Genomic DNA, 124,223 nt, shown 5'->3' with positions numbered 1-124,223 from the left:
AAACGTTTCCGGTTTAGAAGTGTATTGATTCGTGTAACTTCACAGACATAAGGCGCCCGTCTGGCCTCTGATATGAACCGTCTGCTTTCACTAAACACAGCCCTACTGCGCCACCTACCGGACAATACCTGCAATGCATGATGTTTTATAAAATCCATAAGTCTAAATACCTTGTCTATGCAGCTGAAGTCGTGGTAATTTGTGATAAAAAAAAATAAAAAAAATAAAAAATAAAATAAATAAATAAAATAAAATAAAATAAAATAAAATAAAATAAAATAAAATAAAATAAAATAAAATAAAATAAAATAAAATAAAATAAAAATTAAAAAAGACAAAGAAAAGTATTTTTAATGGGGGTTTTTTTCTAATATTTTTATGATGTTTTAAAAATAAAAGTGACACTCTTGCAGCTGAACTGTGATAAATGCGTTGAGCATATGCAGTGTGGGGAGAGGTGAGATTCACACAGTGCAGTCTTGCTGAAGGTGCAAAACTGTGAGATCTTCACTGTAGATACTCAGCTTTATCTTACTCCACAGTCAGTATAGGTTTATTATGGCATTACCATGAGGTGCACTTTTATGTCGTTAGTAAAGTTACAGTTCACTTTATCCAGATACTTTTATGATTTATTTAAGAAAAAAAAAAATTAACAAGGGCCATGTGTGTAAGGGTTTGAAGGGGAGTTTCAACAAATACTGTGCTATTGCAAAAATATTTGTCAAGTAGAAGTAAAGAGGAAAAGGATTTTATAATTATGTTGATTCAGATTATTATAAATTCCCACACATTTTTAGCCCTGCCTTGAGAATCTAGAAGCTGGGCCCGGTTTGTACTTGGATTTGGAGAGCGCAGGGAACTCCATGTGCCACAGTGGGGCAGCAGTGACTCTAGTGCAGACAGTCTTTGTGTCATTGGGCAACACAAATCACCCTCCTTCTCTATGAGTGTGCGTTACTTGTGGTGGTGGCCAGAGGGACCTATGGCACAGATTGGCAGTCTAGTTTCTGTCAGTCTACCCCAGGGCAGCTGTGGCTAAAAGCTTAAAACCAGTGAAGTAAATAATACAATGTAAAGTGCTCTGGGTGTGCTGAAAGGTGCTATATAAACCTGATGCATTATTATACTCATGTTATGTAGTAGTAGTAGTAGTAGTAGTAGTAGTAGTAGTAGTAGTAGTAGTTGTTGTTGTTGTTGTTGTTGTTGTTGTTGTTGTTGTTGTTGTTGTAGTAGTTGTTGTAGTAGTTGTTGTAGTAGTTGTAGTAGTAGTTGTTGTAGTTGTTGTTGTAGTAGTTGTTGTAGTAGTTGTAGTTGTAGTTGTTATTGTTGTTGTAGTATTATTAGCAACAAATCTAATGCATTGTTATATTAATGTTATTTAGTAATAGTTGTAGTAGTAGTAGTAGTAGTAGTTGCAGTAGTTGTTGTAGTTGTTGTAGTAGTTGTTGTAGTAGTAGTTGTTGTAGTAGTAGTTGTTGTTGTTGTTGTAGTAGTAGTTGTAGTGGTTGTAGTAGTAGTTGTAGTAGTTGTAGTAGTTGTTGTAGTAGTAGTTGTTGTTGTAGTAGTTGTAGTAGTTGTAGTAGTTGTTGTAGTAGTTGTAGTTGTTGTAGTAGTTGTAGTAGTTGTTGTAGTAGTTGTAGTAGTTGTTGTAGTAGTTGTTGTAGTAGTTGTAGTAGTTGTTGTAGTAGTTGTTGTTGTAGTAGTTGTAGTAGTTTTTGTAGTAGTTGTTGTAGTTGTTGTTGTTGTTGTAGTAGTTGTAGTAGTTGTTGTAGTAGTTGTTGTAGTTGTTGTAGTAGTTGTAGTTGTTGTAGTAGTTCTAGTAGTTGTAGTAGTTGTTGTAGTTGTTGTAGTAGTTCTAGTAGTTGTTGTAGTAGTTGTAGTAGTTGTTGTAGTAGTTGTTGTAGTAGTTGTAGTAGTTGTTGTAGTAGTTGTTGTAGTAGTAGTTGTAGTAGTAGTTGTTGTTGTAGTAGTTGTAGTAGTTTTTGTAGTAGTTGTTGTAGTTGTTGTTGTTGTTGTTGTAGTAGTAGTTGTTGTTGTAGTAGTTGTAGTAGTTGTTGTAGTAGTTGTTGTAGTTGTTGTAGTAGTTGTAGTTGTTGTAGTAGTTCTAGTAGTTGTAGTAGTTGTTGTAGTTGTTGTAGTAGTTGTAGTTGTTGTTGTTGTTGTAGTATTAGTAGCAACAAATCTAATGCATTGTTATATTAATGTTATTTAGTAATAGTCTTAGTAGTAGTGGTGGCAGTAGTAGTAGTAGTAGTAGTAGTAGTAGTAGTAGTAGTAGTAGTAGTAGTAGTAGTAGTAGTAGTTGAGTGTTTGTCCACTGTTCTGAAGGTTGGCACTTTGACTCCCGCACTTGACATAAACATCATTGGTTGAGGGTTCAGATCCAGTGACCCACAGATTGGTGGTGCGATTCCAGCTCTTACAGATGAATGCTGCCGTTGTGTCTTTGAGCAAGACACTTAACCCACCTCACCCCCAGCGTCTGTCCACAGATGAATGCTGTTGTTGTGTTGTTCCTTGTGCAAGACACCTCCCAGCCCCCAGTGTCTGTGCCAATGGGTGAGCGGTTCCTTGATGTAAAGCGCTTTTACCTACAATACGACAAATAAGGTGATGCTATGCTAAGTCAGGATTCTGTTCCCTTGTGTCTATTTCAAACAAACTCACTGAATGGAACATATTACTTGAAAATACCGTAAAATACATGTGTGAAATGTGTTCCGTTTCCAGGCTTGATCGAATAGGCCGACCCACTCCTCTTCATACAGTGAGAGTCGTGTGGAGAGCTGCTCCGTCTGCTGCTAATCAGAGTCATCCCTCCAGCGTCACACTCCCTCACCACTCGTGCTCAGTCAATTCTACACATGCAGCGAGTTTATCACAGAGTATGTAAACATATCCCACGAAACAAACTACCGGTATAAGCTACTTCAAAGAGTACTTCACCTTCTCTACACATAGCCTAGTCATCATGATATTGTTCTCAGAGGTGGGTAGTGTTCAGTTACATTTACTTGAGTAACTTTTTTAAAAGAAATTGTACTTTTTAGGTACTTTTCTTGCAGCATACTTTTACTCTAACTTTTTTTTTTTTAAGTAACAGTACTCTTACTTGATTAGAAATTGTTGTTACTCTTCCCCATTGTAACTGTTTAACTTCAAATTATTAATCAGATGTTACATTCCCGACAGTTAAGTGTATTCTTAAGCGACTTTTGCTAATACTTTTCCAAATTTTACTCTTACTTGAGTAATTTCTTGCACCACTACTTTGCATTTCTACTTGAGTAATATGCCTACTTCAAAGAGTAATAGCTAGTCATCATGATATTGTTCTCAGAGGTTGGTAGTACATTTACTGGAGTACCTTTCTTGCAGCTTAATTTTACTCCAAATAGACTAATATTTTTACTGAATTAAAAGTACTTGAGTAAAAGTTTTGGTTCCTCTTCCAACTGTGAGCAAGTCTATAAGTGGCAAAAACTTTATGCTGACAATATGAAATTATCTGAACAGTTGTGTTTCTGGCAGCACTCCTTCAGATATAATATACTTTGTCTCATTTTTGTGTCTGTCCAGCAGATTTTGTGCAGTACTTCATGTTTTTTTTCTTTTACATTAACTTCAAATTATAAATCGTAGATGTTTCACCCCAACAGTCAAGCCTATTCTTGAGTTTATTTTACTAGTACATTTCCTAAATACTTGCTTACTCTTACTTGAATAATGGCTTGGAAGACTGCTTTGTACTTCTACTTGAGTAACAGGCCTACTTCAGAGAGTAATTTACTTTTTTTACATGTACTACAATCATCAGAGGTGGGTCGTACTCAGTTACATTTACTTAAGTCGATTTTTTAAAAGAAATTGTACTTTTCTTGCAGCATTTACTTTTTCTTGTACTACTACTTTTCCCTTCTACTTGAGTAATATTATTTTGAAGTAACGTCAGTCTTACTTGACTAACATATTTGACCACTCTATCCAGGGGAGTCGAGAGAGGAAGGGCGAAGTGTTCAATTGTCCCGGGCCCCAGGGTGTCAGGGGGCCCAGAATTGAACCGTCTTCACCCTAGTCATTTAAATTAGAGAGATTAAATTTCTGTCGACAGGCCTGACTCTACCCACCTTTAAAGTTTTGAATGTTTTGTTCAAAATCTTTACGTTGACTTTATGTCTTTATGTTGTGCGTCATATTGTCTTTAGTAGATTTTCAAACACTATTCGATTATACTGCCAGAATGTATTACCTGAGAATCAAGGTACAACAGATTTAGCGTAAATGAAAGTGTGAAATCCAAAAAAAACTCCCTCTTAATGTCTTACAGTGTGTTTTCTTTAAGTTTACACATCTCTCTTTCTCTTGGGGAAGGTTATTGACGCAAACAGCAGGGAGCGTTTGCGACTTATCACCGCTGTGTCCTGTGCAGATAAACCTCTTCTCTTCATTATTCGGTATAGATCCACTCAGTCAGGCGTTATCAGCAGAATCCACAAAGGTCAGGCGACATTCTCCTTTCTCACATCAAGAACTTTCACTACAACGTACTTTTTCTCACGCTTCTCTGGAGACAAAAGCTGTTTACAGTTTCAGTGTAGTTAGCTCCTCCTTTTCAGATAGATATAACCACCAGCGATCTGACCAGAACTGAAGAATTGGCTTGTGTGAGCAGCAAAATGTCTTCACTCTTACAACGATTTGTCCAGTTTACAGCTTTAAATTTCGTCTTTTGCTATGGATCAGACCCGGACGACCTCTCTGTAGCCGCAAAACGAAGCTAGCGACTTTGATGTAAAGCGGTTTGAGTGTCTCGAACGTCGAAAAACCATTTGTTGCCAACCATATAACTACGTGGGCGTTAGCTTGAGCTTGACGTGTGAATGAGTGAAATCCGTAATAATTGTGATTTAATGAAGGTTTCAGAATGTGTGGTCATTTCCACAGAGTCCACTCAGGACAGATGACCCCAAAATCCAATAGTTAATCCACAGAATGAGACATCGCCCTGACTCCAGCCAACACACCCAAAGGATCAATATGTTCCAGCTAAAATAATAATCACCACCTTTTATTTAAAAAAAGAAAGAGTATAAGTTAAAAACAAGGCTTAAAATGGCCTCTACACTCACACCCAGCCTCGATGTAACTCCTCCAAAAATACAAAACAAATATCCCACATAGGACGCATAAGACCTGTTTTAGACAACATTTATTGATTTTTTGTTAGTAAATCCTGATAGACCTGAGTTTTTTCTGTTTTAATTTGACATTTTGCAGTTTATATTCTTATATTCTTAACCAGTATAATCTGACTGAAAACGCCTTCGCCTCTATATCTAAATCTACATCTTTAAAACATTTCTGTGATGGACAACTGCTGGATGATTGAGGGATTACATCAATCATCAGGATTTAAATTTTAGAGGTGTACAACTATGAAATTAATTTATACATTGCCACATTCAACAGTTCGTATTATTAAAGTCCCTCGGTTGGCGCTTTCTACTTAAAACGCTTCATTATTTACCGTGTTATAATGTTATTCTCTCTTCAAAAACATTTCTGAGGAGGTTTTAGGTGCCATCCATGTATGTTTGAATTTTTTTGGCAATCTCTTTTTGGCCATATTCAAACCCAGAGTTGAAGAGAAGAGGTACAAAGCTGCTCTTTTATTGCAGGAGAAGTTTATTTACCATCAGTACAGGGCCCAGCACCCGAGACATGGGCATAGTGTTGTCCATTCCAGTCCAGTGCAGTCCAGTCGAGCTATGGTTCCATTGTAGGGAGTATTATACCTCTGATACAGGCCTAGATAGTAAAGACTGAGATGGAAATTCAATAACAAAAACTGTACACAACAACTTCACAAACCTGATGCGATGTGCAGTAGTAGTAGCATTGGCGGGATGCACATGGATTGAGTTTTTTTTTTTCAAATATACAAATATATAAACAAAACAGCAAGCATCATACTGCATGTGCAAAAATAAATAAATAAAATAAAAATACAAACGCAGAAAAAGTAATACATTTAATATTTCAAATTTTGTGCAAAGCGTTTTTGTTTTTCTAGCTTTTGGTTTGTGCAATAGTTTAGAGAAATTATATAAGAAGACAAAAGGGACTGAAATACAACAAATTTGGCTTTCTGCAACAATGAATATGATATTTTGATAGGATTAGGATTAGATTTAAGACGTATATATTTTTTTTGTGTGATGGCGCTCTGAAGGGGGAGCGACTTAACATGGAGAGTAAAGGGAGTGGAGACTAAAGAGTGACAAAAATGAAAGTGAAATTTATAAAACACGTTAATAATATTGGCAAATATGGCAATTTCAGGTAACATGGTGATCTAAATACGTTATGTGTTAGCAGTTAATACCCCATCGAAGTAAAATACCCCTCTTTAATTTTGTTTGTACCTTCCACTTTCTTTTTGTACAAATATTAGCTTGAATAATAGGTATTCAATTTAAAAATCCTTGTGATTCTGATTTTCCAACAGCCCTACACCACTAGACCTGGCAACAAAGATTCTTTTATTCAGTACAGTCAGAGGACAGTTGAGACTCTCACGCAAATAGTAATATCTAAAGGTACGCCGGTCATGAGAACCCAGCTGCTAAACGTGCTCCTACTTAAACAAGACTTCTGCAGCTCCACTCGCTCCCAATGAAAGTAATGGGAAGGGTGTGACAGGGACCGTGCTGTGTCTGATTGGAAACGGCATGGGTCTGTGTAGGGAGCCATGTGGAATCCCTTAAATCGATAACCCAAACATGCACTTTTAAGTTCAGGCCAGTGCAGCATACCTTTAAGAAGAACGCAGGCAGTTGTAGAACAGAGTGGCGTTAATGCGATTTAGCGAGAATCCAAGTCATGTCTGTCATCCCAGTGTCTAAAGGTCATGAGATTTTTAGATGGGGGTTGAACGAAATGGTTGCGTAACAGAATTATTCGGTAATAGAGCCTTTAAAAAGTGTAAAAAAATACATGTTTTCTTGCGCTGGAAGGTGAAAACGAAATTGAACCTAATGCATTAATCACAGAATATCACAAAACCACTACACGTACAGATACATGACATTTACAATTGTGTTTTACATTATTTGTTATGTACCATACAAGGCATTTTTGATGAATGGATTTTATGTATTAACAGAGAAAACTCATTCTTTTCTTTCTTTTTCTTTATTTATTTGTCAGGGACCATGTACGAATCCATTAGTCTTACAAAAGAAAAGATTAGCTGCTGCTGCTTTCCGTGTGCAGTCGCTGAGCAGGTGAACACACATTAAAAACACACATTTCATTACAATTACATCATAAGACTAACAGTTCATCATTAACATTAGCAGTGAAATACAATAAAATGTCCTCATGTCCAATACAGTATGTTTCCCACAGTCCAAATCAATTTAAAAATCATTAAGTGCTGTTTTTTTTTTTTTTTTTACAGTGAAACAGAACAGTACAAATGAACCAGGCTGATGTCGACACATTTGATGATCTAAAATGTACTTCTTCAAGTTTCTAATAAACTTATTCAAATCTACAGACAATTTCAGACTGTCTGGAGGTGATTCCACTGTCTGATGGTTTGAAAAGAAAAGGATCATAAAAAAGTTGAGACCGCTACAGTTTTTTTTTCTTCAGATACAGTGGTTGTTTATTGTGGAGGTTACGTTCTCAAAATAATCTGCAGTAGGCAAAATCCGCGAAGTAGTCAGCTTTATTTTTTGCAATTATTATATATGTTTTTCAGCTGTAAAACCCCTCACCACACACTTTATACACTTTTCTTACACAGGCATTAACATTTTCTCACATTTCTCTCTTGTTTAAACACTCAAAGTTCATACCTTTGTATACATGGCCTGTCCGTGCAGAGAAACACTTTCAAGTCCAAAGTATTTCTGAAATTTGTCGGTGCAGAACGTTTCATCGACATTGTGGGTTTTGTCGGGGAGAAAACTTGCAAACATACAGCACTTTAGAGTCACACTGCGATCCAACATTTATGTAAATTTGTCTGAACACATTCTGTACTGTACTAAAAAAATCTGCAAAATAACAAGACCACGAAAGGTGAGCCACGATATAGCGAGGGACCACCGTATTTCATTTTAACTTATACTGTTTGAGTTGCCTGGGATCCAGAACACGCACTTCTTCAATACTTAACAAAGATGTGCGTCTGGTCAAGGGTGAATCTCCGTGTTTTCAAATAGCCATGTTGGGCCCTTTCACCCTATGACTGAATGTTTTTTATTCTGCACTCTTCTCTTTTAATATCAATTCTAGGTTGTTCTTTGCACACTAACAAAAAGTGTATTGCCCAAGAACAACAGGACACATTAGCCCCCCAGAGCTCACCTTTCACCGTTAATCTTTAGCCTTTAGTTTGAGTTTTGAAATCCGGTGGTTTGTTAGAGGTACAGTACGTAATGTTCTGGAGGGGGCACCGGGATGACTGCATGGAAATAGAAAGTTAAAGCCATACTTCAAAGCATTTTCCAACATAGGTGTGTTTTATGCCATACTCTGGAAGTGTAGACTGTGTAAAGAAGTGGACTCAGCTCCAGTCAAATGAAGCTCATCGAGGCTAGAGCAGTTATACGGGCCAATCTGGAGTTGAATTCCACATTTGGAATTCCAACCGCAAGTATCATAGCAACCAAAGAGCCAATCCGGAGCGAGGCTGTTGAAGGTAATGCCCCTTCCCACCCGCATTACTGGTTTAGCAGGGAGCGGGCGCTTAGTAAAGCTGTCAATCAAACCTGTTGCTAAGGCTACAGAGAGCAACCTCGGGGAAAGAAGGCGCCTGATTTTTCTGCTATTAATGGTCATATTTTGGATAACGGGGGACAATAGTGAAATAAAAACACCAGGATCATGTAGAGTGGGTTAATACGAACAGTTTAAGGCCAAAATGACGAGGCTCAGCGCAGCAGTTACAGAGAGAGGGGTGACAGTTTTTCAATGGAAAGTGAATTGGAGCCAGAATCAATGAAGCTACAAGCGCTACAGCTATGTCCATTTATATATACAGTCTATGTGTAGAAGCCAAATAGTCAAAGGAACAACATTTCCAAGTTTTGTGGAGTTGGAAGTGCGCTCACCATAACGACACATTTAGTTTTTTTGTTTTTTGTTTTGGCTTAACAGTTACAGTTATATTACAATCTAAAAATCCGAATGACTAGTCCTGTTACTGCAGACCAAAGCTTGTTTTGATCCTAAAGACAGAAAGTTCACTAACCTTCATGCTTCTGTCCTGGTTGATCATTTCAGCAATGTTGACTTTTGTCGCACATTTTCCTGAAAACACTTGAAAGAATTAGAGCCGTTTTAGCGAAACACAGGCACAACACACGTTCCACTATTGTCCTGACTCATTCATTTATGGTATTTTTTGGTGATATAAGTGGTTTAACGCCGTCTCCTGGATGAAGTCTCCTAATATTGTGAAGCTGTCTGAAGTCACCTCGGCAGAAGGGATTCCCCAAATCAATGTTGTTTATAAGGAAGCATCCTAATATGGTGGCTACTCTCCCTGTGTTAGTGAATAAGACCTGGGACAACCGCAGTGAGGCCAGACGACTGTTGAAATACTGGATCTAGATCAGTGCTGGATGAAGTACTCAATTGTGTTACTCAAGTAAAAGTACAGATACAGAGGCAAAAAGTTACTCAAGTAAAAGTATCACATGAAAAAAACTTAAAAAGTATTGAACTACCCGTTTAAAAATGTTCTTTTAGAGTAAGTAGTAAAAGTATTTCACACAGATTTTGATAAAGTGTTGTTAAAGTGTAAATGTAGTGATGCTGATTTAAAAAAAAAAAAAAAAAAAAAAAAAGAAACATATTTTGGTCAACAGTAACAATACAAATCAATTTCTTCATTTTTCTCATGAATTTTGTGTATTTATTTTTGTTTTGCTCAAAGCCGAAGCTTGAACTCAAAAACTTTAGTCAGGATGTTGCCACGAACATGGTAAAAAATAACCTCTCAAATCATGTGAAAAGTACTTTTTACTTTTCAGTCCAGTTCAGAAATGTAGTGGAGTAGAAAGTACAGATACCTGCTCTCAAATGAAGTGAAGTAAAAGTAAAAAGTATCCACTGTAAAATGTACTCAAGTTAAGTACAGATATGTAAACATGAAACCTGTACTTTACTACTTGTACTTTGTTACCTTCCGCGACTGATCTAGATTAGAATGAAAAGAAATATTGAGGAAGTAAACCGGTTTCAAATAGGATTAATGGACAAGGTTGGGTCAAAATTGGCGTAAAATATTCTGATTGCACATAAAGAACATATATAGTAACATAAATATCATATGTTAACACAATAATATAACAAATATTTTAAAAAAGCACATTCAAAGACTACATTGTAATCTTCATCCTCAAATTCAATGACAAAACTATCATCTATGACCTCGGCTGCAGATGATTTTTAGTCCAAATCCCCTAATGGACAATGAGAAATATTGATTTTGTTCAGAGTTCACATTTTAAACACGTCCAGGAGAATTGATTGAAAAATAAATAAATAAAATGATATATACAACAAAATGTCTTCTACAACAGGCATTTTGAGCAAGATGAAGCAAGATGAATTTGAGTGTGATCCACATCATGTGAAACAGCTCGTGCTCACTGGTGACTAATAGAACATTCAATATTTTAATTAACTGTTAAGTAATAATGTAAGGTTACTATTACCTCTAAAAAAAAAATAGTGCTATGTAATTAAAAAATTTAGGTTAAAACAATTAAAATAACTAATTTAATGTGTAGAAAATCTGATAATTGTGTTTAAAAGTGACATTCATTTTTTCCACTTCTTCCACCGGTCTGAGCAGGTGTCTAAAAATGTAAAAAATATATATATATATATATAATTAAGTAGAACCTTTAACTTTTTTTATTATTATTATATGGTAGTCAATGTTTGTTTTTGTTTTTTTAGTATAGTATAAATATGTTCAAAAAGCACTTGCAAAAGAGTTCACTACAATCTTCATCATATTCAGTGGCAAAACCAGTCATCTATCATCTTGGCTTCAGACGATTTTTTGTCTAAATTCTCATATTTTTTGGATTAATTTGAGCATAAGGGTTTAGATTGTACTTTAATATGAACTAACAAACTTATTTCAGAACAAGTGGTACAGATCTGAACAACAGTGTTAGCTTTTTTATGCAGTGAGGGGAGGGGTATTTTGTTTTGGTATGTTTGTGGAGGAAATTATAGTACTTCAAAAAGAAAAAAGAAAAGTTGAAAAAGAAATATTCAAAAGGTAAAAAAATAAATAAAAAGTAAAAGAAAATATTTTAAAAAGTAAAAGAAAAAATTCAAAAAAAGAAAATTCAAAATAAAAGAAAAAATCCAAAAAGTAAAAGAAAAAATGTTAAAAGTAAAAGAAAATTTCAAAAAGTAAAAGAAAAAATTAAAAAAAGTTAAAAAAGAAAATTCAAAAGTAAAAGAAAAAAAATCAAAAAGTAAAAGAAAAATTTAAAAAGTAAAAGAAAAATTCAAAAAGTAAAGAAAAAAAAGAAAAGAAAAATTTCAAAAAGTAAAAGACAAAATTCAAAAAGTAAAATAAAAATTCCAATCGGTCAACTGGACTTTTACTATGAATCATACCTGGATGACATCTTTTCTGGTATTTCAAAACTGCTTCCTTGGTGATTTGCAAATTGTGCCCATTGAAATGGTAATTTTGATTCAATTGCGATTAATCTCTCAGCCCTAGATAGTTTTATTTATTTAAGTGTATTTATTTGTGCCCCTGTGAATCATGCGCTGGACCGCCCTGTTTACTTTCAAAGTTCAAGCTATTTTGGAACAGACTTTGTTGGAGAACTGCCTTGAACAGAGCACAGCAAACACAACTTTCCAACTGAGGGATATGGACAGTAGTGAATATATCTCTCTTTCTTTTTTTTTTTATTAAACCCGTGACGTTATCATGGAAATCCATCAGAAATGTGCTAAAATGAGCTTAAAATGTCAATGGTTGAGGTTTAAAGCAGACCTATTCTGCAAAATTGACTTTTCAAAGCCTTTAAACATGTTGTAGCTGTTTCCTTCTCATTTACCCTCTCAGAGTTGTATTTGGAGTGATTTGTGCATGTTTGAGCAATCGTTAATGGCTTATTTTTAAGACGCCATATTGCTGATCAATCCCTGTTTTCATCGTCACAGTTACACGCCCCTGTGACATATTTACTTCGTTGTTCAATTTTGTTTTCTTAATCAGTGATATGAGTCGGATTCAGATGCATTGCGTGGTAAATATTTTGTGCAGATTTGTAAAGCTATTTGTGCTGAATTTTGCTCAACAGAAACAATTTAATAGTTTTTTCTAGCTGTTTTTATTTGCATATTTTTGTTTGCTCAAATTATGAACGTGTTAATTAAATCATAAATCCCTCAGCCGTTTTTTGCAGGTCTCAAACAATAATGAAAAGTACTCTTTGCTTCCCAGCCCTTTTAAAAATGTAGTGGAGTAGAAAGTACAAATACTTTTTCTCAAATATAGTAAAGTAAAAGTAAAAAGTACCCCATTTAAAATCTACTTAAGTAAAGTACAGATACCTTTTTTTTTTTTACTTAAGTACAGTACTTCACTACTTTTACTTCCTTATGTTCCACCGCTGTTAGAGGTTTATAAAAAATGATTATCTCAGCGTTCAGTTAGCCAGCATCTGTATCATATGATCTTAATACAAAAATTGATTTATATAAACAAGGAGCGGTTGGTAATTTATTGAGCTGCCTAAATTGTAAAACCAATTTTTTAACAAATCTTGATGCTAATTGCACAGTAAGCCTCATACAAGTCTCATCTCATATTATTGCACCTCCCCTGTTAAAAATAGTCCACAAAGGCTGTCTGTAATATTTGGGTCATGTTTAAAAATGGACGCAACTCAAATCTATGACAGTGCATTTCCCTTATTTCATAATGCTACAGCCTTTGCCATGTTTAGGGGTTATTTACAACCTGCAACAATCCCTCCTTTGTCAAAAAGCTTAGAAGTGATCCAAGACCATTGCGTAACTTGCGGTTTCAGTTTCTCTACCAGTAAATGTCAGTATTATGCTGCCCGCCCCGATAGTACTACTGCAGACTTTATGAAGAAAAAACACATAAGTTTCAACCACAAAACTTCTTACATTGATTAAAGTTCAAACTGGCTTATTAGATTACTTTCTTTTGGGGTTTCCTTTATATTAGTTTTGGACAGCTGTTTCAGACTTGCAGACCACACTGAAATGCAATAATAGGCCAAATAAGATATGGAAAATAGCCTACTTTTGTGAAAACTGCCACTAATAATGAATGTTTTATTCCATCCATCCATTTTCTTCCGCTTATCCGGGGGCCGGGTCGCGGGGGCAGCAGTCTAAGCAGGGACTCCCAGACTTCCCACACCTCAGACACGTCCTCCAGCTCCTCCAGTGGGACCCCAAGGCGTTCCCAGACCAGCCGAGAGACTGTCCCTCCACTGTGTCCTGGGTCTTTCCTGGGGCCTCCTCCCGGTTGGACATGCATTTAAAATTCTTCACAGTAGGACTACAGTGGTTAGTTGGTTACATATTGAGAAATACAATCTGAGATAAGGGCAAATATAAATCTGAATCAATGTAAAGACACAATGCTGTTACAGATACATAATTCATTTCAATTTATTTTTGTAAAGCCCAAAATCACAACAGCAGGGCTCTTAGGTCTGAACATGGGAATTGATTTAACAAACAGAAAATTTGAAAATCAACAATGAAAGAGAAACAGACAAGCAAATTAATCAACAGAAAACAAGCAAATGTATAACTGTCCCAGAAAGTCCCGTGTCTTTAGATCCTCCTTCACGGCAAGAAAAAAACTACAAAAAAATACCCAGTGGGAAAAAGAGGAACCTCGAGGAGCATCACAGTGAAGGAGAGATCCACTCCCATGCACGGGCAGGCTGCAGATGTGCCCAGGACTAATGTGCGTCCTTTTGCAGATTCAGTTCAAGTCTGTAGAGCCAGGGCCCACTCAACTAAGGGACAGAGAGGAGCCCACCCACCATAATGTTGGAACAATGTCCTTGAAGTGAAAAGACCAGTATTATCTTCCAATGTTTTACTCAAACCCAACGTAGAAGATGGCAAAATGTACCTTGTGACGTCACGCAGTATCAGCTAACACTATGAGCCCGGATAGCTCAGTCGGTAGAGCATCAGACTTTTAATCTGAGGGTCCAGGGTTCAAGTCCCTGTTCGGGCGAGACTTTTAACTTTGTACTGTTTGTACATTTATGGGTATGAAATGAAATTGACATCGACTGGAGTAGCCTATGTTCAAATTACATGCAAATATTGACGTTATCTGCGCGAACTATTGATTGGCAGGACGTTTTTAGTTTTAGTAGCACAGCAGCAAATTTCCTTCTTAGCTCACATGACTCAAATTGCAAACTGTGCTTAACTACTCGCCAAAAATGCAAGTCATATTCATCCTATTAGTCTCTGAGTTAAATCCCCGTAAAGGATAATTATTTGAGCATCTTCTTCAACCCATAGACGTATCACGTGAAGACGGAGTGACGGGGAGGTCCACGCGGGTCACGTTTGTCCTTTCACCCAATCAGAGCGCGTGCATCCGGCTACAAACATAGCGACCTGACACACTAAGATCCACAAGGCCGAGACGCATGCTCACGTTTCACAACAATTTCCTCTCATTTGGATTACCCGTCTGCTTTAAAGCCTTTCTCCACACACGGGGCGCATTTCAGTACTTTAAGAAGACGAGACGATTCCTGACAACATCGATCCAAAGCGCAAAGAAACACGCTAGCTCCCGCGGCTAACGCAAGCTAGCCGAGTTAGCCGCTACATTGCATTATATATCCTTGGTTTCTCTACGCATCTGACCTCTACCACAAACATTGGCGCATTGGGATTTCACCAAAAAGGGGTTGCTAATACCCCACACCTACCCAAAGTTATTTCTGCCAATTGGAAAGTGGACTGCCCTTGAATATGCTACAAAATGAGTCAACGAGATACTTTGGTTCATCTCTTTGCTGGAGGGTGAGTAGATTTGGCTAGATGATGCCTTAGCTAGCATCAATGCTTTACAACAAAAATCTCCAAGCATGACACACAGATGTAGCGTGTTTGGTCTGTTTACAGCGTGCAGCATTGGAAAATTACGTGCAAGATTATTTTGGTAATCTCATAATGAACCCGCTTATACTGTGTAGTGTAGTGTTGCCTGTACAAACAAACCGTGAAATAGTTATTGCTTTGGTTTTCACGTGAACTGGCATCCGATGTAGGTTTAAATGTGCCTGTCACCTGAATCTAGATTTAAACTTTAATATTATAGGCGCTATTTTGCAAATCTAAATGAATGACAACACATCAGCCATGCGTTTTTAGATATAATTATTGCTCCAAATTTGTCTAAACCTGCATCAGTACCTACTAGCTTTATAATCTGTGCTATGTATCTAAATCCCACTAAAAGGCACTGCCAAAACAAACATAAAAACACACTGTTAACAACCCTATGCATTCAGAGTAGTTAAGACATCTACATTTATAGTTAACAAATCTATGGAGTACAGTCAATTCATTCAAAAATGCCCACGTTGCTTCCTAATCCTCTGACGCACGCCGCCTGACATGGAGCACGTATTTCATTGTGTCAGTCTCATGAAAACTAGTTCAACAAACGCACCACAGACAGTAGTGAGCGACTGATGCAACAGCCAATAGTGTATGACGCCAGACAGTGCCAAAAGCGATTAAAACTTACTCCAGTTGTGTTTTACATTCCAGTTCATAACATAATTGGTGTGATCATTGCTGTTAGGCCTGTTACCATAAGTATTTTATTCATTTATGGTTTATTATATACAATCTGAAGCAGTATGGGTCAATATTTTTCATGTGTATGTTTTCTTAGCGCTATTTGATGAGATTTAAATAATAAAAGGTTGAATTAATAACATGTATGACCTATTACAGATCCAAGTAAGTACTTAACTGTTTCATTCTGCTGTTTATTTAGTGCAGGTCATAATCTTTTAACAATATTGTACATTTACAGTAGTCTTTGTGGTTTAAATCTGACCTTGGATTTTTGTGTCAGTGGCATAAATTAGTTTCAATATTATTGTTTATTGTCTATATTTACTTAAGAAATATATTGCGCTTCAAATGTATTATCTTGACAGGCCTAATTGCTCTATTTTTTTTATGTCAAGAGACCCCTCCAAAAAATCATTAGGGGCTTTTTCATGTGTGATACAGTAGAGCTGCAACGATTACTTTAGATTTATGATTAGTCAACTAATAAAATAACTCTAATCGTGTTTTGATGATCATAATACATATACAGACTCTAAAATACAGGCCAAAGGATGATCAGATATTGGTGTCAATACTGAAAAATATGCTGCATCAGTTATCACTTTCCAAATATTGGTTCTGCTGATGTCCTGGTTGGAGATACACATTGCCGTAATAAGACTATTTACTTATTGTAAACGGTCTAGAAAGTTTCAGAATGTTTGAACTTTTATTTACACAAATCTGGTCTGCGGTTACATGAGAGGTAAATAACAGCTATACAACACATTTGGATCAGTTTTGTCTTATTTTATTTTTGTTTAAAGGAAATAAATGCTGTTTTCAGTCTCTAGCTTTAAGTATTTCCCAATACCGATATCAACCAATACAAGTGCATAGTATTGGGATCGGTTCATCCTTAATTAAAATGCATCTTTGTCTAGACTAGGGTAGCTCAAGGTTGGGCCAGCGAGCTTTATTTGGCCTACAGAGTGACTACAGAGCCTTTTTAAAGCCTCCCAGAGAGTTGGTGCAGTGTTGACTTATTGATCACATGAGCATTGAACATTTTACATTAATGAACCTACTTTATCAGATCACTTTTCCCAAATTCTCCATTTAAATGAATCACATTTAGAGGAAAAGTGGGCGGGGCCAAATAAGGTCAATACATTTAGTTTACAATAACCTAATCGTGTAAGTAATACAATGGTCCACTACTAAAATAGCCGTTGCAATCGAAATCACTTTACAACAGTCATAAGATTTTCTAGAGTGCGCCCTGCTACTACATTGACCCACTTTGCTATCTGTAGAGCAAAACATGGCTAAATAAACAGTGTCTGAGTCCACTGCAGTTTCCAACCTGTAAATTGAAGGTTTAGGTTTTGGCTTAAGTTAGCTTGTTTATTTATTCAGGAAATCCCTCAGGCAAAAGTCACACACTGGGTATTTATAGGCCTGTCACGATTACACATCTTACAGTTTGATACATCGCTGAAGTAAATAAAGACAATAAACGATAACATTGAAATTTGTTTTTGTTGTTTAAATCTGTTGTTGTCTCAGTGGCTTAAATTATTCCAAATCTACAATATTGTAAAAAAAAAATGAACTGAAATAAATAAACAAACAGCAGAGTGAAACACTTTACTGTACTTGGTTTGCATCTGTAATGAGTCATACAAGTTATTAATTCAACATTTTATTTATTAAATCTTATCATATAATCAAAAAATAACCAAAAATGTCCCAGTAGTGCAAAGAAAAAGTACCACGATAAATATTGACCTCCCCATCATGGCATTCCTAGGTATTTACAGGGTTTATTTCACTATTAAGCAAAAAAAAAAAAAAAAAAAAAAAAAAAACAAGGAACAGAGCATCTTGAGCTTTGGAGATGTTGACAGACTGTGTGAATGAAACAAAACACAACTCCAGGTATGTTTTTGAGGAGGTAACAGCATTATAACATGGCTTAAACCTGTAAAGAATGAATTTTGTGCATGTAAGCAAAAAAAACTTGGTTAATTTTTAATCCGTAACATGCAGTGTTTAGTCAACACATAGATAATAAGCTTGTGTTTTGCTCTATCTAGACATGACCTCGTTCAACTTAATGTTTAGTAGACAGTGTGTATATAGACCGGGCCAATAGAAAGGGAGCAATATTGCTTCCTTATCAGTATATAAGCAGTATATAAGGCAGGAAGAGCCATAAACATAATTGCAGATATAACGTGACTTGTATTAATTAATTACCATAGTTCATATTTCAGTCGTTTTTTTGTTTTTTTTTTTCAAATGGTATGTCTTTAAGATATGTACCAAGAACTAGTGTTGTCCAGGGATGAAAACACCAGGATCATGTAAATACTGGTGTTGGCTATTACTGAAACATTTCTTGGATTGGCCTTCCGAATATCAATTCTACCGATATCCTACATTTACATTGATGTAATAAGAAAATTTACTGACCATAGTTGGCCCGGAAAGTCCCACAATGTTTGAATTTGTATTTATTCAAAGTTGTTCTGTTGTTACTTGAGGGATAACGGCTACATAGCTCAATTGGATCTGTTCTATCTTGCGTTATTTTTGTTTTAAGGAAATAAGTGCAGATCTTAGACTTTGCACTGGTATCGGTTGATATCGGCAGATATTTAATGCCATAGAATTGGAATTGGTATTGGAAAAAGCTGGATCGGTGCATCCCTAGTGATACTAAAATTCCAAACACGATTTCAGTACTAACGAATAGACTCGATACAGATAAAAAGCTCTTTCTTTAGATAATAGAATGTGATTTTTCAATATTAAATCGTAGTACTTTCTTGTATATTACCATGAGGCCTTATATCTGTGTTATTCCTGAGTCGTCCAGGTAGGTTATTAAATGTACATTACTGTAATATTATTTTATTTTAATATTATTTTTCATGCCTATACTATATTCTCTTTTTTTAAGGCTTGGTTTAAATCTAGTAATTACTGTCAACACATTTTTATTTTATTATTAATATTTTTCATTAGTTTCAGTTATTCTTAAGATGAATTATGATTGATTTGTTAGTCCTAATTTTAGTTTTTGTCTTTTTTAGCTTTCTTTCACAAAACATCCCAATGGCGACAACCTCGGCTAAAATTAATTAGTTGGCAAAATTAAAGGTATTTCAAACATTTTCAGGAAAATGACTCTCTACTTCCTATAGAGGCTTCATTCATAAACCCAAAGCATTCCTGTCCATGTTTTTCCCACACTGTGAAATTTGTCATTTACGTTCCAGGCATCTGCAGAATTCCTCCAACTGCATCAGACTCGTTTTCTTTACGTAAAACGGTGGATTCTTGGCACATCTCTGGCGCCTTGTTGTTCGGTAAAAGCCAATAGTAGGCTTTTGTTGAAAAAAAAGCTGTAAGATTTGAGTATGTGTGGGCTGATATCGTTATTGAGTAGACCTATCACGCAACAGAGAAATCCAACAATACACGATAACAATGAAACTATAACACAAAGCAGGATAGTCTCGGTAAACCTTTTTATTTTTTTTATGGACAGTATCATTAAAAGGCGTAAGCTGTAGCAAATACCAGAATTGAGCAATAATTGGTCATAAAGGTTACTTTTTCAACCCTGTACTGGTCAAATCTTATATTACATCTAACAGTAATTATGATGACAGGCCTATTATTGAGTATACAGTATTATAGATTTGATTGGCGCGATAGGTGTGAGAAAAAATTCTTGAACTTCATGACATTGTGTTGGTGTCCACGCCCAGCTACAACAAATGTTACTAATAAAACTACTACGTCAAGACATTAAACTGCCAACGACTTGTATTCCACGTTCTCGCTCACTATTGACCAAAGTGAGACCTGTGAGCCAAATCACAATCCTTCAAGGGATTTGATTCGGCGCACGAGGGGTTACTGGGATATACAACGAGGAATGTCTAATTTGATTGTTTTGTGCTATAGGATTACAAGATTATAGGATTACAATTAAAGGGATCATATTACGCTCTTTTCTGATCTATGTTATAATTGTGTTTCCTCATCACAAAAAGACCTGGAATTGTGTTTTGTTTCGTTCACACATGTTTAACACACAAACCCCGCATATTGAGATGAAGTTCTTCTCTCAAACTGAAAACAATGTTCCACCTTGTGATGTCATGTACAGGAAGTGCTCCACTGTGTTTTTAAACTAGAATCAATTGGATAATTTTAGCCTGGAATTGCCAATCTCTACTAAACTAAAGGTAAAAAAGTAGCTGTTAACATGAAAACTACCACTTCATGACATCACAAGGTGGAACAGAGTATTTTGAGCTTTGGAGATGTAGACAGACTAATAATAAGGGTTACTCAAATGTGTGAATGAAACAAAACACAACTCAAAGTATATTTTTAAGGAGGGAACAATAACATCTCTCTTAATATTATATATAGGCCTTTATCTGATAAAACATTTGACTCATTGATTCATTGTTTGAGTTTGTCACTTGCTTTTGTGATGATATGGTGAAAAAAAAACAACATTTTTTTCTGTTTTTGTGTAGACTGCACACCTGACTGGGCAACATGTGTGTAGGAGGAGAAGCACTTGGTCTAAAAGCTTAAGGAAACTCCCACACATTGTCTCACTCTTGATTCAATTTTATATTTATAACGTGTCAGTCACTTTGACCTTCCTCGGGTAGGTCAAAGTGAACGAAACGTTGAATCAAGAGTGAGAGTTTCCTTAACCTTTTAGACCATATTTATTTTCTTTTTTTTCGTTTTATGAAGTTTCCATAAACACAATTGAAGTTTTTGTGTTACCATGGTATTCTGTTGGACAATCATAATGAAAATAAACAAAGGAATCTGAATAATCTCGATCTCTTTAAAGATTCTTCTCACAATAATCACATCACTGTAACTCCTCTCGTGTTGCAGATGTGGAGGTACGGTGGGAGCCATCTTGACGTGTCCTCTGGAGGTGGTGAAGACGCGGCTGCAGTCCTCCTCCATCACGCTCTATGTGTCTGAGGTGCAGCTCTCCACCGTCAATGGAGCCAGTGTTGCCCGAATGACGCCCCCCGGACCCTTGCACTGCCTCAAGTACGTACTCCCAGACAGACACGGCCAATGGACCTCAACAGCGACTCAGCACCTGTTTATCGAAGTTAATTTGCCATTCATTTTTCCCCATAGACTGTCTGAAAAATAATTAATATCAAGAGATTGAAAGCTTGCTCAGGGATAATTAGCTATGAAATAACTAGTGACCACAAGGCTCAACTTTTAGTATCTTAGTGGTCCATGACGTTTGAACATTTGGCATTTAAAATTGGGCTGGGAATGTGATTTCTTTTTGTCCTTGGGCAAGACACTTAACCTACCTCACCTCCATTGTCTGCGTACACTGGTGTATAAATGTGTGTGAAGCGGTGACTGATTCCTGGAAAAGCGCTATTAAAAATGTGACCGTTCTCCATATTAATTACCACAAAGCTGGTTAGCCTGTGTTGTGCCTTCCTCATAGTCTATGGGGAAAAATGAATGCGCAATTTACTTCTGGAACCACAGTGGGCCATTGAGGTCCATTGACTCTGTGCACAATAGCATCCTACAGTACTAGCCACCAAAGTAGTAATTGTAACCCCTCTTAATACTTGAAAATTAAATATTTAGGCAGCATGAAGTGGATAGTGTGTTATGGCCGGTTCATCACTGACATGTTAGAGTAATAATACTAATTATGATCATATATTTTATTATTTGTGAGATTAAATTATCTATGTACACATGATATACAATATGAACACAATAACTTTAATGAGTAAATGTTGTGTGCGCTCAAATTTACAGCCACATTTCCGAGTTCAAGTTTGAACAGTGTATCTTCAAATTTGACCATTTCATAAAATTAATAACTGTTAACCATTATTTCAAGGTAGTAACAATAGGTTAACAAGTACCGTATTTTCCGGACTATAAGTGGCACTTTTTTTCATGGTCGGGGTGCGACTTATACTCAGATGCAACGTATATGTGAAATTATTAAAATATGTAATTTCACAGCTTTGTTATTGTCCCTCTGACAACCGCGGGAGGGCATTCTAGGCTTGTATACCAGTATTTACTACTCCTGTGCCATTGAAAATTGAAAATTTCAACATTATAGTAATTTAAAAGACATCTGAGAAAGACTGAACAAAAATGGCCCCTAAAAGAAAATCGTTTTGTGCTGAGTCTAATGACAGTCGCGCAGAAGAGCCTCCGGAGTTGGCGGAGTTGTTCAGAAGTGACACCGAGGTTGAAGAATTAAATGGATTTAGTGAGTTGGAGTGAGATCGGGAGTAAACTTGTTAACTTGTTAAACTTTTATGCTTTATTTATCTGATTAACTGTTAATATCTTACTTTAACATACCAGACCTGTTCTGTCTATGCTTCATGTAGCTGAATAAATATAAATATGTTACGTTAACGTGCTGTACTCCTAATCAGCCTGTTGTTCTCTATTTTATTATTATTATAACTTGCCTTTAAAGATAAAATGTCTGTTCTTGGGCTCGGATTTTGTAAAATAAATTTCCCCAAAAGATGCGACTTATAGTCCAGTGCGACTTATGTTTTTTTCTTCATTATTATGCATTTTTTGGCTTATGCTCTGGAAAATACAGTAATTGATAATTAATTGTAAGCGACAGTTTTGAAAAGGTATTAAAGGATTAAAGGAGCCACTTACAAAGGCGTGACTGTGTTATTAGTAAGTGTCTTCAGGTGATCAAGCAACAACACTTGTATTAGCAACAAAACTTGTATTTGGTTGCCATCCCAGATAAAAATGTGTGTGTACATGAACTATTGGTGTATATATAGACCATTTTAAAACTACACTAAAGACTTTGCACTTTGGATGTCGGTGTGCTCGTTCGTGTTAAATGACCTTACTCTGAGATTTGATCAAAGGAAATGTCTTTCATATCAGTGACTTGTGCGTGGCAAATACAGGTCACATCCTCCCCGTGTGTCAGTGGTTTAATACACGTCTGTCTGCAAAACTGTACAATCAGAAATAAAACTTTATATGACAATAAAGGTCCTTCATAATCCGCGAGACATCCACCTGTTTGGAATCCATGAGACGAGTATATGAGCGGTCAGCAGTACACCGCAGTGGAAACTTGTGCCTCTGTTTAGAGACATGGGAGCAGACGGGCGGGACAGGCGGGAGCAGGCATACAGGGAGGCATTGATTTTAAATGCCACAGCAGCCACAGATTGAGATGGTACAAGTACATCTATGATAATAACATCAGAACCACTCAAGTACAGCCTCTTTACGCCAGCGTTAACATCGTGTAGGTAGCGGCAGTCCGGTCTGGACACGCCCCTCTGTTAATACTCGTCACCTTATTCCGTAAGTTGCCATGGGCGTCGCCATCGTCATTTGGATTGTATTATTTGCTGTCAAGATTGGCAGACTCGTGCAAAATAAGTTCTATAAGGGCTACAGAGCCATTTTGAAACTTCCCAGCTGACTTGTTGTTGTACATAAATATTGAACATTTGACACAGACCATCCTACTTTATATAATATTTTAGAGTCAAAACTTTTCCCAAATTCTCTATTGACACATAACCGTAAGTGTCACCTCAAAGAAAGCACGGTTTAGTTGCATTTACGGAAAAAAAGTGAGCGGGGCTGAATAAGGTCAATTGCTTTAAGTCCAAGGGGCAAGATAAGAGACTAAAAAGTTTCAGTCCACTCGCTATGGATCCTACCTGTACGACTGAGGGATTACAAAAACACGACATAACAGATCAAGCCACTATAGTTCAGGAACACAGTCATGAGTCACACAGTATTTACCCATCATGCAAAGAAGGGACTTATTTAATACACACAAAACTATGAGGTCATAACTTCAAATGAAAAATCTATGGGAATATTCAAATATCCAATTCTTATCATCTACAAATATTGAACCGTCCTATTCATTATTATAGATCAGTCACAAAACATTAATATGGCCTGTTTGTGGAGCCAAGTAATTTCCCTTGTGGATCTATTAAATTTGTCTAATTAATTGAGGGACAAATATAACTTAAACGTCCAAAAAAGAGCAGTTTTATAAATACTTTGAACCAGGCTTGTATGTTTTCTTATTGGCCTTTTTCAAACTTGCAGAAATCCTCCAAAAATCATCATTATTATTAATTATTTTGTGTTCCAGGCTGATTCTAGAGAAAGAAGGTCCCCGTTCTCTGTTCCGAGGCTTGGGGCCAAACTTGGTGGGCGTGGCTCCTTCAAGGTAAGATGCTTCATAACTGAATGTTTCTTTTTTTTGTTTTTTTTTTAAGCATTATACTTTCCACAAATGTATTTATGTGTTTGTAAATTGAATTAGTTTGGTTTAATTGGATGATGATTTGACTGTTGAATGTGATGCGGAGAAATCCCATTACTTACTAAGGGTCGGCCACCTGCTTGTCACCACCTTTCGCCACCTTTTACAAGTCAGATCTGTGGAGAGATGAGCCCATTGGCAGTTTGAATATCTGTTTTTAATGTACTTTTGAATCACTAGAACACGTGAAATTCAATACATGTGGAACATTCTCACCAAAGCCATAACATCCACATGTAGACTAGCAGGACTCCTCCCACCAGAAAATGTTACGTAGTGCACCTTTAACCACCAGCTTGATGTCACTGAGTTTTCAGTTTCACAAAGTCTGAGTTTGGACTAAACCTGCCTCTTGAAACAGGGCCAATGTGGATTGCTTTTTACGACCAAGCTGAGTTTTTTTTTTTCAGTGACATTGAATTAAATGGATTGTATTAGATTAAGACAAATACCATGGTTCTGTACTTACACTAATCATGAATTGACTGGCTGTATAGGGAATTTGTAACTAATTAAGCCCTTAAAGGTCTTTTATTACACAAAATGCATTCTCATGAGCTTCAAGCCACGTTATAATGTTGTCATCTCAAAAAACATCCCTGTAGTTGTTTTGTTTCACTCACACATGCTTGAGTGATCCTTTATTATTTGTCTGTCCATATCTCCAAACCTCAAAATGCTCTCTTCCACTTTGTGATGTCATGAAGTGGTAGTTTTCAAGTTAAACAGCTACCTTTTTTTTAGCTTTTGTTCAGCAGAGATTAGCAATTCCAGGCTAAAATTATCCAAATTATTCTATTGAAGGCGTATGGAGTTTAAAAACACAGTCGAGCACTTCCCGTATTACAACATGACATCACAAGATCAGAAATGACTGTAATATGGGCCGTTTAAGCAATGAATTATAAGCATGCAACCTTAAATTATTATAAAACATGTAATCTCACCGTGCCCTCTGCAGCACAGTAACAGCTTGCCTTCTGCATTAATCACTCTTTAGGGAGAGCTAACGGCTAATGACCAAAAGCAGACTGATGCAGGTACAAGCAGCTGTTAGCACTAAGCAGACGTCAAGTGCTTTGTTAGCGTGTTAGCATGAATGAACGCTAATTGAGAAACATGACGACATTTGGTTACATAAAAGTTCCCATCCAGATGTGCGTGTGCGTAATGAGCTTTAGCATCATAACCATCGACCCGGGCGTCTTAAAGGGCCTCTACCTGATTTTTTTTTACCCATGTATGTCAGCAAAATATGCTCTAGTACAGATGTATTGTATAAGCAGCTCTTGAGGTCGAAATATATCAGCTGTGTACTGTCTGCATCCAAATATAAAGTGCTTTATCATCTGAAATACAAGAAGTGCGTGTTAGTATGCTAGTTGTTGTTAGCATCACCGTCACAGCAAAACTTCGCTCTGGTCTCTGAGAGTTGTGAAAAGTGCTCATAAAGTCATAAATATTTAGGATGCTCTGAATGCATAAGGTAAGTGAGGAGGAATAACTTTGGACCACTGCAAAACCTTTCAAATGACATAGTTCAGTTTTTCACGTTTTTATGATAATGTTTATATTATGGAACAAAAGAAGTATAGGAATTAACTGCCCGTCTCTGTTGTATTTAATTTAATTTGTATTTTATTCTGTGTATTTATGTTTTTACCACTTAAAGCTGTAGCAATATTTGTACTTTGCTAGGTCATGATGCAATGAAAATTCATTCTTGGTTCACATTTTTTAAATGTGTAACTTGATTGACCTGTTGCTATTAAATTTTAATCAAGACGTTGCCAATTTCTGTAACATAATGACAAAAAAACATCCTTTTTTCACATATAGCACATTTAAAACAACTTCAGCTGACCAAAGTGCCCACATAAAAGTCAACAAAATATACAGAGAACGCGATAAAAGGATATTAGGTACAGGATAGGATAGGTATTGATTTATTTAATTATTTTTTTGGTCAACTCTTTGAGGTACACAACAGCTCCAGCCTTGCATTACATTACAGTAATTGCATACAACCTTTCAGTACATTGCATATTTTGTAAGCATTCATTCATTATTTTGTCCAACAGTAAGTGACACATCCTCAACAACCAAAATAAAGGTTCTTTTCCATTCCTTGTACTTGGTAAACAGCTGATTCTGATTTACATTTTGGTTGTAAATTAACACATTTGTCCTCGTCCCAGAGCGATCTACTTTGCTGCGTACTCGATGGCCAAAGAGAGACTGAATGGAGTGTTTGAGCCGGACTCCACACAGGTGCACATGGTCTCAGCTGGACTGGCAGGTGAGTTGCTTGTGTGTGTGAAGGAATAAATGTAGTTTCTCTTCCTGTAAATTGTTTTCTCACCCTACCCTCAGCCAAGTCTGCAGCACAGTGCAACGTTTAATCACTAAGCACAATTTTATTAAGTATGGTAAAAGCAGTCTACATCTATTTGTAAATGGGGCAGGGCAAATTGATCAAAATTTTCAATCAGATTTTATCGTTTGGTTAGATTTTTATATAGCGCTTTTTTATGCCTCAAAATTAGCATTAGCAAGTGTTAGTAAGTATGGTCATGGTAAATGGTCACTTTTTTATATAGTGCTTTTCCACTTTCAATGCACTGAAAATGGTTTACATCAAGGAACCACTCATCCACACACACACATTCATACAACAGTGTACGTAGACACTGGGGGCAGGGTGGGTTAAGTGTCTTGCCCAAGAACACAACAACAGTAGTCATCTGTGAGAGCTGGAATCGCACCACCAATGTGTGGGTCAGTGGATCTAACTGCTCAACCAGTGATGTTTATGTCGAGAGCGGGATTCGAACCGCCAACCTTCGGATCAGAGGACTAACGGTCTATACCAGAGGTGTCAAACACATTTTCACCGAGGGCCACATTAGCAAAATGGCTGCTCTCAGAGGGCCAAATGTAAAATAAACCTAACTCATTTTTTACCTTGTTAATTAACTGTTTCTGTATTTATTACTTAGTCAAGTTACAACTACTGCATATGCATTTTCCTAGGTGTAAAAATATGATTGTAACTGTGTAATCTCCTGATAAACTGAGATTTTAAGACCATCATACCTTTTTAATTTACCCTGTCGAGGGCCACATAAAATGATGATGAGGGCCACATTTTGCCTGCGGGCCTTGAGTTTGACACATGTGGAGCTACTGTCACCCTGTATCTTAGTAAAACAAACAAAAATGGTTTTCAATATTAATTTCCTGAACATATACAATACAGCCTGTCAATATTTGCCATTTTAAATAAAAATGATTTCTTAACCTAACCCTAAGCCCAACCACATCTTTTCACTGACAGAGGATTGGATGTAGACCTCTCCCTTAAAAAGTGCCCAGAGCCAATTGGAACGAGCAAGGCACACACAGTTGGAATGTAATAAACCAAATGCGATGTGGTTTTGAACATCACTTGAACCTCCCCTCCTCGAGGCGTACTCCATTGTTGACTTCTTTCACATTTGCCTTTCAACTTTTGTAATAATAGAGCAGGAAAACCAGTTTTGTTTTATTACCTCACACATTCACTAAGCTCCTGAGCGAATAAGATGTGCTGTCAAAATGGTCAATTAGGCAATTTAAAATCAATACCCGTGCAACTTATGTAATTATAATCTGTGAGATGATAATACAATTTGAAGCACGATACATTGCTATAGAGAAAAACTGCCATAAACGATGGTATTGAAACTCCTTTAGGCTACTGAACAAGAACAAAAATGCAAGATAATCCCAGTAAACCATTTTTAAATAGTATCATTAAGAAGCTCTAACTGCAACAAATACATAGCAGAAGCAATAAGTAGCCATAGAAATCACTTATTCAACCCTCTGCAGCTCAAATCTTATTGTAATACTGCAAAAATATCTCAAATCTTCCAATTTTCATGAAGAAATTCTACACGCGATAAATATTGAGCTCCAAAATACACTGTTCCAGCTGCCAGTCGATACAGTAATTATTGTGCCAGGCCTAGTAAGACTAATGTTTTTTTTAATATAAATATAGTTTTGAATTCTGCTCTCAACATAAACACAGGTTTGAGCAGTCAGATCCACCGACCCACAGGTTGGCGGTGCAATTCCAGCTCCCACAGATGAATGCTGCTGTTGTGTTGTTCCTTGGGCAAGACACCACCCCGCCCCCACTGTCTGTGTACACTGGTGTATGAATGTGTGTGTGAATGGGTGAGTAGCTCCTCGATGTAAAGTGCTTTGAGTGCCTTGAAGGTGGAAAAGCGCTATATAAAGATGTGACCATTTACCATATCTTGTAGGTCAGTGGTGCCCAACTGGCCGAGGCCGTGGAAGTAGATCCTAAAGCCCTGTCAGTTTATATGAAGTTTATTTTCTGGTGTAAAAGTGACAGTGGATGAATGCACTGAAGGACCAGTCACATGGAGGTCCACAGTAGCACGAGGGAAACACGAGCTACAGCCGGCGCCAGCTTTATTTGTGGTCACTTTCCTGTTAGTTTTAACACAGCAGCGGGACACCACAGAACTACACACTGAAAGGATGAGAGTGGAGGAGAGAGAGGGAGAGTGGATGGAGCAGAGAGAGAGAGAGAGTGAGTGGAGCAGAGAGAGAGAGAGAGAGAGTGAGTGGAGCAGAGAGAGAGAGAGAGAGAGTGAGTGGAGCAGAGAGAGAGAGAGAGTGAGTGGAGCAGAGAGAGAGAGAGAGTGAGTGGAGCAGAGAGAGAGAGAGAGTGAGTGGAGCAGAGAGAGAGAGAGAGTGAGTGGAGCAGAGAGAGAGAGTGAGTGGAGCAGAGAGAGAGAGTGAGTGGAGCAGAGAGAGAGAGAGTGAGTGGAGCAGAGAGAGAGAGAGTGAGTGGAGCAGAGAGAGAGAGAGTGAGTGGAGCAGAGAGAGAGAGAGTGAGTGGAGCAGAGAGAGAGAGAGAGTGAGTGGAGCAGAGAGAGAGAGTGAGTGGAGCAGAGAGAGAGAGTGAGTGGAGCAGAGAGAGAGAGAGTGAGTGGAGCAGAGAGAGAGAGAGAGTGAGTGGAGCAGAGAGAGAGAGAGAGTGAGTGGAGCAGAGAGAGAGAGAGAGTGAGTGGAGCAGAGAGAGAGAGAGAGTGAGTGGAGCAGAGAGAGAGAGAGAGTGAGTGGAGCAGAGAGAGAGAGAGTGAGTGGAGCAGAGAGAGAGAGAGAGTGAGTGGAGCAGAGAGAGAGAGAGAGTGAGTGGAGCAGAGAGAGAGAGAGAGTGAGTGGAGCAGAGAGAGAGAGAGTGAGTGGAGCAGAGAGAGAGAGAGGAGCAGAGAGAGAGAGGAGCAGAGAGAGAGAGGAGCAGAGAGAGAGGAGCAGAGAGAGAGAGGAGCAGAGAGAGAGAGGAGCAGAGAGAGAGAGAGAGGAGCAGAGAGAGAGAGAGAGAGGAGCAGAGAGAGAGAGAGAGGAGCAGAGAGAGAGAGAGGAGCAGAGAGAGAGAGAGAGGAGCAGAGAGAGAGAGAGAGGAGCAGAGAGAGAGAGAGAGGAGCAGAGAGAGAGAGAGCGGAGCAGAGAGAGAGAGAGAGAGAGGAGCAGAGAGAGAGAGAGAGGAGCAGAGAGAGAGAGAGAGAGAGAGAAAGAGAGAGAGAGAGGAGCGGAGCAGAGAGTGAGAGAGAGAAAGAGAGAGGAGCAGAGAGAGAGTCGAGCAGGAAGGAGACTCGTAGCATTACACACTATGGCACTACCTTTTTATGTGGGTCTTCCCAGTTTGTTGTTGATCTGCTACAAAAGAAAACTTTCAAAGTCTCAAACCCACTTAACCATGGAGATCGCCTCACCAGTAACTGATATAGAGAAGCTACAAGTGACATGCTAATAAGCTTAAACTTTTATTATTTTGAAAGTAGCGGCCACAACTAAATAACAGTTCCAGTTAATATTGCTTTATATTGCAGGTTTACATTTTAATGCAATGCTATTATTAGGCTCTACACTGTTGAATACACTGAAATAAGTTTGTTTTATCATTAATAAAACTCTTACATATAATAAAAATATATAATTAATTGTTACATAATGTATATAGATCTTACTTTCCTGAATCTAAAAGTAGCTCACAAGCTGAAAAAGGCCTGTTGTATCTTTCAATAAAGCTACAACTCATGAGTGGCCCACTAACCTCTTACCTATTTCTGATCCAGTTTTAGCCCCACTGTCTCTGAGACCTCTAGAAACTGGGTCAAGGACTAGCTCAGTGGAGCCCCCTGGCCTTGTGTGCCCCGGGGCAGATGAACTTAACTGACACGTTCAAGAAGCATGAGACTAGTAGCAACAGAGCTGGCCTGGAGGAAAGAGCTTGTGCAACTGGATAATGTTGTAATATAGGTCAACCTATGGACTCCTTAACCTTTTGGAGTAGGGTGTGGGTGGTATGGCTATAACTGCACTTAGTCTTCAGTTTTAATGCAACACTATGTAACTTGTTGGCAAAAATACACACTCAAGTAAGATATTTTTGTTTTTTGTTCTGTAGTTTTTATTGCACTCAAATTGTCGAGCTGTGAGTGGGCTTGCATTTCCACAAACCCGAATCGTACTTTGCTAATGTCATTCCTTGGGCTGTACTTCTCCGCAGTCACACGCCCATCTATCACCGTGAAGAATGTTCCTAAGTATAGTTCTAGTAATTCTCTTTCCATGGAATTATGAAGGTGACTTGCTAGTGCCACCTCTACAAAGTTACATACTGTACCTTTAGCTGGTTTAATAATAGGGTTGTTTTATTCCACCAAAGTCTGAAGTCACATACTTTTACTGACAGAGGATTGGCTGTGGACCCATCTCTAAAGCCCCTAAGCTGATTCAAGACACATGATACTAGTAGCAGTAGAGCTAACTCTAGGGAGTAAAGGGAAGCACCGATGCAACTGGCCAATGTTAAAATGCAGGTCACTTCATACAGATTTGTAACATGAGCCTTGTAATGACTTGAATCTAGACCATTGGTTCTTTATCTTTTGGGTCATTGTGCAGCAATTGTGCCCTAGTTTAGACCTAGTACAGTCCTGGTTTAGTCCTAGTGTAGTCCTAGTGTAGTCCTGGTGTTGCCCTCGTACAGTCCTGGTGTTGCCCTCGTACAGTCCTGGTTTAGTCCTCGTACAGTCCTGGTTTAGCCCTCGTACAGTCCTGGTTTAGCCCTCGTACAGTCCTGGTTTAGCCCTCGTACAGTCCTGGTTTAGCCCTCGTACAGTCCTGGTTTAGCCCTCGTACAGTCCTGGTTTAGACCTGGTTCAGTTCTGGTTTAGACCTCGTACAGTCCTGGTTTAGCCCTGGTTCAGTTCTGGTTTAGCCCTGGTTCAGTTCTGGTTTAGTCCTCGTACGGTCCTGGTTTAGTCCTCGTACGGTCCTGGTTTAGCCCTCGTACGGTCCTGGTTTAGCCCTCGTACGGTCCTGGTTTAGCCCTCGTACGGTCCTGGTTTAGCCCTCGTACGGTCCTGGTTTAGCCCTCGTACGGTCCTGGTTTAGCCCTCGTACGGTCCTGGTTTAGCCCTCGTACAGTCCTGGTTTAGCCCTCGTACAGTCCTGGTTTAGCCCTCGTACAGTCCTGGTTTAGCCCTCGTACAGTCCTGGTTTAGACCTCGTACAGTCCTGGTTTAGACCTCGTACAGTCCTGGTTTAGACCTCGTACAGTCCTGGTTTAGACCTGGTTCAGTCCTGGTTTAGACCTCGTACAGTCCTGGTTTAGACCTCGTACAGTCCTGGTTTAGACCTCGTACAGTCCTGGTTTAGCCCTCGTACAGTCCTGGTTTAGACCTCGTACAGTCCTGGTTTAGACCTGGTTTAGTTCTGGTGGTACTGGTAGAGACATGTACATCTCATAAAAAGTTCCGACTGTGTGCTGGGTCCAAACACAAAACAGCAGAAAAAAGAACAGATCCCCTCTGCAGTTCTTTGGAGCTCCCAATTTATTATTTTAACAGCACCACAATGTGACATTTCAGGGTCTAGGCTTTCTTCAAATAGGCCTACTTCTGAGTACCACCAGAACTAGCGTGTCATGAAAATTACTATGTCGACTTATTGTTACATATATGAAACCTGGAACAATATTTATTTGAGGTCAGTATGTATCGTATGTACATTTTCTTTGCACTACTGGGGAATTTTGGGTTAATTTTTGGCTGTACTGTAAGATTTAAGCAGTAAAAGGTTGAATTAATAACTAAATACTGAAGTGTTTCATTCTGCTGTTTATTTATTGCAGCTCATCATTTTTAACAACATTGTAGATTAGGAATATTTTTTGTGGTTTAAATCTGCTCTCGGGTTGTTGCGTCAGTGGCATAAATTAGTTTGTGTTATCATTTATCGTCTATATTTATTTCAGTGATATATATCAAACTTCAAAATGTGTTATCGTGACAGACCTAGAGGGCAAGGTCTTGTAAAACACATAAAATAATCTGTTATTATATGATTTATTTATTTATTTAAATTTTTTTTTACACATTTCTCGGCTTTAAGTTAAATTTTCGCAGTGGGAGTCCTGGACTGAAAAGTTTTGAAGACTTCTGTGTTGGAGTAATATTCCTACATCTATGTTTATGTTTAAACTGTTTTCTGTTTGCAGGTTTCACGGCCATCACAGCGACCAACCCCATCTGGCTCATTAAGACTCGACTGCAGCTCGATGCCAGGTGAGGGATGTTATTCTCCTGATTATTGTAGAAAGGCCAAAAGGTATAGGAAACATATATATACAGAAGTCTTAAGGCTGAATGCATTATCAAAATAAAAAGCCAAATTGTTATTCATAAAGTCATATAGGATATACAAAACCTGGCAACACTGTAATTTAGACTTCTGCAAACTCATGAAATGTAGCGATTCTATTCTATTAACTTAACGTTATGACTCCTGTACTTGCTTTAAATGCTCTGTGTTCAATCTCAATTACATGTATACTATAGGTTGCCAGTTACAATAGTCAAATCAAAGCTTTTTTTTTTTTTTTTGGGACTATCTAGAATTAAATTTTTGCACAAATCTAGAAAATGGCGTGTTTGCCTTAAGCCAATGGTGGAACATATTAATGTAAAAGTAGTGAAGTGCTGTACTTAAGTAGAGTACAGATACTTGAAATTTATACTTAGGTAGACTTTACTTTTTACTTTTACTTCACTACATTTGAGAGCCGATATCTGTACATTTTACTTTACTACATATTTGAACAGGACTGAAAAGCAAAAGTATTTTTTTTATTAATGTTTGCGACCTGCTGAAAAGGCTGAGGGTTTATTTTTAACATGCTCATAATTTGAGCAAACAAAAATATACAAATAAAAAATATTAATTCACTTGTTTCTGTTGAACAAAATTCAAAACATATCTTTATCAAAATCACTACATTTGAAGTCTTATAACATCTCAAAATCTGCACAAAATACTTTTACTTATTACCCATCAAGTACATTTTTAAACAGGTACTTGCATATTTTTACTTAAGTAGATTTTTTCATGTGACACTTTAACTTGAATATTTTTTTGCTCTGGTCTCTGTACTTTTAGTAACAAAACGGAGTACTTCTTCCACCACTGTCTTAAACAATATATATTTTTTGTGTATTTTAAAATCCATTTCTCGTAGGAACCGTGGCGAGCGGCGTATGAATGCGTTTGAGTGCGTGCGTCGCGTGTACCGGGCGGACGGTTTGAGGGGCTTCTACAGGGGAATGTCCGCCTCGTACGCCGGCATCTCAGAGACTGTGATCCACTTTGTGATCTACGAGAGCATCAAGAGGAGGCTGCTGGAGGCCAAGGCTCCGCCCATGGACGAGGACGAGGACGCTTCCAAAGACGCCTCTGACTTTGTGGGAATGATGCTCGCCGCGGCAACGTCCAAAACCTGTGCCACCACCATAGCTTATCCTCACGGTGAGAGGAGGGAGATACGGGATTTTTGACCTTTTTGTATCTTTTTAGCTGTATTATAAATTCATCAGGTTTTCATGTTTGTTTGGTGGCTCTAAGTTAAAAAAATAAAGGTTGACAATTACAGGAAGTAGCGCTGACTGAATCCCTCAAGCTTGAAGGTTGTGTAAATAAACACACAAGTAACATTTTGGGAAAAATTTAGGATGGTGAACTCAAAATGTTAGATGGGCAAGAAAAAAGTGATATATAGTTTTATAGTTTAGAGTTTCTGTCATTGCTGCAGTTTGTTTGATTAATCTTCACAGATAAAAATGAAAACAAAAAACAGTTTGGAGAAAATATAGATAAATCCAAAAGCGGGAAATCAACAACATTTCTGGAGGAGGGTCATTGCCTGCTTGTCTCCAGGGAGATGTTATTTGCTTTCCTTGGAATGTTCCACTATAGGTCTTTAAACTGGTCTATCTCCATGTGGGCAAGTGACACCACCAGGCCAAGTTACAGCTCAAGATAAGAATGGATGTTTTCCTGTGCATTTATTCAACTACAGATGTTTTTAATCGCTAACACCATACTCTGAAACAGTCCAGAGTCGAGCAGGCGGCAACCCTCCACCAGAAAAGTTACATAGTGCAGCTTTAAATTAAGAAGCCAAACCTGTGCGATGCTTAAACAATACTTCTCACTACACTCTTACCAAATTAAACCTCATATGGCAGGCTAAACTATTAAATTACCCTAAAACATGTTTGATTCTATGTGAGAAAAGTTACCCAGTGTAGCTTTAAAACGATCTTTCCACCCTTTGTCTCTGCAGACAGTGGAATCAGCTTCCAGAAAGTCTGATATTTTCTGTAGATGTGAATAACTTTACTAGAAATTTGGAAAAAGTAAATTTTAGATAATCATTATGTCAACATCACTGTAAAAACCTGCACATAATGATTTTTATATTGGTTTGGACTGTAGGAAACATACTGTATTGGACATGGGGATATTTTATTGTATTTAACTGCTAACGTTACTGATGAAATGTGTGTTTTTAAAATGTGTTCACCTGCCCAGGGACTGCAGTTGGAAAGTAGCAACAGCTAAATCTGATACAAATCATCTTTTCTTTTCTAACATTAATGAATTTGTACATGATCCCTGACAAATAACTACCGAGTGCAGCTTTAACACAGCCTTTCCCCCTTTCTTTTCTCTCCACAGAAGTGATCCGGACGAGGCTACGCGAAGAAGGCACCAAGTATCGCTCCTTCTTCCAGACTCTAACCACAGTCCCCAAAGAAGAGGGATATCGAGCGCTTTACCGAGGGCTCACCACTCACCTGGTCCGACAGATCCCCAACACCGCCATCATGATGTGCACCTACGAATTTGTTGTCTATCTCCTCAACGGATAAAAAAAACAAAACACGTCTTCCCTTTTTAGACTGTGTGTTACCCATGAGACTGACGAGCTACTGCATCTAGCTTTAAGACTGACCCCTATATTACATAAAACGCACATTGTTAATAAATGGTCAGGAGAGTTATTTTAAAGCTTACGTGATACAGAGGGTTATGTGTTGTGGGTGAATGTGAAAACAGGAAGTCTACTGTATTCAAAGTCTATTTTAGCTCCACCTTTGGCTTATTATGCTCTATAGGTTACGTTCAGAAGCTGGAGGTGGGTCAGAATTCTATGGTGGAATTCGCTGTTTTGCGGATTTGTTGACCTGGTTTATGGGGAATATCGTCGTGTCCACATGAAACAAAAACTGGCACAAACTGCAGTAGTTTTAGAAAGTGGTGGCATTATTCAGCTTCTGAGATGTGATTGTTGTCATTTGAAAGGCCTTAAAGTCGCACGATTTAAAAGTGGCGTTTGTTTATCACATGGAGATAAAGGCTGTCGCTCTCCAGCTGAAACAACGGCGTCATCTAGAACTCGAACGCAACCCATTTGTAAGGTGGAGTGTAGGAGCGTACAATAATTTGTCCTCTGCATTTGACCCATCCTGCAATACCTCCAGGCTCAAATAGTGGGTGACCGCAGTGCAGCGCCCAGGGACCCAAGGCTCGGTTTTTTTCTTTTGGTCAGGAGTACCTAGTTGGAGGATTGCATTCGAGTAGATGTTACAATGCACTATGTATGCTTTTCCTATCAAAACAAACAAGGCTAAGTAAACATCACATCCTAGCCTTAAACTGCTAAATAAATACTCATTTTGAATTGCTGGCTTTTCCTTTAAAGGTGCACTGTGTAACTTTTCTGGCGGGAATTCAGCCACCTGACCATTGCTATCGTTTTGCCTTGAATGTTCCACAGTACAGCATTAAACATATCTATTTAGCATTTATTCAATCACAGAGTTACAAAACAACCAAATAAAAATGCATTCTTACAGTGAGTGGGCTCAACTCTCCACAGATCTGACCTGCAACTTGGACCTTTCGGCACCACTCGCTCGTCCCCACGGAGATGTAGCTTTAATGTCATACTGTGGAAAATTTCATGGAGAAAAATGCCTGTGTGATTCGTAGCAAAAGAAAAATTCAATTCTGTCAACTGGACAAAGGTTTATGGTGAAAAGTTACGTAGTGCACCTTTACCTATAGTTTAAAATATTCTATTTTAATTCGTCGTGCATGCAAAAGTCCAGGTTTTCAAGATGGCGGAGACTGTGACGTTAAAACAAAGCTTGAAAGATGTGCCTTCAGTTTAGATTACAGAGATATAACAGAAGTGTTTGGGTGAAGCCATGGGGTATATATATATATTGTAGTTAGAATATTTTGGTATTGTTGTACACTGGTGTAATGGTGCTTGAGCTTATACACTGCAAAAAAGTCTATACTATAAGTTAAAATGACTTAAATTAAAAAATATTCATGTTTTGATTACACTTAAAGAGGGGGTGTTATGTAAAATCTTTTTTTTTTTTGCTTTCTACCATGTTACAACATTGTTCCTTCATCAAAAACACGCCTGAGGAGGTTTTAAATGCCATCCATACATGTCTGAGTAATCTAGCGATCTCTACTGGGCCGTATTCAAACCCTTCTTACGGTTGGCATTAAGATTCGATCCAATGCTCCGCCCATAAGTCTACATCACTTCCACATGACAATTCTCCATAAATATAAATATGTTGTGATAGCTCTCTGAAGGGGGAGTGACTTAGCACGGAGAGCAAAGGGCGGTGGGACTGTTTTCCGCGAATATAGCAATTTCAAAAATGCAAACGCTGACATGGTGACCTAAATATGTTATGTGTTAATAATTAATATCCCAGAGAAGTGTAAACCCCCTCTTTATGAATTTACACGTACGGAATATTTGATTTGTTAAAATGCGTCACTGTTAGATTTTTTTTAAATAAGAAAATGTAATGGAACCTACTCGCACATGCTTCGAAATGCACAAATGCCCTTAGTAAACATGGTCAAAAGTACTAAAGTTAATTGAAATATGTTGAATTTCTGTCATTTTAACCCATGTAGGTGTCATTTTTGCAGAGTAGAAATGCCGTAGCCTGTTGTAAACATATATTCCTATGAGTCCCTCTCCACCCATCAGACCTGTTAAGCAAAACGACAGTAAGTGCATAGATTTGGCTCAGACTACTGCAATATTAAAAGAGCCAATAATTAAACAAAAGGCGCAATGCATATAAAATAAATACATTTTAATATAAATATTTTCTATAAAGATGTGAGTCCATGTGTTAACTGTGTTATTGTTTTCAAATCACTCAGCGTTTGACTTTTTATTTACCAAATTTCTTAAATGAACAATACAGCAGGATTAAACCCAAAAAAATGAGACCAAACCAGAACTCAGCCAACAAGCTAATCAGGACTAAATGGGTCTAAACCAGGACAAAACCAGGGTCCTAAGTCCTCAACTGAACCAGGACTAAACTAAGGTCCTGGTCTGATTGGGACTAGGCAGGAACTAACATCGCTCAAAACCAAGAACTAAACCAGAACTACAAACAAAGCGGGACCAAATCAGGGATAAAACGCAATTTCTAAAGCTGCACTGTGTAGCTTTTATGTTGGGTGGTTTGCCATCTGCTCGTCTCTATGGCGATGTCCTTGCTTCGCCTGAAATGGTTTACAGGATTAAATGTATCTATGTTACATTTATACAATTTCAGGTGTTTTGTGACTTGTAACTTGACCCGGCAGTGACCCCATTTTGTCTTCACAAAGTTTAAAGCCATACCGTGGAACATTTCAGGCAAAGTAATAACATCTTAGTGGAGACGAGCAGCACCGGCGAACGATCAACCACGAAAAGTTACGTAGTGCTTCTTTAATATTTCAACTAAATCTTATTAACACAACTATAATTTTCTGGCTGTGTGTGTCAACGTCAGTTTAAAACCTGTTTCATGATCATGTTTTGGCTGCTTTTTTTGTTTTGTTTTATCGTTTTAATTCTTTAGCACTTTCCCAAATTTACTTTCCTCTTTTTTTTTTGTTTTTTTTTCTCCTCCGCCCGGGACTTGAAGAGGCGAGGACAATCTCTTTTTTTGTGTTTACTTTTGAAATGTGTCGTAGCGTAAAAATGGAGGAAACCTGCTGTCCATTCACGCACACTTACATTAAACGTGTTCAAAAACTAGATTTCCATGTTGTTTCTTCCTAAAAAATCAACAATGAAATTTCAAACGACTAGCATACATGGCACTTCAGCTTTTAGCGTTTTGTTTTTTTAATGCATTTTATGACTTTGAAACCCTTATGCCGTTATTAGAGACAAATCAAAAAAATATTACTCTGATCTTTTAAACGTGGTTGTTTTTTCTATTAATTCAAAAAGCTTAAAGTGGAACTAAACACTGCTACTAAAATGTGTATATGGTGGTTTTTTGTTGACAATTTTTTTTTGGTCAATTTGGAGATTTCTGGTCCAAAACTGTCAAAAAAAACCGACGCTAGTGACAATTTCAAGTACTACGTGACATCACACATGACTAGCCGGACTTCTAATTAAAGCCAGGTGTTTCTGATTACAATTACTGGCTGCAGGGGCGGAGTTTGAAGCGTGATGGATACCTGTTAGACCAATCACACGGTTCTTATACCTCCAACCCTATTTGAAACATGGCTGTGGGAGGAGTTGACTTTAGTTCCACTTTAAGGTATATTTTGCATTGTATTATGGTGTTTCTTTTCTGTGTGCTGTTGACCTTTGAAAAAAAAAAAAAAAATTGGAAACCAAACTGTAGCTTAGCGGTTTGTTCTGTATGAAGTATGCACACTCTTGGTTAAATGAAGTTAGACCTATTAACATTCTAGAGAGGCGTTCGGGTAGATTTTGTAGTTTTATCAATGCATTAACTGTTTTTTCATGGGTTCAACAGGGTTTTCATGTGACGCCAGTGGTTCACAGTTACGGTGTTACACAATGAGAAAGATATAATACATTTAAAAAAAAAGTGAAAATGAAAAATCCTGAAAATGAATTGGTTTTTTTTTAGATTTTAAACAGTATTTTGATATAGTCGTTCAATTCAATTCCTGTCCAGACAAATTCAAAAGACTCGATTAGACTTAAAGAAACGCTGTGTAACTTCCTGATGGGGAGTCCGCCATCCGCTTGTCACCATAGATTTTATTGCTTTGTCTGAAATGTTCCACAGTATAGCATTATTACTGTTTATTGCCTTGAATTGCATGCATTCTTACTGTGAACGGCCTTGGCCTGGTGGCGTCACCTGCTTGTCTCCGTAAAATTAATGTCCTACTGTGGAATATTCAAGCAACATCTCGTCAGTAACAAGCTGGTGTCTGACTTTCCAACAGAAACATTACATACTGAAGCTTTAAAGCCACAGTATGTAGCTTTTTAGCCAAAAGTCTAAAAAAAAAGCATGCATTTATTTGGTTGTTTCTTGCACTGAAAAACATACAGAAACATACGTCCTTATTGTGAGCAGGCTTGCATCTCCACAAACCTGACTCTTAATTAAAAGAGAGATTGTGAGAAAATTTGAAGTTAGTTGTGGGCTCAAATCCATGACGTAAATAGATGAATGTATCCCAAATAAGTCTACAATAACAAAAATATATATACAATCGTACTAAACGTTATACTAATGCAACTTCTAACTGTGTGAACTGCAGCCGTTTCCGTGCTGTTTGCTGAACTTGGGTGATGCAGCAGTGTCCTTCAGTGTTTTTTATTTTTTAAAGTGATGTTTTTTCCATGACTTTTTCTCCTCCATGTTGTTAAAAAGCCAAATTATTCTGTCTATGCATCGTCTGATTCTTATTTTTGTCAAGTCAATAAAGTATTTAAACAGTTTAATTTTCGAGATGCTCGGCGTTTCTTTACGACACAATCATGCTTTCGCTCTGCTGATGCTTTGCCGTGATAAGGAAGGAGGGGGTTACCATGGTGACGCAATGCACACATTAGCACGCATTAGCAAGATTGTCTGAAAACACAAGAAAAAAAACAAACAAAACGGATTTAAACAACACATTTCCAATATCCTGAGATCAATATAAGCTTTCACAGTCCTGTTTAAGTGTTTAATTTTCAACAAAACTCAATAAAATCGTGTTATAGATCCATTTGACTAACTTGAGAGGGACTTCTTTAACAGAACGAGTACACGCTCTTATCACTGAGCCACTACTATTCATATTAACACGTATAAGAGACTGTGTTTTGTTTGGTGAGAATAATTTACGTAGAAAAAAATCATAACTGCTGCATATTTGAGTGACTGAACCAAGGAAATGTTACTCACTATGTTGCACACCAGGGGGCAGTGTGGACCCAAATATCACACAGTCAGCTTTGGGGAAAACTAACTGAGGTTGTATTTATTCACATGTCAAATATTGATGCTAGATGTTACTGTTTTGTCCCCACAACTCCACAGTATTGCATTAAACTTCTCTATTTCCATGAAAACAGGCAGATGACTGAGAACTCCACATGCATGTTTTTCAAGGTGTTTTTGAGCGATTAAAACTAAGGATGCACCGATGCAATACCTTTTTAGTGAATTAGATATCAGCTTGTAAGATATCAATCCAGCTGATGCCCTGTTTTGGTCTATAAATTGGTATAATAACACGATTTACTGGCTAATGTTGATCCAAAACGCCTCATAATATTAGACTTGTATTTTTTACAAAGCTGTTCTGTCGTTCCAAAACACATTTCAACATCATTTTACTTTACACTGTTTGTTTTTAAAGGAAATAAATGCTATTTTCAGTCTCTACGCTGGTATCGAGGATCTGCAGTTACTTAAAGCCAAAGTATCGACATTGGTATCGACAAAAAGCTAGATCGCTGCATCCTTAATTAAAAGATGCAAGTTAGATTGGTTTAATGCCATACTTTGTAAAGCAATAAGATCTCCATGGAGACATAATACATAATACGGTGCGGCTTTTAAGGGGGGTAAACACATCGTTTAAAAATACGCCTATAGAGGTCTCTTCACTTTTACTTCAGTCTTCAGGTAAACAGCAATTAAAATGCATAACTTTTCTATACCCTGGATGCCATTTTGTATATTTAAAATGTCTGCGTCCTGCTCTGATCTCAAGATATTGCATTTCTAATAAAAGAAAGGCAGTAGTTTGTCTTTCTAAACCTGCAGCAGTGACAGAAACAGTAGGGAGTTGAACCGCCAACCTTCAGACTGGTGTGTTTGGAGAGGCCTGGGTGATGTAAAGGACAACGTATTCACTGCAGTATCACACATATACAAGAGGCCGAGTGCAGAGGAAGTTCAGCCAACTCCAGTCTGAACGCCAGCTTCAAGTCCTGAATGAGACATGAAACGTTATGTGAATGAAACTGGCTTTAAAGAAGACATATTGTGCTTGTGTCTGCTGTACAGCTATAATCTACGACACCCGTGGATCATGACATTATAATTTGCACATTTTAAATCGCAATATTCATCTAAAACGACTTAATAAAAGAAACAAATCCACTGACTTCCACGTTAGAAAACTGTGGTGTCCAATGGGAGCTGACATCGATGTAAACGTCATCAGCTGCAGATCACACTTAACAGCAACAGATTTTAAGAGAGAGAGAAAATTAAATTGAGAAACAAAGTAAGGTGAAAACGAGGATTGATTGGTAATATGGTGTCCTGAAAATAAGTGATTAAACATTACAAACGTACACGAATCACTCAAAATACAACTTTGAGAAGGTGAATGAGAAGGAAACAGCTATAAAATGGTTAAAAGTCGTAAGAAAAGTCATAAGAGGATATATTTTATTCAGATTAAATTATTCGGATGGGTTTTATACAACCTCCTTTACAGAGATGTCATTGTTTTTTCCTAGAGTGTTCCCCAATGATGCATCAAAATGTATAGTATTTTTCTTGCACTTTTTTATTGTTCAAATACGCATTCTTTCTGACCAGAACTGAAGAAGCAGCAAAACGTCTTCACTCCTACAAGATTTGTCCAGTTGACAGATTTAACTTCGTTGTTTGCTATGGATCAGACCTGGACGACTGAGGGTCTACACGCGACATTTTCTGCAACTATGGTCGCTACTCCACAGATCTGACCTGCAACTTGACCTGGTAGTGTCATCTGCTTGTGTCCGTCGAGGTATATAAGCTGGTTGCTCAGTGGGATACTGTGGAACGTTCTAAGCAGAGCAATAACACCTCCATGGAAACAAGAAAGTGGTAAAAAAGTTAATTCTTGATGTTTTTTTGTTCTTGTAAATGCATCTAAATTGTATTTTATTTTGCAAAATTGACTCTCATGAGCTTTTAGTCATGTTATAATGCTGTTACCTCCCCAAAAACATACCTGGAGTTGTGTTTTGTTTCATTCACACATGTTTTAGTAACTTTTATTATTAGTCTGTCTACATCTCCAAAACTCAAAATGCTCTGTTCCACCTTGTGATGTCATGATGTGGTAGCTTTCAAGTTAACATTTACCTTTTGCTTTTAGTTCAGTAGAGATTGGCAGTTCCAGGGCTGAAATAATCCAAATGATTCTAGTGAAGGTGTATGGCGTTTAAAAACACAGTGTAGCACTTCCTGTATTACCACATGACATCACAAGGTGGAACAGAGTGTTTTAACAGAGTTTGAGAAAAGAACTCAGCCTAAATATGCAGGGTCTGTGCGTTAAACGTGTGTGAATGAAACGAAACACAACTTCAGGTCTGTTTGTGATGAGGAAACGACATTATAACATAGATCAGAAAATAGCTTAATATGGGCCCTTTAAACTTTCACACAAAATAAAAAATAATTAAAAAATCTTCATCTTGACCAGCTACACCTCTAGACCAACTTTGAAAAAATGCTTGAGTTCACCCCTGCTCCACACTGACCTCTTTGCTCTGAAGAATTTGCTCGTTCTTCGTTTTATTTTTACACTAAAACTAAACTAAACTACACTTTCTCATCATAAAAATAAACGGCTGCACCCCGCTCCCCTAAAACAGCACTTATCACATTTAAGCTCCGAATAAAACTATGTAAGGTATGAAACTGCCTCCACCCTGTGTTAGTAGCTCATAGCGGTCTTATCACAGGAAGTCCCTACAAAATAAAAGCACGACAGAGAACTTTTTGAGTCTTTTTTCCCCTAAATCACTATTGAAAACATACCAGGAGAATTTGTGCGAACACTCAACGTATTTTAAACTACTGGATTACGCAGATTATAATCATATTGGCGCTGTTGTTGGTAAAACGTTACTTTGCGCGCATCGGGAAGCGCGTAAAACCAGTGCGCAACTTGACACCGCTTCACCTTTCCTTGATCCCGAGTCTGCAGCCAATCAGCGGCATTCAGGGACACATGAACGGTGTGAATCTCCACCGAACAGGCTCAAGGAACAAAGGATCCCAGCCGCCCTCCGCTAACAAAACCCTTCTTTCTCTCCGCGTATGTGCACTTTTTCCTGGTTTATAATGCGTCATAATTTGGACACGACTCGGTAAAAAGTGTACGTAATTCCTGGCGTGTTGTCCCGTCGTTATAGGAAGAAGAGAAGAAGAGAAACTTGGCTTCGCGGCGCGGTTGGGGAGTACGTTTGCTCGTTTGCTTGGAATCTTTTCCTTGGATTCGCGGACTTAAAGGCAACGCGTGGTAAGTGAGATATTTCTATGTTTTAAGGAGTTTGTATCGGGACAAAATTTCACGTAACGTCGTGACTGCGTTTCTTTGTTGTCGTCATCCAACTGGGAACTCGTGGCTCAACTTTATCACGGTGTTTGCTGCGCTCTCGATCCGCGTAAACATTGCTTTTCGTGCGTAAAATGTTGACGTCTTGTCTAAAACGCACACCAGTCGAAATTGTTATGTTGTGTAACGTAAATTTGCACTTTATGTCATGTTTTCTTTGTGTTTAAACGCCAAGAAGCTGTGTAATTTGTAACATGAAACGCGTAATGACTACTTTTTACGTCTGAACTTAAGTAAAAGCTCGTTGTATAAAGGGATTTTGGCTTGGAGTCGAGTTTATATGCGTAATCAAATGCTTCCTTCGCCTCAAAATGCAATCCAATCCGTATTTTTCATCGCTTTCCTCTTGGGGCGGTCTTTTTTTTTTTTTTTTTTTTTTTTTTTAAGCAACAGCACGACTCCAGGTGAGCACTCCCCCTTGCTTTCAGTTGGAAGAAAAAAGAAAACGTATGCCATCACAAAGTTTGGAGCTTAAACGCATCAGGAGCTGTTTTTTTTTTTTCCTCCCGGGATGTTTGGTCGGCCCCTGTCCAGACTTAGAGCGAGGAGAGACGGTGTGGGTGGACCAGAACAGATGGCGAGATTGTGGAGATAGTTGGCACAAATTATATGGTAGTGTGTGGCTGTACGGATGGATCACGTCTCTAACTAAAGTAAAGGTTGTGAAAAGTAACCAGAAAAGTTACAGTCAAATCTCTATTTATCTTCTTCTGGTATTTGAACTAAAAACTGGTCTGCATGTATAGGTTTATTTCTTTGGAGTGCCATATAGATTGAGTTTTGATACTGATATTACTAAAGATGAATGTAATAGATTATATTTTTTCAGACGAAGCCTCCGCACCTTGACTCTCTCCTCCAATGATGCTGTCCTGTCCGTTTAGAATAGTTTTTGGAGATGTATCGTCTATATTTTCTTCAGCAATATATTGTACTTCAAAATGTTGTTATAGTGACAGGCCTAACAGTATGTCACCTGCATGAATCCACGGAAATAGGAAAGTGAAAACCGTACTTTTTAACATTCTCCTTCTCATACTGTGCAATATTATAGCCAAAGGAACAACATTTTTATACGGAGACAAGCAGGAGTAGACGCTTGTTCAGATCAAATAATAATTAGGTTTGTGGAGATGAATGTCTGGAGTAAGGATACAGGTTTTTTTGTTTGTTTTTTGCAGTTTTTCAGGGCAATCAACGTAACCAAAATGAAGATTAATGATTTTATTTTAGTCTATTTTTTGGCTAAAAGGTTACGCACTGACTTGAATTTACCATATTTCAATTTTTCTTTGGTTGATATTGTGTTTAAAAAGTCTCAATTTGTAATAGGAATAATTACTTTCCTGGTCCACTAATCAGAAAATGAATAGCTAACTTTTTAAGATGTAAGCTGGTTGCTTAATGACATACAGTGGAACATTCCAGGCAAAGCAATAACATCTCTATGGAAACAAGAAGGTGATGGAAAAGTCACACAGTCCAACTTAAAAACAAACGCAACCAAAACATCTACAGGCACATTTTGGGAGGTTCCTGATGCATTCATGTCGGCTATTCAAAAACAAAACAAAAAACACTCACTTGTGTGGTTAAAAATAGTTGGTTGCAGCCCTAAACAGATCTGACTTGCTACATAGACTGGTTGTGTCCAAGGAGGCATATAAACCGGTTGCTTAATGACATACTGTGGAACATTCCAGGCAAAGCAATAACATCTCTATGGAAATAAGATGGCAAAAGTAAAAAAAAAAAAAAAAAAAAAAATGCAAACAAGACAGCAACAGGCACATTTTAGACTAGTTGGCTCTTATAAAAAAAAAAAAAACAAAAAAAAAAAAACACTGATTGCTGGCATTTAAAAATAGTTTGTTACAGCCCTAAACTAGATAAACCATTGAGATATTAATTTTTGTCAGTATCGTCCCCCTATTCCTGTGTGTATCTGACAGTGAAGGCCTATTCTATTTATTTTCAAGTCCAGGTTGATAAATGGCTTGAATGATAAATAGCCGATGGTTCATCTGACAGACAGCTCTGACACTTCAGCCCAGAGGAGCTGTTGACCTCCCTGCTCCTTTCTGCTCCTTTGCACCATCTGGACTCTGCCCTCCTGACCACACAGAGCTGACCAATGAACTTAGCTCTCTGTGAGTCTGGGTGGCGCGCATAAATGTTGTGTGCCCCCAGGTCGGAGCAGTCCCATTTAAATCCCCTCCGCCAGGCTAGGAATAAACCAGGAATACTCAAAATGTGTGTTCCCAGGAGGACCACCACTGAAGTTTATGTGTTTGACTTTGCAGTACTGTAAAGTATAAAGGGCCCATGTAACGCTGTTTTCTGATCTGTTATAATATCGCTTCCTCATCACAAACATACCTGGAGTTGTGATTTGTTTCATTCATACATATTTAACGCACAAACCCTCTGTTCCACCTTGTGATGTCACGTCGTAATACAGGAAGTGCTCCGCTGTCTTTTCAAACCCCATACACCTTCACCAGAATCATTTGGGTGATTTCAGCCAGGGGTTCTCCAATCTCTACTGAAGTAAAGGTAAAAGGTAGCTGTTAACTTAAAACTACAGCTTCATGACATCACAAGGTGGAGCAGTGTGTTTTGAGCTTTAGAAATGTAGACGGACTAATAATAAAAGGCTTTTCAAACGTATGAATGAAACAAAACATAACTCCAGGTATGTTCTTGACGAGGTGACAGCATTATAACATGACTTAAAGCTCACAAGAGTCAATTTTGTGTAATAGAGGACCAAATCAATGTGCACCAGGACTAAACCAGTCGATGGAGCCAGACATAAAGTGGAGCTGCAACGATTAGTCCATAAAAAAAATAATTGTTATTGTGTTTGTGTAATCACAATCGTTGCCTGGACTACAGACTCTAAAACACACATGAGAAGACCTTTACTTTTATTACAAACACAGTGGTATTATTAAATCAAAATGTCAAAAAGGAATAAACAATTTAATTGACATCAGTAATCTAGAACCCTTTAGTCAGCCATATTTCAACCTTGTACTGTGAGACTTTTAAAATGCAATATCCACCAAATAAACTTTTGACAAGTCTTTTACTAAAATTATCTATTTTTTATTATTTTTCCAGACCAAGGTTTAGTTCGCTTTCATAACTGTTTCGACTTCTCTCTAGCGCTCTTCCTCAGAGCGGTCACGTGATGTCGCTGTTGGTGTTGGAGGCTCGACCACAGCGCCATCTGCAGTCTGACTTCTTCTGGTTTTAAGTTTACATATCTCGATTCCCTCCTTAAAACAAACTAAATCTTGGTCTGAAAGAAGAATCTATTTGAAATACTTTTTTGGAAGATCAGATGAACCTTTTTGGATTACTAAAATAATCGTTAGCTGCAGCCCTAACTTTTGGGTAGATGGTTTTCCACTTGCTTGTCTCCCTGTAAATGTAAATGCTTTGTCTATAATCTACAGGCACCTACAGGCCAAGGTGCGTGTCAGATCTGTGGAGAGGTGCGTTAGAATGCAAGCAAAGCAATAACGTTTCCTGTGAGATGGAAAGGGGAGCTAAACCAGCACTGAAACACGTGTAATTCACGACTCTAAGCAAAGACATAGTGATTTATTGGCGTTCTTCGACAGACATGCTAAATCGTCACTTCTTGTTCATGTTCTTATCAATACAGGTCAATACAGAATGGACAGACTCATTTCTAAACAAACTGTACATCCACCACCGCTGTTCAAATCCTCGTTTTGCTAAATACCAGAGAAAAAAACCCTCAAAGTATCAAAAAAAAAAAAACTTAAGTAAAAGTCTTACCCGTACCTGCTAAAAATGTACTTAAAGTAAAAAAGTATTAAGATGTAATGAAGCTTTAAATGTAGTGATTTTGATAAAGGTTTGTGTTGAATTTTGTTCAAGAGAAACATTTGAATTAATATTTTTTTCTAGCTGTTTTTATTTGTATATTTGTGTTTGCTCAAACTAATGACCTTGTTAAAAATATCCCTCCAGCCTTTTCAACAGGTCTCAGACTATAATAAAAATGCTTTTACTTTTCAGTCCAGTTAAAAAATGTAGTGGAGTAGAAAGTACAGCTACCTGCTCTCAAATGTAGTGAAGTAAAAGTAAAAAGATCCACTTTAAAATCTACTTAAGTACAGATACCCAAAATTTTTTGTTAAGTAGAACAATTTACTACTTTTAATTCTTCCATACTGGATTTAAACCAGACTAAACCAGGACTATATTAAAACTAGCCCATTGATGGACCAACCTATGTGCTATTTATGTATTTAAATTTTAAATAAATAATAGACCAGCGACTTGTAGGTGATGTACCTGACTTTTACTGTCTTAAAAACATTTCCAAACAGAATTAGTTCATTTTAAACTGTTTGCAGTGGTCCAAAGTTATTCCTCACTGACCGTATGCATTCTTAGCATCCTAATTATTCACCACAATGAGTTAATAAGCTCTTTTAGCGATAAGAGTGGAGTTCTTGGAAAATAAAACGCTTTATGATTAGATGCTGACACATTGAACTTATTTTGACCTCAAGGGCTGCTTGTACGCGATATCTGTACCGGGGAAGGATGTATTGCTGAAATACGTCGAAATATTGCGTACACACTATATATTTTTGGAGTTGGTTTTAAGAAATGGATAAACGGGAGACTTTAGAGCACATATTAAACCATGTCAACCAAGGCAAGGCAAGTTTATTTGAATTAGTTTGTGTACGAATTGTGCTATGCAAAGTGCTTTACAGAATAAGAGACATTAAAATCACAATACAACAAATCAAAACATAAATAATCACAAATAATGATTATAGAATTAACTTTGAAAGGTTTTTATTCTGCACTCTTCTCTTTTAGTCATATGCACAGCTAAACAGAACAATTTTTAGCCTGGATTTAAACTTTATACTGACTTTGGGCACCAGCAGGAGGCCAGGACTAAAGCAGGACTGAACCAGGACTAAACCAGGACTAAACCAAAGACTAAACCAGTACTATAGAAGAACTACAGCAGGAGGCCGGTCCCTGAAGTCCTCAAGAGTGCGAGATGGTTCAAATGGCGCCAACATGTCAGAGATGTACTTTGGTGCTAGGCCATCGAGAGACTTGTACCGCATTTTCAGAAGCTATAGGCGCCAAAGCCCCGCGGCATTATGAGAATTGCGGTCTCTTTCATGAAAGATGTAGGCCCCCTCTGTGACCCCACCTGAACTGGCCCTGATGCGCTGGATATCGATTGTAACTCGATGTGCCCCATGTGCACAGTGACACAGATAGACACAGAAACCAGGTTAGACACAAGGCCATTAGGTAATTATCATGACAGGGATTAGGAGATTGATCTTCTATAATGGATTAGATTAAGATCCCAAATTTATGTCTGTGTAATCCCTCAGTGGTCCAGGTGTGATCCATAGTGAAAGGAAAAATTCAAATCTGTCCCAGAACTGAAGAAGCGGCTTGGACGAGCAGCGAAACATCTTCACTCCTACAGCTTTTTGTCCAGTTGACAGATTTGAATGTTTCTTTTACCTCCCAAATTTATGTTCAACTTATAATTACCAAACGATAAAAGACAAGAAGGAAATGGAATAAATGTAATTCGATTTTTTTTTTCTTTTTTCTTAGTTTTTTTGACCAATGTATGAATAGGCCTGTCACGATGTTGAAATGTAGTGTTGCAATTAACGATTATATCACGATAACAATTTAAGTTTGTGACCGTTTTAAAATGTTCTGGATATGAATAATTACAATTTTATTTGTTATGAATAAGTTCCATGTTTAAAAAAACTTTTATGAAATTATGCTTTCATCAGTGAAAACGATTATGATCTAGTGGAGAACATTAAGGATAAGGCAAGGGAAGGGAAGGGAAGTTTATTTGTATAGCACAAGTATTTCAAAGTGCTTTACAGAATAAGAAAGATGTTGAAATCACAATACAAACAAATCAAAACAAATAATCATCAGTAGTTGAACATTAAAAGGGAAGAGTGCAGAATTAAAAACCTTTCAGTCATAAACAGGGCCCTTAACAGAAATTTTGGGGGTCCATGTCAAGAAGACCTCACAATTCTGGGCTCTTAAGACCTTGGGGCCTGGGACAACAGACCTCTTTGTCCCCCCCTGTCGACTGTGGTTAAGTAGCAATTTTCTGGTGACACAATGGTGATTCTCACAATTGAATGAAATGTCCCACAAATGATCACTGTCAACCCTTTTTATCACACTAAACAATATTATTGTTTATCATCCCATCCCTAACCTTGATAATCACCAACAAACATAATCGACAATATATCACCACAGTGTGCAGAAAAAAACTACTACTCCACGATGATCTCTCCTAGACCAGTGTTATTTCCACTGATGACAAAATGCAGCATTATAACAGTTTAAATATGGAACCTGTTCATAATATTATATCATTATTATCATATATTATATCATAATAACATTCTAATTCTAATCCATAACATTTTTAAACTGTCAGCAACTTTTAATAATTATCATGTTATAATCATTAGCAATATATTGGCCGTGATAACTGTGATACAAAATGTCCGTATTGTCCCATGTCTAATCACTATATTGTCTTATCATTCAGTATATGAAAGCTGGAACAATATATTTTGGGGCTCAGAAAGTATTGTGTGTAAAAAATGGTGAGATTTGGGGTGTTTTTGCTGTTAAACGATGAGATTTGAGCTGTAGACGGTTGAAAAAGTATCTTTTAATCTGCTATTAATTTGTTGCAGCTCATGTCACTTAATGTTGCTGCCTATTTAAAATATGTTTACTGGAATTATCTTGCATTGTTGTTATTGTGTCAATGGCATAAAATAGTTTAGCGATATGACGTACTTCAAGATGTTTTATTGTGACAAACCTAGTGTCTGTTTTGTTCATTTTCCAAACGGTGAAATAATCCTTGATGTGCCGCAATTTAATGACATGCACATATACATACACACACGGACTTGTATACATGCACACACAAACACACACAGATACATGCACACACGGACTTGCATACATACGCACATATACATACATACGCACATATACATACATACGCACATATACATACATACGCACATATACATACACACGCACATATACATACATACGCGCACATATACATACACACGGACTTGTATACATACGCACACATGTACATACACACACGGACTTGTATACATACGCACATATACATACACACACGGACTTATATACATGTACACACAAACACACACAGATACATGCACACACACACGTGCACACTTTCATAAACGCACACAAAAAAAACACTCTTGACGTTAAGACAAGTTTTGCAGCTTTGAAGTTGCAGTTAAGGCTGTAAAACATTATATACACAGATACTGATATTAAAACTAATATAAAAATGTATAGGACAGAATTGGATTTTTCCTGAAATATTTTAAAATAGTGTATATAAGACCATGGAACAACTATAGAAACTATTATTTTGAGAAGAAAATTACTTATTTTGCAAAATGGTGTTTTTAGCTAAAGGCTAAATGTTATTGACTTTTCCTAGTCTGTTTTATGACCTATTTAAAATGGTGTAGCTAGCAATGTAATGTTTAATAATAAAAATCAATGTCTTACACTTGCTATGTGCTTTACAGGCTCGTCAAAGCCTCTCAAAGTCCTATTATATGTCACTCATTTACTCCACACTCGGTGGTGGTGGTAAGCTTCTACTGTAGCCACAGCTGCCCTGGGACAGACTGACAGAAGCGAAGCTGCCAGTCTGCGCTGTCAGCCCCTCTGACCACCACCAACACACACACAGCACATTCACACGAGGCAAGGTGGTAGAAGTGTCATGCCCAAAGACACAACAGCAGAACTTTGGGTTGGTGGCCCACTGCTCTAACCACTGAGCCACTGTCACTTTATCTCCCTGACCCACTGACCCACCAAACTGCGATATAAAATCTAAAGATATGATGGTGCAGTGTTACTATAAACATGAGATAAAACATATTTCCCATAACGTCACATTAGGCCTGATATCTGAGCATTGACCTCATTTTGGTCATTTAAAGTTTGCCAGGGCGCTGTTTGGAGAATACAATCTGTAGTGATATAAAGCATTGCCTTGTGTGCTCCACTATCCTGAGAGTCTTGTCAGCCTGTCTGTTTTGTGTCTTATCAGACAGAGCAGCTGAGCGTGTTGCTGATAATGTCATGAGAAAGCCACTTTAAGAGGTGATAGATTGTCCTGTTGGAAGTGTGTGTGGACCAGACAAATCAAATATGTTCCTCAAACTGTGACATTGCGTTGTTCAGTGCAGTTTTTGACAGTTTTAAAGTTATTTTATAGTTGGACTTATTGTTGAAATTGTAATGGGGATACAGACATAACTATGGACTGAGCAATCATGAGATTTTCTCTTGTACTGACAGAAATAGTTTTTATTTGATTTCATCCTTTTCCAAAAACAAAAACTTTCAGTATTGATTGATTGGTGGAAAGAAGTACTTGTGTTATTTTGATTTTTTCCTAGCTGTTTTTGTTTCTATATTTGTTTGCTCAAACTGATTAGGTTAAAGATAAACCCTCAGCCTTTTCAGCAGGTCTCATACAGTAAAAAATACTGTTCAGTTCAACAATGTAGTAGAGTAGAAAAGATTCCCGCTCTCAAATGTAGTGAATTAAAAACAAAAAGTATTCACAGCCTAAATTACAAAGAATTATCTTTTTATATTATGTAGTTTCTGAGAAAAGTGATGTAAAATATATGTCCTCATATGTGGACATTTTAATCATTTTGATAAAACATTTGAATAATGATTTGCAAAATCTATTAAGTGCCTGAACACAGCAACATTTGTCCTGAATGTAAAAACAAAATGAGAAACAACAATTGTGCCTCTTGGAACAAAGTGTCTCATGTGAAGAGCTGCAGACAGGAGCAGGAAGACATGTGTCTTCACAAAAAAAAAATATATTCTGAACATTCTAAGCTCTTAAAAATATTCTAAATTGAACATTTTTGCATTGTTGCTGTTCTTGTATGCTGTTATTCTTCTTCTAAAAATTTGCATTGTGGCCTAGACAACTCAAAATATGTTGTCCACATATGAGGACGCCTAGGAGGTTAAGTATACATTTTAGGTATCTGTACTTTCCTTAAGTACAGTACAGTACTTTACTACTTTTTTGTTGTTGTTACGTTTCATCATTAACACTTAATATATAATTACACAAGACTTTACTGCTCATTTTATTTTTACTCAGCTCTTAATAAAGCCATCTTTAATTGATTTATTTATAGACAATATTCTCAAGATGCCAGTTTTGCATCAGAACAACAATAGCGATATTCCAAATTTTTGTATAAACTACCCAGCCCCAGTGTAATCCTATCCCCAATGGTCATAATTATTTAAAATTTTATATATTCGCTTTTGCCAGTCTTTCTTTCCTCTACTACTGCATCAGTATGTGAATGATCTGTGTAAGCTCTCTGAGGCCGAGTGTTTGAAGCTGACTCAGTGAATTGTTAATGTGTTGAAATCCCATTAGAAGCGATCCCGAGCAGAGCAGAGCCACGCCTGCGCTTTCCAGGGCAGCGGGTCATTTTAACAGCTCCTATGGCCCTCTGTTTGTCCTGAGTAACACAGGCTAATCACTGGAGCGGCTCTGGCTAAATCCTGAAGCACTTTGAACATGCTCCCTCCTGATCGACACCTATTAAACCGTTTGGAATGACTCTAGCTGCAAAATCCCTCAAAACAATTCCTCTATGGCTCACCCCAGTCTGACGTTAAGTCATAAAAGAGACGGATTATGCAAAAGTTTTTAGACCGTTTTGTTCCGTCTTCTCATTGTATTTGGAGTGATTCATGTCTCTTTGAGTAATATTTATACTCCTGTGTTCAAGACTGTTACCACCCATGGCTCAAGAGTCGCAACAACTGTAGAGACCGAAACAGGGAGTGTCCAAAAGATGTAGTTTATTCCACAAACTAGTCATCAATTAACATTTCGCAATAGAATGTATAAAAAGTGCAAAGGTGCATAGTGCAGTCACCGTGGGTTATCAATCGGCGTTCTGGGGAAAGTAGAGAGGACAAAAACGTTAGTGTATCGATGTCAGTATATTATGAATGGAATGATCATTTTTGGGGGTCAATATTTATCGTCGTATCGTTATCGTTTCCCTTTGTACTAATTGCACTTTTTTGGTCATTTTTCTGAACTATGATGAGATTTGAGCCGTAAAAGTTTCAATTATGAGCTTCTCTGACCCATTATAGACACAAACTAACAAAAAAAAGTGTTGCATTCTTTTTTTGCAGCTCATATTTTTAAACAATTTTGTACATATAGAAATGTTTTTTTGGGATAATTCTCCTTTAGGGTTTGGTTTCAATATTATCGTTTATCGTCTACATTTACTTCAGCGATATATATCAAACTTCAAAATGTGTTATGGAGAAAGGCCTAGGTACACGTCCACAGCTTTTTTCTTACTTCGTTCGGAGACAACTGTGTTATTACATTGTGTATAGCCCTGTCACGATAACACATTTTGAATATGATATATGGCTGAAGTAAATATAGACGATAAACGATAATATTAAAACTAATTCATGCCACTAACACAAAAAACCCAAGAGCAGATTTAAACCACAAAAACCATCCTAAATTGACAATATTGTTAAAAATCATGAGTTGCAATAAATAAACAGCAGAATGAAACACTTTAGTATGTAGTTTATGCCTGTAATGGGTGATAGAAGTTATTAATTCTATTGTTTTACAGCTTAAATCTTATCATATAGTAAAGATAAATAAATAAATAAATATTAACCCCCCCCCTAAATATTGTTCCAGGATTCATATATGGAACAATAAGTCCATATAGTAGTTATTGTCACAGGCCTAATTGTGTAGTGACATAACATACATGAAGAATTACCATTATATTCGTATTGGATCCTATAAAATGTCAGGTTTCTTATATTGGCATTGACTTCGGCCTCTGAAACCACCTCCTCCTCCTCCTCCTCGGCCCTCCCAGACTGGCCGAGCTCCTGCAGACTCAGAGATTGTGAGAGCGTTTGTTGGCGTCGCTGTCAGGTGAGTGATGTCGGTTCAGGATTGGATCGTCAGCGGGGAGTCTGCTCGTCTCCCACACACAGATGCAGAGAAGAGAGGAGCTTTCATGTCAAAGTTTAGTGTTTGGATTACCTTCAAAAGAAACACTGCAAGCTTGCTCTAAGGTTAAGGTACACATTATTGTCCCTATAGGAAACTCTGTCATCTGCATTTGACCCATTCTTCAGAAGCAGTGGGACCCATCTCCAGATCTTGAGCTAGTCTTGTGCAGGACTACTTTAGCGGGAGGATTTTTTGCTTTAGCTGGAGGATCTGTTGAGCTTGAGCTTAGCTTGAGCAGACAGAGTGTAGGCAAAGCTATGCTAAAATGTTTTTTTTTTTTTAAGACAAGACAGTTCTTAAGCTGAGAAAAAGTTTATGATCTGAAAATAGGTAAACATCACCACAAACCTGAACCTTTTGTGAAAGTTGTAGGTGCCCTGTCATCGGCCTTCAATCTCCAGCACAGGCCAGTACTTTGTTTTGGCCAACCTATTGTCTAAAGAATACACATAAAGCTTTATTTGAATACTTTTGTGCAAATGGAAAACTGCACAATACATGATGACACTATTCTGTCAGGTTTTATTTATTTTAAAAAGGGCTGCGGGGAAGTTTAGTAAATTTAAATGACTTAATTTGGGGAAAATGATCTAAAGCAAACTTACATATTGATCCAAAAAATGTCTGCAGAGCTTACTGGCCATTAGTATCGGCATCGAAAAACCCATATCGATCAGACTCTGATTTTCTCAAATGGTAGGCCTACATGTGTTGTGTTGATGCAGGGGGGGAGGCGATCCGGGAGTCGAACCCAGAACCTTCTAGCTGTGAGATAAATGTGCTCACTCAGCCACCATGATGAAAAAAATGAATTTCGCTTGTGGAGCTAGTAGTTATAGTTATTCCCACATGATTCCCAGTGTTTATGACAAGTTGCAAACATATTTTTTAAATGGGGAAGAAGAAAAAAAACACATCCGCAATCTTGTGTTCAAATGGCGTATCTCTACACACGCCAAAACAAGAGCAAAACAGCAGCAAAACAGTCTCGACTCAGTAGAGCCAGTCTCCAAAACAGACCAGTAACTGACGATAGAACTTCACGTCCTTGTCGGCATAGCAACCAAGTGTCACATACAAAAACAGTTACGTGAACAACAACACAAAGTTAAAAGAACAACAAAAGGTGTCAAATCTGAACTTAACACTAAATATCAGATCATTACAGTATCTAATCATCACTCTGAAGTATTGATACACAATCAACAAAATCTCTGATCTAGTCATACATTTGCTAACGCACTTGGAGTCGTACTTTGTATTTTATTGGCCTTTTTAGCATCAATCTGTCCAGGGGCTAAAACTGGAAATGAGCAATTTTGCTATAACCTGAAACGAGCCTATTTCCTCTTTTGTGTTGGTCAGTGTGGTTTTTAGTTATATAGCAGAGATGATATCTGTGTAATTGCTCAGTCATTCACATCTGATCCATAGTAAACAAAAAATATAAAATCTAATTCAAGCTCCTAATGATTGATTTCACACCTATTGGCATCCTGGCTAGCCCTGCTGTTTTCTTTCTCTATCCACATTTTTTTTCCAGTTGACAGATTTTATATAGTTTTTCTTTTACTATACCAGAGACAATGCACATAAAAACAAACTAGGGCTGCACCATGTTGGACAAGTTGCGATATGTGACGTGGCTGTTAAGAACTGTCATGGCGATATTGTGATGTTTTTATACACTTTTTGACTCTTAAATCCAAAAAAATTTACATGTTTCATTTACCAGTGAAACTTTCAAAAAACGGGACTAAATCCGGAGGTTAGGACTCCGAGACTGAGCGGGGACCCCCGAGACTGAGCGGGGACCCCCGAGACTGAGCCCCTCAGCCCCAGACGTCCCCTCAGCCCCAGACGTCCCTCACCCTTGACACATCCTCCAGCTCCTCCGGTGGGACCCCAAGGTGTTCCCAGGCCAGCTGAGAGACATAGTCCCTCCTTCAAGACAAATTTTTGACTAAATAAAGAAAATCATTAATAAAATCAGCTTTATTTAACATATCTTTTAGTCAGATAGAGAACGTAGATGTTAATGCAATATATTGAGTTTGTTGTTCGATTATTGCATCCGTCAATGTATATAAGCTAAACTCTATCAATTAACTTTCCTTTTTTTTTTAGCTAGTCACATAACCATGCGTTCACAAATATTGAATAGCCCATTGCATTACCCAGCTGTCTCTCCTGTCTCTCCAACAGTGAAATCTGAGCCTGGTTTTGAACAGCAGACGCCTGGAGTCGGTTTGTTTTGTCCTGTTTCCACTGTACAGCTGTGTGTTTAAAAATGAATGAGGGCATTAATCTGACTTAGGCTTGCTGGAAGACTGCGGCATTTAAGAACTCAGGCATAACGAGCTGTTAAGGATGGAAGGAGTTCAAAACAAAGTGAGATTCATGAAAGATTCAGGAACTTTTTAAACTATTTTTCTGTTTGTCCTGATAACTTTTTTATTTTGCTTTACCATTTGAGATCCGCCGATATTGTTTATTTTTTATTGTTTTTTAAAGCTGATGCTGTTTGTTTAGAATCCAGAGGAGCGAATGGCAGATAAATGTAAGCCTGTCACAATCATCACTATATTGAGTTTTATTTATCTTTGGTACATCCGTGGGCATTTTCTTTGTTATAATTGTTTTTAAAGCTTGCCTTGCTCCTTCCTATTTGACTGAATTCCATTAAGTCCAGGCTCAAAACGTATTTCAGACTGGCTTTTAACTCTTAGTAATGCAGTGACACTTTGTACAATTTGTTTTTATAGTAAAAGCCAAAAGTAAAATCTGTCAGTGGGACAAAAAGTTGTAGGAGTGAAGGCGTTTCGCTGCTCATTAAAAGCCTCTTCTTCTGTGCAGCGAAACGTCTTCACTCCTACAACTTTTTGCCCAGTTGACAGATTTTACTTTTGGCTTTTACTATGGATCAGACCTGGACGACTGAGGGATTGCGCAGACAATTTGTTTCTATTCACCTTGAGTGTTGTAAACGGCTCTATAAATGAAGTTTGTTTGTTTGATTGATTCATAATATGCTAAAGATTGAGCTGTAAAGAGTTTAATAAGTCAATTCTGTGTCTAATTGTGGCTTCATTCGGCTGTTAATTTTTTGCAGCTCATGGCTTTTAATGATGTTTGTTTAAAATGCTTTTATTGAGTTTATCTTGCTGTATTTTGAATATATCAGTGGTATAAATTGTTTAAATATTATCATTTATCGCAATATATCGTGCATCGAATTTTGCTGTCATGACAGGCGGGGATAAGTCTGTGTATTCAGCTGATGTCAGGGCTCTGGGTGGAGTATAGGGCTGCAGTAACTCACTCAAATAAAGAGGACAAATAGGGTGCACACATTTATACACAGTAACAATATGACATAAAACTTGTCAATCTCCATGGAGAATGTTCCAAGGTATGGTTTTAGTATAGTTCTTTGTTGACCCATTCCTTCCTCATCATAGCCCACACAGGTTTTGTTATGTTATGTTTTCCATATCAGTGTACCATTCGACACCATAAATACAGGTTCATATTAAGGACACAGACAAATACAGATTTGAACAATATTATCGTCAGAGTAATGCAATGATAAAAATGATAGTTTCTTTTATTTAAAAAAAAATGTAATGTATATGAACAGTCTAATTCAGTTTAGTAAAATTATCAAAGATTACATATTACTAAGTGCTGAGAAAATGAACTGTACTGACTTATATGTGAAAGTATTAAAATATATAATTTAACACTGACACTGACAACTGTACAAGGACACTGTAGGCTTGTGTACCCGTAACACAGCTACGTGGAAATGGCGCTTCTACTACTTCCCGAGTTGAGTTCAGAAGCGACGCCGAGGATGAAGAATTCAATGGATTTAGTGATTTGGAGTGAGATTGAGAGTAAACTTGTTAGCTTGTTTTTTATGCTTTATTTATCTGATTAACTGTTAATATCTTACTTTAACATCCCAGACACGTATTCAGTTCGTTGTCTATGCTTCATGTAGCTGCATAAATATAAATGTGTTACCTTAGCGTGCTGTACTGCTATTCAAACTGTTATGTTTTATTATTATTATAACTTGCCTTTAAAGATAAAATGACTGTTCTTGGATTTTGTAAAATAGATTTCCTCCCCACAATGCGACTTATAGTCCAGTGCGACTTATGTTTTTTTTCTTCATTATTATACATTTTTTTGCTTATACTCCGGAGCAACGTATAGTCCGGAAAATAGGATAATTGCAATTTGAATGGATGCAATTGGCAAATCACAAAGGTTGGATTTTTTGACGTTCCATGATTTCCTCCTCCGTCTTATTCTACATAAACTGCTTACCCTGTAGTTTACATCTATACAAACATGTGAATCTCGTGTTAACATATTTCAGTCTTTTTTTTTTTTTCAGTCAATTCCTCTGGGTGCATTTGTGAATTTTAAACAGAATACCATTATTAAAACATAAATCTAATCGCAATTGCCGCAATCTTTCAGCCTTACCTCAGGATCACTTGACTTTTGAATTAAAACTGACAAGCATTGTGATTATATTTGCGATTTATATTTTTAATAATCAGATTCTGTTAAAAGTTCTCATTTTAAACGTGCCCAAGGGAACTGACACAAAAACTGAAATATGAACTGACAAACCAATGCAAGAATCACATTTCAGAACATGCCGATCTCATCTACAGGGTTAGTCGTTTTTATGCGGAATAAGACGGGATATCTTTTCGTTTGTGAGGGAAATTACGATCCTTTAAAAATGCCCGCCTTTTGCGTCTCTGTTCGATCGTGTTTAATCTTGCAGCTCCGTTTGAATGTAAAATCTTCCTCTACTCCGTTGTAATGGCTCTCTTACTCTTCACCATTGTTATCCATACCGTCTGTCATGAATAATGCATTGCTTTGGCCTCTCTGTATCCTGTTGCTTCACTGACATTGAAGGCCTTCGCCATCCCAGCTTTGTATCGGGGCACCAGGTCAAATATAAAGCGGCCTCACGTTTGAAGTCTCAGTCCCTGATGAGTTCAAGGACAACTCGGGTATTTTTCATCTAACGTTTGGCAAGCATGACTTATTTCTCATAACCTTCGCACCTTGGAGCTTAAATGGACGACAGTAGCTCAGTTGGTAGAGTATTTGTCCACTTTTTGGAAGGTTGGCAGTTTGAATCCTGCTTTCGGTGCAAATCATCGCTTGACCAGTCCGATCCACCGACCCACAGGTTGGCGGTGTGATTCCAGCTCCCATAGATGAATGCTGTCGTTGTGTCCTTGGGCAAGACACTTAACCACCCCAGTGTCTGCATACACTGGTGTATGAATGTGTGTGTGTGTGAATGGGTGAGTGGTTCTAGAGGTAAAGGAGCTGTATCTGACTTTTACTGCCTTAACAAAAAAATTTAAAAAACAAAGAACGAACAAGTTAATTTTAAGAAGTTTATAGTGGTCCAATGTTATTCCTCACTTACCTTACAAATCACAACTATCCTAATTACTCACCACGAAGAGGTTATAAGCACAACTTTCAGAGACTACAAGTGGAGTTGCCTAAAACAACTAGAATGCTAAAAGTGCACCTTCTGATACTTGGACCAAAAAAAAACAAACACTTTAATTATATGCAGAAGGAGGCACTGGTACTTTTTTTTTTTTTTTTGTACCTCAAGGGCTGCTTATACGATGTGTCTGTACATGGGAAAGACACATTCTGCTCAAATACATGGGAAAACCTTGAGTTAAGAAACATTAAGAAAACATTTTTGTGTTTTTTGTGTTTTCTTTTTGTGTAGCTTGTTTGTGAGGTAAAATAAATAAATGTGACTGTATTGTGTTGTATTGCAAATGACAATACAGTCAGTCCAAGGCCACAGAAAGGCAGCTGAAACTTTGCTGCATGAGTTTACTCTAGATGAGAAAAATGTCTTGCTATAAACTTTTAACCCATTTAAAGGCCCGTATTGCGCTGTTTTCGGATCTTTTACTGATTTTTTTTTTTTTTTTTTTTTCTTGCCCCAATACATATATTTTGACCTCAAGAGCTGCTTACAAAAGAGTTATATTGTTCGAGAATCAGGACGTGCACACTTAACATGCTAGTTCTTATCAGCTTTATCGTGACTGCAAAACTCCAATTTGCCTCTGAAACTTGTGAAAGGGGCTTATAAACTCATTGTGGTAGGTTTCAGGATGCTCTGAATGAAAAAGGTAATTGAGGAATAACTTTGGACCACTGCAAACCATTTAAAATGAACTAGTTCTGTTTTTCATGTTTTTAAGATGTAAAAATCGGGTACAGTGCCTTTAACCAAACCACTCAGACCCTTCACGGTTTAATGACTTATTATGGTCTGGCCTCAAACCATTTTAAACAAAGGGCTGCAGACATATTTGACTTCTCATCACCAGATTCGGTTGCAGGGATCACGACATCTCTCAGACTTCTAATTGGCCATTTTAACCCTTTAAGGACTGAGCACACTATGGGCCAGTATAGGTCACCTAGACTTTTATATTTTTGTTAGCCATAAAAATCATATTAAAGGAAGTATCAGAATTTACTGCATTTTTTCATCTACTTCTATTTTACACATCCATCAGTATTTTTTCTTTTACGCATCGAATAAATGACTGGGAAAATCCCCGCAGCACCCGCGCTCTCATTCGTCACCTTCGCGGAGCAACAGAGGCAGATTACCGTAACTGACGGACAAATATTTAAATAGCCCCGTGCCTCCGCTTTGATACGCCGTTTGACTTTACTTGAGAGCACGACTGGTTGCGGAGTTACGCTGCGGGAAAGTCCGCATCCGCGCTCTATTGGCGATGATAGCCTTCGACGCTATAGGGTTAATGCACCAAATGTCAAGAAAAGTGAGTAGTGAGTGAGTTTAGCCTCCAGACCAGTTCATATGAATTATCAGTTTATAGGCATTAAAAATTCAAGCCTAAAGGATCTTTACCTTCAGTACAGTCACGGTAATACTAACAACAACTAGCATGCTAACCATGCACTCCCTGATTCTCAGTCATTACAACATTTTATAATTAGACCCAGACTGTACACAACACACTTATTTTGACCTCAAGAGCTGCTTATACAGTATATCTGTATTGGTGCAAGACCATTTTAAATTAAATGCAAAGCAGACAAGAGGAATAGAGTAAAATGCACAAAAAATAAACATTTTATTCACCAAATTTAAAGATGCACTTTGTCACTTTTGTAATGGAGGGTCTGCAATCTGCTTGTTTCCATGGAGATGGTGTTGCTCCATGAAGACAGGTTGATTCTTATATATAGCACAAGTTGCACACATTTTGTACAATTTTTGGCATAACAATTGAGCTTGTCTTTAAAATCCCACGCTATTTTTCCTTTAGTTTATCTTGGCGATGTCTGATTAAAATATCACAAAATATCAAACCCGGTTCATGTCTCTATTGGTGCCTGTCTGCTGTGCTGTTTTTTTGGCTCTTTGTGAAGCTGACAGTTGGGTGCCAGGTGGATTTTGGATTCATATTTGAGTTTTGGATTTGGAGTGTGCTCGGTATAAAATATTTGGAGAGTCTGTAGCAATGAGACTGTTGGGTTATACTTTCACTTTTAAATTTTATAATAATTCCTGTTTTTTATTTATTTATAATGATTATTTTAGTAGGTTACGGTTAAAGTACAGCTTATTGTCTCCTCTCCATTTGACCCATACTTCAGTTCTCTTTCACGCAACCCTTCGTTTGATAACAGGTGATTAATTTAAAACTCATCACTGTACACTATGAAAAAATAGGTTGGCCATCGCTATTTGTCAGAAGAGAACAACACTGTATAAAATGTATTTATAAGGCACTAGGGATGGGACGATGTTAAATTTTAGACTCACGATTATCGTGGCCAAAATAATCGGGATTAACGATACTTTTGCGATAATTATTAACCTGTTAACGTTCTGACGGCCCGGGCCTACTTTACAACTTTACAGCAATGTACATACATTTCTGCGTCACCCACACAAACAATCTACACATCAAATGAAAGCTGCGGCGCTCGTCTTTCTGGGTATGCAAACCATTTTCACCTGCAATCACCACAGTGCTGACAGGAAAGACGTTTTTACAGAAAAGTCACAGAGTGTGAATCTGGACTTCACTTACCATTGAGTGCTCTGGTTCTGTCAAACATCAACATATTCACACAAAGTTGGTCTCTTTTGTTCCGTAAAGGTCCAGAGAATATAATCCAGTCAAGAAATTATGTCCACAAAATAAGATCCTCCATGTCCAATCTGCTGCAGGAAAGTACTCCAAATATGAAATCTGCTCCGTCACTTCTTTGCCTTTCTTTTGTCGATTTCAAGCATAATAAACTTCTGACAGCGCCAACTTTGTTCCCCAGTGCTAAACACATGCGTTAGCTTGTGATTGACACCAGTGTTGGCCAATAAGGTGGGGGTTGTGGGTTACTGAGGCCGCAGACAGCGAATCAGTGCTACAGATGACTGAAAGTTTACGCCCCACTCCTCCCCTTGTAGAATCAACCAATTACATCACACACATTTAGTGACGTTTTCCCCTTACAGCCAGTGAGCAGCGGGACAGGATGATGTATCACATGGCATGGTTTTCCGTAAACAGACGTACCTGGAAGAAAATGTGTACTCCTCAATGCCATGCTGGCGAAATGGACCAGTCCTTGTTGTGACGCAAGTGCCCGTCGACGAACACTTAATTTTTTAAATGAAGGCACTTTGGTGAATTGGGTGCAGAAATGTGTGCGTAATGGTGCATTTTACGCACTGTTTTGCATTTTAAACATGACGAAACGGACAAACCAAAGGGAGGACGTGATCGACGACACTGTGGATGTTTGTACAAGTTAAACTAGAGGCATCTCTGACCCGGAGCGGTTCATGGCAAAGAGTAAAGATCCCACAGTGGACTCAGGAGTAAAGGACCTTATTTTTTGATGGATTGGATGCTGTTCTCGATCGGTAAGCGTGGTTTATTCTGCTATTGACTTAATTGTAGGTAAAATATACCGTGTATAATCGTTATCATTGCTTCTGTGCACATAGTGCGCATTCGGACCATGCGCTCTGACACATTTGTGTTCAGCTGTATGAGTTAGACTTAATTTGTCTATTGTTTAAAAGGTGTTGTTTTATTCTGCAGTTTGCATTACTGTAGGTAAAAATCTAAGATGTGCACACATTAGCGTCTCATCTGTGCGCACGGGTGAGGCACGCGCTGGTACGTTCCTGTGGAGAGTTACGGATCAGACTTTGTTTATTGTTATCTGAGAGAATATAGTTCAGACACGGATAAGCACAGAAGCTACAAGTGTCATTGCTATGTCAGAGTGGGCAAACACCACAAACTAACATCTAAACATTGTATTGGAACTGGAAACATGAGGCAGTGTGGTGCCGTAAAGGCGATTATAAACGTGCGCGATGATCGCGATTATAAAAAAATGCCACAAACAATTAATTGCGGACCTTTTTATCATGATTAATGATATTATTGTATATCATCCCATCCCTATAAGGCACTACTTCATAGACAGCCTGAATATCTCACTTGTTTGTTGAACTTTGACACGGGAACTTTTAATACAAGATCTCCATGATGATCTACGTCTGAAAACTGGCTGCACTAGAACTGAAATGGGGGGGAAAAAGCTTTTGGTTATTCTGCTTCCCAAAAATGGAATACAATTTCAAGGACATACTGGATACACTGGTGCCACAGATGCACTTTAATAATCTGGTGATAAACATTTATACTCACACCTGCTCCCATGTTTAACGTTTCAAATGTGACTGTGTAGTTATATGTTTTGTTTTTGTTTGTATTTTCTGTTCTGAAATGGCGAGTCTGGGTGTGCTCATTGGGCTTTCCCTGTATAAATAAGGATTAAAATAGCTGCGGTAGTGGTCGACTAGTCACTCTTACTTTTGGAGTCTGTATACCAGGCCTGTCATGATAATTACTATATCAGCTTAACATTCAATGCATGTTGGATGGAACAATACTTTGTGGGGGTCAGTATTTATGGTGGGGACACTTTTCTTGTACTAGTGGGAAAAGTTTGGTTATTTTTTCTGCACTATAAAATTTGAGCTGTAGAAATTGTTGAATTATGAAGTTGTGTAACTCATTAGGGATGCAAGCTAACTAAAGTTATTGCGTTCTGTTATTTATTCTGTTATATTGCACATTTAGAATACTTTTTGAGATATTTCTGCTTGCTCTATTGTTTGGTTTCAATATTTTCATTTATCGTCTGCTTTGTCTTTACTTCAATATTTCACACTTCAAAGATTGTTATCGTAACAGGCGTACAGTATAGTCCAGATAACAATCATGAGAAAAGACCATAATGATAATTTTTTATATTTGACTAGTTTTTTTTATAAATCAATTAGCCGTTGCAACTAGGGCTGGGTATCATTAAGAAGTTGCCGATACGATACATACCTCAATACATAGGCCACGATACGTTTCTCGATACTGTGCACTGTCGATTCGATACAATACAACAGGATATATTTCAAATCCATTTGATATGATTCAGTGAAAAATGCTTTTGGGACACTTAATGATCAGCCCCATTTTCACAAAAAATATTTGTGGCAATGATGTAGTGACATCATCAGAAGAGCTGAAAACTGATGTCAGAGAAGAAGGCCTGTAGGTGAAACCAGCAAACTACAGTCATTACAGTTTGAATCTCACAGCGAGAGACATGTTGCGGTACATCAGGAAACCAAACTATGAAAACATGAGGGCTACAGCTAATGCTCCACCAGCGAGAGGCGCCTTTCAACACCCTGAGGACAGCCCACTGGTGATGGACCTGAAACTACAACTTAAGGATGTCCAAAAAGCCTACCAAGAACAGCTCCACATCAATGCGAAACAAAAGCACAGAGTGAGGGAGCTAGAGGCTGCAAATCAAGTTCCACTAGAAGTGCAAATCTCTTTAGAGGAGAACCCACTTGTGAAGGACCTGAGGCGACAGCTTCAAGGGCAGGTCTATGTCAACAACAAACAGCAGACAAGGCTGAGAGAGCTGGAGGAGGAGGTCCAGGAGAAAAAAGGCCTTGAGAAGAAAATTGAGGAGCTCCAGAAAGAGCTGAATGAAGCTCAAGAGGAGAAGGAAACCATCATGGAGTTTGGGAAAAATCTCCTCAAACAGAAAGACGAGGAGAGCAAATGATACAGCAGGGTCGGCAGATGGTGAACGAATATGTGCAAGGACTCTCAAGGAGAACGACAATCTCAAGAGGTTCTCCCAAGAGCAGCAGGCTCTTGCCCTGAGGTACCAAGCCAAGGTGGAGGAGCTCGAGGAACAACTGGAGACACAGAAGGCAAAAAGCTACAACTACAGTGCTGATGTCTTTAAGGAGCTGGAGCGCACCCGCGACACCGTCATGAAACAGAAAGCCTCCATGATGAAAATGTCCCAGAAATTAGAGTTGTGTATGGCAGAGAAAAGGGATCTGGAGTCCACGCTACAAGACACCACTGAGGTAGCGGACAGCAAGTACAAGCTTCTGGTCAGAACCCGACAGGAGCTTCAGAAGGAACAGGAGAAGAAGCAGGCTCTGCAGAGGAGGATCACCGTCCTGGAGTCTGCCCTCACTGAGCAGAGGCGGACAGCTGAAGAAGCCCTCAGCGCACAAGTCCTCTCCCTTGAATCTACCATTGCAGCAGAGAGGCAGACTTCTAAAGAGGCCCTGAACAAGCAGCTTCTCAGGCTGGAGTCTGCCCATGCAGCAGAGAGGCGGGCAGCTGAGGAGGCCTGGAACAAACAGGTCCTCTCCCTGGAGTCTGCCCTCACCGAGCAGAGGCGGACTGCTGAAGACGCCCAGGACAAGGCAGAGAAGCTGGATGAGAGCTTACGGCTGCACTGGAACAATGTCACACCACCCACAAGGCCATGGTGGAGGAGAGCTCACTCCACCAGCAGACCATCAAGGAGCTGAACACAGCTTTGACCCACAGCAAGGAGGAGAGGACATCTGCCCTCCTCAGGTGTGAGCAGCTGCAGACGTCCCTGAAGGAGTCGGGTGATCAACTGCAGCAGACCAAGGTCATCGTGGAGGAGCTCCGAGCCGAGGTGGATAAGAAGAACAAGAAGGTGGTTTACCTGGTGGCAGTAAATCACCCTCCAGCCTGAACCCAACCCCTTCTTAACCTGTGTCTGTATCTTGACTTGTTTCTAACATAAGTGGAAGAAACGAGTTGAGGTACGACACAGGTCCTGCATTCTAAATAAACAAAAAAATTTAATTCAAATCAGTCTAAATGGATGCTTTTTTCTGTAACACTCAAACATTTCCTACTTTTGTCCGTTACCATGGCAGTGGTGAAGAGGTGCTTCTCACAGTTTCATAGGTCAATTTGTAATAACACTGAAAATATGAGCACACACTTAATCTCAATCTATTATTTGCATCATATCTTGAACAAATTTATGACTAGTGCTGGGTATTAGTAAGAAGTTGCCAATACATACCTCGATACATAGGCCACGATACGATGCATATCTCAATACAGTGGTATATGAGCTCCACATTTACATGTACACATGGACATGTGCAGTTTAATGGCTTTGAAGGATCACAACATATCGTCTAAATCACAACTGTGATACTAAACGTCTTTGTTAAACCAAAGTTAATATGAAATAAACCTATTTTAATCATCAAAACAGTCAATCAAATGTTCTGCATAAAGGAGTTTCTTTCCTCTAAACAAGCTACACAAATGTATCACTGTGACAGAATAATTTTATAAATATACAAAAAAAATACCCATGGCGAAATATCAATACAGCAGCCCACAATATCAATACTGTATCATTAAATGAAACAATACAATATATCGATATTTTGATATTTTTGCACACCCCTAGTTGCAACCGGAATCGCAGTATTAAAAAAATTCCATAAACAGTATATTGGCAATAGACTGTACTTCATATCCTTGCCCTTAATCATGTCGGTGCAGAAGTGTTGTAGATATTCAAATCTCATGACACTTCCAAAGCAAATGACTGTGTGTCATGAGCGATATGATGCTCTACTTATTTGACTAAAAACGGACAGGTTATCAAGTACTAGTACAGATATGTTGTATACGCAGCTCCTCTTGAGGTCAGAATAAGCCTGCTGTGTTGTGCACTTTCTGCTCTGCATTTTATGGTTCGATAATCAGGAAGTATTCATTAGGATGCTAGTTGCTGTAAGCTTTACCGTGATAAGAAAACTTTGCTCTGTCCTCTGACAGTTGTGTAAATTGGGATGCTCGGAATGCGTAAGGAAAGTGAGGAATAACTTTGGACCACTGCGAAACATTTAAAATGGTCTAGTTTTGTTTTTTAAGATTGTAGAAATTGGGTACAGCGCCTTTTCAAATGGAGAAATAAGGAATCGCATGTAACCAAAATAGTCAAAGGGATAGTTGAAGCAATTTTGTTCTTTGACATATTGCTGAAGCATAGACCAAAGTGACCATGGGCTGGATTTCCGGCTCCATCGACTCTGGCTCCAATTCACTTTACATTAGAAAACTGACGCTCCATTTTTTTAGGGGGATCAAAATATTATCGTATGTACAGTTTCTCTGCAAAAGTGGTGAGTTTTTTGTTATTTTAGTTGTAATATGATAAGATTTGAGCTGTAGAGTTCATTCAGTTATTTGTTGCAGCTCAGGCCTTTTAATGATACTGTCTATTATAAAAAAAAGTGTACTATCCTGCGTTATTGTTATTGTGTCGGTGGCAAAAAGTAGTTTCAGTATTATTGCTTATCTTTTTACATCTCCATAGTGATACATCGTGCTTCATAGTGTTTTCTCGTGACAGGCCTAGCAATTGTTCAGCCCTAATGTGAATAATATTTCAAGAGATTTCCAAATGAGAAGTAGGGAACCAATTTGTGGAGAATGGGACACTTCTCACCACATCAACACTGCTAGTCCATTACTGTTATATTCTCGTTTATCAGCCCGCTCAGACCAGACTGGACTAGTGTTGGGTCATTCAGAAAATGCCTGAGGAACTGATTGCCCCACAGGTCCCAAGGGCTTGTCTCTGGTAAATGGGTAGTTTTTAAAATTATGTTTAGATGGAGAGAGGCAAACCAATTATTAAAATCTATTGTTAATGACTTCTCCTTGCTCTGTCCTTGTGTATGTCCCCGGCGTACCAAACCTGAGATTGGATTTGAAATGTGTAGCAATGATGGTTGGGGCGAAATTGATGTTTTTTAAATGATCTAATAATAATTCTGCAGGTGCGTTTGTATAATCGAACTTCATTTCGCAAGTTGAGGTTTTATGACGAGCTGCTTTGCTGTTGGCTTTATGTCCTTCGGTGTAAAGGTCCTGTATTACATAAAACTGACTCTTGTGAGCTTTTAGCCATGTTATAATGCTGTTACCTCCTCAAAAACATACCTGGAGTTGTTTTGTTTCATTCACACGTGTTTGAGTGACCCTTTATTATTCCTTTGTTCCACCTTCGGATGTCATGAAGTGATAGTTTTCAAGTTAACATATACCTTTTAACCTTTAGTTCAGTAGAGCTTGGAAATTCCAAGTCTGAAATATCCAAATGATTTCACTAAAAGTTTAAAAACACAGTAGATCACTTCCTGTATTACCCCACGACGTCATAAGGCAGAACAAAGGGATTTCTGTTCAAGAGATGAACTCCTAAATATGCAGAGTTTGTGTGTAAAACATCTGTGAAGGAAACAAAACACAACTCCAGGTCTGTTTGTGACAAGGAAACATTATAACATAAATCTGAAAATGGCATAAAATGGGTTCTAAATGGTAAAAGGTCAGTTTTTTTCCAACTTCAAGGCTCTCAAAGCTTTTTACATCAAGGAACCACTCAACCATTCAAGGCAAGGTTGGTTAAGCGTCTTGCCCAAGGACACAACAACAGCATTCATCTGTGGGAGCTGGACCCACATAATACACTCTAAAGGTGCACTGCGTAACTTGGATTCTGCTGCGTGCTCGTCTCAAAGGATATTTTATTGCTTTGCCTGAAATGTTCCCCACTATAGGATTAAACGTATATTTTGCATTCATTTATGCATCAATATGGGTGTTTTTATTGCTTATCCCACAGATCTGACCTGGTTTAAGTTTATCAACATACTTTTGATCATATTATCGTGATTTAGTACTTTGAATTAGTTCTGAACTTGCCACGTCTTAGTTTTTAGTGTTCATGTTTTTTTCCCTTTGCTTTTCAGACGCTCGCTGCTTTGATACTGTGACCTTTGACCCCGTGACTGAGCAGAGATGCCGATTTCTCATGAGCTTTGGACTCGGATGGATTAGGAGGTGAGCTCTCATTATCAACATGTCTGTATAAATTATAGCATTCTGTGTTCCACCATTTGTTACCATGTATTTAATACCAAACGCGCAATTAAAATGCGCAAGAGCTGATGCACGAGTCTGATTCCCTGATGTTGCCCGTCACCACGGCTTAGAATGTGTGTCTCTTGTGTGTTTTTTGTTTTATTTAAGCAGTTGGTAGAGCGTTTAACCTCTGATCTGAAGGTTGGCGGTTCAAATCCTGCTCTCAACATAAACATCATTAGAAGACCACAGTTTGCCGGTGCGATTCTAGCTTAGCTCTCACAGATGAATGCTGCTGTTGTGTCCTTTTGCCAGACACTTAACCCTACTCATCCCCGGTGCGTGAATGTGTGTGTGAATGGGTGGGTCACTTACCATTTTACCATTTTGAGGCCAAAGTAGGATTTGAACATGTACTGTAGTCTGTCTCTTCAGTTTAACCAGTTCAAGCTACAATAAGGCAAATTTCTTTGCTAGGTTTCAGATTAAATTTTAGCATTTTATACAGGCCAATAATTTTTAACAGATAATGGGGTGGGGGTTCTTAATTTCTATTCTTGTTTAGACTTAAGAACTCACTTAAAAAGCTCAACATTTGTGGTTTTACCTTTTGGATATTTCAAAGCAAAGTACAATGTAATCAACTGGGGGGAAGAAAGAGCACATGACCTCATCACATTCTATAATCTGAAAACCACCGTCTCCCCGCCGTCCTCGACCCCGCTCTGAAACTGGATCGGACTGGTTTGATCTCACCTGTACGGGCTGCGACCTGATCTGAAGCACCCTCTAAATATTTGAATGGGTCCGGACGTATACACAGCTGACACGTGTGACGTATCAGGTCAGTTAGAGACAAGTGCCTCTATCTGACATTCTATCTGTATTTAAAGGTGAACTTTGTAACTTTTCTGGTCTTGGGTTTGGGATTAAGTGTATTTAGGATTTATTCAATTACATGTGTTGAAAAGCAGACTTATAGTGAGCTGGGCCATCCCTCGACAGTTCTCGCCTGTAACTTGGCCCCATTACGTCAACAGCTTCTCTCCATGGAGATATAGAAATTTAATGCCATACTGTGAAACATTCTGAAGAGTAGCAAGAATATCTCTATGGAGAAAAGCAGCTGGTGGACCCTCCACAAGTTACATTGTGCATTTTTTTATTTGTGGTGTTTTTTAATGCTTAAAAATGCCTTTTAAAATGTGCATTCTAACTGGGGGCTTGCCTCTCCTCAGACCTGACCTGTAACTTGGCCTGGTAGTGCCACCTACTACACTCAGGGAGATGGACAGGTTTAATGACATATTGTGTAAAATTCTTGACAAAATACACACATCTCATTGGAGACTAGCAGATGGTGTATCCTCAACCAGAACAGTAGTGTGTTTTTTAAGATGAAAGTGAAAGAATGACTGAGTTTTCATAATAAACCACAAAGGTATATTTCCTAAACAACCAGATTTTGTCATGTTGTAAAGTTTTTCTGAACCTTGGTCTCATAAACAGACCAACTCATCATGTGACATTACACCATGTGACCTCAGATATAACAGTAAAAACAGGGAGGTGGAGATAGTGAAACTAACAGTTGTGGCTCTGCTTTCTGCTGCATAACAATGAGCTCAGTGTGAGCCGCGAGGCAGCTGGCAGCTACAACTGTTGTTTACCACACCACTTTTCTATGGGAGAAGTTTAATGACCCCATGTTAGGGTTGTCAGAAATGATGAAAATCAGATACTAATCGATACTAAAACTGGTATCGAAACTGGATATTCATTTATACTGTGTCGATACTGAAAAAAAATCACATAAGTGGATAAAATGACCTTTCCTGAACAGTTTGATCTCTTATCAGCTTTATCAGAACTAGTGTAAGATCACATGATGTAATAAACACTAATTTGTGTTCAAAGTCACAATATTAAAAAAGAACGTAAATGAATCATTTGGGAACAAAATCGAGACTGAGTATAAAGTCTATTGTTTTGTATCGAAATAGTTAGAAAATTTAGGATCATGACAAAACTATCCTATATTCAAATCTTAAACCTTTTAGTCACAGTGTGTCGTACAAAAGATATCTAGAGATTTGGTTAGTTTTCATTTATGCATTCTGTCGTAACCAGATTTATTTGCTTGGGTCCCTCTTAGGACTAGATGGTTTTGTGTTTTAAGAAATAGTTTCTTCAGGCAAGTATTACAATAAGATTTGAAATGCATGTTTTAAAAATGGAGGGAAGAGAGCTAGAGAAGAGGGTGAAGGAAAGAGGGAGCGGAGGAGGATATAAAAGAGGGAGAAAGATGGGAAATAGAAGAGGAGGAGGAGGAGGAGTGAGAGGGCACAGAAAATTGTATGCAGTCCAAGTCTTTCCCAAGCATGACTCAACACCCACACATAGATCCGGTAACTCAAGGATTTACACTGGAAATAAAGTGGCAGAGGTACCAACGTTTGCAGAAGATTCCCAGATCCAAATAACATTAAAAGAGACAACAGGGAAACCAGAACTCATATTACAACATTACTCAACCTAATCGACCAAAAAGGGATAAAATCGATAAAGACGGAATGAAGAAATTCTTCGTTCACTATGTCAATCAATCGACAAGGAACAAAAAGTTTCATGATTAAGATGTCACATACACACAAATAAACAAAACTAAAGGCAGGGGAAGGAGAGGAGAGGGAGGAGAGAGGTGAAGGAGGGGGGGAGGAGAGAGGCGAAGGAGGGGGGAGAGGAGAGAGGCGAAGGAGGGGGGAGAGGAGAGAGGCGAAGGAGGGGGGAGAGGAGAGAGGCGAAGGAGGGGGGAGAGGAGAGAGGGGCGAAGGAGGGGGAGAGGAGAGAGAGAGAGGCGAAGGAGGGGGAGAGGAGAGAGAGAGAGGCGAAGGAGGGGGAGAGGAGAGAGAGAGAGGCGAAGGAGGGGGAGAGGAGAGAGAGAGAGGCGAAGGAGGGGGAGAGGAGAGAGAGAGAGGCGAAGGAGGGGGGAGAGAGGAGAGAGGCGAAGGAGAGAAGGGAATGAGAAGAGACTGGGGAGGGAGGGAGAGAGAGAGGAGAGAGGGTTTTTTAAAGTTATTTCTCCCCCCATATTGCTCCTCCTCTCTTCTTGTCCTCTCTCCTCTCTCTCTTCTTTTTTTCTCATTCTCCCCTTTGGTTTAGCAGCTGTTTTTCTGCCCACTCTTGGAACTGCATTTTTTTTTTTTTCCCTTAAGCCACAAGGAACTCATAAATATACCATTCTACCTTCATTAACACACCTTATTGCACGATTTGACGATATGATTTTTGTCTTTTAGATATTTGAGTCTGTAGGCTTTATTTCACAGAACAGATTAATATTTGTTACTAATTTAAATGTATCAAAGGTTTTGATGAAATACTCTTTTTTTTTTTTTTAAAGAACCTATAAAACCTATAAAAACTTGCTTAGATCATGAGGAATTTTCAGACTTAGATTGAAAATTTTCATTGATTAAAACTGATATAGGAGCCAATGACAACAGTTTACTTGTACTGTAAAAATGCGGGGTTAAATTTCAGTAATATCTTCGCTCAGGGCACACGAAACCTCAAAGTTATTCCTCAGTCACCTTATGAATTCAGAACATCCCAATTATTCACCACGATGAGTTTGTAAGTGATTTTCACAACTTTCAGAAACCAGAACCATCACTGTAATGCTAAGTTTTGCTGTCACTTTAATACTAACAAGAACTAGCATGCAATGCATGCGTGCAATTCCTGGTTTGCAGACAATGAAATGCTTTATAATTAGATGCAGACAGCACACAGTGGACTTATTTTGACCCTAGGAAGGAGAAGGACAAGTACAAGGCTTTTTAATCCAAAATTCATTTCTTAAACATCTTTAGAATTCAGCATTTGACCACAGAATTACCCATAATGCATTTTTTCATAATTGCACGTTGCCCAACACACACCTCTTTTGATTATAGTTTGAGGAAAATCAAATATTTACAGTGCATTTATTTATGGTGTGGCCACAGTGAAATACAGAAAATTGGTAGTGTGAGGTCGAATGAAAACAAGCATGAGTGGAGCCAAAGGCAGAACAAACCCAGGTCAGAACTCAACACAGCTGTGACGCCAGGACGGGCCGGTTTACTCCCAACTCTTCACTTTGTAGCTGTATCCTCAAAACTTTACAGACAAGATTGTATTTTATCTGGAAAAAGTGTGGTCTTATGATTGTATCTGCGTGATCCCTCAGTCGTTCAGGTCTGATCCGTAGTAAAACAAAAATATTAAATCTGTCAACTGGACAAAATGTTGGAGTTAAGTCGTTTTTCGCTGCTCATCCAAGCTGCTTCTTCAGTTCTGGTCAGATTACTGGTGGACACTGCCTTATATACGTTTTGTCCATGCGACAGATTTTTGCTATGTCTTATGATTGATTTACTATAAAAGGTAAACTGTATGTAGCCCACAAAAAATAAATAAATACATCATAATTTATCATAATTTTCTTGGAGCCAGAATTATTATTATTATTATTATTATTTTATTGCTGTTATTATTGTTATATATTAATTGTATTTTTATTGTATTTTGTCATGTCAACTGTATATTTTCTGATAATCTGCGTCCTCTGAAAGTTCACACTTTGCAATAGGCTCTGTGCACAGTGGTATGCTAGCACACTGTGTCTCAAAGCTAACATCAGTTTTATTAACATATGTATTTTTATTATTTGCATAAAATAAACAACCTATTTAAAAAAAAAAAAAAAACATTAAAACAAAGACTACCCAATTTATATGTAGAATACTTCAGTTTGTGGGGTTGTTTTAATGTTTATTGCGGCTCAAAATTAGCGTTAGCATCAGCTTTGAGACGCAAATATCTTTCTAAACACAAAGTACCTTATCTTTAAATATTTATTAATTTTAGCGTGACTCGGCAAAAACCTCATAGAGATAAAATTGGACAGGAAGTAGTGGCGCTAACAGTGAGGTTGCACAGAGCCTATTGGTTAAATCCACCTTTAGCATTCCTGAGTCTGACCAATGGGAGAAATGGGTGGGAAAACATGTCTGTGTTTGAGCATAGAGCTGCGTTTTAGAGAATTTGTGAATCACGAGAAGCCAATTTTATCAGAAAAGCAGATCACAGGAATGAGGTCCCGATTCAGATTTTTATCACCGTACCATCCAGTCCTGAATTGTATTAACGTTGCATTTTCAGATAACAAAACTTGTATGACCTTGTACCTCCAGACTTTATTTAACATCTGTCTGTCTGGGGCCACTGCCTCTGCTGGAGGAAAAAAAAAAGTTAATAATTTTCTCCTACCTTTTTATTTATATTACATATTCTCTTGATTGCAATACTGTAGGGTTGTCAAAAGTCTCAAAAATCAGATGGTAAAACTAATACTGAAACTAGCTTCTCATTTGAGCAGGTATCAATACTACAAAAGTCACTTTCACAGGACAAAAATGAACTATTCCTGAACAGCTTTAGAATGATCTTGAGCTGTATCATAACAAGTATAAGACACACACATTACACAGATAACTTCACATAGTAATATAAAAGAAAGTACTACCGTTTAATCTTGAAAATGTCATTCTACTTTCAAAATTGTGTTTTCAACTATAATTGACTGCATCCAATTATAATGCGTTTATTTTCCGATAGTCAGGATGTACACTGTTAGCATACTAGTTGTTATTAGCATTGCCGTGATTACCATGATTTCCCCAAATTAAAGGTCCTATATCACACAAAATGGACACTTGTGAGCTTTAAACCATGTTATAATACTGTTATCTCCTCAAAAACATACCTGGAGTTGTGTTTTGCCACATTCACACGTGTTTGAGTACTCTTTTATTGTTAGTCTGTCTACATTTCCAAAGCTCAAAATGCTCTGTTCCACCTTGTGATGTCATGGAGCGGTAGTTTTCAAGTTAACAGCTACATTTGACCTTTAGTTTAATAAAGATTGGCAATTATCCAAATGATTTTAGTGATGCTGTATGGAGTTTAAAAACACAGTGGAGCACTTCCTGTATTACCACATGACATCAGTGTTTTCTATTTGAGAGAAGAGCTCAGCCTAAATGTGCAGGGTTTGTGTGTTTAAACATGATGGGAATACGGCATCACAACATTGATCCGAAAATGGGGTGATTTTCATTAAATTGAATCAGACCATGGATTTTGTTTAACCTCGTGAACAGATGTGTCATCAAACCAAGTCAATATTATGCATCTAAGGGCCAGCTGGAGGTGTCTATTGTCATGTGTTCATTCTCTACCTCCACCCTTCTCCATCTGTGTCCCTGTTAGACATGTTGACCTATATTTCACGTTATCTAAATAAATTAATGTCTCCCAAACATGAGAGAACGATTTGGTACTGGCAACATCATGGGGACAGCTTGTTGTAGATCTTTTTTGGAGATGAAGTCAAGAGGGCAGATCCAGATGGTTTGGAAAAAAGAGCAGTTGTGAATATCTGGGTAACTAGTTGATGCCGTCTTGGCCAAGTACTTTTCTGTATTAGGGCAGTGACCTAGTATTTGAGTAGATTTTAGGTTTATTTTTAAATCGACTATTCAAACTATTACCTCAGCAGCACATTTTAAAGGCCCAATATTAAGCAAAATGGTTATAATGTTACCTCATCAGAAACATACCTGGAGTTGTTTTGTTTCATTCAAGCATGATTAAGTAAACCTTTATAATTGGTCCGTCTATATCTCCAAAGCTCAAAATGCTCTGGTCCACCTTGTGAGGTCATGAAGCGAGCAGTTACCTTTAACTTTTGTAGAGATTGGCAAATATAGAGCTGAAATCATCATAGACCTTCACTAGAGTCATTTGGGAGTTTAATAACACAGCACTTCCTGTATTACTTCCTGTATTACCAGATGACATCACAAGGTGGAACAGTGTTTTCTATATGAGAGAAGGACTCAGCCTAAATATGCAGGATTTGTGTTAAACGTGAATGAAATTAGATAAACACAACTCCAGGTATGTTTGAATAAGGAAACATTATTACATAGATCAGGAAATGGTTTAATACGGGCCTTTTAAATGACACTAACAAACTATTGCTACACTCTTTTATCGAAGGTCTCTTGGCTTCGAGTGTTGAGTCTTTCATCCAGTTAATGATTATAACACCATTTACCAGACTAGACTATTTTTAACCATTAATCATTGCATCTTTATTCTATACACATAATTGTTAGCGCATTCTTGTAATCTTGTGACTTCATGTGAAATGTTCAGATGTGCATCTCCAGGAAGGCGAGACTGCAGCCATCCCTCCTGGAAAGTTATAGTGTAGCTTTTATATAACTAGTTTAAAAATGCATATTGGCATTTTTATATGACAAAATCATGAAGGAACGAACCCCTCTCGCTTTGTAATACTGAACATATTAAAACACATAATGGAAGTATTGTCAACACTGAAATTAATGAGTAACTAATGATGGCTAATGTTCCAAGGACATAGTACATTATAATTGATACTTTGCAGCTGATGTCATCAACATTCTTTGCGGTTGTGACTGTTAGACTTTAATCTGATCCTTATTTTAACACAATCTGACCATAAAGAGTTGCCTTAGTTGGAAATGCGACAGGTGAGCTGATTTGTGCTCTCAGATAACATTACAGTCACATGCTAGCTAACGTTGGCCAACAGATGTTCAGACTGTCACTCACTTTTTTGTCGAAAATCAAACGCCTAAACAGGACCATGAACTCTCATATTGATCACAGGATCCTGAAAATGTCTCGTTAAAATCCATTTTGTATTTTTTTTCTTGAGTTTTCAGATAATCTTAAACCTTTTTGACAGCGCATTCTATTGGGTGCATCGTGTCACCATGGTAACAGCTGAACATTCCGCATAAACATAGACGTATATGTAGGACACCCCCAGCGTGATGCCATGACAAAGAATCAATTTGTGTCAGGGCATCAGGTTAATCTATAATTTTATATGTATGAATGAATAATTTGACACACTTTTCCCAATCTAAGTGTAACTGCTCTACCGCAGCACAGATAATGGCTGCTCTGAATCATTCCTCTGTTCTTGTCATGTTATTGGAGGTCAGTGGGGCAGATACACGAGCGGTACACGTGATATGGAGAATCACACTGGGACCCACTGACACTGTCCAATACACTTTGATTAAAATATCAGACCATGACGACTTCACAGCTGATAAATGGGACCTTTATCTGTCTGGAGATTTGTGAAGCATTTTGACCTCTACACACCAATTACAAAGAGTAGTATAGTGCTGTCATATCAGGGCTGTGTAATACAGGGTGTCCATAAAGTCTCTAGTCAATAAAAAAAATAAATAAAAAAAACGGAAATTGATAAGTTATTTATTTATTTGATAGGGACAGCGCATATTAATGAACATCTGTAAATGCAGTGTAAATATGCCAGATTATAGCAAAAAATACTAATTTCCATCTGTTGTCCCTGGGCAGGTACACAGACAACAAATACAACATAGACATTACAAAAATACAATAAAAGCAGCTAAAAGTGCTCACAGATCTGGTTTTCCTTCTGCCACAGTTAAGGTGCAGTTTGAATGTGGACAGAGATGAACATTCTCTTATTGTCAGAGGAAGACTATTCCAAATATGAGTCCCTTTAACAGGGAGCATGGTTTGTCCAAATTTAGTGCGTCTGTGTGGTACATCACAATCTCCTCGAGATGTGGCCCTGGTTCCCATCCCAATCAGTCTTTAGTTTGATAAAGTCTTTCAGTGGAGGAGTAAGTCCGTGTAGAACTTTAAATATAAAACAAGCATTTTTAAACTGTATAAATAGATATCTTTATCAGACTTGTTGTATTGTACTGTATTGTATTGTGTTTTCCTTAGCATCATCAATGGTTGCAATCAGATCCGTTATCTTTTGCTATAGTTCAGTAATGCCCCGTATCTTTGTTCGATGCACAGTATCTTTTACATAGCCCCACAGAAAGAAATCCAGAAGTGTGATATTTGGTGAACTTTGTTGGATTGGAAGGGATGGACCAATTCTGTGGCAATCTGGAAATGTTTGATTGGGGTCTGCATGTTCATTAGTTCCTCAATGTGGTGGAGCACCATTTTACCATTTTGCTGGAATATGATGGTTGGTTGCAGCTGTGCGCCACATATTCAGTCAAAATGTCAAAGTTGACATTTGCAGTTGTTGATCTCTAATGGAAGAAAAATTGAGAAATAATTTGATTGCATGTGATTCGCATGCAATTGCATTTCTAATGCAATGTTTAAATTATACAGAGACTTTACGGACACCCTGTATTATTAAAAAGGTATTACTGAAAAACCCTCCAATGCAGATATATTTATGCTTACCCTTTATATATTTACGGTGGAGGGTCCGGATTATGCTTGTCTCCATTAGAGATCTAATATGAGTTTTTTTCATGGCTGATGAAGATACCAATCGTTTATAATCCAGAGAAACCGGTGGCCGATCAGCTCTGGCGACAAATTTTGAGCAGATTTGGATTATCGCTCCAAAAGTTTATCATTTTAATTTATTACAAACTCACCCAATGCCCTGTTTCAATACAAACTGCATCAGAGAGCTGAAGTAACGTTTTGTTCAGTGTTCTCTGGACTAAATGGTTGAAATTAAGCTTTATACATATTTATGCAGCTGATGAGCACAAACCAAATATCGGCCTCTGTTGGAGATTTAAGGCCGATATACAAATGTCCTTGTATTGGCAAAAATTTTCCACTATATGGTGTCACACTGGTGGCATTTCTAGACCAAGTTACAGACCAGATCGATTGACAGGCAAGAAAGAATGCATTATTTCAATGTTATTTTTTGAGCTATTAATCCAAATAAAGTTTAAGCCATACTGGGGAACATTCTAGACCAAGCAAACGATTGCCGTGGAGACGAGCAGGTGTCGAACCTCCCACCAGAAAAGTAACATAATGCACCTTTTAAAAGCATTTTCCTGACTTGGTGTCCGTTGGTCTTAGTTTTGATTGCAAGATTTTATTGTTACTGCAATCAAAATGGCCCTTCAAATGAAACATACTTATTTATGAACGATAATATTCTCTGCGGGTAACATCACATCCTCTTTTAAGTTTAACCTGCTTACCCACTGGTTTTAGTTCTTGGTATTGGTTCAGTTTTTTGGTATTATGGTATTAGAAATGTCACGATAACACATTTTGAAGTTTGATTATATCATTGAAGTAAATATAGATAATAAACCATAATATTGGAACTAATTTATGCCACTGACACAACAACCCAAGAGCAGATTTAAAGCATAAAAACTGTTATGAATCTACAATATATATATATAAAAAAAAACAGGAGCGGCAATAAAACAGCAGAAAGAAACACTTCAGTATTTGGTTTGTACTTATAATCAGTCATGTAAATGGAATTCCCAGTAATATATTGTAAACTCAGTGTTTGTCATAATATTGCAATACTGTTCCAAACTTTGTACATTCTAATATCCCCCCTGTAAGTGTCTGTCCTCTTATTCCTCTGTTCCGGGCCTCCTTCTGTGGGTCAGGACAGTCTCTGCTTTTCTCTGAAAGTTTCCAGTCGAGAACTTCCACACAACTATAGGCTCTGAATACAAACATGGTCTGCATGGACACTGGGGATTCACACTAATGCACTCACTATAGGAGCGTGCACTGTACAAGTCTGCACTGTTATATATAGCATACCTGGTACTTGGAAATTTTAGTATCATGTCAATACAAACACAAACTTGATTACAGTACTAAGGAATAGACTTGATACTCGATGCTGATTTTGATACCATAATAATAATAATTTTAAAAAAAAACCAAACATTATTTAGACAGTGGAATGTGATTTTTCAGGTGGTACATCTGTGTGATCCCTCAGTGGTATATGTACAATATGCCTTTTTAAATTTTCATTATCTAAATGCAGCCTTGTTGGAGTTTTAGTTTAGTCTAGTGCAGGGTTTTTGTCCTTTCTCACCTTGGAGCCTGACGTTTTCTGTAAAAAGTAACTTGGGGCCCAGTCTCATATTAAATGTTTGATATTCTTCAGATTTTGAGGTGCTTGGGTAGCTGCTTGTCGCCCTGGTTTAAGCCCAGATAGAGATGGGTCAATAATATCGTTTATTGTGATACAAGATTGACAATAATTGTTTGTGGAGCCGAAAAAAAACTACTTCTCCCTGATGTTCTCTTCTAGATCATTGTTGTTTTCACTTAAGACATAGTACAATTGTGTAACAGTTGTTTAAATATGGAACTTAGTCATAATATTAAAATTGGAGATTGACCATTGCATTTTTTTTCATGGCTGATGCAGATATCAATTGGCATCCAGAAGAACCAACAGCCAATAAGCTCTGAAGATTATTATTATTATTTTTTTGTGTGTAGATCTGTAGCTCCAATTTTGACAATTTTCACCAAATTGTTTTATTACAAACAGGATAGGGCAGTGTACTATTTTTTGCAGTGCGCTCTTTGGACTAAAGTGTTCAAATAAACCTTAATGTATATGTTTTCCATGCATATTCAGGCAGCTGGTTGGGTCAAACAAAATATCGACCTCTGCTATAGATTTAACGCCAGTAGATCGACATGGCTGATATTTGCACTTTTCAGCGTATGAGCGATCACTAATTAAAATTCAAATTATTCACATCCAACATTTTTAAACCGTCAACTTTAATCGTAATTATTTTGACCATGATAATCGTGACACCATATTTTAGTATCGTGCCATGCCTAGCCCCAGCCCTTCGGTCAAGAATCACTGCTCTAGTGTTGAGTTTTTCCTGATACAATTACTACACGTTTGAACATTTATTTCATTGTGTTCAGAAGTTTTGAAAAGTCATTGCAAATTACAACATCCGAGTTCCTATTCGTCATGCACCCGCACGTTTATTATTTCAGAATAGTAAAAACAGAAAAGTTTGGCTTAAGCTTGCTCCAAGTTTTGTGGACTTGTTCAGTTTAAATCTGCAGGAAATATGTTACATAAGTTTGCTTCCGTCGGCTCCCATCCATCTGAACAGCTGCTGCTCCTATCTTCTTATGGAGGACTTTGTGCAAGCAGAATTCTGTTTACATCAGACCCAACTTTTCTCATATAAACAAATGTAATTTAATCACACACAAGTCAGATTTGAGTTTCATAACCACTACACTAAACAAACGTGGGTGGGACAAAGTCTGTATCGAATGTACCTGTCTGTATTAGATTGTCAAAAGTATCAAACCGTATGCCAATCAATACTTAAACTAGTAACAAAACTACATCCAAGCAGATAGCCATTCTAAAAAATCACATTCACAGGAGAGAAGTGAACCTCTCCTAAATAGCTTTAGAATGATCTTGAGCTGTATCAGATCAAATATAAGACCACGTAGACGACTATACGCCCATGAACCACTATGGAACCTGCCTGGACCACTGGGGGATTACACGGATATAAGGCCACATGGGAATATAAAAGAAAATACTACCAATTAATGTTGGAAATCGCATTCTATTGTCTAAAGAAGAGTTTTTAATTATTGTGGTATTAGAATCAGTATTGAGTATTAAGTCTATTCCTTAGTATTGAAATAGTTTGAAATTTTAGTATTGTGACACAAACCGCTACACAAAACAAGTAGGTGGAAGAAACCCAGTGTTTCCAGTGTAGATATATACAAATACTGGAAACGTCTTTGGGAGCTTTGTTTTATGTGCTTAACTATGTACAAGTGTGTTTGTCTGTTTTTTTGTGTTTTATTGCTCCTTCAATATCATGGCCTATCAAATCCATCAATCTAACAAATCAACAGATGTTATTTTTAACTTACTGTTCTGTACACTATTGGAGAAATGCTGCCTTTTCAAGAAAACTGTACATTATTTATGTCAATAGCATGAGTTTACAGCTACCTTTTACCTTCACTTCAGTAGAGATGGCCAATTCCAGGACTTAAATTATTCAAATGATTCTAGTGAAGTTGTGTGGAGTTTAAAACCACATCGGAACAGCTCCTGAATTACCACATGACATCTCAAGGTGGAACAGAGTGTTTTGCATTTGAGAGAAGAACTCAGCCTAAATATGCAGGGATTGTGTGTTAAACATGTGTGAATGAAACAAAACACAACTCCAGGCATGTCTGTAATGGGGAAACATCATTAAAACATAGATCAGAAAATGGTGTAATATGGTCCCTTTTAATATTACCACAGTGATGAATTTTGAGTCTGACCACACCCCATGTAATTCTTTACTTTCATTTTGGTAGCACTGAAATTAAGCCAAGAATCAGGTATTTTTTTCTGCAGCTTCAACACTGTTTACTAGACCCAGGAGGCTTACCTTTTATTTAAAATGTCCTTTCTAAGAATAGACTATACTAAACAATTCATAATCACCCAACAACTGTTTGCTTTGGTTTCTTGTACGATAATTAATAATAAAAACATAACAAAAACAAGGTAAAATGTGAATATAAAATAAAGCAAGCCTCACAGCCTCAACTTCATGGGCTCTCCACAACATCTCTCTCCATTCTTTCTTTCCAAAGTTTACAGACTTACACAATGCAAAGATCCCATTGTTATACCTCTAACAATTCTTCCATTTTGTTGTTTTTAGGTCCATCAAACCCCCAGCCTCTCTGTGCTCCCTGCCCTTTCCAAAGAGGGAGCTCCCGTGTTGCTTCCGTGCCCATGAGGTAGCGTCCGGACTGGGCCTGCTCCCCTCATCGCTGTCCCTGGTCCCTCCATCAGCTCCACCCATCACCCCACCTCTCCTCACCCATCTCCAGCCATGGGACAGAAGATTTCAGGCAGCATCAAATCCGTAGACGTGCGCGGTGAGCCTTCGTATCGTCCCGTACGGAGAGAGCTACGCGGTCCCGATTTCTGCCGACCTCCCCGATTGGACTTACTTTTGGACATGCCTCCCGCTAGCCACGAAATCCAACTCAAACACGCGTGGAACCCAGACGATCGATCGCTTAACATTTTCGTGAAGGAAGACGATAAATTGACTTTTCACCGGCACCCCGTAGCCCAAAGCACGGACTGTATCAGGGCGAAAGTTGGATTTTCAAGAGGTTTGCATGTTTGGCGAATTAACTGGCCCGCAAGGCAACGAGGTACGCACGCAGTAGTCGGAGTAGCCACAGCGGAGGCGTCGCTCCATTCGGTTGGATATACGGCTTTAGTTGGCTCGGACTCGGAATCTTGGGGTTGGGATTTGGGTCGGAATAGACTTTATCACGACGGGAAAAACAGACCAGCTTCGACGATGGCTCCTACTTATCCGTGTTTCTTGGAGCCAGATGAGTCATTTGTGTTGCCGGATTCGCTTACGGTGATTTTGGACATGGACGAAGGCACGCTAAGCTTTATGGTGGATGGACAGTATCTGGGCGTGGCGTTCAGAGGGCTAAAGGGGAAGAGGCTGTACCCCATCGTGAGCGCCGTTTGGGGGCACTGCGAGGTCACCATGCGCTACATCAATGGACTGGATCGTAAGTAACAAACTCACTAAAACACATGTATTAACAGAAGTATAATGATTCTGGGGGAGGAATGGTTTGTAAGATTTGTATTTCACATTTTACAATCTTTACTTAACTGTGTGCCCAGAAACGAGGTAAGCGTGTTAAAATCAAATATAGCTTTAACCGATACGTAATTACAAAAACGTTGGACACAGTGTCACTTTTATTAATGTTATGATTTTGGTGTTTTGGTTCAATTGGATAATCAGAAAGTAGAATGAGCCTCATGTGAGTGGCTTAATTGGGTTGCCAGTTTCAATGGAGAAATCAAGCTGGTTTATCATTACTTTTTCTTCAAAAATTGGTGCTACTCCATCTATTGTTGTTCTATATTGCAATGTAATATTTTAGCCTAGTTTTGTGGAAAATATTTGACCAGATCAAAAAAATCCGTTACCACCAAATACCACAGCCAAATCAAATCTGTGAAGATGTGAACCTGCTCACAGTAAGAATGCATGTTTTTCAAGATTTAAAAAAAAGAAGAAATGTAAGATTGATACATTTAATGATACTGTGGAACATTCTGACAAATAACATGTCCATGGTGACAAGCAGGGGCCATACCTCTCTACCTCTCTGTACCTTTAAGTGTTTCAGTAATGAATACAATATAAACAAGTTTTAGTTTACCTAATTGTGTTCCAAAATGAAATACCCTGTACATTTACTGTTACCTTTATCCAAACCTTTGTCGGTGCACGTCTACAGGGATCATGTGTGAGACAGCTGCGTCTTTACCAGGGGAAGTCTAAACCTGCTTTGTGACTATTTTCAGATTTCAATTATCACAGTAGAGTCGCGGCTCTCAAAGTGAAATTCTTCCTGTCTGCAGCACTTTGAAGTTTATGCAATCTCACTCCATTCTTGTCCTCAAGTCACCACCGCAGACTGCATGTTTCTGCCTGTTTTTCTTCTCGCACAACAACTGAACAAGTTTAGAACGATATAATTGCTCATTTTTGATAAACATTGCTGGGGAAAGAAAGAGATTGGGGAAAACAATGAAAGGAAAGGAAAAAAATTGAACATCATTCTTTTTTTCTCTTTCTAATTGTATGCCCTTCCTTTTTTCTATTTTATTAGCTCTCTACCCACAATGGCAGGATGTAGAGGTTGAACAAAAGGGGTCCTGGGATTGATTCCTGAGGCACACCAGTCAGTTCAGTGTTCATTTGTCACCTTGATAAGAGCAATCTCAGAGCTGTTTTGGGGTATAAAACCTGACTGGAGATCATCAAAGGGGTTGTTCATTTGGAGAAAGTTAATAAGCTAAACAGCTTTTTCAAGGACTTTACTTAAAAACGGCAGATTTAAGATGCTGTTGAGATTGGTTGGTAATTGTTTAGTATTGTGACTTCGAGACTGCTCTTCTTTAGGAGAGGCTTGATAACTGCAGTTTTCAAAGCTCTTGGATATGTTCTAGATTGAAGTGACATGTTAACTATGCAAGGGAGTGGTGCAAACTGTTGAGCACAGACTTCAAAAATCTAGTGGGTAACATCGAGGCAGCATGTAGATGAACTCAGAGCTGACTCACTCGGCACCTGCAACTGGCAAAACTGCCCAAGAGATTTTCACCCGTCTTAAGTGTTTAGGTGGTTACTGGGATGTTATTTGCGTTGTGGAATTGATGGCATTTCTAATACCCTGAACCTTGTCATTAAAGAACGCTGCAAACTCATTAAACGTAGATGTGGAAATTTGTTCTAACGGCAGTGGAGCTGGAGGGTTTGTTCATCTGTTTATTGTTGCAAACAGGACACAAGAGTTGTTACTTTAACTTCCAATAATGTCCGAAAAATACCTCTAAACTGTGGTTGCATATGTACATCTTCTCTCTGTAAATCTCATTCCCGCTCCGCCCTCCAGCACTCCCTTTTCTGTGCCTTAATGGGGAGAAATGGTATCCAGAACATTCAAAACACTTGAAGTCAGAGTTTAAAAAAATCAACATTAGAACATGAGGCATTTTCAAAGTACCGGTACATCATTTCCATGAACAGTGCACCTGTGTTTTCATTTATGTGTCTCCTTCGAACAACTGGTCCTGCAGGTTGGCAGGTTCCCATGGAGACAGTTATTTGTTCTGCAGAAGTCATCATCATTATAAGTGCAGATTTATAAATTGTTCTGTTTGACCATTTAAATCAAAATTGTGATTTGATGTAGAGTTAAACCACAAGATTACAGGCACCTGCATGACTCTTTGTATAGTTAAAAGCAAAGTTGAGAACATTCTCCTTGGAGGTAGAAAATGTAGAAAAGTCATGGACAGTATTCCTGACAAAGCAATATGCCTAACATTTCTTTGGAAACAAGCATGGTGTGTCCTCCACAAGCAAAAAGAAATCATGTTTATATTTTTAATACCTTACCAATTATTCAATATATTGCACACCTCTTTTTAGTACCTTTTTCGTACATGGCTGAAAATTCACATATTTGTATTTCTCAGTGTGAGAATATTTATTTAGAACTGAGCTGAGTTACCTGCAGGCAGCGTGACACTAATTAGCACTGAGTCTATGGCTTTGTGGTACTTCCTGTCTCCAAGCCACAGGTAAAACTGGTGCCTGTAATTATTACCAACTCCCATATTTTCTCTAAGATGCTGACATACAGTTTCAACACATTTTAATTACTCATTTACATAAGTTTAATGACTCATTTTCTTGGTAATGTATTCAAAAATGCAGTTACCTCTAATGAGGAAAACACTGTTATGACACAGGTAAGGTGGAACAGATGGCCGTTTCACCGTTGCGCTATTTGCAGGAGAACGGGAAGTTTTCGACGTGTTTGAAACCAAAAAAAAAGTGTTTTTAGTTACAGTTTTGATCAGGTTTAAAAAAGAACAAGTTGTGATGGCAAGATTGGGTCAGAACATTTCCAAAACTGCAGCTCTTGTAGGAGTTTTGGTCTGGTTAAGTCCTGGGTTAAGTCCTGGGTTAAGTCCTGGGTTAAGTCCTGGGTTAAGTCCTGGGTTAAGTCCTGGGTTAAGTCCTGGGTTAAGTCCTGGGTTAAGTCCTGGGTTAAGTCCTGGGTTAAGTCCTGGGTTAAGTCCTGGGTTAAGTCCTGGGTTAAGTCCTGGGTTAAGTCCTGGGTTAAGTCCTGGGTTAAGTCCTGGGTTAAGTCCTGGGTTAAGTCCTGGGTTAAGTCCTGGGTTAGTGCAGCTATTTAGGGGCAAATCCCGGTCGGCTGTTGTCAGTATTAGAGGTGCCTTAGACCTTGTTAAGTTCTCAGTTAGATGTGGTTTAGTCCTGATTCAGACTTCGATTAATACCTAAAGTCTGTTTTAGTCTTGGGTTTAGGTCTATTTTTAGTCGTAGGTCCAGCCCTGGGTTTGTTCTATTTCAGACCTGGTGTAATCCTAGGTTCAGATATGGTTTTGTCCAAGGTTCAGTTCTGGTTCAGTCCTAGGTTCAGACCTGGTTTGGTCCAAGGTTCAGTCCTAGCTTAAGGACTAGAGCTTTAGCTACCAATTATTTTAGTAATGGAGTAATCTATTGATCATTTACTGGTTTTACTTTACATTTACTGGTCATAGTCTATTTCTGATTTGTGTTGGGGTTTTTTTTGAGCAGTTTGTTTGATAAAATGACAAATGCTTATTTCTGTCCCTCAGTATGTTCTCTGAATTAATGTCATGTTGCCAGTTTGGACCAGAAATACTCGATGATTCACTCAAGATTTCTTATTATTCATTTCTTCGTGTGGAACAATGCTTCCTGCTGTGAGTGGGAGTCTGAGGAACTGAATGCATTAAAGGGCTGATCCATGTTATAATGTTATTTCCTCATCAAAAACACCTGGAGTTGTTTTGTTTCATTCACACATGTCCTGCATATTTAGGCTAAGCTCGTTTCTCAAACAGAAAACACTCTTTGTGGTAATACTGCGTAGACTGGCGTGTGAGTGTGCGAGTGAATGGGTGAGTAGTTCCTTGATGTAAAGTGCATTGAGTGCTATATAAAAATGTGACCATGTACCATTACAAAAATAGTACAACTTCTTCAAGTCTGAACTCAGCTAAACCACATGCTTTTACTGACAGAGGATTAGCTGTAGACCTGGGAAACCCCCAAGCTGATTATGAACATTTAGAAATGACTGAATCTCCATTAAAATTTGATTAACTACACAGTCCTTGCTAAAACCCTCTCATCCCACTTAGAAAACCATCTATTTACTCATATATCAGCCTTATGTGCGCTGGCATGCAGACAGGATTCCTCTGGTGGTCTGTGGGTGGGTATAATTGGTGACCAGTTTGAACCTCGGGCTTTGGTTAAAATGCAAATGAACAGCGTCCCTTATTCCCTGTCCCCAGCTCCAACTGAGCCGACACCTGAGCTCTGACCTAGAATACATGAAAAAGTAATGCAGAGGAGTTCTCACTCGGCACGTGGTTGGCTGGAGATGAGGGTTTTTCTTACTATTATGACTACAGTAGCTAGTTTTGTCTAAGAGCCTGTGCTAGTCAAAAATAAATGAAATTGTTACTAGGATTGCATCAATTAAAGGCGCTGTACATGATTTTTCCAGTCTTACAAACATGAAAAAAGAACTAGTTCATTTTAAACGGTTTGCAGTGGTCCAAAGTTATTCCTCACTTAACTTATGCCAGAGTGTCCAAACTTTTTGCAAGGAGGGCCAAATTTGGTGAGGTGAAAATATGTGGGGGCCTGATTATTCTTTGAACCATTAATATTAAATGCAAATGAATTATTACATTTTTTACTGTTTATTGGAAAGGGCTTTTACGTTTGAAAACCAAATAAATGATACACAGATTATAAATATGAAAAAGTTAACATTTAAACTGTGGTTCTGATAATCACAATTTTTTTTTTCGAATTTATTCACCTCAGAAGGCAACAAAATAACCTGCCTGCACCAATGTGAAGGGTGAATATGTGTGTTTATTCCAGAGGCTAAGGGCCAGTGGAAATTTGTACACGGGCCGCAATTGGTCCCCAGGCCGGACTTTGGGTATGCCTGTCTTATGCATCCAAAGCACCCTAATTAATCATCACGATGAGTTTATAAGCACTTTTCACAACTCTGAGACCAGAGTGGAGTTTTGCCGTCACTGCAAAGCTAATAACCACGCTAATGCTTTATAATTAGATGCAGACAGTACACAGCTGACCTATTTTGACCTTATGAGCATTTTATACAATATATCTACTGTGTACTGGAGCCAATAAATCAAAATGACAAAACACAAGCACAAGCATACTTGATTTAGAAATATTCTCCATCTAGAAGCCTTCAGTTTCCACATTCAAACCTTTATTTTTGTGTAAATTCATAATTACAGTAGAATTCTGTTGTACACTGCTACACACTACTAAAATAACTATTAGTGAGTTGTATAATTTTATTTTATTTTTTTATCAGTAACTTGTTCACATGCACAATAAAATTTAATTATTTGATTCAGGGACAGGACATTTTTTTAATGAAAAGCAAACCACTAAGTCTGAGTATTCAGAAGGACCATGATCCGATAGCAGTGGTGGAACAGAAGAGTAAAAGTAATACAGTGCAGATACTTAAAATTTATGCTTAAGTACATTTTACAGAGGATACTTTTACTTCACTACATTTGAGAGTGGGTATCTGTACTTTTTACCCCGCGACATTTTTGAACAGGACTTAAAAGTAAAATGTACTTTTTATTTGATTTGACTTTTTTTTTTTTTTTTTTTTACCATTGTTTGTGACTAAAGTTTTCGAGTTCAAACAAAAATAAATCCACAAAATTCATAGGAAAATTAAGAAACTGATTTGTATTGTAACTGACAAAAGTATGAATCATTTGTGAATCATTATCACTGCATTTCCGTCAGTGATGCAGCCCAATATCACGGCAGTCTCCACAGTGTGCTTTCCTGTAAGAGGTTTGATCAAATGGAAAATGATGGAACAATGAAGCATGTTTGTTTGTGCGTCTTTACATCTAAATTCTGACCAGAAATGATTCTTCAGCTAAAGTAGTGCAGTATTTAGGTCAGAGAAAGGTCTGTGTGTTTGCAGGTGGCGTGCTTTGTGCTTATGTTGCTGCTTTTCAACCCAGTTCTGTACAGTGTATTATGAAGCATTTGAATTGGGTAAATAGATTGGATTGGGGTAATATTTTGTAAGGTTGAGCGATAAATAAAAAAGCATGACCTCCCACTGCGTGTATCGGTCTGATTTTGCCATAAAGTGCTGCGAGTAAAAACTAAATGTCTGGTTCTTCAATGTTTAAAGGTTCAATATTACACAAAATGGATTCTAGTGAGCTTTAAACGTATTACTTTTTATTAGTCTGTCTACATCTCTAAAGCTCAAACTGCTCTGTTCCACCTTTTACAATTTGTTCAGTAGAGACTGGCGATTCCAGGGTTTCAAATAATTCTATTGAAAGTGTATGGAGTTTAAAAACACAGTGGAGCACTTCCTGTGTTATGTTTTTGGTGTGAGAGACGAACTCAGCCTAAATATGCGCATTTTTTTTTTAAACCCAGGACACGCTGGAGGGACACTGTCTCTCAGTTGGCCTGGTAATGTCTTGACCCAGCCCCGGATAAGCGGAAGAAAATTAATGGATATATGAAACGATAAGTCGATATAGCGATTGAGACAGGTCTAGACATCATTCTACTCAAAACAGGCACTTGATTTTAGGGAAGGGACAGTAAACAATAATATCGTTTATCGTGATACAAAGTGTTGACAATAATCGTTTGTGGGACATTTTACGTAATCGTGATAATCGCCAACAAAGATAATCACCATTATATCACCAGAATGTGCAGAAAAAAATTAATTGTCCATAGGTTAGTCAACGGGTGTGTTGTCCCCAGGGTCCTAGGGTCATAGGGGCCCAGAAAAGGACCCTCTCCATATTAATTAGTATTACAGGGGGGCCATGTGAGGCTTATTGTCCCGGGCTCCCAAATTTCAGTTGATGGCTCTGCTTATCCATAATATTCCCTGTTAAAGCTGTAATTATTCATATCCTTAACACCGTGATATAATCGTTAAGCACACTTATTTTGGCCTTGATAATCGTCACAAAAAATGTCAATATCCTCCCATGCCTACTTGTTTTACAGTGTGTTTGATAGAGAGGAGGTGTGTCTTTTGTGCTGGCGCTGCAGTTGTGGTGGGCGCTGATCCAGTGGAGTCCGGGGTCAAACGGGGATCAGGTTTTGGCCAGTTCAGTGAACAATTGGTTTCTGCTCTGATTCAGACTTTAGACCAGGGTTAGTAATTGGGAGTGCTGCAGAAGTTGTGCCCTAAATCTCTACTGTAGCTGTGGAGTTACGTGTAATACTACTACCATTGTCTTTGGCCAATAAATATGTGTATTATCTCAAAGGGTGAGATTTAAATGAAAGTGAATTCAAAATATCCTTGAGTTTTGGAGTGATGAGTCTCTTCAGTGGTGAAAGGTTCTCAAAATGGCACCCATAACCAAGGAGTTAAAACCCATGAATATGTTGTAATCATATAAAATTTGATTAGTGTGGTAGCAGTAGGTCAGAGTATTTTATACACTTAACCCTCTTCACCCCCAGTATCTGCGTACACTGGTTAGTCACATTTTTAAGGCACTCCAACCACTTTAAACCAAGGAACAACTATTTACCATAACCATTGTTCAAAAACACCTACCATATTTTCCGCACTATAAGGCGCATCGGAATATAAGGCGCACCTTCAATGAATGGCCTATTTTAAAACAGTTTTCATATATAAGGCGCATAGAATATAAACTACTGTAGTATCTGGGGTTGTGTTACGCATCCACGAGATGGAGCTAAAGGGAATGTCAACAAAACAGTCAGATAAGTCAGTCAGTCAAACTTTATAAATGGAATATAAAAAAGGCTCTGAAAACTTTGTTCACTCACAAAACAAGTTAATGCATTCATAATATAGTAACTCTCAAAATAGTGCAATGCAATAGCAATAACTCAACGTTGTTCAAACGTTAATGTCCAGTCACAGTATCTCCCAGCCTTGTTTAGTTGTAAACACGTGAAAGAAACACGTAAAGCTCACTTTTTCAGTTCATTCCTCATTCACGAATCCGTCGAATTCTTCCTCTTCAGTGTCTGAGTTGAACAGTTGGGCGAGTCTCGTCAAATTCGCCATTGTCCGTGTTGCTGCTGTTGTCTGGCAGTTCAGTGACAATTCCTGCCTTCGCGAAAGCTCGGACCACAGTTTAGACTGATATATCAGCCCAGGCATCCGCAATCCATTGGCAGATTGTGGCGTATGTCGCCCTGCGCTGACTCCCCGTCTCCCCATTATTACCGCTATTACTTCGGCGACGCCTCCTGACTACGGGTGTCATAATTGACCAATATTGATCCATATATAAGGCGCACTGTGGGTTTTTGAGAAAATTAAAGGCTTTTAGGTGCGCCTTATAGTGAAGAAAATACAGTAATTTGTAAGATATAAAATAAAGATACAAATGCATAAAATAAGTCCATTAAAGGTCTACTCTGTAATATTTCTAAGAGTCCACCACCTGCTTATCTCCATGGTGATGATATTGTTTTGCCTACATTGTTAACAATGTGGCATTAAACATCTGTCAACATGGACCCAAGCGGACATGGGTTTTTTCATGGCCAATACCGATTCTTTCGCATCCAGAGGTGAAGATGAGCTTTGTCAATATTTTTGTGCCAATATATTGGACCCCAAATTATGCAATTTAAATTTACTACAAACTACCCAAGCCCCTTTTAATACCAGAAACCTTTAAGAGAGTTGTGTAGTCATGTTTTGTGCAGTTATTGCTTCACATTTAAGTGTTAAATTAAGCTTTATGTCTAGCCATTTTGATGTTTGATGTATAGCTGAAGTAAAGATGGACAATAAATGATAATATTGAAGCAAATTTTTTACCATTGACACAAAAACCCAAGAGCAGATTTAAAATTCAATGCAACACTTTAGTACTTAGTTTGCATCTATAATGAGCCTTAGATGTTATTAATTCAAACTATTACTGCTTAAATCTTAGCATATAGCTAGAAAATAACCAAAAATTCCCCAACAGTGCAATGAAATATTATGAATGATCTATTTATGTGTAGTATTTAGTTGGCAGGTTGAGCACTTTTTAGCGTATTGACCATCTCCACTCACATGTATGTGCATGTATTCATCCATAAACAGAAGGAAGGAACACTTTAACACATACCTAAACTTTATATTTTTTACTCCCAAAACTGTTTAGCGGTGTCTCATCTACTGGTTTTGCTCCACTTCCTTTTAAATCTTTTGATATATCACTGGTCTGGTTCTGTCCACGACTAAATATATACAAAAAAGCCAAAAATGTTCTCAAAAATAATTACTTGTTCATTTTATTTCTCAGTGAAACTCTTTCGGATCACCAGCCATGTAGAACTAGGTCAACAGTGTTACGCTAAGGTTTGGGATAGCCTTAGCAGGGAGTGAGTGCATTATAAGGCGTATTAAGTTAATGGGAGCAGAATGCGTAGAAAGGGGAGGAGTCGAGCCGTAAACAAGCCTTTCGGGGAAGTCATTTTGAAAAGAGACACAAGTGGGTCATTTTGTGTCTCGTGGTTTAGATTTATACTGTAAAAGTTTTTCAAAGTATCTGTATGTAGATCAGGGAGAGGCTTATTAAGTTTAAACTAACTGGATTTCAGCATTGAACCTGGGAACCCAAATGGGAGTCATGCGAGGTCTAGACTGCGTTCTGATAGTCTGGTAATTGGATAATAGTCTTAACAACCAGAGCTCCAAAGTTTTCACTTAAGAATAAATCAAAATTAGAATTATTAGGTAAAAGCTGTATTTGATGTGAACAAGTTTACCTCAGGGGAAACAGGGCACATAGGCCAATTTTATTAAAGGGCCCATATTACACTATTTTCTGATCTATGTTATGTTGTTTCCTCGTCAAAAAACATACCTGGAGTTGCGTTTTGATTCACTCACACTTGCTTAACACACAAATCCTGCATATATAGTGTGAGTTCTTATCTCAAGACTCAGTTCCTCCTTGTGATGTCATGTGGTCATACAGGAAGTGCTCCACTGTGTTTTAAAAGTCCATACGCCTTCACTAGAATCATTTGGATGATTTCAGACCTGGAATTGCCAAACTCTACAGAACAAAAGGTAAAAGGTAGCTGTTGACTTGAAAACTACCGCTTCATAACATCACAAGGTGGAACAGAGCATTTTGAGCTTTGGAGATGTAGACAGACTAATAATGCAGGGTTTCTCAAACATGTGTGAATGAGACAAAACACAACTTCAGGTATGTTTTTTAAAAGGAAACAACATTTTAACACTGCTTAAAGCTCACAAGAGTCAATTTTGTGTAATATAGCACCTTTTTAAATTTAAAATAAAAATCTTATACAGTTCCTTTAAGGCTTCATCTTTTAAAGGAGCTATACTTGATTTAATAATAAAAGTAATATTCATCTTGCCCCAGTTCATGTATTGTAAAAGCAGCTCTTAGGCCATGTATAATGATGGACAGCTTGTGTTTTGCAGAAGGAACGATTTGGTTTAAATAATTAGATTTTTAATAATTTACTCACAACGGAATCGACGTTTTAATAGTCAAAAGTATTATAGTCTGGCAGCTCTATAGAAAGAACTTTCCCTCTCGTTTCTTCCCATATCTCCAGATCCCTGCAGACAAATTGATTCAAATTTTCCTTCAAGATATAAAAAGGTTCCCTCGTGCCAAAGTATGTCCTGTCTCACCTTGGTGCGAGCAGACACTCCGACGCGCCCCTTTCTTTCCTCCGTTCCTCATCTTTCTCCCCCTCGCTGTCTTTCTCCATCTCTCCTCTCTTCCTCCTCTGCCCCATCTTTCGTTCTGTCTCTTCCCTTTCTTCCTCCACTGCCATGTCTCTCACCTCTTGTCCCTTACTCCCACTCTCTCCATCTTTCTTTCCCTCTCTTCCTTCTTACTTTCTTACCCTTCCCCTTTCTCTCGCTTTCTCTCTATTCCCCCTCTTGCTCTCTCTACAATCCTCTCACCCTTCTCTCACTCTTTCTCCCATCCTCTCATCCTCTTCTCTCGCTCTCTCTGGCTTTCCCCCTCTTTCTCCTCTCCCCTCTTATTCTCTCTTGCTCTCCATCTACCATCCCCTCACCTTCTCTTCTCTCCCATCCTCTTTCTCCTCTCCTCCATTGCTCACTCTCTGTGCCTCTCTCCTCCTCTTCTCTCACTCTCTCTCTCGGTCTCTCTCTCTTCCTCCTCTCCCCTCTTGCTCTCACTCTTTATACCATCTTCTTACTGTCTCTAACCCGCTCTGTCTCCCCTCTCCCTCCTTCTCTCCTCTCTTTCTCCTTTCTCCCCCTCTACCTTTCTCCTCTCTGTGTCATTTGGGACGGAGCCAACGCCACTTCAAAAATCTCTCCGTCTCTCCATCTCTCTCCTCTTTACTATGCCATAAATCTGTCTGACTGCAGCCTCCACCCCATTACACAGACAAGGGCCCGCCTCAGACAGGACAGAAGAGGAGAGTGATGAGAGCGAGGAGGAGTGGAGAGGGGGAAGAGGAGGAGAGATGAAACGGACAGGGAAGAGAGGAGGGATGTAGAGGAAAAGAGAACAGAGAGGGCAGGGAGGGATGCAGGCAGAGGGGAAAGAGGAGAGGGAGTAGAGGAAGAGGAGAGAAAGAGTAGAGGGGGGAGGGAGAATAGAAGAGAGAAAGGGGAGGAACAGGGGAGAGGAGATGAAGAGAATGGAGGGAGAGAGGAATGAGGGAGAGGAAAAGACAGGGAAGAGAGAGGGGGGAACGGAGACAGGCAGGCAGAGGGGAGAGAGGAAGAGGGATGAGAAGGAGGGGGAGAGAGGAGAGGGAGAGGAGGAGGGGAGATGAAAGGGACAGGGAAGAGAGAGGGGGGATGTAGAGGAAAAGAGAACAGAGGGCAAAGAGGAGAGGGAGGGGAGTAGAGGAAGAGGAGAGAAAGAGTAGAGGGGGGAGGGAGAATAGAAGAGAAAGGGGAGGAACAGGGGAGAGGAGATGAAGAGAATGGAGGGAGAGGAATGAGGGAGAGGAAAAGACAGGGAAGAGAGAGGGGGGTGTTGCATAGAGGAGAAGTGAGGGAGGGAGGCAAGCAGGCAGAGGGGAGAGAGAGGAAGAGGGATGAGGAGGAGGGGAGATGAAAGGGACAGGGAAGAGAGAGGGGGGATGTAGAGGAGAAGCGAGGACAGAGGCCTCGGAGGGAGGCGAGTAGAGGAAGAGGAGAGAGGGGGTCAGGGAGAATAGAAAAAGAGGAGGAACAGGGGAGAGGAGATGAGAGAAATGAGAGGGACAGGGAAGAGAGTGGGGATGTAGCGTAGAGAAGAGAGAGGGAGGGAGGCAGACAGAGGGAGATAGAGGAAGAGGGATGAGAAGGAAGGGGAGAGAGAGGGGGGATGTAGAGGAGGGGAGAGCAGGGAGGAAGGGAGAGATAGAGGGAGAGTGGAGATGAAGAGAAGTGGGAGAGGAAGATGAAAGGAAGATGAGAGGGGGGACGTAGAGGGGAGCGAGGGACAAGAAAGAGCGAGAGAGAGGTGGGGGAGGAGATGAAGAGACTAAAGGAGGGAGGAAGATGACAGGGAATGGAGCGAGGAGAGGGGCAAACGGAAAAGTGCTGAGCTGAAGCCTTGTTGGGGAATTACATGGGAATTTAGGTGAGCACTTTAGGGAAAAGAGACAAATCACTCATCCATACTGTCCCCATTTCTGACTCTTGTTGCATCACTGCACAAGGCTGGAACAGTGAGGTGAATCAGGGATTTCTGAAATAAATGTGTCACTTTGGATTACGTTGTTTTTGGTCAATCGCAAAAATACTTTCTGCTGTTGTAGAGATGGGCTGAATATTGGACAGACCTGTGCAGAACTAAAGTGCATGTTAGGCCTGGGATGATACTGAAATTTTGTGTGACAGTTATCATGGTCAAAATAATTTCGATTAACGATTATATCAAGATAATGATTAAAGTTATTATGGATATGAATAATTTTAACTTTTAACTTAGAATATTATGGATGAGCAGAGCCTTCGACTGATATTTTGGGGCTCGGGGCAATAAGCCTCACATAGCCCCCCCTGTACGGCAAATGAATAGAAAGAGGGTCCAATTCTGGGCCCCTAAGACCCTGGGGGCCCGGATAACAGACCTCTTTGTCCCCCCCCCCCCCCCCCCCCCCCCCCCCCGTCGACTTCCCTGTGGATAAGTTGGTTTTCTAATGAGATAATGGCAATTATCACGATTATATAAAATGTCCCATGAACGATTATTGTCCACCCTTTTTGTCACGATAAACGATATTATTGTTTATTGGCCCATCCCTAGTACACATTTGGCAGGGAGAGAGGGAAAGTTCAAAAGATCAATAAAAATAAAAGGGAAAAAAAAAAAGTTTTTCCCATGCTTACAAGCTCATTAAAGTTGTTTTTGCTCCGTTTAAATTATATATGTAAAAATATCTCCATTAAAACAAGCTCAAAAAGTCTATTTGGCAGGACTGGGACGTTTGCATTTTTCAAAGCGCATACATTTGCAGTCTGTTGTTTGCTAATTGTGTTTATTCAAAGTATCCTTCTGCTGAATGTAAAGCAGGTTCACCATAACACAATAGGAGCATGTATATATAGTGTTGCTTATGTTGTGTAGTTGTCAATCTGTGCTGACGGACAGTTCACCCCCGCCGCTCCTCGTCACGGTGACAGGAGCGGAGTGCGTCGCCTGGGGCAGCCCTCACCGCGGCGACTAGCTCTGAACGCAATTTGCCGACTTCATGGAGTTTAAATCTTGCTTGCGTCACAGTGTCCCGAAGGAGATCTCCGTCAGAAATAAAACATCAGGCATCACTGCACCACTGTTTCTTTTCATAGTATATTTTAATTGGGTAAAAAAAAACAAAAAACTACTGCAATAAATATAAAATAAATATATATAAATCTTAAGGAGACATGGAAAATAAACTTTTAAAAACTGTTATAGCTGTTTCCCTCATCATTAACACACTCAAGTTGTATTTTAATTCAGTCATGCATGTTTAAAGGTGCTATGTGCAGTTTCATTACAATAATTCTGTCACTATAGCAACCCAGCAACTTGCACGTTCAAGCCGAACAGCTCCACGCGTGCTCGAGTTTTGAATCAAAACATTTTCATTGTAACTAATTATTTCAGATTTATTTGTATTTGTTTCATTACTTTGCCTCGCTCTCACTCTCTCTCTCGCTCTCTTGCTTTCACCCACACTCGCACTCTCGCTTCCTCTTTCGCTCTGTTTCTCTCTTTTGCTTTCTCACTTTCTCTCACTCTACCCCTCTCTCTCCCCCTCTTGCCCTTTCTCCCTTGCACTCGCTCTCATTTTCTCTCACTTTTTACTCTCTTGCTCTCCCACCCTCTCTCTCTCTTACACTCACTCACTTTCTCTTGCTCTCTCTCTCTCCCTTACACTTACTCTCATTCGCTCTCGCTCCCATTCTCCCTCGTGCTCTTTCCCCTTCTCGCTCTCTTACTGTCATTCTCACTTTTTCACACTCTCTCGCATTCTCTCGCTTTCACTTTCCCTCGCTCTCTCTGTGTCTCTTGCTCTGTCTCTCCCTTACGCTTGCTCTCACTTTCTCTCGCTCTCATTCTCTCTCGCTCTCACTTTTCATTTGCGCTCTCTCACTCTCACTTTCTCTTGCTCTCTCTTTCCCCTCTGACTGTCTTTCACCCTCTCGCTCGCTCTCACTTCTCTCACGCTCTTATTTTTTCACTCTCGCTCTCACTCTCCCGCTCTCTCACACTTACTCACTTGCTCTTTCACACTGACTCACTCTCTCATTGTCTCTCCCTCTTTCTTTCTCCCTCGCTCACTCCTGACCTGTATCCCACAGGTGCAGGGACAGGAGCAGAGGAGGACAGGTCGTCTCATGGAGCGGTCTGTCCCGGTGCTTTTTATGACCCGCCCTGTCCCACCTCTGCTTTGTTTTATCTCGGGTTGAGTAGCAATAACGTCCTGCCTTTGGGAAAAAAAAAAAAAAAAAGTTTCAGCGCATCTTTGATGTCAAGGTTCCGCGATAAAACAACTAGACATTTTCCTGGTGCTTTCAACATAAAAGCTCCAGTGTTTACCACCTACACAAAGGGCTTTATTGTGAAAGGGTTGGACAGGATGTAATACACTAATCAAGCTTAACTGCACAGACGGCAGACTATAGATTGTATAAAGAAGCAGCTGGAGCCACTTCAGGGAAAGAAGGTGTCTGATTTGTCGGTTATTAATGTTCATATCTTGATTTACGGACACAATAGCGAAATAAAAACAACAAAATCATGTAGAGCGGGTTAAAACGAACATTTTAAAACCAATATGATGAGTCTGACAGCAGCAGTTGTGGAGAAAGGGGTGATATTTTTCTAACATAAAATGAATTGGAGCAAGAGTTGATTGAGCCAGATGATCACTTCCTCTTTGGAACGCAGCGGCTAGAAGGTTAGCTATGTTCATGTATATATAGAGTCTATGCAGCAGACGGACAAGAAGAGCGACTGTGGGTTCAGCTGATTATAAAAAACATCTCGTTTGCTTTAGTGGAGGCTCTCGAACAGTTCTAGAGTGTTGTAAATAAACAAAGCCTAAAGGGACCTAAAGTGTCAATCAACTCATCAGTGCAAATATAGATTTACAAAAAGTAAGTGGTCTTTTTGGTATTAAAGTACACATAGCACCTTTTAAGTAAGTATTGTTATGAAGTAATATGCATTTGAGGCGCCATTGCTTCGGAAACCATTTCTTGATCATTTTTTTCTTTTTTTTTTTAAGTCAAATTTATTTATAAAGCACATTTAAAACCACAGATGCTGTACAAAGGTGATATAAAGTGCAATCTCATAAAACAAAACATGCAAAAACACAATAATGCAATACGAACAAATTAGTTTTCAACAGAGATTTCAAAATATTTCAAAATCGGGCTGTTCTAATGCACAGAGGTAAACTGTTGTTCAAGGGGATACATGAGGGATTTAACAGTATCGTGTTGTCATTTTGGAATAAATGGGGGGAAATTCCAGTTTGCTGTCATGAGCTTGTCTGGCAGCGTGGTTCTGTGTTGTGATGACATTTACAGTCACTTACCCTAAAGGCGCAGGCGGAAATTGGCACCGCAGCTATCAACCAGAAATCAACAAACCCATTTCTGCTATTAAATTGTTTCGGATAAAAGAAGAAATCTAATCTGTCAACTGGAAAACGCATGGTAGCTCCTCCCGTCAGACAGATATAAGGCAGCGTCTATCAGTGATCTGACCGGAACTGAAGTACTAGGACGAGCAGCGAAACGTCTTCACTCCTTCAACTTTTTGTCCAGTTGACAGATTTGAATGTGTCTTTTTCTATGGATCAGACCTGGACGACTGAGGAAGTACACCGACATTGCGATTTAAATGTGAAATGATAATCTAAGTGCGATATCTGACTATACAAACCAAAATTGCACCTTTATAGCTCATGTAGATCTAACCCGCTTAAGCTCCAGCCTCTTCGCTCTCACACTCTACACTGTATCCTCTTGTGCTGTGGAGTGGACCTTTCGCATCTCTTTGGCTACTGCTGATGTTATAAAGTAAATTTGCTTAGGCAGATGCGGCTAGCCAAATGAGAAAGTCCATAAAAGTCCACTGCAGTCTATGGCCCTGAATACTGCACTGTGGGTTTGGGTCCAGAGCCAGTTGATATTTCACAAGTTTTTATTTGACCATGAATCAGAATAAAGGGAATTTAACCTGGCGTCATGAAGCTCCGCACCAGACTGGCATTTGCACTTCAGCGCTAAAGGCTGTGGGCAGGTTAGGAGGGCATGATGGGAGAGAGAACGGGTTTAAAACATGTAGGGTTATAATGGCAAGAGGAAAGTGGGAAAACGGTACAGCTCGTACATTATGCTACTGCAGCATTTCATTGGTATTTCTCTCTTACTCTCACTCACTCATTCTCTCGCTCTCTCTTGCTCTCTCATTCTCTTATTTTCACTCTCACTGTCTCTCTCTCACTGTCTTGCTCGCACTTACTTTTTTGCTCTCTGGCTCTCTTGCTCTCTCACTTTATCACTCTTTCTCTCTCACTCACTTTTTCGCTCTTTTGCTCTCACTTTCTCACTCTTGCTCTCACTCTCGTTCTTACCCTCGCTCTCACTCACTCTCCCACTCTTGCTCTCACTCTCTCTCTCTCGCTTGCTTTCTCTCACTCTCTTGCTCACTCTTAATTTTTTGCTCTCTCATTCTTAGACTCAGTCTCACTCTCTCTCTCGCTCTTGCTGTCATGGTCTCGCTCTCTTGCTCTCACTTTCTCTCTTACTCTCTCTCACTGTCTCACTCTTACCTCACTTTCTCTTGCTCTTACTCTTTCGTTCATACCCTTGCTCTCATTCACTCTCATGCTCTCACTCTCTCTTGCTCGCTGTCACTCGCTGTCTCGCTCTTACTCTCGCTCTCACTCACTCTCTTGCTCTCTCTCTCATTCTTACCCTTGCTCTCACTTACTCTCTTGCTCTCTCACCCTCACTCTCTTGCTCTTACCCTCTCTCTCATTCTCGCTGTCTTACTCCCGCTCTCACACTTACTCTCTCGCACTTACTCTCTCTCGCTGTCTTTCTCTCTCTCGCTGTCTTTCTCTCTCTCACTGTCTTTCTCTCTCTTACTCTCGCGGTCACTCTCTCTCTCTCTCCCTCTCTCGCTTTACTACAACATATCATTGGCGTTGTAATGATCTGATATTCAGTGTTTATCTCACAGTCGACACCTTTTGTTGTTCTTGTAACTGTTATCATGTTGACTGCTTTTATATGTGACACTTGGTTGCTATGCCGACAAGGACGTGAACTCCGATTGGTCAGTTTCTGCTCTGTTTTGGAGACCGGCTCTAGTGAGTTGAGACTACTGTCGTGTTGCTCTTGTTTTGGTGTGAGTTACGGCCTTGCAGTAGCCCTTGTGTTCAGAAAATAAACAAACAGAAACTGGGTGTGTTTCTTTACACGGGAACGCTGCAGTGTTATGTCTGTATGGAAAACAAAAACAAGAACTGCCCAAGTTGTAATGATTCATGCATGTTTGAGTAATCTTTACACTGTTATATTCAAGACGCCACTGCTTCGATCAACTCCCGTTTTCACCGTCACCACTACACGCCCACTGCTCTGTAACATCAAATAAAATCAATCCGACTTTCCACTTTTTAATACTTTTAATTCTTCAGCCTGTGCCCAAACCTCTAAACAATAAATGAATATACTGTATGAATCTGTTTACTTTCGTTCTCACTCTTGGGATTCAAATTGGCACCATGATGCAGACCCATACTCGCACCACACACATCTCACTCTCGTCCGAATGACGTCATACTCAGCCGGTTGCCGCGGAAACCTGTGGGATTGATTTCTGTTGTCGTTGCGTGTCTTTGGGGAGTCCTTCAATCTGCTGAGGCTACTGTTATTTCAAATAGACTCGCCTTAGGGTGCAAAAGGCTGGCGAGGAGAAAGGGGACACTGTACTCTGTGGGTTTCTGGATGAGAGTCAAGCTCGGGCGAATAGGTTGTGTTCATATTTTACAGTTTGGTTATGTCATAATGACCACAAATGTTGAATCTTATGTGTTTGGGATTGGGTTCATGAACTTGTCATATTAATCTTATGTCCTAGTCTTTTCAACTGTCAATTACATCTTGTCGAGTTGCATATTGGTGCCACTTTCTGAGGCTGTTGTGTGAAAAATATCAGTACTCTTTATCTATACTGACAGAAGCCTTATTCACACTGGATTAGTTTTACCTTGGGGCCTCTGTAAAATTGAAATGACCCCACAACGTCAGGGTTTGGCAGTCTGGTAAACACGGAGACAAGTAGACCTGTCACGATTCAAAATGTTGACGTTCGATATATCACTGAAGTAAATATAAACGATGATATTGGAATTAATTTATGCCACTTACATAATAACACAAACTCTATTCTAAATGTACAATACAATGAAAAAAAGAATGCAATACTGGTAATTTGAGTTCATAAATACATGGTGGCTCAAAAGTTAATGACACTTTTAAATCCTCAGTGGCTCCTATAATTAAGTTATACTCACCAAATTTTAGCAGCAGGTAAACTGAACCTTCTGAGATTTTTGGCAATATATATGGTTATAATTGTTCACTAAAGTGTCCACCATTTTCAGTTTTGCACTAAATAGCCCGATCCAACACACTTTGCATAACATTTGAAAGCATTTCCGGGCTTATGGCTCTTATTTGATCCTCGATATTACATTTTAAGTGGTTTATTGTCTGAGGTTTATTCATAAACACCTTTTCTTTAATATAGCCCCACAGGAAGAAATCGTGACTAGTCGGGTCTCGGGAGATCACATACTGCACCTTGTCTTTGAAAACGACTTATTCCTTTATTGACATTTACGCTTGGGGCATCTCTGGTATTAAAATGTTGACGGTAACACTGCTGGGTTTCTGAATTTGACCCATGTGACTCAAAGTACCGTTGTACAATGAGGGTTCGTTCCTCGGTGCTACATTTGCTCATATTAATGTCGGAAGGGTAGTTCTAAATGTTCTGAAAAAATAAAATAAAAATATTTAGAAACAAGAGGGTCAAACGCCATGTTTCTTACCACGGCAACACTATCAGTGATCAGAACGACATCTATACGATCGCACTTATTATGGAACGGACGCACGCTCTTTTAAACCATTCACACTAATGCCGTCCTCCATCCAAACTTTACAAACTGTGTTCAGGTGCTTTTGGTACAAAGAGGCTCCATGTTGCTAGATTTTCTGTTGCCACGACAACAGGCTTGAACTTGACCAGTCTGTTTTGTTTTTTACTTAATTGTAGAGAAACTGAATTGGAGTATGGTTCATGGTGAATTAATATTTAGTTAGCAGTTAACAATTTAAAGCTAAATATTATGTCTTTTGAAAGAGGAAAAAGTCCTGTTGCATGTAACAGGAAGCTGAAATCCACCAATTACCTGGCAACGCTTTGATAAAACTTTACAAAGAAGTGGATCAGGGGCCCGTATCCTGTCTCCCTGATTTCAGAGGGTGTGATTGACAGGTGGATTAACCAATCAGAGATGTGTGCTCTGTCCAAGTAAAAAAACCACAAAAAAAAAATATGGCTGCTCACATGTAAACAAGGAGAAAAAAAACATCAAGGACTGAGAAACAACATCTCAGATAAAATAAGTTATATTTTGCTGAATGAATGTTACGAGAATTTTTGAGAGGAGATGTCAGGTGATGCAAATGTGCGACTGTGGTTGGTCCATCTCAAGTCAGGTTAGAACATTTGATCAGAACGTAGAAGGGACTGGCTGATCAGGCAAGTAAAAGTGTATTTGATATTGAGATCAGGGCACTTTCTACAACAATGGTACAGAATAATGTATAGTGATTATGCCATTTCCATACTTTGTGAAAATGCTGATATGATTTGCATTAAGGTGCTTGAATTTCAATGATACTGTTTGCAGAACCATGACGCCTTGATGGAAATCTTTGTGATGTAAATTAGAAGCAGATTACATTATGTATATTCCATGTTTGCGAAGCTTTATAAGTTTCTTGTACATTTAAATGCGTCATTTTAATTCTATCCATTACTGATCATTTTGTCTCAATTGCTGGGTTTCATACATATACACTCACCTGAAGGATTATTAGGAACACCATACTAATACGGTGTTTGACCCCCTTTCGCCTTCAGAACTGCCTTAATTCTACGTGGCATTGATTCAACAAGGTGCTGATTCATTCTTTAGAAATGTTGGCCCATATTGATAGGAGCATCTTGCAGTTGATGGAGATTTGTGGGATGCACATCCAGGGCACGAAGCTCCCGTTCCACCACATCCCAAAGATGCTCTATCGGGTTGAGATCTGGTGACTGTGGGGGCCATTGTAGTACAGTGAACTCATTGTCATGTTCAAGAAACCAATTTGAAATGATTGGAGCTTTATGACATGGTGCATTATCCTGCTGGAAGTAGCCATCAGAGGATGGGTACATGGTGGTCATGAAGGGATGGACATGGTCAGAAACAATGTTCAGGCAGCCCGTGGCATTTAAACAATGCCCAATTGGCACTAAGGGGACCTAAAGTGTGCCAAGAAAACATCCCCCACACCATTACACCACCACCAGCCTGCACAGTGGTAACAAGGCATGATGGATCCATGTTCTCATTCTGTTTACGCCAAATTCTGACTTTACCATTTGAATGTCACAACAGAAATCGAGACTCATCAGACCAGGCAACATTTTTCCAGTCTTCAACTGTCCAATTTTGGTGAGCTTGTGCAAATTGTAGCCTCTTTTTCCTATTTGTAGTGGAGATGAGTGGTACCCGGTGGGGTCTTCTGCTGTTGTAGCCCATCCGCCTCAAGGCTGTGCATGTTGTGGCTTCACAAATGCTTTGCTGCATTCCTCGGTTGTAACAGGTGGTTACTCCAGTCAACGATGCTCTTCTATCAGCTTGAATCACTCGGCCCATTCTCCTCTGACCTCTAGCATCAACAAGGCATTTTCGCCCACAGGACTGCCGCATACTGGATGTTTTTCCCTTTTCACACCATCCATCCATTTTCTTCCGCTTATCCGGGGCCGGGTCGCGGGGGCAGCAGTCTAAGCAGGGACTCCCAGACTTCCCTCACCCCGGACACGTCCTCCAGCTCCTCCGGTGGGACCCCAAGGCGTTCCCAGGCCAGCCGAGAGACATAGTCCCTCCAGCGTGTCCTGGGTCTTCCCCGGGGCCTCCTCCCGGTGAGACATGCCCAGAACACCTCCCTAGGGAGGCGTCCTTTTCACACCATTCTTTGTAAACTCTAGAAGTGGTTGTGCGTGAAAATCCCAGTAACTGAGCAGATTGTGAAATACTCAGACCGGCCCGTCTGGCACCAACAACCATGCCACGCTCAAAATTGCTTAAATCACCTTTCTTTCCCATTCTGACATTCAGTTTGGAGTTCAGGAGATTGTCTTGACCAGGACCACCCCCCTAAATGCATTGAAGCAACTGCCATGTGATTGGTTGATTAGATAATTGCATTAAGGAGAAATTGAACAGGTCCTAATAATCCTTTAGGTGAGTGTATATGTGTATATATATATATATATATGTGTATACACAAATGGACATGGCTAACCTGCTAGTTGCCGTGTTCCAAATGGGAAGTGATTATGGATGCACTTCCGGCTCCATCGACTCTTTCTGTAACTGCTGCTCTGTTTCAGCATTTTGATTTTAAAATGTCTGGGATGACCTTCTCTACATGATCCTGATTTATTATGCTGCTATGTATTGTGTCCGGAACATAAGATATGAACATTAATAACAGACGAATTAGGAGCCTTCTCTCCCCGAGGTCAAGCGCCCGCCCCCTGCTAAACCAGCGTTGCAGTTTTGCTCCAGATTAAATGATATCACAACATTCTGTAGGCCAATACTACTTAATACAGATTTGGGCCTTAGAATAATTTTAAGGTGAAAATTCATATATATATGTATATATAGCAAGTTCTAGGCTATTTGCTTGATTTTCTCTATGGTTCTTATCCAATGTCTATCAAAATGCATAAAGTAACATCTAGCGTGTCCATCTAGGTATGAGAACCATGCAGAACCAACTGCTGGGGCCTATCCCAGACATGCTTACTTACACAATTACTGTCGGTCTATATTGCAGTCCCAGAAACTTTTCCCTCACATCTCTATAGTTTATGAATGAATACATGTTATTTTGGTGGTTTACATTTTAAAAAAAAGAAAAACATTTTCTTCATTAATTGCAACCAAAAACTAATTGGGCTGAAGCCATTTGCTTATGTAAGCCCATCCTGACCTAAATAAAGAGTTAACATTAAAGATACAGTATGCAACTTTCTGAAGGTGGCACATCACCTGCACAATTCCACAGAAATACAAAGTTAAAGCCATACTTAGGAACATTCTCAGTGGAGTTGGATAAGTTTAATGTCACACTGTGGAAATGTATCGTCAAGGGAACAACATTTCCATGGAAACAAGCAGGAGAAGGCCCTCCTCCAGACCAAATAAGAGTCAGGTTTGTGGAGATGCAAGCCCACTCACAATAAAAGACGCACATTTACGTTTTTCAGTGCAACCAAACCGAAGAAAAAACAAACATGCACATATTTTAGGATTAAAGGTTACATACTCTGGCTTTAGTTTCATTCTTTATCTCCCTGTTAATTTCATTATCCCACTCCCCGCTGCGGTAAAGGTCGCTCTCCAAACCACCACTGCTAAGGAATTTCCTGGAATAGCGCTCTTTGCTCCGTAGAGTTGAGCCGTAAGCACTAGCCTGTTTTATTTATTTACCCACGCACCATTACACAGTTCATTAACATTGATTTGCATGGTTCAGCGTTTAGCCCTGTCAGATTCTATTGGTTTCTGGTCCTGTCTGTAGACTAGCCAGTTTTCTTTTAGCTGATGCACTAGCGCAGCAGTTTGTGGGAAAATACGATGACACTGTTCACATCTTTAACCACACAGAGAGCCAAGAATACACTTTGGGCTAATATATGAGCGTATAGGTCACAAGAGCACCTCATTTTGTGGTGGGGATTTTAAATAGCTGTGAATGGCTGGTTTATTGAGTCTGTGTCTAGCTCAATTATACTTGGGAGAAGTAGTTAGGCGATGCAGTACTGGAAAATGTTGTTATATGCTGTGCAAGGAGATTGTGTACATTTACAAATACTTAATCATGTGGCAGACTCCCTAGCTGAAATGTTACATAGCACATTCTTTGTCTCCATAGAAATGTTATTGCTTTGCCTGGAATGGGCGACAGTAGCTCAGTTAGTAGAGTGTTCGTCCACTGATGAGAAGGTTGGCAGTCTGAATCCCGCTCTCGACATAAATATGGGTTGAGTGGTCAGATCGACAGGTTGGCGGTGCGATTTCAGCCTCCACAGATGAATGCTGCTGTTGTTGTGTCATTGGGCAAGGCACTTGACCCGCCTCACCTCCAGTGTCTGTGTACACTGGTGTATGAATGTGTGAGTGAATCAATCAAGCAATCAACGTTTATTTATAGAGCACTTTACAACACTCAGGTGACCAAACTAAAAGCAAGTTAAAATCATACTAAAACAGTAAAATAGGAGAATAAAATAAAATACATTAATACAACAAAATATAAATAATGATAATGTGTCACAACATTACTAGGTGTTGAAAACCAGTCTGAATAAAAATGTTTTAATGGGTGAGTGGTTCCTTACAAGTGTTTTATAGCAAAGAAAAATACTTTGATGTGGGTTTGTGTCTCCGCAGATCTGACCTCTAACTTAGACTGGAGGCCTCACCTGCTTGTCTCCATGGAGATCAATAAGAGTAATGCCATAGTGTAAATCATTTCAACCAAATCCATGACTGTTTAGACTGTTTACTACTATCTCTTCTAAGATACTGTATAATCTATACTTTTAATCCCTGTAAAAAAAAAAAAAAAAAAAAAAAAAAAAAGCAATATTAACTGTGCTTTATATATGTTTTATTGTATTGTGCGCGGGTCACCTTCTCACCGCTTTGAATAAAATGTTCCACAGTATGGCATTAAAGTTGTCCATCTCCATTGAGACAGGTGTGATATTAAATAAACTTGAAAATTGTGCGTTCTTACGGAGTGGGATCTGCAACTTATCTCAGTGAAGGTTGAGAAGTTTAATGGCATACAGTGGAACATTGCAAACAAAGCAGGTGGCAGACTCAGTTGAGAAAAGTTACATGGTGTATCTTTAAAGGTCCTATATTACACAAAATTGAGCTTTAAGTTGTTATAATGCTGTTACCTTCTCGAAGACATACCTGGAGTTGTGTTTTATGTCAGTCACAAATGTTTCAGTAACACTTAACTAGTCTGTGTACATCTCCAAAGCTCAAAATGCTCTGTTCCACCTTGTGATGTCATGATGTGGTATTTTTTTCAAGGTAACGGCTAACTCTTACCACTAGTTCAGTAGAGATTAGCAATCCCAGGTCTGAAATTATCCAAATGATTGTAATGCATGTGTGTGGAGTTGAAAAACACAGTGGAGCACTCCCTTTATTACCACATGACATCACAAGGTGGGACAGAGTGTTTTCCATTTGAGAGAAGAACTCAGCCTAAATATGTAGGGTTTGTGTGTTAAACATGTGAGAATGAAACAAAACACAACTCCGGGTCTGTTTGTGATGAGGAAACATTATAACATAGATCAGAAAATAGCGTAATATGGGACCTTTAACTTCAGAATAGTGACATAATAGTTATTACGAAACTTAAGTGCAACACAAACCCATCGCAGTATGTGAATATGAAGCTGAATTCAACTCAGAATCCTTTAGAGCATTGTGATAACGATGCCCATGCATACTATAAAAACCCGTGCATACAAACTACCCTATACCACACTGTAAAGGTCATATTACCATTAATCTAACTGCTCTCCTTCTCTTCCCACAGCGGAGCCCCTCCCCCTCATGGACCTCTGCAGACGAGTGGCCCGCGTTGCCCTGGGACGAGACCGAATTCACCACATCGACACCCTCCCTCTGCCCCAGACGCTCAAAAACTACCTCCAGTACCAATGAATACGTTCTATAGCAATGATACAGGACGCAAGATGGACCTATCTGCTCAAACCAGCTGGGACTGCGCTGAAAACACGACAGAACACACAGAACAGTTGCAAAAAATTATTTCGTTTACAAGAGTTGAGATTTTGGATTTTTTTTTTTTTTTTTTTTTAATCTGCATATTTTTTCTTATTTTTAAACTTTGCTTTCTTGCTGCGCTAGCAAGGCGGAGAAGCTAAAGGGCCCATATTACTCTATTTTCTGATCTATGTTATAATGTTTCCTCATCAAAAACATAACCGGAGTTGTTTTGTTTTTCTCACATGTTTAACACACAACACTCTGTTCCACCTTGTGATGTCATAATACAGGAAGTGCTCCACTGTGTTTTTAAACTCCACACACCTTCACTAGAATCATTTGGATGATTTCAGTCCTGGAATTGCCAACTAAAGGTAAAAGGTAGCTGTTAGCTTGAAAACTACCACTTCATGACATCACAAGGTGGAACAGACCATTTTCAGCTTTGGAAATGAAGACAGCCTAATAATGCAGGATTTCTCAAACATGTGAATGAAATGAACATAGCTCCAGGGATGTTTTTGATGAGGTAACAGCATTATAACTTGACTTAAAGCTCACAAGAGTCACTTTTGTGTAATACAGGACCTTGAACCATGAGATTAAAGTGTTGCAATGCAGTTTAGTGAATACAAGCCTTATGCACAAAATCCGTTCATGTTTATGGATATATACAAGAAAATGGAAAGTAAAATGCACTATTTTGGTTCAGAAACGCATTACATACAAAGGCATTATGGGTTAGATGAACGCGAGGGTCTCTTTGTGCAGTAATGCAGACACAACATGGGATTGCACCTTATTTACAAAAATCAAAAACATTGGGACACTGTAAATTAACAGAAGTGAATACTGCCATTTTTAAGTATTAAACTCATTTATATTGTTAAAAATTGAACAAAGTTGTCACATTTTGATGGTAGCAAAAGGCTTATTTCCAATCCCAAATATTAACAAAATGATAAGATTTATTTTACTACTACTTTTTCCGCCCCCTAGTGGTTATAATTAGATGGGCTGCTGTCACCGCGTATGATGTATTTTTAAATATTAAATTATGAATGTCTTAGTCTTAAATATTGTTTTTAAGTACATAAGAACCCCAACTTTGATTAACAGTTGGGATTAGTGAACATTTTGACATTCTGCAGTCGATTATAGTGTCATGTGCTAACGATATAATTGTGATTTTATTACATTTACAGATGCTTTTAATTGTATCTTTTAATTTTCAGTGTCCCAACTTTTTAGAAATTAGTTTAATCATTGTTTTCGAATCTTCCTAATCTTGAAACATTTGCGTCTTGGCCTGCTAATGTGCCTGAGACATGAACTCAACCCAAAGCACAGTACAGTATCACCAGAACATAAACACTACATGCTTTTAAGTGCTGCTTTTCTTTCTTCCACCATTTGGCCTCTTGAGTTTTTATCATCTACTTTGGAAAATGGTCTTAGGAGATTTTTTTTGTCATTTTTTTTCTATGTATTTTGAGATTTACGCGGGGTCCAGAGGGGGTCTCGCAGATTCAAGAATGTGCTGCCATGAGATCTTTTAATGTGAAGAATAAACTTGGCTAAACTTGTATTGTTGAGTTGTATTAATATTTTCTTCAAACGTTTGTTTCTTTAGTTTGTGGCGCTGTGAGACGTGGCTAAAGCTAAAGCTAGCACAAACGCTAAACTACTTCTGGTTTATCATCAGCTTTTTCTGCTTTTATTTCACTTCTCTTGATTTTTCATGCCACATTTTAATGCCTCTTCATGTAATGCAGTGGGTTTGGCTCATGTTAGCTGCATTATGCACTACACAAACCACTACTAACATATTACGGAAATACTAATAAATACTACTAAAATACAAGTAAATACAAAAATACTGCTAAAATTGTACTAAATACTATTAAAATGCTACTAAATACTCCTGAAATACTACTAAATATTAAAATGCTACTAAAATAATACTAAATACCACTTAAATACTACTAATACTCCCAAATACTTCTAAATATTATCAGTCTTTTTAAGTGAGTGCTTTTTTTCAGCTCAGCATATAAAGTGGACCTCACTAGAAATACGGCATCAAGTCGGTGTTTGCTGAGAAATGATCATTTTATGTTCACATCTGCTTTTTGTCTTGAGTCTGCGTCCTCTCTTGGTCAATCATCTCGTTTCTTGTGTAGCTCCACCTCAAATACGGCGATCCGTACAGCGCTGCCCCCACTGGGAGCTCGTGCCCAGGGGTCCAGAGCTTCAGACCCCTCAGACGGGCGGTACAGTTCACTTTAGACACTCCAAACGAACCAGTGGAAACGAGGCGAGACAAATCAAATTTTCCATGTTTGTTTTTTCTTCATGTTCATTGGTCACGTTAGGTAAACAGTATTCACAGACGGTGGCTCCCTCTTTTCTGCATCACTCGAGGAAACTAAAACACAACTCTGCCCACGCCAGTTCAACTTTCCCATTTAGACATAGTTTCTTAGTTTTGATGATTTCAGTGAGAATCTTTGAGCACGAATGGATTGAAGTAAATAGAAAATCAACTGAAAGTATTACATATATTTCAGAAATTTTAAAATACCCACTCTTTTATTATTCTTTGACCCTGACGTGGCGCTGCTGTGAAGTGAAAACCAAGGAGACTCAGTAAAAGAAGGCCAAGCATTTACAGCAAGGTCGACAAAGGAACGGGTGGAACTTTGAGGATTTAAAATAATATTTGGTTATTTTTCTTTACAACATAATTCCATATATCTGGTGTTGTCCATATTTATCTAAAATGTAGAAAGTAGTTGAAGTACAGAAAAAAAAGCATTGAATGAGAAGGTGTGTCTAAACTTTTGACTGGTGGACCCAAAACATCCAGCAAAGGTAAAATCCTCCAGCTAAGGTTGTCCTGACTAAGACTAGCTCAAGATCTGGAGATGGGTCCCACTGCTCCCGACAGGTTGCCCCAGTGGTATTTGGAGCCGAGTTCCATATTTGGAACTCCGACCGCGAGTAGCTTAGCGCCAAAGAGCCAATCTGTAGCGAGGCTGTTGAAGGTAACGCCCCTTCCCGCCCGCTCCGCTGTTTTAGCAGGGAGTGGGCTCTTGTCAATTGATTCCCTGTTGCGTAAGTTTTATTGGTGTTTGATGGGTCATGGAGTCTTCAGAAGGTTAAGCTGGAATTCTACAAAACTTTTACAGCGAACCAATCATTAATGTTTCAGCTATGACAACATGTTTTGAAAGCAATGGTGGAACGTAACGAAGTAAAAGTAGTAAAGTACTGTACTGTAGAATTTTTTGGTAGCTGTACTTTTTACTTATACTTCAGTACATTTCAGAGAAGGTATCTGTACTTTTTACTCCAAATCATTTTTCAATTGGACTGAAAAGTAAAAAGTACTTTTCATATGATTTGAAGTGTTATTTTTACCATGTTCGTGATTAAATCCTGACTTAAATTTTTGAGTTCAAGCTTCGGCTTTGAGCAAACAAAAATAAATTCATAAAGAAAAATTCATAAGAAAACTTGAGAAATTAGTTTGGATCACAACGTATGTATTTTAATCAATATCACTACATTTAACACGTTCAAATTTCAAAATATGTGTGAGATGCTGTTACTTTATTGAAAAGCTGTCGCCCTTCCTCTCATTTTGGTCTCTATATGATCCTACAAGTACATTTTTAAACAGGGACTTAAATGATTTTTTTTCATGTGATACTTTTACTTAAGTAGAAGTACAGATAGAGAGGCAAAAAGTTACTCAACTAAACTGAGTACTTCATCCACCACTGCTTAAAAGTGATAAAACATTGCTCAAACCAAGACAACAAATACCACGGCTTGCTGTTTATGTAACCCAGATGCCAGTTCCACTCCTGTCCGATGATCTTTTCTCTCACTGAGGCTTTGAGCTGAACAAAAGCTGTGATCAAAGTTTAGCTCTCCTCTGTGTCACTGCCAAATGCACCGGCCCGTTTGCTCCGTAGTACTGTCCAATGTAATGCCCCAAACAAAACAGCTGCTGATCTATACAACTACATGGATTTACACTGCTTTGTTTTGACTGGGATGGGTCTGACAACATGTTTTCAAATCTGATTAAAGGTTTTACAGTAAAAAAAAGTATCGATGTTATAGCTAGTATTGAAACTAGATAGTCATTTGAGCGGGTATTGATACTAAAGTCACATTCACGGGACAGAAATGGACCTTTCCTGATTATCTTTAGAATGATCTTGAGCTGTATAAGACACATAGACTAGTAGACGTAAAAATAAAGTTACGGGTCAGTGTGTTTTTCATTTAAAACCATGGCTTGTTCAGCTCTGTTGCGTCTGATCACAGTGCAGTCTTCACTCCCTTTGCGATAAGCTTCAGCAGAAAGTTAATGGTGAACCAGAAACCCTGATGCCAAGTGATACCAATGCAACGCAAGAGAAAATTTAAAGAGCAATAATACAAGTTTGACTCACAGTGAGGACTTGTAACCAGCACACGTACAGGGGTAGTAGCAGAGGATGTGTGACACGCTGCATAATCCTCACTTTGACATGAAAACTAATAATAAAAAATATGTTCAAATACATTTATCTGAAAGCAAAGAGTCTGACATTGATTTAAAAGTCCCAGAATAAAAATACAACATAAGACTCAGTATAGGGGTCACTCAGGGACATTCAGCTCTTCTCTCCTCTCTGCTCCTACTCTCCTCTGTTGCTCCTCTATCTCCTCTCTCCTCACTGTCTCCTCTGCTCCTCCTCCCCTCTGTCTGTTTCTGCTCCTCTCTCTCTCCTCTGCTCCTTTTGTCCTTTGTCCTTTTGTCCTCCTTTCCTCTAACTTCTCACGGTGTCTCTTCTGCTCTCCTCTCCTCTGTCTCTCCTGCTCCTCTCTTCTCTCCTCTGCTCCTCCTCTGTCTGTTTAGTTTCTTTCCTTTTGGTCATGTTAATTGCACCGAAAAACATAGAAAAATGCATTCGGACTCAGACTATAATCTTTTCCGGTATAGCATAAAACATCTGTCTCCATGGTGAATGTTCTGAAGTGTAGCTTTAACTTTCTATTTCCGTGGAATCATGCAGGTGACATGCCATCTTCTCAAAACAAATCCTGGAGTTGTTTTGTTTCATTCACACATGTTTGAGTAACCTTTTATTATTAGTCTGTCTGTCTACAACTCCAAAGCTCAAAATGCTCCCGTTCCACCTTGTGATGTCATGAAGTGGTAGTTTTCATTACACTGGTGGAGACTGGCAGGATCCAGGGCTGAAATTATCCAAATGATTCTGGTGAAGGTGCATGGAGTTTAAAAACACAGTGGAGCACTTCCTGTATTACCACATAACATCACAAGGTGGAACAGCGTGTTTTTTTTTTTTTTGATGGTAGAACCCAGCCTAAATATGCAGGGTTTGTGTGTTAAACACATGTGAATGAAACAAAACAACAAAATATGAGTTTTAGGATTCATCACATCGCAGCCCACAGGTGACTTCACAGCTAAAGATAAAGGTGTAATCTAATACGTCAACAGGCATCAGAGCTATTCTGACACTTTGATATATAACAATGTTGGAGAAATATAGATCTATAAAGTTACATTCATTCTTACAAGGTTTCTGTCACAAATTTAAACTTGTCTGCAACTTGAGTGATCATTTTAAGAAAGTGACAAATATATACAGTATGTGCCACAGTGCTTGGAACCATATTGGAAAGGTGACTTATGATGTTTACCGCAAAAAAAATTGTATATTTCCGATATCCGATACTGGCATCAAAAGCTCCGAAACCGCACATTTTTCAAGTATCTGTATTGGCGAGTACTCAGACCAAATCACTGATCCGATACTACTGTATTTTCCAGAATGAGGACCTGTAGATGCAGCAGCCGCTGTTGACATATGTGGCTAATGCTAATGCTAATGCTAACCCCAACACCCAGAGCAGGTTAAATGCAAACTGTGGAGGCTCTGCAGACACTTAAACATGATGATAATGACAGAAAAGACGTGTGTTACATCTTTGATACCTTTATTTGGCCTTTGTAGTTACTTTATTTTTTAAGTTCAACGTCCACTCCAGAGTACAGCCCCACAACAGCACGTCTTTTTACAGGCCTCACTGCTGTTTTTTTGACCAAAGTAGAAATGCAAGAGCTAATTTATTGATTTTCTTTAGACATGGGCTGTGTCTCAATTCACCAAATGCACCTTTTGAAGGTACCCTTCGAAGTACTCCTCAAAGTGTAGTTTGAAGGTTCCGGTCGAGAATCTGCCCTCCTCAGTGTATCTTGCTGAAGTGGGACAGGCCTACACCACGGACCACACTTCCACCACTGTTTTTGAGGGTATGATACGTACATTATGTACGTTATTTTTAATTATTTATTATTTAATAGAAGAAAAGTCAAGATGTCATCGTCACAGCCCTTTCTTTTTTTTTTTTTTTTTTTTATATTGAATATCAATAGGCAAATGTTTAAGGTGATTTTTTTTCTCATTTGTAGCTACTTCATAACTTTAACAAAATATACCTTGTGAAAACATAATAACAGAGACAGAGGTAACAATATAATTTCTACATTCATAGTCTATAAACCAGAGAACACTGATTAGTTGTACATATAGTGGGATATTGCAGTTTAATGATTCAGTGTTTTGACCAGTGGCTACACCACTTTAATAACAGTAGAGGGCGCTGTTTCCCTTCTATGCTGTGCCAGTTCTTTTCATATTATTATTGTAAAGTATTTTCTAGCAGTGCAGCGCTACATCAAACAAGTATCTTGATTTACTAACACAAAGGTAAATGACACGTGCCCACCAGGGGGTGCAGACGTATGGAATGTACTGGAACTCATGAAGATTTTGTGTCTCACGTCTCAGGACTCTCTTCTGTCCTTTCTGGAGAGTCCGTTGCTTCATTTTTCTCATCACCTGTGTGCAACTCATTAAACTCTTCTGACTTTATGTTTCAGTCTCTTGGTCTTTGACGCTTACAATAGAAACGAACATTCTTACATTATTCTTATTGCAGTAATAATTTCTAATGATAATAATGTCTTCTTATTGTCTAACAATAACTGCACATTCCTTTATTCCATGTAACTCTCCTCCTTTTTAATCATCAAACACACTGTACTTATCTTTATTCAGATTTAACAGTTTCATGTCACACTGTTGTAGATGAGGTAAACCAGTACGAACATTTGAACGTGTATTGCGCAACGGACTCCATTTTCTTCTCTTCTTTGCGTAGCCGCGGTGCATGATGGGATATAGAAGTCCGTGAAGTGTGCACAGATGCACGCTTCGGTTACGTCCGATCTCCATGGAAACGGTGCAAAGAGAAGGGCAGGTTTTCGGTCGCAATCCGTAGGGTGGTTTGAAATGGGACAGCCCTTGTCGCACCGGAAATTACGTAACTGCCCTTCGAATCGCCCTTCCAATGGTGATTCTAAGGCCAGGTGGGCGAATTGGGACACGGCCTTAGCCTTTTGAGCTTTTGCTCCTCTTCTGCTCTGTGCACGACGGTTGCCGTCTAGTTCCAATTAGAGGGACAGTCTGCTCATCAGTTTCTCGCGTACGTAATGTAACGTCAAGTAAAGAGGTTTTATTTTTTATTTTTACTTCGCGCTGGAATCAAACGTTTATAACATGTTGTGAGTGACTTCCAGCAACTAAAAGTAATCTAAAACTGTAAAATCAGCAGACTACTACTACTACTACTACTACTACTACTACTACTACTACTACTACTACTACTACTACTACTAATAATAATAATAATAATAATAATTATTATTATTATAATTATAAAGTTAATAATAATGTTAATAATAATAATAATAATAATATTAATATTAACAACAACAACAACAACAATAATAATAATAATAATGAATTATAGTGAAACTGATCTAAATTTGAAGTATTGTTGTAAAACTGTTGTACATTAGGCTAATACATAGCTTGTGTTGTTGTGATGTTTTCTTTTTAGTCTACTTTATCAAATAGTCTCGCGAAAATGTGTAGCTGTCTGATGAACAAACTGATTATGGTCAATGCATCTGACATGTTAGGTCTGCCATCTTGCGGTCGCTATTGGTTATTGCACTCATTTGATTCCGATTTACACAAATAAATAAATTTGTCTTGAACTTGACAGAAGTTGTTCCTTTAAAAGTACAATTACACAATGTTGGACCTAAAATGTAGTTATCACAAGATTTATATGTTGTATTACAACATCAGTGTCTATATTTCAGAAGATAAGGCAAGGCAAGTTTATTTCAATAGCACAATTCATACACAAAGTAATTTAAAGTGCTTTACAGAATAAGAAATTATATTGATAATAAATAATCATCATAAAATGAACACTAGAAGAGAAAAGTGCAGAGTAAAAACCTTTCAGTCATATGCACAGCTAAACAAAACCATTTTGAGCCCGGATTTAAACATTATCAAAGTAGAGGCCTGTCTCACATCATAAGGAAGACTGTTCCAGATTTTAGCTGCATAAAACTGAAATGCTGACTCCACATGTTTAGTCCTGACTCTGAGGACTTCAGGGACCGGCCTCCTGCTGGTGCCCAGAGTGATGTTTCATATGGCACTAACTTGTCTGAGATGTTCTTTGGTGCTGGTCCATAGAGAGACTTGTTCACAAGCAGAGCTGCTTTAAAGTCTATTCTCTGAGCCACAGGAGCCAGTGCAGAGACCTGAGCACAGGACTTATGAGCTCGTACTTCCTGGTTCTAGTCAGGACCTGAGCAGCAACGATCTGGATGTACTGCAAAAGCTTGTTTGGAGAGGCCAGAGAGCAGGCTGTTACAGTAGTCTAACTACTGGAGACAAGCAAGGCTGAGCTAAGCAGGGATACGCCTGGTTAGTATTTGGATGGAGATTGTTGGGAATACCAGGATTTTTATTTTTTTTTTAATACCTATTGTGTTATGGCTGTTGTGTCCTTTGGCAAGACACTTCACCCCCTGGTCTAGTACGAATCTGGTGTGTAAGCATTGGTATCAGCCCTGTCTGTCAGTCTAACCTCGAAGGTAGACTCATGGAATAGATTAGATTCTTTTTCATGCCTGACAGTTTGGACCGATCACTAGCGCTCTTCCTCAGAGTGGTCACGTGATGATGCTGTGTTTGGTCAACTGATTTAAACAGGTTTTGCCGCTGTCTTACTACCAGTGGAGGCAGGACGACTGCGCCATCTGCAGTCCGACTTCTTCAGGGCAGTATCCCAGGTGTGTGAGAGTAATAAAGCCCCCTTGTCTCAGTTTAAAGTCTTGTGTCCATGTTTGCGTAGCTTCCTTAATCCAGCGACAATGTTTGTTCGGTGTGAAAACAAACTAAACCTTGGTCTGAAAAAAAATCTAAATTAACAGTAGAGCAGATGAGCCTCACTGGACTATGAATGAATAACACATTTTAAAGTACTCTTGGTGTCTTGGAACTCCTTTTATAAATCCAGTGCATTATTATTCAAATAAAATGTGAAATTGTCTTAGGATTTAGGTTGGCTTTTGGGTTACCAGGAAATGCTTCTCTTATTATGATTTTCTCCATATTTTTCCCGGTGGTTTCATAGAATGGAGCCGAGGTGTGATATGAGCAGGTGATATTCCCGGGGAGAATACAGAGAAGAACATTACTGATCCAGTCTGCTGCCTGCACGGTGTTACTCAATTATTCTGTCATACACTCAGACAGTGATGGACACAGAGTCATGGGTTGGAATAACTAGAATGTTTTGCAGTATGGCATTAAACATCTTCATTTTTGATCTGTAACTTAGACTAAATTTCAGGCAGTGATGGATGAAGTACTTAATTTTGTTACAGTAAAAGTACAGATGCAGAGGTAAAAAGTTACTCAAGTAAAAGTAAAAGTATCTTTGTCTTAGTTTAGTTCTGGTGTAATTCTGGTTTAGTCTTGGTTTAGTCTTGGTTTAGTCTTGGTTTAGTCCTGGTTTAGTTCTGGATAAATTCTTGTTTAATTCTGGTTTAGTCCTGGTTTAGTCCTTGTTTAGTTCTGCTTTAATTCTGGTTTAGCCTTGGTTTAGTCCTGGTTTATTCCTGCTTTGATTCTGGTTTAGTCCTGGATTAGTCCTGGTTTAGTTCTGGTTTAGTCCTGGTTTAGTCCTGGTTTAGTTCTGGTTTAGTCCTGGTTTAATTCTGGTTTAGTCCTGGTTTAGTTCTAGTTTAGTCCTGGTTTAGTCCTGGTTCAGTCCTGGTTTAGTTCTGGTTCAGTTCAGGTTTAGTTCTGGTTTAATCCTGGTTAAATTCTGGTTTAGTTCTGGTTTAGTCCTGGTTTAGTACTGGTTTAGTCCGGGTTTAGTTCTGGTTTAGTTCTCGTTTAGTTCTGGTTTAATCCTGGTTAAGTTCTGGTTTAGTCCATGGTAGTAGATCTCTCCTTCACTGTGGTTCTCCTCGAAACTTTTCCTTTTTCCCACTGTTTTTCTTTTTTAGTTGTTCTTGCAGAAGGAGGGTCTAGAGACAGGGGGCGCTCTGGGACCCTTAACCATTTATTTGTTTTCTATGTATTGGTCAATCTTTCTGTCTGTCGTTTCATTGTTGAATTTTCTAACTTTCTCTTGGTTAAATCGATGATCTTGTTCAGTCCTAAGAGGCAACTGCTGGTTTGGGCTTTACAAAAATAAACAGACTTGAACTGAAGTGAGTAGATTTTGAAGGACTCACAAAGCCTCATTTAACTGCATCGGGAAAAGTTGGAGTAAACCTAGAATAAGTGTTTGGTTGTATTTTTAGTTTAGTTTTTATATACTGACTTGTTTCCACTGTTGATGTTTTGTAGGTTTACTTGACGTGCAGTTAATTTAAAAAGCATTCCCCCCCTTTCTTATAGTTATAGATTAGTAATAACAGTAGTAGTAGTAGTCAAAAGTGTTGACAGAGGGAGACAAATGGGGCTGTTGTCACGGGCCCCAGGGTCTTAAGTCCCCAGAATTGGACCCTCTTCCTATTCATTTATATCACCGGGGGGCCCATGTGAGGCTTCTTGTCCCGGGCCCCCAAATTTCTGCCGACGGGCCTGGTAGTAGTGTTGACAGTAGTAGTTTTTCCTTATCTTTCTTTTGGCTAATACTAATTCTGATGTAAAGGTGCATTATGTAACTTTTATTGAAGGGTCTGCCACTTGCTGGTCCCCATCAAATGATCCCCAGTATGGCTTTAATTGTGTCAGTTTTTAATTTATGCAGTTACAGGTGTATTATTGCTTATAAATACAACGAAATACGTAGACTCTTACTGTTAATGGGGTCATCTCTCCATAGATCTGGCCAGTAACTTTGCTTGGTGTTGTCATATGCTTTGACCATATGAAATTAGATACGTTTAATGCCAGACTGGAACGTTTTAGACGAATAAACAGCATCATAATGGAGACAAACAGCTGGCTGACCCTCTACCAGAAACACGGTGGTGTGAATCTTGTTTTGGAAGTTGCAGGGCCTCCATCTTGGTTTCTTTCATATTTTATTCATGTTCCCGCGCCTCATGTTTCACAGTGATTGACAGCAGCAGACTGACAGAGAGAAGCAGTGTGCCCCACTCCCCAGACGCTTCCCCCTCTGCCTCCCCTGGCTTCTGTCAGGTTTGTCCTCAGAGCAGGGTCACTCCACTCTGATGAGCATTGATGTGATTGTGGGACTCCTGGTGTATTTCTGATGCTTGGCCACTAGATGGAGACATTTATTTGCAAATATCTGAGTCAGTGTATGAACCTGCTACGTTAGAATTCTTAAGCAGAAAACAAAAAACTTTAAAAAAAAACTATTTTCTTTAGATAATTTTAGGTTAGAAATTAGAACATACAAGTACACAAGGAGATTTTGTATGAAAAAAAGTTTATTCAAAATTGCAGCCTGCCCATTCTGGTTTAGTCCTGGTCTAGTCCTGGTCTAGTCCTGGTCTAGTCCTGGTCTAGTCCTGGTCTAGTCCTGGTTTAGTCCTGGTTGAGTCCTGGTCTAGTCCTGGTTTAGTCCTGGTTTGGTCCTGGTCTACTCCTGGTTTAGTCCTGGTTTAGTCCTGGTCTGGTCCTGGTTTAGTCCTGGTTTGATCCTGGTGTAATCCTGGTTTAATCCTGGTCTAGTCCTGATCTAGTCCTGATCTATTAGAATTCTTAAGTAGAAAACACAAACCATTTTAAATGATGCAAGATGATAATATTCAAATTACAACATATATTTAAGAAGAAAGTAGTTAGAAAAAAAATAATAAGTAGAAATAAAATTTAATTAAATTTTATTTCAAAATTTGACTTTCTTTTAAATTGTCTTTGTTTTCATGAAAGTTACTTAAAGATGCACTGTGTAACTTTGCTGGTGGACGGCGTGCCACTTGCTTGCCTCATGGAATAATATTATTTGCCTGGAATGTTCCACAGTATGACATTAAGCTTATATATCTCCATGGAGACAAACATGTGATGCCAGCAAGCCAAGCCAAGTTATGAATCTGATGAGGTTTTTCAAAATTTTCAAAGTATTTTGGAGACATAAAATCACCTGTTATCGAATAAATACAAAATGGATATGTTTAATGCCATACTCTGGAACATTCCAAAACAAACAATATGCAATTTCTGTAAAGGCAAGAAGGTTGCATAGGGCCTGTTGCTATTGGTCTAAGCCCATGCTCTCATCGTTGTCATCTGTTTTGCTGAAGTTGAGCACAAAGTGCATAATCTCATTCAACCCATACCATAAGTATGAGATGTACATATTTGTTCTTGCTAACGTGTCATGTTGACAAAGGCAGTGTCCCCAAACAAACTCCTGCATCGTGCTCCATCCAAGCACCCGTGCCGCAGGCATGGCCCATATTTATTACTGCTAAAATGAAAGTCGATGGGAGGTCAATGGGCGACCTCGACGTCATG

At 38.7% G+C, this 124,223-nt stretch overlaps 2 protein-coding genes and 1 non-coding gene across 3 annotated transcripts; all 3 read left to right on the top strand.

Moving 5' to 3' along the window:
• The first annotated feature begins 14,223 nt into the window (after nucleotides 1–14,223).
• On the top strand, nucleotides 14,224–14,296 carry trnak-uuu (transfer RNA lysine (anticodon UUU)). Its single transcript has one exon. It is a non-coding gene; the product is annotated as a tRNA-Lys (tRNA).
• Nucleotides 14,297–14,665: 369 nt separating this feature from the next.
• LOC117380709 (solute carrier family 25 member 36-A-like) lies at nucleotides 14,666–35,587 on the top strand. The gene is made up of 7 exons (XM_033977545.2): nucleotides 14,666–15,105; nucleotides 20,815–20,979; nucleotides 24,104–24,181; nucleotides 26,476–26,576; nucleotides 32,865–32,931; nucleotides 33,882–34,168; nucleotides 35,381–35,587. Exons 1-7 carry the CDS (start codon nucleotides 15,065–15,067, stop codon nucleotides 35,572–35,574), a joined length of 933 nt encoding a protein of 310 aa, XP_033833436.1. The 5' UTR covers nucleotides 14,666–15,064; the 3' UTR covers nucleotides 35,575–35,587.
• An 8,367-nt stretch (nucleotides 35,588–43,954) lies between these two features.
• Nucleotides 43,955–112,899, top strand: LOC117380750 (SPRY domain-containing SOCS box protein 4-like). The gene is made up of 4 exons (XM_033977585.2): nucleotides 43,955–44,275; nucleotides 70,873–70,963; nucleotides 84,652–85,534; nucleotides 111,119–112,899. The coding sequence occupies exons 3-4, from the start codon at nucleotides 84,826–84,828 to the stop codon at nucleotides 111,244–111,246; spliced, it is 837 nt and encodes a 278-aa protein (XP_033833476.1). The 5' UTR covers nucleotides 43,955–44,275; nucleotides 70,873–70,963; nucleotides 84,652–84,825; the 3' UTR covers nucleotides 111,247–112,899.
• Nucleotides 112,900–124,223: the final 11,324 nt, after the last annotated feature.

Source organism: Periophthalmus magnuspinnatus, chromosome 13 (assembly GCF_009829125.3).
Source record: "Periophthalmus magnuspinnatus isolate fPerMag1 chromosome 13, fPerMag1.2.pri, whole genome shotgun sequence".
NCBI classification, from domain to species: domain Eukaryota; kingdom Metazoa; phylum Chordata; class Actinopteri; order Gobiiformes; family Gobiidae; genus Periophthalmus; species Periophthalmus magnuspinnatus.
Note: the sequence above shows the minus strand (reverse complement) of the source record. Positions and strands in the feature narration are given on the sequence as shown.

What these genes read in the sequence shown, in the direction of transcription:
- LOC117380709 (XM_033977545.2), top strand. Translation starts at nt 15,065, where the DNA reads ATGAGTCAACGAGATACTTTGGTTCATCTCTTTGCTGGAGG. An exon ending in GTTCATCTCTTTGCTGGAGG is followed by an intron (nt 15,106 to 20,814) that starts GTGAGTAGATTT and finishes CTCGTGTTGCAG; the next exon opens with ATGTGGAGGTACGGTGGGAG. An exon ending in GGTCTCAGCTGGACTGGCAG is followed by an intron (nt 26,577 to 32,864) that starts GTGAGTTGCTTG and finishes TTCTGTTTGCAG; the next exon opens with GTTTCACGGCCATCACAGCG.
- LOC117380750 (XM_033977585.2), top strand. Translation starts at nt 84,826, where the DNA reads ATGGGACAGAAGATTTCAGGCAGCATCAAATCCGTAGACGTGCGCGGT. An exon ending in CTACATCAATGGACTGGATC is followed by an intron (nt 85,535 to 111,118) that starts GTAAGTAACAAA and finishes CTCTTCCCACAG; the next exon opens with CGGAGCCCCTCCCCCTCATG.